The sequence below is a fragment of the Adelges cooleyi genome, unplaced genomic scaffold (genome assembly GCF_023614345.1).
Source record: "Adelges cooleyi isolate 19-005CV unplaced genomic scaffold, UGA_ACOO_1.1 ACOO_flye_CR_arks_rails_tigmint_CR_PRNA_376, whole genome shotgun sequence".
In the NCBI taxonomy this organism is placed as follows: domain Eukaryota; kingdom Metazoa; phylum Arthropoda; class Insecta; order Hemiptera; family Adelgidae; genus Adelges; species Adelges cooleyi.
The window spans coordinates 7,598,178-7,720,073 of record NW_026096053.1 but is presented as its reverse complement, the minus strand read 5'-3'; the positions used below and the strand labels follow the sequence as shown (position 1 = coordinate 7,720,073).

The window sequence follows — 121,896 nt, the reverse complement described above, 5'->3', positions numbered from 1 at the left end:
TTAGGTTTTTTTTTAACACGGTTTGTTGACAATTCTGCGAGAAAATTTCTGTTGAAATTGTATCTGATGAAATTCAAATGGGCTTAGTAATTATCACTATTTTTTTTTTTTTATTATGATGACATTATTGTCGCGCATCAAGGTCGACCGGCTTTCACCAGAGAAAGTAGCTCAATACATGTTTTGGAGCATTGGCCGGATTTATTTCCTGTACCACCGTTGCCTGCTGGCTAGTTTCGTAACCAACTTGCACTTCCGTATCATCTCCGCAATAATACATAACTATACTTACGGTTGTGCTTACGTTTGTTATGTCACACTCGTGTGACGGAATCGTATCCAACTCTTCAGACGGTTTCACTCGGTCGTGTCTACTGGGTTCAGACCTGTTTCGCCGTGTATGCCGGTCACCTATGCGTCCGCCTAAACGTTGGAAGGCTGTGGTTTCTTACCTGTCGACGTTTCTCTGCTTAATTGTATATAGTAGTGACGCCATTTTATATAGTCTGAGTACTGAGACCGGGGTTTTTGTTTTCAGGTGGCCACAAACGTTACCGTCCAGAAACACCATGTGTCCCGGGATAAACGCGGACAAGTGCTGGGAAACGTCCGAGGATTCCGCGGATGTACCGTCTGGTTTACGGGTAAGTATAGCATAAAGAGTTGGCAAAAACAAAATACCCAAGCCTCAAAAATAAAAAAACGTAGTTTGTGGCCAACTCAGAAAGCATTGTAAAGTGATCTCGATTTGTGCTTGACTTAATCGTACCTGGATTTTGTATGGTTTCCACAGGACTTTCGGGCGCGGGTAAAACATCGGTGTCGTTCGAACTGGAAGCTTATTTAGTGGCCAGAGGTATACCGGCTTACGGTCTGGACGGCGACAACATGCGGACCGGCTTGAACAGGGACTTGGGCTTCAGTCCTGGCGACCGCGAAGAAAACATCAGACGAGTGGCTGAGGTGGCCAAGTTGTTTGCCGACAGCGGGGTCGTTACCTTGTGCAGTTTTGTCTCCCCGTTCAACCAGGTTAGTTATGATGACAAAAAACAAAAAAAAATCTTTACTATTGGTACGTCTCGGCCACTTGCCATATTACTTAATGTCTATGTTCAAAAACTAATAGCGCGTGATCGTTGCAGGATCGAGAAATGGCCAGGAAAATACACAAGGACGCTGATCTACCGTTTTTCGAAGTGTTCGTGGACGCTCCACTTAGCGTTTGCGAAGAACGGGACGTTAAGGGTCTGTACAAGAAAGCCAGAGCTGGAGAAATCAAAGGTAATTGAAACAAGGTCGAGTTGGCATAAACCGAGGTTTTTTCAAACATAAAACCCGGGTTTATATTTGAATAAATACCAAACATTTTCTGGATTAAACACTAAAAAAACTTGGCGGGTTTCTTTGAATTTTGTTTTTTTTTGCCAACTCCGAAGAAAAAAATCATAAACTACTATACATTTATTTATAATGTCTAGACTCTAGAGTTATTATAAATAGGTAAAATATAAGTTATTTTTTTGTTCACATTGGGCATATTTAATCCGAGATTTTGATGTAATATTATATGTAAATCTTGGTAAAACCATGAGCGTAAACAATAATATTGATAACGCAGTGGGAGAAATTAAATTTAATATTTTACTTAAACGATACAAATATGTACCACCCACATTTGTAATGTCCTAAGGGAGATGTGCTATCTCTGGAACTCATATTATCAATGTAAATAATATGAGATGAAACTTATTTTTAAAGAGTGATAAAACCATTTTAGGATTCACTGGAGTTGACCAAGTTTACGAAAAGCCAGACTCGCCAGAGCTGGTTCTGAAAACTGTCCACTTATCAATTGAAGAGAGTACCATGGAAGTAGTGAAAATGCTCGAAGAAAACGTAAGTTCAAGGGAAATAAGTAATTATATGTTTAAAAACATGATATAAAAAATATGCATTTGTCGCCGAAAATAACAGTTTTTTTAAATAATTTTTTGTAATTTAAATTTATTAGGAAATTATTCCCTTGCAAATCAACCGCGAGGTCGCTCGCATACCCGAATTGTTTGTTCCGGAAAACGCTATTGAAAAAACTAAAGCCGAGGCGCTACAACTCCCCAGACTCGATATTGGTAAATTAGACATGCAGTGGGTACAAGTATTAGCTGAAGGATGGGCAGCTCCGCTGAATGGATTTATGAACGAAGAAGAATATTTGCAGGTAATATGAGTTTTTCGGCAGTATTGTTCGTGATATTAGATTACTCGTACTCGTCTATATTGTTGTACAATCTTTGACTTGTTTTTAGACTTTACACTTCAACAGCTTTTCCGAAGACGTCAACCAATCCATTCCCATTGTTTTACCAGTTAGCACGAAAATAAAAGAAGAGCTCATGGGTTGTGAAGAAATTGCTTTATGGTACAATTCAAAACCGGTCGCCATAATTCGCAAACCGTCTTTCTATCCTCACCGCAAAGAGGAACGGGTGTGCCGTCAATTTGGTACATTACATCCCAATCATCCGTACATCAAGGTACATTTTTTTACCAAGCCGGCTTGACTGTTAAAAGTAGTCGGAATACTTTGGAGAATGCATTGATGAGATAGTTGATAGTACCTGACTGATAGTGTAATGTTAGTAGTTAGAAAGAGCTGAGAGGAAATGAATTAACTCATAGTGTTTTAAGGTGGCGGGTAATTTTTATTAGGCAATAAGCGAGAGAAAAAATAAAATAAATTATTACTTGTAATGGTATCAAATGCAGACGAATGATACATTTTGAGAACTTGTATAGAAAACCATAGGAAATAAGAGTTTGAGATGATTGAGGGGGTTAAACCATAGTGGTGTAAGTCACATTTTCATAAAAGTTTAGTTAAATATCTTAAAAAGTAAATTTATTGAAAGGCAAAGTGAAGCAAGTGCCAACTTATAACTCTTACCGCCAGATGGCAGTCCATCCCTGTATCATCAAGTATAGTTTTTATTAAACTTTTTTGTGTCTCTACTTATGGTTAATTTGACTTCACCACTATGGTTTTAACCCCCTCAATTGGCAAATGATGGCTTGTCGTGTGTTAAGCGGCCTACCTCGAACGGTCACTATTGGCATAAAAAGTTATGTTTACTGTCCTTTTTTTAGATAATTAACGAGAGCGGTGATTGGTTGGTTGGTGGCAATTTAGACGTGATCGAACGGATCATGTGGAATGATGGTCTTGACGACTTACGTTTCACTCCAAACGAGTTGCGGGCCAAATGGAGAGAAATGAAGGCGGACGCCATTTTCGCTTTTCAACTGCGCAATCCAATACACAACGGACATGCTTTGTTGATGCAGGTTTGTGGTTCTACCAGAGTTGGCAAAAAGCCTGGTTTTTGACTAGTTTAAATTTTATCTCGAGTACGCATAAGCCTGATAATATTTGTTGGGCAACACCCGCTGGGCCTAAACCGTCAGGGTTTTTTAATATCAACTTTACAAATCTAAATATTTCTTTTGTTTTTTTGCTGCAGGACACCAAGAGAAAGCTGTTGGAGCGTGGCTATAAAAAACCGGTGCTGCTATTACATCCGCTCGGCGGTTGGACAAAAGACGACGACGTTCCGCTTCCTGTGAGAATCCAACAGCACAAAGCCGTGCTTAGAGACGGTATATTGGATCCAGAAACCACCGTTTTGGCTATATTCCCGTCACCAATGACTTATGCCGGACCTACTGAAGTAAGTTACCACCCAATTCTAAGCATTGTGGAGTTCATTTTCATGGATAAACTACAATGGTTAATTTTTGTTTTCTAGGTACAATGGCATGCCAAGGCACGCATGTCTTCCGGAGCGAATTTCTACATCGTTGGTAGGGATCCTGCTGGAGTTCCTCATCCAGATGGTAATCCGCCAAGGGACTTGTACGATCCTACACATGGAGCACGCTTATTGACCATGGCACCCGGACTGACCGATATGGAAATCATTCCTTTCCGAGTAGCCGCATACGACAAGACTAAAAAGGCCATGGACTTTTACGACTCAACGAGGCATAGCGACTTCAATTTCATATCTGGCACAAAAATGAGAGGTAAAAATGCGTGTACACTCCTAAGTGGCAGAGTTGGCTATTACTTCTATCATTTTTTATCTAAATAAAATAATCCATAGTTAAACAATTAGCAAAAGCCTGCTTTTGTGTATTAAAAGCATGACCCACTCCAGTTGTTTAGGTAGTAAATATAAACTTAATGAAACCTGTATTTTTGGGTAAATACCAATTATCTTCTAGACTTCACCCACAGGGTTTTTTTTTTACTAACAATTATTATCTAGTTTTTTTATCAAAAATGTATTTTATTATTTATTTAAAAATTATTTGCTAATGATGAACACTTTCATGATTATCTTTGTATTAGGTAAAAGTAGTATAAGTAATATAAACATTTCTAATATGAAAAAAAATATTTTAGATAATTATTTAATTTAAAATAAAACACACAGCAAAGCTAATATCTTATTTTTATTTATTATGATAAATTTAGAAAAAATTCAAGTTAAATTTGAACTATAAATATATAAATTATATTTTATTGGTAGAGTTAGACTACAGTTGTTTAAATAAAAAGTTTTTTTTTATTTTGTGAACAAATAAATTATTCGTCGAATCATATTCAAAATTTGCCCAAATCTAATCATTTTAATTTTTATTAACTCTGTACACATTTACAGGTCTTGCTAAGGATGGGGTAGAACCACCAGCTGGATTTATGGCACCATCTGCTTGGGAAGTGTTATCGAGCTACTATAAATCGTTGAACAAAATATAGATCAAACTTAATAAAAAGGTCCTTTGAGACAAGGAACATACATTCCTATTTTCGATCAATTATCGTCCCTCCAATATTTTTATTTAAGTCACCAATGATTAATATTATTGATTTTAACTTCAATCAAATATATTATAATAGAGTTTGTGTCTAATTTTATGAAACTAATATTTATTATAAACAGTTGTAACACAACTAAGATTGATGTTTTGGCGTTTAATATTTTTCTTGGATTGTATTTTCGAATAGCTTTACAATTTAATTTTTGTTTAATTATTAATGTATGAACCGGTAGTGGCATACGTTTAACACAAACAGGACGTTCACTGTAAGTTAACTCTTAAACTTATTCAATGCGATTTTAGTTGACTTACATCTAGAATTAGTTGACTTTAATACTATGAACAAAATGTTTGATCATCCGTTTATTTTTATTATGATTATTGATTATTATTATTATTATTAGAAGATCATTGATAGTTCTATAATTTATGTTACCTTGTTAATGTTTCAAATTTTAATTTAATTTTAATATATTTAGAAATATTTATTAATGTAAAACTTGATGTATTTTTTCTTGTTACGGTGTTTCTTATTTTGTATTGTCTCAATAGTATACGTCATAACAATTTATCAAATCTCGCTTAGCCCTTAGAGCTTGTTGTCTTAGTTCGTTTTTAAACTAATTTATTTAAGAGACACACAATATTTATATGTTTGGATTAATATTTATAGATCAAAATAATTATGGATATTGACGAGGTTGATCCAGTAATTACGCCATGTATGAAACAAAATGCCAATTTAATCAGCTTCTTGTTAAAATGTTTACATTTTTTTCGTACACCAATTAACACTAAACTAAAAACACAGATAACAGTTTATAGTTAAATTTTATTTCAGATAATCATTCTTTCGTAATTTTTACATTTCTTCTGAAAAAACCAACATCTAATGGTTATATTTTAATAGTCAAGTTTTTTTTGCAATACGAGTCGAGTTCGGGCGTCCATTCAATTGGAGCATTCCTTTCAGCACACACACTTGTGCCAATGAATATAATATTATTATGCGATATTTGTACAATACACGTTCCTTATGAATACTCTTTGTTTAGCGATCTTCCTATGACCAGTCTTCGGATTTCGTTGGTCCCGGCCCCGATGTCGTACAACTTGGCGTCTCTCAACAGTCTGCCGGAAGCATAATCGTTTATGTAACCGTTTCCACCTGTTGCACAGAACAAGTCAACAGAATAATTTATTGTACAACCGTGTAATGTAAGTAATTAATACAGTCGGACTATTATATTATGATATTGAATTTTTACCTAAACACTGGATGGCGTTTAGGGCCACTTTGACAGACCGTTCGGCAGTGAACAGTACCACTCCGGCACAGTCTTTACTGCTGATGTGTCCCTTCGTGCACGCGTTTCCCACGCAGTACAGATAACTCCTGCTGGAGCTCAAATCCGTGTACATGTCTGCGATTTTACCCTGTAAACAAATAAAATAAGTAATGTAAGAGGGGGGGGGGCATTCAATTGGCATCATCTTCCTCCGATCGATCGTTGGGCTGACAAAGTGGAGGTGAATGTAATGGCTGTTAGAATCTAAAGGTCGTGGTTTGAATCGGTCAACGGAACGTGGAAACCAAAGGACACAAACGGTTGTCGTCGAATAATTAAAAAGTATATTCATAATAAAGAAATGGGATTCCCGCCGACCACTCGAGTTTATATGATGCCGCCTGCTCCATGTTATTACTCATTAAGACATTACTTGTATCATCTGGAATTCTCCGATTTTTTTGTCGAACTGTTCCCTGGAATGCACGTAATCAAACGCCAAATCTGCGGACGCTTGCATCAGCCTAATTATAACAACGTCAAATAAAATATAATAATTAACGTTTTACTAGTGAACGATGGTGTACTACAACTCACCCTACAGGACCGGCGGCGATCACCAACCGTTCCAAGTCCAATCCAGACATGAGAACGTACACTCCTTTATTCTCTTCTCCCAAAAGATTTTCAACTGAAATCCGATATAATTATGCGGTCAAGTAAAAAAAGACATTTATAATTGAATTGCACAGAAGACAGGTCCCTAATTGTAGGTTCTTTGTTTTTTTGAAAATTTCAAATCACGAAAAAGAAGACTATGAAGTCAGGTTCTCTAATAGCACCGGAAGTCTGTTGGACAATTCTGTTTTAATCTTTAACAGGAATCCTGGCATGGATCCACCGGACATCACTCGGAATCATTCGCTATGTATAAGGAAGGTAGTGCTCGACTGGACAAAACGCCAATAATGTTCAGTGTGGTTGTTACTTACCGGGAACTTTACAGTCTTGGAAGATCAGTTCGGCCGTGTTGGATCCTCTCATTCCGAGTTTGTCGAGCTTGGGGCCCGTGCTGAATCCTTCAAAAGACTTTTCAATGATGAACGCTGAAATACCGTGTTGTTTTTTTGCTTTCTGGTCTGTTCTGGCGTACACCTGTGGACCATACCAAAATGATATCCCGATATTTTACTACCGTGAAACCCATAATATTCAATTACCACTAGCACGTCGGCGTCCGGCCCATTGGTGATCCAAAACTTGTTGCCATTGAGTATGTAATGCGATCCTTTGCGTTCGGCTTTAAGTCTCATGGAGACCACGTCGGACCCCGAACCTGGCTCGGACATGGCCAGTGCTCCGACAGCCTCGCCTCGGCACAGCTGAAACGTTTAGGAAGTTCGATATTATATCTTGTAAACAAACACGGTCGGGGGTATGCAAAATAATATCGACGGGCTTACTGGGGGCAAGTACTTGGTTTTTTGCTCGTGCGTGCCGTTAAGTCGGATCTGGTTCATGCACAGGTTCGAATGGGCAACGTAGCTGAGCCCTACGGATCCGCTTGCTCTGGATAATTCCTCCATCGCTATGACGTGATCCATGTAACTCCCACCGGTGCCTTCGTATTCGGTAGGTATTGTTATTCCCAGTACACCGAGCGACCCCAGTTCTCGCCAACATTTCTATTCCGTCAATCAAGTAATAGATACAGTAATTTTTCGATAATGAACTTCAATGGGGTGGTATTTACAAGAAAAAGGAAACCATACGTGCGACTGGATCCTAGTAATTCGAGGTCAAAGTTAAATGGTCACTGCAAATCTAAATGTCCTCGAATAAGTTTCTACGTGGACTTTTACACTGAAAGGAACTAAGATTGATGGCTGGCTAATGGCTATATTCAGAACTGCTTTTAACTCATATTTCATAGTTTGATTATCTTCCGATAAATGCTGTTCGGAATGGTTAATCTAGATAGACTTGTCTTGGAAGTCTATTTGTAATCGTTAATGCCCACTTAATTTATATAATATACCTATGGTATATTGGTGTATGGTATCTGGCCCGGTGGCCAGATTTAAGCAAATTTCTAATAATAAATTTCTAAACAATTGATGATTCGATGAAAAATAGATAACTTTATTCGTAGCTACACAGTTGAAGATAATTTATATTTGTAGTTAAAATATTAAATTGATAATTTAAAATTTATTGAAATAAGTGTCATGCATTCTCTATATAAATAAAATATTAGATATGTTTTAGTTTTTAAATTAGACAATTATCTTAAATAATTTATTGCTAAACTTATATAAATAATTTAAATAAAGTGGTGTTCCCATGGGGTATACTCCATATACGCCGTATACTCTCAAGATTGTTTTCAAAAATCATAGGTATACTACGTATACTCTCAAGTCTAAATTAATTTTCGAAAAAAAAATTGTTATTATTTTTGTAGATTCATTTCTTTATAAAAAATATAAATTAATTTAATTTATATTACAAATAAAATCTCTATCAGAGTGAACGCAGACTAATATTTACATTTATGATTTTTGTAATATTTTGTTTTCAAATATTATCTTCCATCCCCAGATGCAAAACCCGTCGTGTACATAAAATATAATATAGTTTAATAAAAATATTACAAAAAAAAAATATATATATAGTTTTTGTAAATTATAAAAAAATTGTTTTTTATCATTAAAACACTCACTCCTTTATTACACCAAGGACCTTTATTACTCTGGAACTTATATACTTGGAAATAGCATATGGAAGACCTTTTTTTAGCACCTTAACACTTTTTTCTTAAATTGTGCTGAGTATACTCTCAACAAATTTGATGGGAACATCACTTAATATTTATTTATTTATTTTCTATACCTACAGAAATGTATTTAAAATATTTCAAAGTAATCAAAACAATTGTCCTCAAATAATAAATAAGTTTGTTCAACGAATAACAAAATATAAAAAATAATATTTAAATAAATAATGAATGTGATAAATTATTAAATAAAAAACATTTTTTATTTAGATAAAAATAATTCAAATAAAGCTCAACTTTGAAGTAGGCTATATTTTATTTTCAAGTAGAGGACAATAAGAGAAACGGAAGTACAATTTTTAGGTAAGTTTTATGGCGTACGTGAATTTATTGATTTATTTTTTTAATATAAGGTGGTGCTGATAATCGATGAAGGTGTCACTTATCAGGTATTCAATTTTCAATAAATATGTTTTCGTTTTGTATTAACTGTAAATATGATATTTACCCTAAGATCACTAAAAGTGTTAGTTCTGTCAATTTCAGCCGCTTTCGGAGCCAATTCGCTTTGTGCATAGTCAAAGACTGTTTTTCGAAGCTAAAAAAAATATAAAATGTAAAAATAAATAATACTTTTTAATTATAATCGCACTAAATGTGTAACTCGTTTTTCTCATACATAAGAACAAATTATTTTCTAAACAATTTTAAAACGATTTTTTGAAAAAATTCTACGGCTTTGTCTTGGCTGAAAGGTGTTAAGATAATTTCGGCTTAAGAACTAATATTAAGAAATAAAATCCGATTTTATTTTTAAAAAATAATTTTCTATTTATTACAACATATAATAATTTAAGTATTTGATCGTATAAAATATTATTTCGACAGATTTATAGATTGAATGGCAGGTAAAAATAAAACTTAAAGTACAAAAAAAACCGCCTTACCTGAATTTGTTCTTCATTCAAACCGAACAAGTTGTCGTCTATTGGATAGTGAGACAAATACCTTTGGCTAACATTAGCAAGGTAAAAATTACCAGTAGTTATGCAATTTCCGAACCGAACAACTTTGCCGCAGATTGACATTTTAGAGTGTAAAAAATAGTTAATTAAGTATTACTTATTACGTGCAATTGATGGAAAAACAATAATTATTAAGGTTGCTTTTTAAAAATTTGTTTTATTCGAGACATTTAAACTGGCGTTGATTTTAAACAACAGAATTCACCGTATGGGAATTGTTTACTTATCGACTGAATGATAGCTAAGCGATCAGAGTCGATATTATTATGCTGAAAGCATAGCAGATAACAAAGGTAGAATTATATTTATATATATTTTCATAAAATATAAATTTGAGATTAGATAAAACCCGTTATAGGAATGTTTAAATTCCAACCATGCCTCGTAAGTGGTTATTAAAACATTGATTGTAATATTATATATTAAATACTATATTGTTGAAATAATGCTCCACTTTATTCGCTTACTCGAAGTACAAAGGTTGTATACTATATTGAATTTTTTATGTTAGTAAAATAGTTGCAGGTTTAGAACATACATATTGTATAAAATATTATTAATTGTATTTACCGGTTGCAGTTAAAAAGTAATTTTATGTCTGTCGCAACTCGCAGGCCTCATTATTAAATTTTCATTTAATTTTAGAACGATTGTATCTACATTTTTTTTTCTTTTATAGAAAACCCGATAAGTTACCTGTTATTAGTACACAGTTAATGATAGAATCTAAAAACTTTACATTTAAACCTCTCTTACAGTGGCGCAACTAGGATTTATTGCGGGGGGGGGGGGTGTTTTACAAAATATAGAATAATAAGTTTAGACTATATCTTTATAGGAAATCTGTAACGTTCCCTATTAGTCATTTTCAAATATATTTGGGGGTCACCACCAACAACCCCTCCCTTGGTTGCGCTACTGCTCTCTTAATGCTAACGACTAGCCTCGAAGCAAAGAGGTACAGAAAACTGTTGCACAAAACGGCGCTCTGGTTATGCAATTTTGATACATTTATTATGTGCGTTTGTTTTATTTGCTGTATTTTCATGCCGTTGCGCCCTTTTACGATATCAACTATCATCGTTAGCTATAATTTAAAACAATCAAATAAGCACTGAAAAGCAAATGGTCCAGTTAACTTTGGCCGCCAACCAAACGTATAATCGAATGTTCAAACTTTAATTTTCAATAATTTCAATAGATTAACAATAGATAACTGTCAATACTATAAAAATACAATTCTTAAATAAAATTTATCATACTTTTTTTGTCGTTAAACCACTATCCTTTTTGAACAGTCATGGCGTGTCAATGATGATGTCAAGTGTAACTACAATATAATTAAAAAATAATTTGTTTTATTTTTGTCCGTTCACACCTAATTATTTCGATATAAGAGGATAATAATTGTGGTCGATTAGTAAATAGTATGTCAATAAAAAAATATTGTAGGTTGATTTATGGATGCGAAGCACTATTAACGCAGTGAATGTTTCCAGGAAGAAAAATACAAAATTGTAATTATTCTAAGAGCAAATTGATATTATATTTTTAATGTAATACGAGATAATCAAGTAGACAGGTAATCTGTCACGACGTGAGTTAATTTCGCAAAACGAGTTCGTTACATTTAGAGCTGGTAGCTCATTTACCATTTACAAAAATCTATAGAAATAATGTTATTAAATGACCCTGTAAACAAAAATAATAATTACTATGATAATAGCTGATACATCTATTCGATTTCGGTATTTAAAAAACAGTTTTTCATTAACATTTTATGTATTCGAATTAGGTAAAAAAAATTATTTTTAGAGAGTTTTCTCGATTGTTTCGAGACGACTATTTCGATTTTATTAACTCCGTAAAAAAACAAACTAGATTTAATTGAACTGTCTTTATAATAAAAATACATTAGACATAATATTATGTCTTTATAGTTTACATCATACATCAAGCTTACCGGGCCTTTAAGGCCCAACGGTGCCATCATGAGATGATAAAATTGATATTATGTGTTCAGTACTAAGGAGCAAATAAATTAAAAAATTGCTGTGAAACCGGAATATTATCTCGTCTCATAACTAAGCAAAAAATAAAACCAAACGCTCACGGTCTTTTTTAGCGCTATTCGCTTTTTTTAATGACGCACGTCTAAATAATATATTAACATTTTGATTTATAAAAAACGTACAAATCTAGTCTGGTTGTTGTCTATATACACAGTAAAACCTGTAGAATTTACGCGCATGATTTGCGGCACATGATTAATTACACAATATGACGTATAAAGATAATTTTCAAACAGTGAATAAGAAACCTGTTTTTATTATTTAAGGTTAGGTTAGATACATATTAGATTGTCGTGTATCGCGCAAAAAAAAAATCAAAAGAAATCTAATAGTAGTACAGTATAATGTCTATAATAAATGTAATGACCTAACTCAACAATTTCATTTAATAAAAATTACAATTTAAATTTTTGGCACTTTTTAAATAGCTATACAATTTTTCAAAATGAATTGTTTTTTTTTTATAATTGTATTAATATTTTATATTTTGCTGAAAACATTTCTTATGTTCTGTTAATTATTTTCATTTTTTATGTATAGTATTAGAGTTAATAGTTAAATTTGTATTTCAATGTTTTTTTCGTAATTGTATTCGTTCAAATAAAATTACAATTTTGTTTGTTAATTGGATTTTTATTTTAATGTTTTTTTTAATTAAAGCAATTATTTTAATTTTTATGGCAACAAAAATGTATTTAAACAATGCCCACAGCTGATTTGTACGATATTTGGATAATAACTATCAACTGTTTAAAATCCATAAAGCTTGATTAACATACAGTACCTTTATAATTATACGATAACTGGCTTTTAATAACGATATTTTTCCAACTAGCGAACGTTATTAAATAACGTTTGTTACCATACATAGGTATAATAACGTTATGCAAAAACTTCCTATTGACTTGTTTGCATTCATATGACATTTGTTATGCTGCATCCTTATTGATACATTAAATTGTTATGCCCATAGTCAGTTAGGTATTTTTTCACTTTTTTAAAAAAATATTTTTATTTACCTATTGAATTTGTTGTTGTTTATCGTGCACACATGCGTCATTTACACTATACATAACACTTAGGCTGTCTGTGCAGTAGGTGCTTTAATCAATACATTTCGAGGTCAACTCCTTGATTGTAATAATATTATTATGGTGAAACAAGCTTAACATTTTCACCGGCCTATCATGTATACTCGGGAGTTCGATATGAAGGAATCAAAAAATCAGATATTTGAATTCATTCGATAAATTTATAATTCGAGCCTCCCCCTCACATTAAAAAAAGAAATATGTGTATGTATAATTACTTTTACATTTTTTCCCCTTCATCAATTTGGCACCGCAGCGCATACTTTTTATTATCGCCCAGCAAAAAATGTGTCGTACTAGTTACTACACATAAAAATAGAAGCAGTCAGCCTATATACATATATAATACAATATTATAAATGCTATAATATAATATTATAAAAAAAAAACATAATTTTATCAACACGGTTGTTCCTATTGGGCATTGGCTATTACACTCGTACGTTAGCCGATGTATGCCCAGTAAAATAATTTGATAAATTTTATTTTTTATACTCCAAATAACGAGCTGTTAACATATTTTTACAACCAATTATTGCCGACAAAATAATAAATAAGCTAGCTTGAACGATTTATGTTAAGAAACCACCTAGGTATTGGTAGCTAGATTGTGTTTATATGTTAGGTAAGTTTAGTTAATTAAACAAAATCTAACTGGGATTTTATTAATTTTTTTATTCAATATTTTTTTTTTAATTACTGCGTAATTTAGTTTATTAATAAAAAATAAATCATGTATTAGACCCATCTGAGTTTTATCATCAAATTAGAAGCCAGTATTTAGATAAAATTATGTCTAAAGTTTTTAAACAAACTTGGTAACGTTTAATGTGCTATTCTAGCTAGTATAATTCATTTAAATATTAAATGCATAGACGTGGGATGGGGATGGACCGCTTTGTTTCATTAAAAAACATCTATGTATGTAGTATAATAAAAGTAATTTTTGAATTTTTTTAAAAAAAAAAGTACTATACGGTTGGCTTAAATGTTTTTATTTAGCTCATGATATTCATCAGCCTCGGTAGCGCAGTAGGCAGCGCGTAAGTCTCATAATCTTAAGGTCGTGAGTTCGATCCTCACCCGGGGCAGTAAATTTTTCTTTTTTTTGTTTTTGAAATTTATTACAGGAACTTCATTCATATATTGATGTTTATCAATAAACAAAATCAAACTATGTATTATAACTCTACAATGCCATTATTTTTTATCTTTTTTCAATTTTAAATGGTTTAGTTATTGGAAATATTTTATCAATTACTAAAAATAATGATAATTCGTTAAGACGACCTAATTTTTTTTTTAGTTAGGTATTCAATTTGTATATTTTTACCAATTTTTTCCAGTTTCTATTTTTTTTTTATATATTTTTTAACTTTGAATTTTAATAATAATAAATATTTTTATCAAATTGAAAAAAAGGAAAATTATTAGTGATTTAGACAAAATGTAAAGTGGCAAGTCCGCACAATTATTGGCCACATTTAAAAATTAAAGTATTATGTACTGATAAAAGGGTTTGTATTTGGTTTTTACATGATTTATTTTATATAAACTTAATTCTAAGGTAAAATTTGTGTAAAAGAAACCACAACTGTTGGTTTATAAATCCAATATAAACGTTTTTGTTTACTGACATCTTCATTTTTACAGAAAATCTACGCCATATTTAATGTTTGTCATTTACAAATTACAATGCATAAATTTAGTTGCTAATGCTGTCCTAATATACAAACTGTCTTATAATTCAATTTAAATGAATTATTAAAAAAATCTATGAATCAGAATATTATTGCCAAAGAGTCGATAGTTTTACTTTTAGGTAGGTTTACGAATAATAATGACTTCAGACTTTCAGATACTCTTATACACTTAATAAGAAACACAAGGTCGAAATTGTTATAAAAAATAACACTCGTAAAATATATAAAACATGTAAAAACTAATAACCATAAAACTTTTAATACTATGTATTTAATAATATACTAATAATAATTAATTTTATAGTTAACTTAATTATGCTTGTTAAGTTTCGAACAGTTTATTATGTACATTTGTATTGTAAGTAATATCTGCTTAGTCATATTAAGATAGCCAATAGTGAACACCGCACAAAGCAAAATATACCTATAAATTAATTAACTGCTTATATAAACGACAAAAGTATCAAATAGGTATTGTGCTTTAAACAGTTTACATACTATACTACCTTATATTATACTTAGACGCTTTTAAAGTTCTATGAAAGGGACTACATGATATATCATAATTTAATTACATATTATTATTTGTTGCCAAATTTGTTACTATAGTATTATTCTTTCTATGTTATAATGATGTATTAAAAGAAGAATATTATAAATTATAATATAGAATATAGGTTTGTCTTAACCTCGTTTAATATGCATAGACGTATCGATATAACTGGACACATTAAAATACGTTACATTTTTTATTTAGTCGGTAGTTGACGTGTGTATTATTTTTAATTAATCGCTTAACTTACTCCTTGTGCTATTTTTTTTTAACAAATAGTATTACGTAATAACAAGACTTCAGACTGGAACTATAAATTATAGTTATAGTTATATGAACAGTGGGTTTGACCAGAGACGTATTTAGGGGGGGCAGGGGGGGGGCTTGGGCCCCGGGCGGTAAAATTTTAGGGGCGGTAAATTTTGGAGAGTATTTTGGTATAATACGGTAGGTCATTTGGGTGATAAAAAAAGTAATGATACTAATAAATGTATTATTGTGGTTTTCATTTGTCACGAAACATGCATTGAAAATACCAGGACATAGAAAAGTATATTGTAGTTTGAGAATTAAGATACACAGAATATGGCCGCCCAAAATTATTTTGTAGACATGTTTAAACGGTCGTGCCAACTGCTAGTAATAATAATCTTAGTTCGTAACGTTTATGTACTCGTAACCTATTATCTATGTTCGTAATCACAAAGAAACAAAAAAAGATTTGTAACCGTATGTAGAAATTGCGTTACGAATTTTTGTTTCTAGTCCTACATCTAACTGTTCTGCTGAGAGGTCTTTTTCAGTCTTAAAAATGGTCAAGTCCTATTTGAGATCAAGTACTACCGACGAAAGGCTAAATTCTTTGGCTGTTTTAACTATAGAGTCAGATTTAACAAAGAAGTTAGATTATGATGATATCATTGATACGCTCGGCGTAAATTCTACTGCTTTTGCTCGCCTTTTAATGGCGTTTTTTATTGAAAAAGCTCGGCGTAAATATTTTTAATTTTAAAATTTTTAATATTCTTATACATGTGGGGAATTATATATATTAAGGGATTTTTTTTTAAATGTTGTCATTTAACCTATTACATTTAGGTTTTTTGTATAATTAATAATAAATATACCTAATATAATTGTGTAATATGTACTTCAATAAATGTATTTTTACATGCTTTTCTTTAGCTCGCTAACACGTACGTACGTACGTTTGTACGGTTTTTTTTTCAAATCTTGCAAAATTAATTTAACCCACTTCCCGATGTCGTATAGGGCTGAAACTTGGCACAGACACTCGTCTTAGATGACAATACAATATTCTGTAATCATATTGGGACTCGGACATCCAGGTCGCCCTACACAGGGTCAAATGTGGGGGTCATTTCACTAAAATTTAATTTTTTCCAAATCTTCCAAAATTATTTAGTAATCTATTCAGCAATTATTAAATACTTTTAATAGGACTAAAAAGTAAAAAAATAAAATAAATAATTTAAAAAAAAACTTTTTTAATTAATGCTTTTCTAAAAAAAAAAATATTTAAAAGTGAATTAAAAAGTAAAAAAATAATTTTATTACAAGAACAATTTACTAATCAATTGTAGCATATTTTATTAAAAATGTCAATTACTTTGAAAACAACCGAAAATTAATTTTTGACTAAAAAGAAAAGCATGTGCCCTATTCAACAAAGTCCCTAATAAATTTATCAGATAATGTTTTGTATTGTAAGTTTTTTTTGTAATTTAAATTTGGTTTAATATTAGTGTGTGATACATACATTTCTTAATACTTAACTCAATAAATTTGAACTTTGTTGAATAAGGCCCACGCTTTTCTTTTTAGTCAAAAATTTATTTTCGATTGTTTTCAAAGTAATTGACATTTTAAATAAAATATGCTACAATTGATTGGTAAATTGTTCTTGTAATAAAATTATTTTTACTTTTTAGTTCACTTTTTACTTTTTTTTTTTTTTAGAAAAGCATGTTTTTAAAAACGTTTTTTTTATGTATACCTAATATACCTTTCAGATTATGAGTTTAGCGAAGAATGCAATGGTTTCACTATCATGTGTTTTTTTTTACAAATACACTTATTGATGAAGAAATATAGGTTGGGAAGGGGGTGTTTATTTTTCTTACCTGGGGCGCAAAATTCCTAAGTACGTCTCTGGGTTTGACAGTGGTTTAAAGTATACATAACAATTATTGCAATAAATAAATCTTATTAGTTATTGGAAAGGCTATTGTTATTTTGAACACACAAAATTAATAGATTGGTACAAAAAAAAACGGAAGCAAAACAATTTTTTTTAATGTGTGATAAAAAATGACAAGTTATATGAAATGCATCATTAATCGTTATAATTTATAAGTATAAATTAGCATATATTATGTATTATATGTACCTACCTTTACATTTATAAATTATACATTAAAAATATTATTTTGAAAAACCTATCTATGATTAAAATTTAAAACTATTAAAAATATTATTTATTAAGTTGGAATACCTACTTAGTAAGTTAAACTCGTTTATAATGCTTACAAATAAATTGATTTTCACGATTTTTTAAAAACCGTATGTTTGTTAAATCTACTTGAAGTCATTTTTGAATAAATACTTTTTGTAATTTTTAAATTTTTCCAATCGTAAACGAATTATTTATTATTTGCAAAATATCATTGATTGATGAACGGGAAGGGACAATATAAATAATTCTTGAATAGTGTTATTGGATATTTGATTTAACCGCATAATTACGAGTAATTCTAACATCTGAAAATAAGTGCTGTTTACGCAGTTGTTAACATATTAGTACGCCATAAAAATTAAATTTTAATAATATGATATTATGTATTTTAAGTATAACTTCACATGACAATTTTGTTTTTTGATAATTATAAAGGAGTAACTATAATTTTTTTCCATTATTTCAGTGATAATAGAACACATTATTTATTAAAGATTAATGAGAAGAAAATCTGTTAAGACCATTGACAATCCAGGCCATGTGGAAAATTCCAATGTCCAGGCCACTTCATTGTATTTAAATCAGGAATTACAAATTTTATTAATAATTGTAATTTTTATTATTTTTTAATTGCCCTAAGCGATTACCAAAAAATATTATTACAGTACAATTAATATTTTACGTTTTTAATAATAAGTGAGTTTTTAGTTTTTGATTATCGTTTTCAAAACCGTTTTGAACTTTTCCGATTTTGTAAAACATTATAAAAGTTCAACCTATTTCGTAGACAAAAGTTTAAGAGTATAAATACGATTCTCTAATTTGTTTTTTTCCATTTACTTATTTTATACAATATTTTGTTTACAATTTATAAATGGATTTCATTACTACAGAAAGAAACTAAAGTGCATTTAGTTGGCTACAGTGTCAGTGGCGTTCAACCTAAACATTTGTTAAAAGTTTCTCATTTTTTTACCCAAGAGCCAAGTGCCTTATTTTTATGAAACTGTTGTATACATTTTGAACAACATTCTTTTTATTTGTTTAGCATCGAGTCACGAGTGTATTGTATTATTTTAATAGTCATCGTGATGAAATATCGTATGAATGTTCTATACTAGTGGCAGAGTCTCTCTAGTTATTATTAATATTATATACTGTTGACTGAACAGCTAACAGCGTATAATCTACTCTATGCTTATAGGTATTATTGTTTTTTTTTTTTATAGTTTTACTCGTAAACAACGAATAGTCACTAGACTATAATATTATTGTAATAATTTATAGCCCCTTTCGGTAAACCGGTTTACTTCGAGTGGAGGAAAGGAACCGAAATATACTGAAGTCAAACAAGCGTGGGGAGAGGCGAATTACTATTTTGCTTAATTTGAGGTGCTTAAATAATGTTTACAATAGTCTAGACGGGTATAGATTTTTCTTTAGGTAGGTACCTACTATCCAAAAAAAAAAATATATATACTGACTACTGTATAATATAAAAAACAGCATCACAATATTATTAACGTGCGACGGGTATCGATAAAATACCGGCGTCGAATTGCGCACAAAGTTGGTACGCATGTCCGACCTTCATTCTTCACCTACACTTCCATTCCGAACATATGATACCGCTGGCAAGGGGTGTGGTGGACAAGGGTAGGGGTAGTGCCTGTCGGTCGGCGGTCCGGACGGACAACACAAACGCACTCATGTCTCGACTCTCATTCACTATCATTTTGCTGAATAAGTTACTACGACGGCTTACTATTGTAACTGCATAGCATACGGTTCTTAGCGTTTATCGCGCGAATGCCGGCCCATAGTACCTGTTGTGACATGTTATAAGTTATATTGTAATTCATAATATTTTTAGACATTATTTTTTTATTTTTATCATAATATTTTGTTTTGAGTGAATCCAATCGTGTAAACTAATATCTACATCTTATAATATTACATATCTATAACATCTTTCGTTTTACACGGCCGAGGGTTAGTCGATACAGTCGACTACCGGGTCTTGTATTACTTCATTGTATAAAGGTAAATAATTATTATTACAACAGTTAGATTGCATTGCCAAAACTTACATTATTGCAATTTCACCTTTACGTTATAGACAACATGGGGAGTTCTTGCATTACGTAATGTAGGTATCGGTTAACGGATAACGTTAGCATTATCGTACGCAGTTTAACTTTTTGCAAAAACTCCCTTAAATTTTACTATATTAATTTTTGTTATAAGCTCGGAGAGAACATGTGTGAACGTTCTATACTTGCTTCTTATTTTGAACAGTGTATAGACAGTTGTGGATTAAACTATTTTAATTTTTTATCAATCGGTGTTGTAATATTTTGGTAATTAATACTCAGATTGACATTTTTTTATTATCGTTTTGCAAAAATGCAATGTCTGTGTGTTATAGTTTTATACTAGCCGTATAATTTATTACTTACATTCCCATACCATCCTCCAAAGTAGATTACGCAACTGCTCTATCACTAAATCTTTTGATAATGACCTATCGGACCAAATACCAATACACTAAGCTATATAAGCTAATACCTGTACTAGATAATCGAAGCCCTATTTTTAATACTTAATGGTTTGTTTCAACTAATTTCAGTTGAACTATTCCAGTATTTTATGCAGTGGTTATGTATCTATGAAATATTTATCGTGTTATATACCATTAAAATATTGTACAAGCTAATCGTTTGTTAATAATTGGCCGTATCTATGTTCTAACGACATACCTAACACTAGTATGATATTAAGAAATATTAGTTTATATTATACTAAAATACTTGTATGCAACTACCTGCAAGTTTGATAATTATAGATTTTTTTAGACTAGTTCTAAATACCAACTTATATGCACCTCTTTAAATGATGTGTACTGTGTAGGTAGATGTATTGTTAATACAAATAATAATCGTCTAAACAGTCAATTAAATAAATTACCAATTAGCACTTTTAACACTCAATGTCTACGTTTTTATATATTAATTATTATATTTAAAAGAGTGTGACATAATCTCAAAAAATGGAAAATTTAGTTTTTTGCGTAAAAATATGTGTTATAATGATAAAATAAAAAGTACACAAATAATGACATTTTTATCAGTGCCTAAATGGACTTATTTTCCTGGAATTTGTTTTACTATGTTTTATTATGGTTTTACTTATAGTATGGTTTTTATTTAATTCAACCGTTGCTGGTTATCATAGGTAATTTTATTTTTATACAATTAAGTTGATTATTAGTTAATAGTTGGGTTAGGATAAAATATAAAATAGCTGTAGATAAAAAATCAATTAAAGATCGGATAACATATTATGGAGTATCATGAAATATGAACCTTAATAAAGCTATGCACAATTTTTCCTATTTGCGCCGATACTAGAAAACCATTGTCGTTCACCAACATAAAAAAAAAATGTGTATTGTTACTGCTCGAGTGAGTAGGGGCTTATATGTGTGTCTAAAAACAAAACAACTTGTCATCTCCTACCTCAAATTATCGACTGTATGTCTGTAATAATTATTTGACATTTTTATTTTGCAGGCAGCATATCTTAAACCATGAAGAATAATTTGATCGCTACTTTATGTTAAAATTGCGGTTAGTAACTACTCATTTCTTAAAGCAACCATAAATTTACAAAATGTGCCGAGATTGGGATATGAAAATCTAAATCGAGTGTTGGCATAGAAAAAATTATATTATCGTTGGACTGCTGAGTTTAAGGCCGTGGTAAGTTAATTGAATTACAAAAATAAGCATATGTTATGTTTGTTTGATAAAAAGCTTTATGTTTTTAGGATACATTTGAGTTTGATAAAGTTGACAATGAGGCTGACTGTTTGCACAAGTGCTCAAACTACCTGTGAGCAGGTATGATATCATATTATAGTTACCAATGTAAGGCCTGTTTCACGCCTTACATTAATGGTACAACGTGTATGAATTTGGGTCCTATGAGCAGCTGACCTAAGAACCTTATGAATAAATAACAAAATATAACTTTGTTACAATCAGAGTTAATTTTTCTGTTGAAATCTATCACTAGAGTTGATGTTCTTTACATTACTATTGTCTAGGCCAGGAAAAAATCCAGTTTACAAATTTATTTACAAATTGTGCCAAATTTCTTAAAATTTATTGGTCATATGTGTAATCATTCTTTTAAATTAAAAAAAAAGAAACAAGTAATTTGAAAAAATACTACAATAAAGTAACTTGAATTAGGTGTACATTATTTGTTCTCAATCAAATGTTATTTAATTATGATTAAAATATATAAAAAGAAATTTCATTACTGCAACTTGAACTAAAGTTAAGCCCCATCACTGGACGAGTAAAAAAGACACATACTCTACGCACAGGTGTGAAATAGGCCTAATTAATTGCTTACAGCATCTGCAGAATTATATGTTGTATCACTTGATTATTATTTTTTACTAATAGCCAATAAACAAAAAATGTCTATACAAACTGCATAAATAAATATGCATCTTGAGTGTGTGAGATTGTTTTAAATATAATACAATTGTATTTAATATTTTTAAAAACTAAAAAAAATAAAGTTTTAAAATGTCAGTTGAAGGTACTTGCCATTCACTTTAATAATTAAAAAATTTAGCCCATAATAATACTTAGTAATGCTGTTTGCTTAAAACTTATTTTTATTTAATTAACACTGTATCAATAAATCACTTATGTTACATTTTTATGCATCTTCCCAATTTAAATATATAGTTATTATTATTTCAATAGGTGGCAAGAAAAATCGAGATACTTTTTGAAGAAAAAGTCGTTGGAAAATTGACCTTAATAGGTACACCGCTAAACAACATGCCGTTAAATAACAATGGGATTCCAGTGATTGTACAGAAGATGTGTGATTTTATAACAAATTATGGTATGTAAAACTTTTATTTAAAATAACATAACAATGTGTGAATAATTTTTCATAGTTATTGTTTTGTTTTAGGTTTGTGCAATAAACATTTATTTGATGCCGTTTACACAAACAGAGAACTTAAAAAGAATATTGTAAATGCATACGAGTTGTTCAATGCGTTGGATCAAAATGATAAGAAGATAGTTGAAGTCGAAGCAGCAGACGTGGCTACGATGTTGGCTGTATGGCTTTATTACTTACCAGATCCGTTGATATCATCAAAACAATATTTAATGATTTGCGGTAATACTGATTTCTAGTATTTCTATACAAATTATTTTCGTTTAGTATTGGATTATTTATATTTTATCAGGAAATAAATTGAACTATAACAATACATATATGTATATTATATTATGTATTGTGTGTACATATTTGTGTTACAACATTTTAATTAATTGGTTATGCAGTAACAACATAATTATTGCTTTGGGACAATTTTACAAATAAAGTAAATTTTTTTTTTTTACTGTTTTTAGTTTTATTTTAATTTATTATTAAATATTTTTGGTAAGTGTTAAAAATTCAAATTCCACAACTTTTTTTTTTAAAAAGGAGAGAACATTATAATTTTTTTATAGTTGTACAATTTATATTTATATTTTATGTTAATTTAAAGTGTTTATAAAATTAGATAGGTAGACAGTATATTTAATTATTTGACTTTCTAACACATTCTTAAGAATAATGTTCAATGATAATGTAATGTTTTTTTTCACCTAATAAAATCGCACATCATTCAAATGTGTTCCATATTATAGGTAGTATATTACATAAACAAGATTAACACTTTTTACATATTGTGTTTTTGTTTGTCTATGATAGGATTAGAAATCTTTTTTTCTTGTAAAAAAAAAAAATGGAATTTTTTTTATTTTTATTTAAGTATTGGTCTTCTAAATGATAACCTTTGCATTCACGCCTTAAGTAATTATTGCTAATTGTGTATTTTGTTTTAATAGATATGCACAGTGTTGATAACTGTGCTGATATTATTAAGCCAATGGGTAACACGAGTGAACAAACTCTTCGACAAGTAATGCGTGTTGTAGAGTCTTACGAAAAACAACACAAATCGTACAAAGGAAAGTTGCAGTGTCTATTTCAATTGCTATTCACTAAAAACATTCAAATTGGCTGTAAAGAAAACGCTGCGAAATTCATGAGCAATTTAAAGACAATACTAAAGTAAGTTCTGTGTTATTTTGAAAATTTAAAATTCATTGTTTATTTTTTAAAAATTGTACGTTGAATCGAATAACAACCCTACACTGTAATACAGCTCTCTCATTGATACCAACTGAAATAAAAGTTGATAGATTTAATTATGTGATTAAAAAAAGTAATAATAAATGTTATATTTAAATAAAAAAAACTATTTCAACTCTTTTTATTTTTAACCATTAGTTATTTTTGTAATTTTATATACAACTGTTTTTTAGTTTTCTCAGCATGCATAACTTGTGGTATTTTATTTTAACTTTTAAAAATTGTCGATTAATTTTTTTTTTTTTATTGATCTTCAACCTTGTCAATACAGCCTTGTCTATAATTATTGTTAAATGCATTTGTTTAGGGAATCTGATATGAAAAAAATTCAAAATAAGACAAACCATAATAAAATGTTGACTACAAGCACTTCCAAAAAGAACTGGATGTCGTTAAAATCGTTGGCCGTAAAGAACATAAAATGTAACAAAAAAATATTTTGGTAAGTGAACTTTTGAAAAATTGTTTTTTTTTAAATTTATTATTTTGTCTCTCAAATTTGTTAGTCATCAAACGGGGTTGTTTGATGAATTTTTTTCGAGTACCTTTATGTATTTAAAAAAAACCCAGTTGAAATCTTAGGAGCTGAACGGCATTTTGTTATGATGCTGGTAGCAGGTCGATGAGCGATGATGGATTGCTGTGCAAAACGGGCACCCGTGAAGCCATTAATGCAAAAGAACCAACGAGCGGTTCGGCTTTGAAGAGGTCCAGTAGCTGTCAGTTGGCAGCTTACAAGTTGTCTGACGAAAAACTATACACTCAGTTGACTGAAAACAATGTTCTAGTTGATAAGGTATTGTCATTGTTGGTAAATTATACTTTAGAAATATACTTATAAATCATTACATATATTCATACTATTACTTTTATTTTTTATTGTAAAAGGAAAATTCACAAGAAAATAAAGAAAACAAACAATTTCCCCAACACCTTTTTCAAGAAAGTTCAGTTAATTTAACCGAAAACGTGAGTTTTAATATATTTAATTTACTGAAAAAAAAATGAATTCTTTATTGTCGTTATAGTATTGTTTTATAAATACAATTGGTATTTTTAAATGTTCTAGGAAATGGCAAATTCACAGATTGACGAAATGAGAACAATGGAAAGAACCGTACAATATGCTCCGAGAACTCATTTAAAATCAAATAGAAAGAAGTCGATAAAAAATTATGTAGAAAAGATTTTAAAGTCTGGTTTATTACCAGACAACGATTGTGTGTTGTTGCAGAACACTTTAGAGTTAATGAAATTATTAGCGACAATTAAAAGGTTTTTATTTTATTTAATCTATAATGTGTGTTGTGATAATATCACGTGATATGATATTTTTTTAATTTTTTTTTTATAAGTATTCAAAGTCAGATAAACAATCTTAGGAAAAACAACGATGAAGAATTAGAAGCTGGCAAACTTCAAGGTACGAGTGAAAATGTGCTCGAATTGCGATGCCTTGAAAATCGACTTGAAAAATTGGAAAATCAAAAAAATATCTGTAACTATACTACAGACATATATAATATATAGTACAATAAATATAAAAAAAAAAAATGTTTTAGGTTTAATAAAAACTGGCCTTTCTTACGGTAGATTGTACAATCGTACGGTTCTTAATCTAAGAAATGCTCAAAGAGAAGCATTTAAGGTAAAACTATTTTATTTGTGAATAAATGTTGTGTTTCGTGGTTTTGAAACGTCGTCATTCTATACTTTATAAATTTTTGTTTTTAAACTCTTAGCAATTGGAAGAAGAGAAAAATCATAAAAACAGTCACAGCGCTATCGAAAACTTGTTGTCTGACATTTATAATGTAGAAAAAGTTCTTGATCATTTACAAAACAATTGTGGTTGCAGAGAATTACCGTGGAGGTCGAGTAAAGGTTGTCCTGGTTCTAAGAGGAAATCCAAAAGACAAGTGAGTTTATCGCATAATATTATTTGGCCATTGTTATTTTTTAATATGTACTATAACAACTAAATTTTTCTCTCCAGTTAAACTGTGTGTCGGTCGTTTTGGATTTGCAAACTATTAGCGAGAACGAAGTGATGGAAATTTTGCCGCAACCAATTATAGTATTTGGTGCCAAGGCTGAGTAATCTCCGTGTTTGAAAAAGCATATTGAAATAAGGCATTATTGGTACTGTTTTTGACAAAGACTTAATTAAAAATAAGTGAATTTTTTTTAACGTATTCAAATTTCTGATATTTTTATTGTTGAATAATAGAAAAGTATTACTAACATTATAAAAAAATATATTTTAGAAAAAATAATTATTTTTATTATCAATGTATTTTTTTTAAATTCCTCAGTATTATTAACACATGTTATATTGTTATTATAGCTATAAATTTGTTAAGACAAAGTACTTACTTTAATTGTGTAACAGTGTTGTTGAAATTAAATTTTGGCTCAATACAAGCAATATGCTTAATTATATTATATTTTCTTTATTTTATGAAGTGTACGATGCATACTATAATTATTGTATACTAATTAATAAATAATTATGTAAGCTTCAATGCATAGCTTAGGGTATTTTATTTTTTTTTTGACATAATTTTAGTTAAAATTTTATGTACAAAAGTTGCCTAAATAACAAGTTACTTTTCTGTTGACTATTTATAAACTTTAATTTATATAAAAAAATTAGTTTAGGGCGCCAATAAAAAAAAAAGGAAGTCCGACCGACCAATTGAAACTGAATAAACTCAGTTAAGAGTATCCACACTTCATGCAGATACATCAATACATGAATTTAATGTATTAATACATTATAATCTACTTGCGATATAATGATGATAGTATAGTCTTAATTGTATGTCCTGGCCAAACATTTTTTTTGGAAGTTTTATAATATCTGGCCTTAATCGATTTACTGGCAACATTTATCAATATTTAACATTTCTCATAAACCAACAACCCAAATATCCATATCGAAAAATCCGGATTACTTATGGTCTGGGGGATTTTCTTGTGTTTAGAGCGTTCAGGAGACGGAGGTTTTTGATTTTTAAACAAAAAGCGTGTCATATTTTCATTGTAAGTGTCTTATCAAAAATGGGATCGGGGTCACTTGCGTTGATATTTTACAACACAATGAAAAATGTTGTAAGTTGCAACTTATATTAAAATGTTGTCACAGCAACAATGTGTTGTACGTAGTCCGCAGAATATATAGAAAACTGATCCGTTGTTTAATTAAAAAGGAGTAATTTATATAATTTCTTGAGATAGATATTTTTTTAAATTCTCATTTTTAGCGTAGTCATTATAATAAACGTAATAATTTAACTTTTATGGTTTTTATTTAACTTGTAAACATTTTAATAATAAATATATCCATAAGGTATACTTTAGTGAAATGTTATTGCAATAAAAGGTTTTCTTGTTAATTATTAAATTCTGTCGTACTACTTTGCTATTTACTATAACTAGGCCAAAGTATGATTTTATTTGTTTCAGTTGGTATTGAAGAATAAACTAACTTGTGCGGTGAAAATACGGCTCGCCATTGGTACGTTCGGGACTGGGCCTTATATCTCACAAGCACTTGAATTGCATACCCAATGCGCCGGGTTAGATATCTTGCAAAGCGTCGCGTTGTCACAGTATCAGGTGAAATTCAATTAAAGTAGGGTTAACTGGAGTAGTTGTAAGTTTTTTTTAAATAGTTGTTTAACATGTATTTTCTAATTTCCACTACAACAGTCATATCATAGTTTTATAATATAACCATATACATTATAATTTATAAATATAAACAGCATGACATTTCGTATATTTTTAACCACAAACTCTATCATTTTAAATTTATATTTACTCTCTGAATACATATTCACATGCCGTTTTTATGAATTAAAAGTAATTCAGTAATACTAACCAAACCTTTTACAATTCTTTAATATAATTTAAAACTTCAAATTAACAAAAGTAATTGTTTTATTTCAAACACTCAAAAACTACTAGAATTGTGTTACATTAAAAATAGAGTGTTTTCATTTTAAGTAGAAAACTTTACTTATTTCCTTTTATAATTGAGAACAACGCGACGTCCTAAAAGTTGACATAGTTTTAAATAAAATAACCCAGCACGCTATAACGTTTTAAAAATTTGATGAAAATTATTGGTTTATGGTTTTCTGTTGGATTAAGCACTATCAATACAAAGTAAAAATCAAGAAAATATAAACATTAACACTTATCCCCTAGAAGGTGTTGGAAAATTCTGTCTTCTGAATATTTTTTATTTTGGGGCGCAGTTTGGTAGGTTTTTGTTAGACTAGGTTGCATTTGCAGAGGTAAGAAAGATAAATTATTTACAAATCACTATAAAATAATGTAAATAGTTGACAGTTTTAAAATGATCTCGGTAACTTAATTACAAGAACAAATTCAAATACTCTCTGCCTCTTCTTAAACCGAACGCCTTGATACATTGGGTGTGTAAAGTCATGTATCGTGTCGAGTATTCTTATAATAATTAAATACTAATGTAATATCTGGTTGTTTATTTCATGTTTTTGTTGCTTAATTTGTCTCTAATAATACAATAATTGTATAAATACATATACGTGTTGCGCACGCGCTCTTGTCGGATTGTTACATTAATTATTATTGATGAATTTCAAGCTTAGACGAAAAACCAAGCTTTAGCCGTATGTGCGATGAGCTCGTAGGCAAATCCGTAACAGGCTTTGGAACATTGCGGTCTTGCGGACTTCCGGTCAGCCGTTTCCGGTTCCAGGTCTTCCACAACCTGCCCAGCGTTGTTTTTTATGTAAACGTAACAGGAAGGCGTAGCGCCCAGCGCTGTGACCGTATGTTCGCCGGTCACGTTGACTGCGTCGCCGGACAACAACTGTACCTCTGCAGGGCTCGCCACGACGTTCACGCCGGTCACATTGACTACTCCTTCGATTACCGACAGTGTGACGTTGGTGTCACCGTCAAAGTAAACGTTAGCCTTCAGACCTGTTAAGGAAACAAAAAAAAGAAAAGAAATTACAATAAAATAACTTTGTCTACTGCCACAAATTAAGATTATAATAATTGGTATTTATTTTATTATATAATAAATATTTCGATAACGTTCATAATGATTTTGTACTTATATTGTATTGACAATTTTTTTTTTTAATTCATTAACTAAAACTGTTAGTATTTTTAAAGATTGGATTTCTGTTTAATTATTTTTTAAATAATGTTTGAATCCTTATCAGATAGGTTAGGGCCAACCTAACTAGACAGTCCGAAAAACGGAATAGTCCGTCAAATCCGCACTTAAATAAAATCAGTATGAGTTATAAAATAATTCAAGATATTTCAAGTACACAAAATAGCTCTAATTGCAAGAACAATAAAAGCATAATTTTACTCTAATAAACAGTATTAATAAATGTATTTTTAATAATAATATTTGGCTGATATAAATAATTATATACATTTTTTTAAGTAAGAATGATTCAGATGATTCAAGATAAACTACCCTAAGCCTTTCCGAATCGGAGGAGATGAAAAGCGGACGGGTCACGATACGCGATGATCCAGAGGAGAGTCGGTTGGAGGAAACAGCTTCAAATTGAGGCTATTTTTCTTACCCTATTCCTTCCTATTTTTCATTTTTTTTCATTTGCGTTATAATATAAGTATGTTCGTCGGTTGTGGATCATGCTGAAAATTACCCGGAAAGTCTGCGAAAAACATGAGGTCATACTCGGCCTGGTCCTGGGCAAAGACTATCCAAGGACGCCATCGGTCCAGGTGCCTTACAACCGGCATCAGCCAGTCGACTTGGGACCAGACCGACCAAGGGGCGCTTATCAAGTCCACTTGTGGATCGACCAATCGTTGGTAAAACCGGCCGTTGAGCGATGCCCAAATATCCATGTAAATCGTCACGTTGGTCCTGTCTGGCATGTTGGATGTGGCGCACCCGGCGAACTGCTTGATCATGTCACCGTGTAGGATCCACTTGCTGTTTACCGTCCACGCCTATAAGTATAACCACCACAACAGTATATATGGTATACTCTGTTTTAATGTGTACTAAATGAGTAATGAAGAGGACGGTTCAGGTTACTTGTTGCTTCTTACTTACGTACGGGTCCAAGAAGAACTGTTCGCGGCGACCGTGATCGACCACCTTAACCTGGATTTTGACAACGTCCACATTGTACACCATCATGTCCCATGAGTATCCGTACAGACCGTTCCGCCATCCGTTGTAACCCTGCACAGACCCAAAAGCAAATATGTTGACATTGTACACACACACAACTATCAATAAAGAATTATCAAACCTTAAAATTCTCAAATATTAAAGTGGCTTATATGGTTCGAACTTATTGTTGAAGAAACCGATTATACCAATTACGAGTTAACAAATCAAGTAACAAAATAAGTAAATAAATAAATTAAAACGAGTAAATTATCAAGTAAACAAGTAAATTAATTATTAATATAAAACTGTTTGTCTTTATACCTTTCGATGTTATTAAAAAGTTACTCAAATTGTCAATTGACCACGGCCATAAAACATATTCATGTAAAAAATACTATGACAAAGTGTGCATAAGTATACATACCTAATGGTAATTATAACCAAATTATTTTTCCAAAGCGTTTCCGGATCAAATATACCAATAATTAAATGCAAAGTGCAAACATTTATAATAGTATTTTATAATTTTTATATAATAATCAATTTAAAGCACAATTTCAGGTATTTTCTAAAATAATTAACACACGAGTGTAGCTCGTTTACATCAAACCATGTTTAATTATATTATTTAAAACAATAATTACCTAAGAACAACTGTTAAAAATGAGATAATTCCAACGATATATAGCGAAATATAAGGAGTTTTTGGCTTTTTTTCATTATAATTCGATCAGTTCAATTTAAATTAATATTTATGTCAATCAGTCGTTATGAGTATAGACCAATTTACTGTTCTATGTAAGAGGTTATTACTTGTGTTATGAAATGCGAGTACGGCAAGAACATCTGCAGTGCGGCATAAACGCAAACGGCCGCTGCTATCATATTGCGTTTGACAGGCGACGGTGGTTTGGTCGTTTGAACGCTGATGGGCTGGAATTTTTTCCTGGTAACCAAAGCAGACAGTTTTTCGGCCATCGAGTTGGGGTCGTAGAACACCGGGAGCATGGCGGCACAAACGTACGGGAACATGCCTGCCGACAGGAGTTGTTAGGTGTAGTGCATAGAGATGTATTAGCTTGTGTGCCATAGTGAAGTAAACAGAAGGACTAAAACCAGTATGACCACACAAAAGCTTCGTGATTGTTGAGCGGTTGTTACTCTGTTACGATGAAATAAGTTTTTACCCCTTATCAATATTATTGTTGTTTTTTCTTCAATATACCGTTATCATTATCACCACCGCGATGTATTAAACGATATTTTTTTCTTCTGACTAGGCAGACTCACTTGAGTCCTTCTGTTTGTGCATATTAAAACTCCCCCCCCCCTTTTGTAGTGAGTACGAAACGCCTATATTAAACATCCATATCGCAGTATTACCGATGGCGAACATCATGGAGTTCATAGTGTGAAAGGCGAGCAGCACAACCACGGTAAACGGCCTGGACCGCTGGAAGCACAGGCCAAACCCGGACAACAGGTCGATGAGGAATCCGGTGACGTGCACTATCCACCAGTCTACGAACTCGGCTGGCAGAACGTACCTGAGACGTGTGTATTTGTGAACGACTACGGCGAAATGTTTTTAGGAAATGTCAAGTATTTTTATATTATACCTGAAAGGGGCGAAGACCTTGTGGTACCCCAGAGACTTCATCGAGTATCCCGAAAGCCAGTCCGGTTCCAGCTTTTTCAGACCGGCCACGAAGTACATGATAAAAAACTGAATCCTCAGTAGCAAGTAGTTCCAACGTGGCACCACACCGGTCGCGCCCGCCGGTAACCTCTGCAGCCACTTGTCCGTGGACCAGTTATGATGGGCGTCGGTGACTGAGAATATGAGGGTGAGCAGGCCGAACAAATAGGAATGGTTATTCCAGGCGCTCTTGTCAGCCAACAGTATGTACCAATATGGAACGGCATACGCGACGCAACTGGTGCGATAGTGGAATCCGGTCAAAACGCCCAGAATGCCTGTAAGAAAATATCGTCACCGTTTTTTTTTTGTTTGTAAAGTACATACATTTCTTACGCCACTATTTAGTTAAAACAATCAAGAGAAAAAATACGACGAGTTACGTCACGGGTTGACACTTGACGGAACCACAGTTTTAATACTAAAACAATAAACTAAATTGAAAAAACTTGAAATTATAATACTCGTAATAACCGATTAAAAATAAAATCGTCGACAATGGTTAATTGTAGTTATAAATGTGAAATGTATTTGCAAACAAATTTTTTTTGGTCTAAACGAAATATTTAAATAATTTATTTTTAAATTAATTTGAAAAAACTATGTTTTCCCAAAAAAAGTCAAGTTTGAAGAATAATACAATTTTAATGAATAGACATCCTAGTTATTTTAGTACTTAAATTTATAAATAAGTTAAGGTATAATTACACTTATATAAAAGTATACTGCAAATGGTTTTAGGATAATCCGAGGTTTTAAAAATAGGTTTTGTTCTTATATGACTAGTGTACTAATATTTTCAAATTGTGGTTCAAGTCGATGAGTATACAACTAATGGCAAGCTGTTATATAGTATAATTTTAATATCAAAAAAGTAAAAATCACGACGGGGAGGGGTTTTAGAAAATATTATAAAATGTTATCGACAGCCCACAGATGTAAATGTTGTAATGTTGACAGTCTTACCGGCGAACATTGAAGCGTAGGCCACGCACATCCAGCGGCCGGGCAGTGGCCGGACAAAGTCGAAAAGCGGAAAGTAGCACATGTTCGGTTCCATCCATCGTCTGTCCACCTGGCAAAACCCTCGTTCGTCGACCGTGTCGATTAACATCAAGAAACCTTTACAAAAACGCTATTGATCAATTACAGTGTTAAGATTTTTCGAATATGTAACCGCTAACCATGGTTTTTGAACAAAACCTTAACCGCTATTATAACTTAAAATGGAGAAGATCGGATAAAAAGTATAAAAAAAAAAACAACCGATAACGATGTCGATGGAATATAATATTAAAAAGTAAAACTAAATATACTTGGTATTAATCGTATAGCTCGATCGTTATATTTACACGGAATCGATAAATTTGAATAGAATAAAAATCCATTTTATCTTCGGTTGTACTGTGAAATGTTTAAAAAATGTTTTTCACATTTGCATTTGATCACTTTCAACATGAAAATGTTCTTAGGCTGGCGGCCAACCAGGAAAAGTCTTGAGACATTTTTTATACTAAGCTACAACTTTTATAGGGTCTTTACTTAATCATTTACTCGATTTATTTATCCGTTAACTTGATTTTTTGCTTTAGTTTATTTTATATACTTTACTCGATTTTTTTTAACTCGAATTAGTATATTTATTTAAGCGTTAACTCATTTATTTAACAAACCCCAAAACATTATCATGATTATACATTTAGCTTTAGTTCAAAATCTCACGAATTCGGTTTCACCCCTTGGATCTGCTACACTTGACCATGGTTTCATTGGACAATTATTTCACGAGTCTTTGTAATATCACGATTCACATAATATACGACAGTCGTACTTACCGAAGGCAATGCGCAAAGCCGCCAGACACGTGCCGTCCTGGTATTGGAACATGTAGGTGACCAAACGGTTCCACAAGTCCATCATTCTGTGAGCTACAGACCGCGGAGGAGGGAGCCGGTGGTCGTTGGAAATCGCTGCGTCCGCGTCCATGGCGAGTCAAAGGCTTAATGAAAACTACCCGTTCGGCACCGTTTAACGGCCCTGGCCATTTCACGCGTCGATTGCTGATTGGATTATTTGACGATGACCAGAGGTGACATAGAAATTAAATTGCATACACTGAAACTATATTCATGTATTAATTATCTTTGCCGTTTAATGAACTTTTTAACAACCTGACGTAAAATATGGTGTATCAAATACTACGATTGTGCGATTTTGTTAATACGTTGAACAATATATAACAATGAAGACTCGGCCGGCGATGGAAAATATATTGTATTAATATAGCGTTAAAAAATATAAACGAATAAAAAATATAATCAATGTTTTTGAACTATTTATTTTATTCGTAGAATTAATTACATAATATGTATCAATACGTTTTATTTAGTTTTCAAATCATGAATTTCTGAAAACGTTTTTTCATCTATCCACTCTTTCTCTTTATCTATATCTCTTTTTAATGTCTGTCATAACGACTATGTAAGGTCAAATATTCAAATTTATATATCAATAAATAAACAGTGATCAAATAATTTTGTTTGATTTAAAATCAAACATAACAAACGTTCAGTATTATTTTCGTATACCATCGATCTTATAATAATTTATTCACAACTAGAAATGATCATTCAAGAGAAATGTCTTTTCTGATGTATTTTAATCTGTTGCAGTAGAACAGAAAATATAGTTTTATATTTACATAATAATTAATTGAAATTAAAAAAAAAATGTAAAGAAATGTAAATTGTATTTTCATTGAGTGTATTTGATTGAATTGGTTACACTATTAAAGTAATAGCTATACTATAATCTACTTAATGCTTAAGATTTACATTCTCCAAAAGTTTAATTAATAATACTTGATTAATATTGAATTTACTTTTATTATTATAACTTATAGAATATTACTGAATACGGGGTTGCGGTTAGACAATTTAACAGCACGGATGTCTTGTGTAATTTTATGTTCTCACTTCTCTTCTAATAGAATGAAAACAACTTGTCTATTAGGTACTTATTATTATTATATTTTTAATTAGGATCATGTAACAATGAATAGATGTTATTTCAGAATTCCATATTTTAACTAGTTACTGATAGTTAACAGTTTAAAAAAAGTGTTATTTTTTCTTTTTAATTATTACTATCCAAAATCTATTATTTAGATTTTTTCAATGCGTTTTTATTTAGGCGGACTACTAAAGTTCATATCGATTGAAGATCATTTCGAATTACTGAAATCTACGTGGACAAGTATAAAAAAAGATTGAGAAAAGTGTATTTCCTCTGGATTAGGTTATAGAGTATCGACTATAGCATACCTTAAATTATACATAGCAATTCTATAAAATAATTTTATCATAAAATTAGTTTTTGACAAAGTATAGAATTTATTGTTTACATTTTATCTTCATTCGATTTAATTCTTAGGTATTCTTTAAAACCTAAAATAACAATAAGAAATATTTGAAATAGTACAAGCCATTAAACTTAAATGTAATTTATTTTTATCAACAGACAATATGTACATAGTTTTTTAAATAAAAAAGCGAAGTTGTGCTTTCGTATAACTGTTAAACTATAATATAAAAGTATTAAAAAAAACAAACAATAATTTTGCGGTTATCCGTCAGCCGGCAAGTCAACCGTGACGAGACATTTTATAGATCACAGGGGCGGTGGGATCAATCTTATCCTCTCACAAAAAAAAATACGCCTCTGAAGATATTAGTCATAACTATTATGTTTTCTTTTTAGAGTTCCAATAGACTGCAGCGTCCACAATATCGGTACTCTGTATAAAGTCCACGGCCACGATGTTACACTTATCAATGAATTCTTTTTGACCAAACCACGTGTTGATTTCGGTGTTAACCGTTGAGCTCATTTTTCGCAGTCCGCCGTTTAAGTTCAAGAAGACTTCTCCACTTCTCGGCGTCATCTCACCCATCAACACAGCTTGGGTTTTGTGTTGTCTGGTTAAACAATAAAATAAAATATATAGCAGGCAACCAATTGAAAATAATTTCTTTTAAGAATAAAACCGGAAATGTTTGGTTAATGTAATAATTAAACAACGTTTTGTTTTGATTTCGTTTACCTAAATGTAAGATCATGATATACCCAAATATTTACTATGAAGTACATAAGATTGCGCCAAACATGCATTTTTACGGTGTAAATTTAAGGGTTATCATTCTGAATACAGTTTTTACATTTTTAGCACAAACACATTTTAATTTTGACAAAAAAAAAGGTTTTTATTCCATTCTCATAAATTGTTGTTTTCATTTATAAATTATTGAAAAAATATCTTCGGCTAGACACATTTCAAGTTCGTATTTCCTTAAAAAGCTAATAAACTATTTCTATATGAATTTTCGGTAAAGCTGTATAAGGGCTATTTTTTTTTCAGATGAACTTTATCTACAGGGGGATGTGATAACCGGATAAAACAAATCAACTAGTAATAAAAAATTGCCATCAGTATGTTAGTATAACATAGTAGTTATAGTCAATACAAACTTTATACAGCCAGAAAAAATACGTTTGTCCAAAGTTGGCACCTTTAGAAAAATACTCTTGCCTGGTTGCATTTACTCACTTTTGTTTGATGTACGACTTTACATTTTTTACAAATTCTTCCAAATAATGAGCGTTGGGCCAGTATCGGGGTGCCGATTTCCAGAGGTAGTCTTCTTGTGAAATCGTTTTAGGCACGTGGTTGAAAGTCACTAACAGTCTGCTGCCATCACGTTGCAAATCGCTCAACGTACTCTCCCACGACGGGAAGGTCATACGATTTTTGAAATGATCGTTTACAAATTTGAACAGCTCCGTGTGCGTCGAATCGTCGTTAGAGAAACCTGAAGCAAGCATAACGCTTATTTGTATAAAAGTCCTATAACATCATTATAGGTATGTAAAACCGCAATTTTCTTGTTAACCAGACCCGTTGGGAACTTATAGAAGTCCAGGATGACGATCTCTCTCGTGGCGTCTAAGAAGGCCGTCAAATCATCTAACACTTTGGATAGTGCCCTTATGGAAACCACGTTGTGGGCTACCCACCACGGCTCTTTTGTGGTGTTGTGGTAGCCGACCCTTAGATCGAAGTATCTGGCTCCCAAACAAAGTTGTCCCATTATGTCAACGTCCTATTTTTGAAATTTAATCAAATTATTTGATGCACAACTTGTATGTTTTTTTTTAATATTTACATAATATGTATTTTTTTAAAACAAATGTATTTACCTATGACACCCTTAAAGTGTTTAAAAACTGTACAATAATTTTCATTTAATACATTTCCAAAACAGAGTTTTTTTTAAAGTGATTAGTATTTTTGTTACTGTGTGCCTTACCACTTATTATTAGTCCTATATGTACAGGTGGGGTGGGGCATGGAAGTTAAAATGTCCCAAAACCCTAAAAAATCCCACAGAATTTAAATGAAAAAAATCTCGCAAGAAATAGGCTAGGTTTATTGCTAACGTTTTCTTTGGATACTGATGGAGTTATGAAGGGTTTGAATGTATGTCCCTGGTTTTCCTGACACTACGACTTCTCCTTTTTGCATGGTCTTTAAATAATAGATGTGATAAAAATTAAATTCCCAAATCTTGTACTTGCCAACTAAGTTATTGCCAACCCATTTTGTGTATGATCTAAAATGTGTTTAAGCAAAGCTTGTGCTTTATATGGTTGAAACGGGCTACTTTCGTTTTGCAGTGCGTGAGATTCAAACTAGATACAATATAGTACCAAATTCGACGTGTTTGGACGTATTGGACACTGGTCCATATTGAAATTACTATCAGACCAAAATCGACTCACTTGTGTGTATATATATTTTTTCGAAAAATGGTAAGTTTGCAGTTTGAATTCGTATGAGCCAGAATTGTGTGTACCGGGCAAAAACAATTCTTTTAGCTTGGTTGATTTTGCCGCGTCTGATAACTCTTCCATCCAGTTGGGTCGTATTTTTAGACAATTGGACGCAAATGCTATAACACAAGCACATACTCGGTTTATATCAGCGTGTACAGATAAAACTTATAGAAGAGCATACGAAAAGCAAAATTGCGAAAGCCTTAAACGTTTCCACCCAATCAATAATAATAATTATAATGTCCCCAATATAAATATAAAAAATGTTGTAACTAAAATCTCCTTACATTTATTTATATTTTTATTTAAGAGGATTCAATACCGACCATTTTTAAGGAGTTTTGTAAAGGCAATATTTAAGAATTTTGAAAAGGAGAATTGTTATTATTATTTGATGGATATATTTTCCCGTAGTTCTTACACGAGTGAAAATAATAGTTTATATTTCAGTGAAATACTTTCAATCAGAAATTGAATTTAACTGTTCATCTTTCATAACAGAAGTGAATTGTTTTAATACTTTTATCTATTTTTTTGTTTGAATAAATTTCATATTAAAAAAGAGATTGTTAGTTCCTACTTATAAAATCAAAGTTTTGTAAAAATTGTTGTTATGGTCTAAAGTAAACGTAAATATTGTTCTCAGTCAATGGAAACGTTAATTAAATAGTAAAATATAATGGGTTTTCAGTAACAAAAATTGTATAATGTATTATTGAATAGAAGTTCGATGTTTTATGTAAACTTTAAATTTTGATTGTCATAATGCAAAAACTGGTTTATTCTATATTATAATAAAAAAAAAATGATTTGTGAGATATTAGGTGTCAACGTTTAAACATATGGCACACATTTTGAATAAAGCATGAAACTCAAACCATACTTTATATTATGGATATAAATAGATCCCTACATGTATGACGATGAAATAATTAAACTAACTCATGTTGTTTCTGATGTATGTCACCCAGTATAGAAAACATCGTGTTTCGGACCACCCTTGGTAACAAATATTCCCTAGAATACTAAACTCGAAAGTCAAATCCGTCTGTATAAATCCTAGAGTGGTGTTCACTGAATACGACCGGATTGGAGCGATGGTGGCCAGGTCTTTGTCTTTTGTGTTTGTACTGAAAATGGCGATATGATCTTCGAGGGACACGTTAGCCATTCGCCATGACACCGCCACTCTTCTAGTGTAATCCGGCAGATCTTTATTGTCCGGCGTCACGGTTAAAGAGACGTACCGGTCCTCTAGGGCATAGTTTACAGGCAAATCTGAAAACCAATGTCTAATAGAGAAACTTTTCAAAAACACGTGGGTTATATTATAATATATTATAGAAACACCATTCCAGATGTTTTTCTCCAAAAACCAAATATTATGTTGAACGGACACAATAGGGTAAGGCGTGGTAGTTGTCTCCCCGTTGATTACCTACAACGGTAGCCGGTAGGTTCACAATGTTAAAATATAATAAAATGTAACGCTGATGTCAGTAATACAAAAAGGCTCCGATTTGTTTTTCCCCTTCAACAAGCGGCGCGTGGGATTCGTTTCGAGTATTGATTAAAATACAAAGGTTTTATACATACTATCGGCTTTTTACAACAGCCAACACTCGCACAAACAGGACGCTTGTTTAATGCTCCAATTGTATAATATAATATTATGTTTAAAACCAAACACATGTCTATTCGTTATGCTTCCTAACAAGTTTTAGTATTTAGGCGACGACAAGTTTTTCGAATATAGCCGACGGTTTTGTAATACTTAATATACAAATAGTAATTTATTTCACAAAAGACCTTGTTACCCGTGGAGTCTCTTTTTATCGTAGTGGGGCAGCCTAGTTTATTTAGTGTCGATTTAAGATCAATCATGCCTTTCTTTATATCATAGGATCATCGTGTAGTAAAACTCAGATTAGTTTGTTTTGGGATGGTCTGATTCGATGACATTTGCCTTTTTAAGAACAAGAACATGGGAAAATATGCTGGTAGCCGGAATCTTATTTTTATAGTTTAAATTTTCAACTTGTCCGAGCAATTTTTGACGAAACCCAGTTACAGCTTTAAGTAGATATGAATATACAAATTTGAAAAATTGTCTTAACTCTCAGGTTAATTGTTTTTTGTTTTGTTCAACTTATAGCTATGGCAAACGTCAAAAACTAGTGGAAGCCATTAGTCAAACGACCAATTGACGTCAGTTATTGCACAAGGCAAAGGAAATTATAAACACGAATACGCCCTGACCGAATAAACGGCTTTAATAACGTATTATTGATTCGTCCGGTTTATTTTGTTACTGCGGTTCGGCGGTGACCTAAATTTAGAACGTTTACAATAATGGTTAAATTAATATTATCCAATGCAATGGTCGAATAAACCATTCGGATATCCAAAAATTGTATTAAAAACAAAAAGACTCGAACAGTCAAAAAATACACACAGAATAAAAAAGTGTTGCATTAACATGATTTTGGTTGAACCTGTGACAACTAGATTTTGTAGTTATTCCTACCAAAAAACATTTCTATATCAAATAATTACCTAATTAAGGAAAGTTTAATATATTTATAACTAATTGTATTTCACTACGTATATAATACACCATCGCTGCAATGTAAATCAAGCAAACAATCCAGTAATCCAATAGGTGGACGACTCTAGGATTCGAGTACTCAGTAATGCTTTTCGTTTTTTTTAATTTGAGTCTATACCAAACTCAAGGTAATTGAAAATTATAATTTAGACATAGATTATTTTACCCGTCGACGATATAACACACGATTAGGTATAGTATAACTCCGCTTTACAATAATAATTACACGTTGAAACGCATTTGTGTTGTGGCTGTACGATTGACTTTACGACTTACAAGACGCCAATTACACAATGAAATAATTTATGTTCCAGACTATCCAGAGCGACATTACCGTCGTTGTGATAAAAATTATAATATAATTCGATATAATAAGAATATCTTAATTTGTTGAATTTATTCCTGACGGCGTCCCCGTAGGTATCAAATATTAGAGTTCGGGTCACACGTCTGTCGTTTTCACTGCTAGTGTAAGTGCTGGGTGTAACGTAAGTACAGTTTATACTAATTTCAATGGTGTATCAATGGGATCACAGATCCGTTTACGCTTTCGAATCGTTTATATCAGAAGTCGAACACTGTATAAGTCTGTATAAGTTAAGGCTTGACCCTAAAACAATATGTTCTAATTTCTATTGGCTTTTTGCCATTTCTAAAATCGATAAAATATTATATACTTTTTTAGTGAATACAAGATAAGAAAATAAATTTAGACGAATTTATAAGAAAACTATACTACAAATAGTATACATTGTGTTATAATAATTAAGAAATATCTTAGTTAAAACGTTGGACTTTTCTTTAAATTGTAAATTTTCACAAAATATTGTTATTAAAATTTAAAATACATGTTTGCCTATAAAACTATTTTAACACAACAGTATTAAGCATTATAAGTATATAAATCTTGTTATTTTTTGAATAAACAACAATTTGTAATTGGCAGAAAATATACAAAACGTCAATTAAAAAGAAATATTCGGAGAAAAATAGAATTGACCCTTAAATTAGAGGAAATTGGTGTTTTTATTTTAGAAGTAAACTGTAGCGACCGGTTATTTTGTAACATAATGAATATTTATATTTATAACATATAATAGTGAATGAATATATTATTTTCTTCACTCACCTGGATTCGGACAGACAAAACTTTGCAGCAGGCATAATGTTACAGCGACACAACACAATTGGATTTCCATGGCAATGACGACGTTTATTATTCGTATGTGAGAAAATGTATGTTATTTCCGAGGAAATTAAAATGATTAAAATATATTATGTATTGTTCGTTAGGTGTACACGGGAACAGAGAGGAATAGCAAGGGTACAGCACTAGCGTTCAGGTTGCAGGGTCGCGGTTGACTGATGCGAATATGCAAACAATCTCCAATACTCATTAAGTTTCCGGCTGATGATTAAACTCTACTGAGGACGTCATGCAGCTTTGCAGCCAAATTAAAATGTGTTCTATTCTAACTTTTATTACTACTTAAAGATATTTAAAACTTTTGAAAATCGGATATCAATGTGACCCGGAGGTAATTTTTTTATTATAAAAATCAAAATAAATAAAACAAATCAATCGTTACGAGATATCATTCTTATACCCGTTAGGCATATTTTTGAGAAAAAAAAAAGATTTTATAGGTATTAATTATTTTAAAAAATGACTATTGTTTTTGTTGAATAATTTTTGCAAAATTATTCTATGTAATCTTTTCATATATACTTTTATTTCTGTATTATGTGAGTCGTTTTTTATATATTATAGAAGAGTTTGAGCACATTGTATAATATGACATGAAGTTGTAACATGCAATAATAACCATTGTTACTTAAAAATAAAAAAAAGCAAAGGGTCTGAACCCTGCTTTGAATTTTTTTTGTTCAAACTTTTTTGATCGCTTTGCTTAAACGAAAAAAAGTTTTTTTTGGTTAACCGGTTCAAATAGTAGATACGTTAGTCTATTGTGAAAAACGAAATAAAAATAATTATTAACTCTTATTTAGATTAACCGATCAAGATAAACGTTGTGCCAAAAAATTAGCTGTTTTAAATGAATGCTTTGCAGTTTCAGACGAGACTGGTATCTTAGATTGGCTCAGAAAGTTATATCATATTATAGTAATATACTTCGTAAATTTATAATGGTATTCTGAAATCGTTGATTGAAATTATGGAAGGAATTACAGTTTTATGCATGGTAACTTGACTTGTTGTACTAGTCTTTTGGGAAATATGAATGTAACACAGGAGGTACTACATTTTATAACAATACTCTGTTATTTATCTTTTGAAACGTACATTATTTAAATTAACCATTTTCTGGCATTTCCCCTAGTATTGTTAAATAAACAATAAATAATATTAGCAATTAGGAACTTTATCATATTAATTATTGCCAATTGGTATAAAAGTATAGCTTAAACATTTCATTAGATAATTTGAGTAAATGTATTTCAGGCTTCAGCTAACGTACCTAAGACCCGGTGAAATTACAACCACGTTAAATCCGGCGGAGATAAACCTTACAATAATTTAATAACAACATACTAAATTCATTTCACTCGTTTAGTTTAATGAATTGTCTACATTTGACTAAAAAACCGTTTTTATGTTCTAATTACATTAATCTCTGTTAATTAAAATATTAGCTATAATATCATTATGCATTCATAGCTGTTGAGTTTTTTTTTTTATATTATATTGCTTCATTTTTCCCCCTTATAACCAAATAATTATAGTTACATGTATTTTTTTTTCAAATAAGTATATATATTTTATAATACAATCTCCTCAGCCGCATGGCAGACATCTTAATGGTCCCCAGAAATTAAAAAATAGGTTTGCTACTTCGGCTTCGACTTTTTTAATTTGATTTTACGGAGTTTGCCAAAGTTTCTTGTAAAAGCACTACTTTACAGAGAACTAAAATAATTACAGGTTAGATAACTTTTTTTTATAGTTCAGAGTACACTACTTTTTGTCACGTCTTAAGGTAGGTTCTAGTATAAACTTAGCACTATGCGGCTTGTGCGGTAATGGCAAAAGCGGTTTGTTAATAAAATCTTCGTGATATTTTGCTTACGTATGAGTGTAAAGTTTCAAGATTACACGGTCACTTGAATACCTATTTATAAAGATCAAGAAAATAATAATGTATTTATTGTGGTACAACACTTGTATATATACTCTTTGATTACACTCAATAATTACTACTTTTTTATGTGTACTTTCAATGTACCACAATTATTTCATACGGCAATAACAAAACATTATTAAGTTTTTTAGTTTTTTATTGTCTTAATATTTAGAATAATGGTAGGAATAGAATATACGTTACACGCAAAGACAACTATGGTTAAAATTATTGTAGCTAAATATCAATATTAGGTAAGTTAGGCATATCATGCAGTAGATCAAACTAGTGTACATAGAATATAGATTTTTAAATAACCCAAATATACAAAAATCGTAATTTCATTGATTAATTGCCATGTCATGTACTTTTAACCTATACGTTTTATTGTACTGCGAAGTTTGTTGATTTTTACATATTTTCTTTAATACGTACATTAGATTAGACTGTGGGCTTTGTTAAATTATTTATCATTTATTTCGATATTTTTTCTTAAGAAACTGAAAGACTATTTAATTTATAAAACGGAAAAACTATTTAGGACTGTACCTATTTATTCGTAAAGTACAAAAATGCAAAATTAAATTATTTACATTCCACTGCGCAACACCAGTTTAAATTTAACTTAACACATTTGATAATTTTTAAACACTAAACTGTTGAATTAGATTAAATTAAAAACAAGCAGGTAACCCCTTATTTTTAATGAACGAGGTTTTTAAAAAATCACGCTAAATTAAACTTTTTTAAAATTCTTTAATAACTTAGTACTTAGACAAATTACATAGGCCTTATTGTATAGCCTTCTTTCATAGAATACTAGGTTGATGTAATTTTTGAACGACTTATATTGCTTTCAAAGCAGAAATATTTTAGCTTGAATCTGTGTGCATGTACCTATTACTTAACTTCATTTTTTTAGGTGTTGTTACAAAAAAAAATTCGCAGAGTTATTTTTGTACACAACAGATTAAATTTATAGGGATTTTCTTTTCACCTATTAACAATGTATTTCTTTGACAAATGCATGTTATTAACTGCTACATTTCATAATAATTATTTATTTAAGTATATTATAATATATGCGATTATTATTACTATAAGGAACCAAAATTATATCCGAACTTTGATCTAAAGAGGACCAATCTCGTATGTCAGACGACTTTTGGCAATTTTCGTTTTTCGATTGGACGAAGGTCTTAAGACAAACTCAGTAATATTACTATATAATTACAATGAAAACATTGAGAGGTGTGATAACAAAGACAGTTAAGTGCAATAAGTGTCACAATGTGTATTATGTGTGATGAGTTTCAATTGACTTATTTTGGATGCACTTTGAGATTGACCATTTTAGACCAATGTTACAGATAAGTATAAGTAGTATACATAATATGTGTAAATATTTAACCCATTCAAGTGTATAATTATCGGGATTAATAGTATAATATAATAATAACTGTAAGCATTATCTAAAAAATGATATATAATATAATATATATCGAATTAATTTTTTTATATATATAGAACAAAAGCATATTTAAAAAAAAAAATTGGACGGTCATTAGGTTTTGGTTAAAAAAAAAATAAGCGTTACAATACATTGTACGTACAATAGCTGTATAAAACACTAAAAAAAATATATGGAACATTAACAAACATCACAACCTTTAGCCTTAATTCATAATTATATTAATCACACACATATAAACAAACAAAAATAAATTATATAATGTAATTACATAATAAATTACTTATTGACTAATTATAAGTTAACAAGTATATCTAAACAGCCCATATGTGTTATAATATTAAACGTAATAAGTCCACTAAGATTTTGTAATTAACTAGATGCAACTATTTATATGGACTATAGTTATTATAATAATAGTATAAACGCAGTAATTGCTAGTTAACTGTTAGTTTAGAGAGTTTTCATTCTCTTTTTTTTTTGCCTTTAGAAACAACAATCAAGGGCGATTAAATTATAAAATAATAATAATAATAACAATATCGTTGTTGTCGGCATTATAGCGTTGTTGGTATTTTTGTTTGAAGCTTTGTCTCGTACAAAATATTTGTGTATAATAATAAAATTGTATTATTTTTAGCGTCGTATATATTATTATAAACATATTATTGTAAAAAAATTTTTAGAATTTTGTATTGTATTCATCAATCCGTGTTTGTTGTAGAATGTTCTCGGGTTAGTGCCGCTGTCCAATGTTCTGCTACATCTGTCAATCAAATGAAAAACGAAAAAATAAATAAACGTCGGAATCCGAGCGAGAAGAAAAAATAATCGTGTACACAACAAAGACAATTGGTTTTTTTTTTGTAAGCCAAAATTTTGCCGTTTGATATTATCAATTATTTCATTTATAACGAAGTTCGGCTTTCTTGGAATTCCGGACAGGCGCTATGTGTATGCATACCTACTTTTTTCGTTTTTTGTTCTGAATTGTTTTATATCAACCACTAAAACCGTTGCCTTCCCCGATACAAAAATAAAATAATGAAGGCCTAAGAGCTTATGATACCCATAAGGGGCAATTTTTACCGCTGTAAAACCTACTTGCTCAACTGTATACCCTAAAAACATTTTTAGGTTTATTTACGCATCATTTAAACAATATCAATTTGTTTGGAAAAAAGAAGACATGTGTTCGTAGTCTTCTTATTCTTTTAGACCTTAGGCGATTCTCAAACTACTTAGTATATATTCATCCGTCTGTGTACAAGGATAAAATACATAGTTTGACCAACTAAAATAATGGTTAATAGGTATAGGGACACAATACATATTTCGAATAATTATATAAATAGTTCGGTCAATCAAATGTTTAGTTGTCCCCAATTATAAATACTAATTGAACACTATCGCGTTCCTATATAAATCATAATTTTAGAATTTAGATGGTCCAAGTATGTATTTTTTTCCATGTAGACACTATACAAACCCATCTCAACATTCTAATTTGAGCTATTTTTATTGTCCTCACATTCACTTATATTCATCATTAGTGGCTTCATTTCAATTAGATATAATTTTCCTGTAAATTAAATGACACATTTCTGACAAAAAAAACCCTATTACCTCTTTCTACCCTTTCCATGATACAACCACATTTTATTCAACTCAGCACATCTCTAAATTTGTCTACGAAATTTAGGAGTTTACTACTTCTCCAAGTAAAACAAGTCCTCTAGCTCCTTTGAAAATTCCTAAGTACAAAACTTAAACTGTGAGTAACCTGTTTTAGACCCGTTTATTCTTAAACTCTCTTGGGGTTTTTGTAGTCGAAATTTAATTTTGTCTTGATCGAACACAAGTACAATTTATTAACCTTTTTAATTGGTTGTAGAATAAATATAGTTAACCAGGGGGACAATTAGCTAAGAATTCATATGGTACTTGAACAATTTGTTTACTTTGCTTATTAAAAATATTATCGTAATTTTGACTTACTCCCATTGTCCAACGATCATAAACTATATGATGATTGAGATAATAAGTATAATATAGCGTGTAACATAATAACAGTTTTAAAGATTTAGGATTGGCTAAAACATTTGGATATTCTTGATGCGTTAAAAAAAAATAATGATTAAAGAACCTCGTACAACTTTTGGCTTGGTCCGTAAGGTCATAATAAATAAAATTAAAACTAAGCAGTGCGTACTCGCATGAACATAACATGGGATTTTAATATACTTCTAGCTGGTGCCAAATCATACTAGGATTTATCTAGTAACGCGTTTGTCGCCAAGCATTTTTAATGCTTGTTTTTTATTTGGACGTTCATAGAAATAATAACTTGTGTTCCTAATTTGATGTGGTTATGTGAAAATAAGTTGTAGATAGCTTAATATAGTCTATGTACTATTTGGTGAAGTGTCTATGGAAAACTCAATAACTATTTTCATTAGTAGGGAATGAAAAAAAAAACATCAGATTAGTAAAATAATCAAAAGTAACGTTCAGTTTAATATCTAAACCAAATGGATGTACCGTTTCATCATAAATTATCAATGAGTTAAAATATTTTGGCGAAGTGCTTTGGGCAGTGTGTCTGACATGTATCACACTTGGCACAGAAATTACGACTTAACAGAGATCGTTTGACTTTAGTGAAGCCTAGAACTACACATCTATTATTTTTGGGAAAGAAGGGAGGATTAAGAAATTTAATTTGTCTAATCCCAATTGATATTGTTGTTATCAATTCGGCATTAACCGAGTTCTACTTACTGATAACAAGAAGGTATCAGCGCGCCGCCAGCCGAAATGGTTCGCATCGCTCTCAACGGTGTTTTGTTTCTTGTTTTTGGAATCTGCAAACAAAAATCCACACCCCCACCGTGTACTGTATACGATCAAACTGCAAAAAACATTAAACAATAATGATCGGTATAATGCATATGTACATCCAAACAAACAATACAGCGATCATATATTATTATTCTGTCTATTATAATATCACCTACAGCGAATTCTACAAATAGTATACACCATGGGCGATTTCAATAATAATAATAGGTTTATAATTCGGTATTCAATTTAAACGAAAAAAAACAATAATTGCGTGAAACGACAAAAATAATAATACTATTGTGATAAAAAATGCGTATTACACGTGCTTTTTGTATTACTATTGGTACCGTCCAGGATTAAGATTGGGCTTGATGAATTGAATTTGAGTAAAAAGAAAAACCCTTATTGTTAGTGTAAGCAGACTACGGCAATGAATCTTAATGATTATGTTAGCATGTTAGTAATAATGTTGGTTATTCAAAGCAAAACATGAATAGATATTGTTGCATTCGGTAATAATTTGTTTTGCTTTTTTTTTTTTGTTAATTTGAATTATATTATTACCTTGTGTATGTTTGGGACCGATTCAAATGACTCGTCCAGTTCGTGTGTAAAAAATTGCATGAAATAATTTTGGGAAAGATAGTTTTTTTTGTACACATATCATCACCCGCCACTTCCAAAAGAGAAGTAAAAAGCGAAAATAAAACATAATATAATATGCAGTGGCTGTTCGTTGGCTACAAGTTATTAATTTGCTCCGTTCCTTCGTACATAACTGTATAATAAATATATACAACTTGGCAAAGAAAATAGGAAGCTTATATGACACAAATGAACCAAAAAGAAAATAATTTTCATAATAAAATAATAATAATAATAATAATAAAAATAATAATAGTAATAATTTATAAAATAAAAAAGCAAAATAAAAAGACTGTTCACCTTTTTTTTTATCAGAATACTGTACAAGTCATTTTATTTACACAATAATTTTGTATTATATCAAAAATAAATATTGAATAAAGTATAAATAAAAATAAATTTTTAAATAATAATAATAATCCGCAAAATAATTTCGTGAATTTTTTTTTAAACTTTACACTCAAGTAAAATTTATATAGGACTGATGACTAGATGTAAGTGATCCAAAAAAAAAAAAAATCATAATAATATTCATATAAATAATAATAATAATAAATAAATTTTGATAAAAAAATATATATAATATACAAATGGTATAGTATGTACACAAAAAAAATTAGAATTTGATTATAACACTTTTCAGCCCAGGAAATAAATTTACTAAATTTAAAAAAAAATCTTTGGTAAAAATTTTGAATTAATTTCGATAGTTAAAAAATAATATATGTATATTTGTATCAATATATATATATACTGAATTAAATTTGCGTATAATAATTATAATAAACCTAACGACAGTAATAGGATCCGGATAAGCCTAGTGTACAGAAATAAGGCAAAGACGGGGCATACATACTGCTTTTGTTAACAATGTCTTTGTTCTCACATCGTTGGCCTTTGAAGCCTTCGGCGCACCTATAACCGTACGGATGGTCTTGTTAGTGAAATGTTCATAATTTTAGATGAAATTACTGTTTTATATTTTTCGTTTATATACTTACTGGCACACGAGTTCTCCGATGGTTTCGTAGAACGTGCACGTGCCTCCATTCAAACAATAGACGAGATCTGCCGGACAGGGACCGCCGACCAACGGCCACAAGGCTGTCGCTGTAAATGAAAAAAAAAATTACAAAATTACACATAAACTGAAAAGGTCAAGTATTGCTAGAGGTGCGACTTTGCGGCGGTAACTTTGTAAAATTTTGAAAATTGACAGTAGGGTGAAGGAAGGTATTTTCGTGGCATAAGCAATTTCGTGATATAGTTTGTTTGATCGTATCGCGTAATTCCCTATTAGAAAATTGTCTTGAAAATCACACTGATTGTTAAAATAACTGTTATTTAACAATCAGTGTGATTTTTAAGACAATTTTCTATTAGGAAATTACGCGATACGATCAAACAAACTATATCACGAAATTGCTTATGCCACGAAAATACCTTCTTTCACCCTATAGTATATTATTTCGACGAACTCTCCAGTTTTTGAAGTTGGGAGTGCCATTTTTCGAGCACTGTTATAGAGGATGTTAACACTATTGGAGAGATTGATTAGACATGTTTAACAGTCAAAACGACTTTTCCAAAATGTCGACATTGGCCTTTTTGTAAACGTATTAGAGCGTACCGATAACGGACAGTGGTGTATACAACGACGATCGATGAAACCGTAAACATATATGCCAGAGAGAGAAAAACATAGGGATAGCTTGAACAATCCGATAAGATTCTAGTAGCATATACGTCCAACTCGGGGGTCCACGAGTTGGCTGTTGTGTGCATTTAATAGGTAAAATGTCTATATCGCTTTGGGATTCCTGGCGGAATGTACCTACAGAGAAAACGAATAAAGATAAAAAAAAAACGACAGTGATGATGAGTATATTATAGCAGTTCACGTTACTACGTGTTATTGCTTTTTTGACTATATAGTAGTAAAACACAAGGCAAAGAGCGGCCACAGAGAGCATAATATTATAACCGGTGTGTGTGATGCCGCACGCAAACAGCCCGAGGATAACCCAATTAACCGCCGGTCGGGCCGGCCTCCTTGATGGATTGTTTACATTATTGAATCTCGCCTATAAGTCTGGTCGCCTCCTTCTCTTTCTTGGCCGCCCAAGTGACTCGTGTACCACCGCATCGATACCTACCGATGGAACACCAGAGTTGGGCGATTTTCATATTAAATCTAAAACGATATAGTATGTCAAGTGCACTTGTCTCACACCCTCAAAAAAATCGTCAAAGTTTTAGGCTACAATTTATTAATAAAGAATGTGTAACAAATACTATAACTGTAATTGTTTTTTTTTATATAAACGAGGAAAAAGATTATAGGAATATTGTATGCTCTCAGTTATCCTACCCAAGTCCTACTGTAATAGTTATAGTCCTACAATATAATCTCAGGCGCGTGTCTAAACTTTGAAGTTTGAACGATATCATTTTGAATATTCAATATTATATACTCAATAATATTAAATATAAAAAAACTCCTACCACAATGGAGGGGTTTAAAAGCTATCAAATTTTACCGACTCCAGAAATATATTGAAAAAAAATATTGATCCCGAGTTTATCGATCCTGTTTTTTTGTAATTTCGAACGAGTTGTGGACGGATTATTTTTCCCACACACAAATTTAATCATCAAAGTTAATTAGTGGTTTGCAACAACCCTTTTTCGAATTAGACAATACCACTGAGTGTGTGTGTGTGTGCAGTAAACTGTGGGTTATTTATCCCCAGGCCCTAAGATCAGATCGTCGTTTAACGATCTTACTACGGCGCAAAGCAACAGAGGAACTAATGTAACTTGTATTTCTCTCTCTCTCTCAATCTTTGGTTAACCTCGTTTTACCAAATATCGGGTGGTATCGCGCGATGATCTTTGACCGGAAACAACATAAGTTCAAAGTCAAAGGTTAGGTTAGGTTAGCTGAAAACGCGTTGTAATGACATGTTTTAGCCTCGATGAGTAGTCGAGAAAGTAATTTTTTTTTTACAATGAAGTATTTTTTAATTTTATTTTCTACATTTAAGCCTGGGTTCCAGAATATATTTCAAAACGCGAGGCGAATTTCTTCATATAGAAAGTTTGTATATCAGAAATTGTACCCAAAAGGTACTCTAAAAGGCCAAAAATAAAAAAAAATATTATCTCTTTCCTTCAAATTCAAATAAAAAAAAAAAAACGTAAAACACCCGACATTTTCATCTCAAAACTACAACACCTTTGAAACTATTGAACTTTTAGAAAAATGGGATACTTTTTAGAAACAGTTCTAGCGGTATACAGTAAGAAACTAACCTTTTTCTTCAGAAGGGGCAGTAATTTTTTTTATTCCACCTTTTCAGGTATAGCTTTAGAACTTAAGATCAGCCAATGAAACTGATAATAATATTTTACAAGTTTTACACAAATTGTCAATTTTTTTTTTTAATTTATGAAAATCCGCCCGAAATAACCGAAAACGCCATTACATACACATTATAATTTATTATACAAATTGTGTACTTATCGTTTCCGTATGAGTGTTTTCAGACAGAAATGTACGCAGAGTGAACAGTTTGACGTGAGACACTTTATGTGTAAAAATATTAGTAGTTTTATAGATTTTTTTTTTTTGCAATATTTATTATACATTTTCCCCTAGGCTATGCCTCAATCTCGCTGTACCGGCATTTTTTACATCCGTCCAGTTGCCTAGAGCCGCCCTGGCTCGTCGACGTCGGCCGTTCCATAATATATGACCAATTACAATTATTATTATTTATTAGTATTAGTATTACATTTGCGCGGTACGTCGTGGACCGATTAAAAAACCCGTAGGCGTTTTCGAAAGGAGGAAGGTAAAAAAAAAAAAAAATTATTTTATTTCTGTGCACGTTGTACGCGCGTTATTACTCGTATTAGCCGTATTGGGAGTGGACCGAGCACGTACGAGTATTCTCACATTGATTGAAACACACCAAACGGCAGATGGTGTGTATATATTATTATTATATTGTGTGTGCGAGCGCGAGCCAGAAAACGGCCACCGCGATGAACGACCCCACACGTAATACGAGTCTGACCAGTGCAAGCGCCTCCCCCGCCCTTTTCTGTCTCCTACAACTCATCCCGGCACCGACGTCGAAAGCCTCGCAAACACCCTCTGCTAATTGTCCACGGAATAACTGATAGTGAAATCATCAACAAATAACAACAAAAATGGCCAAAATGTACATATCTATCGATAGAGTCTCGGATTTTAGAATTTCTTACATCGAGTATCGCGAATAAATAAAACAAATTCAGGGAGGTTCCCCTCACCCTTCGATACATACATTTTCATTTGTCTGGAAGCCGGAAGGTTAGTTAGTCTATAGATCAGAAACCGTATCTTTGCCATTAAAAAAAAACTAAAGAAACCGTTTTTATTCCTTTTGCGGGAAATGGTTAAGGATACGTTAGATACTATGCAACTAAAAGTAGAAAAACAATTTGTTGTTCTAACCAGTGTAACAGTTTTAGAAACAATATTTTAGATTTTAAATACTGCTTACAGTCTACAGAATATGTGAAATAAATGTTAAATAGACCAAAAAAATAAAATAGGTATTTGTGATCAATACTGCTTTGTATAATAATCCTTATGTATTTTCTCATTTAAACTTTGTTATTATTTCACGGGTATTAATAAGTTTATGGTCAAACGGGTTCTTTTTTAAATTTTAAGTTTACAGTGAAACAATAATTATGATAGACTGCAGTATGCAACGATTTTTTTTACAATTAAATTAAAATTTTGTGTAAACACTCAATACGCCACCGTTTCGCCGTTTGGCAAACGGTCAATCGAATTTCGATTACTAAGACCTTTGAACGTTGCCTTGATCGAAAATCTAATTCGGTCTTCGGAACATAATAATCATTATATTATTTGTTTACTATAAAACCCACGGATTTGTTTATAATCGAAACGTCTGGCCAAAAAAACGTCGTCGTGCAAAACACCGTTTGCATATGAATTTGTTCACTAGTAGTTGACTATTGTTTGTCAATTATCGATGAGAGACTGTCTACACCAATACAGAGAATTTGTTAATAATTACTCAGGCGGCTCAATATGTGAACAAAATCTGCTAGCGTTCTTCGAGGTCTGTTAGGTGTAGTATACTCTTTCCGAAGGATTTTAGTTATTTCGTCATTAATTATTCCCAAAATCAACAGTGGGGGGGGGGGGCATCAATGTATTATGTACTGGCTTGAAAAAGGGAACGATATGTACAAGTTATGACCACAATGGACGGGCCACTATATTTATATTATTTATATATTGTGTACTATTAGTAAATAATATCGTTAATCGTTGGTGCTTACTGTTGTCCGGTTTGGAATTAACTATGACTTGAGCCGACGAAATAGCAACGTGGCCGGTTTGCACTCCAGTGCCTCTGCACTCGTACTTTCCACTGTCTTCTGTCCTTACCCTTGGTATGACAAGCATGGATCTTTTCCTAAAAAAAATATACATATATATTTATAAATTTGAAGTTTTTACTATTATAGAGTAAAAATATAAAGTAATTATAGGCAAATATTTGAGACCGTAAGCTTTTCGTTACTTTTTGTATTGGATCCTCCGTCTGCCTACTAAAATCGGTACGCCGTCTTTGAACCATTGTAGCGCTGGCATAGGGTTGCCGCTCGCTCTGCACATCAATTTCAAGGCGTTCTTGGCTTTCAGAGTGGTGTTATGAAGTCCCCACACGCTGATCGGTTTGACTGTAAACAAACAAATAAATTACGCACATTAAACGATGCGGTATTCCGGTTAAGAGACTAAACCCTCATAATAAACAACGTGATTCTAGGGAATCCTCAGTAGGACGGATCACGGATAGGAGTGACTAAGAGCGGATATTTACTCGTGTCAATGTGTCCGCAGAAATTAGTACATTGCCCGTTATAAGGAATCCCCAGGGGTTGTGTACCTTCTGGAATTCTCAATTGGAGTCTCGATAGGTCAGGACAGGACATTCGGAGACGAAGAAACTTCCAAAGCGAGCGTCTCGGACTCGTTGTAGGCTAAGGGTTATGCTGTGTGGGATATATGGGACTGTCGGCGCATACAAAACTAGATCACGGCGCATCCGAGTGGACAATAAACGTGATGCACGTTGATATATTTTACGACACTTTGAGACGGCAAATCAGAGGGTAATTTAGAAACATTCGGATCCGTGACATATACTTGCTGTAGCGACATTCCTTCGATCGCACATAGTAGCGATAAGCCATCGATACCTTTTAAGGCGCACACGCCCGTCTGCTCTCACGCGTCTACTCATCTCTCGCAGACACACACACACACATGTCACAACTTGCTCCGAATTACTATTATATTATGTTCCTTTTGCGGCGGAATTGCCGCCGTTTTACATATATTCACGAGCTTTATAACTATATTTATTCGAGGTTAGGTTAGGTCAGGTCGTCGATTGTAGTTTGTACTGACAACGCCATTGCAATCGAATCACCCTTCGCTCCGTTAACAGTTGCAGATCCGGCGACCCGGGTACTAATAAGCGTTTTTGTTAAACTTATTTTATAACATATAACATACAACAAATAACAATAATAATAATAATAATTCGAGGGAGGTACGCGTTGTTTTATTATTGTATGTATATACCTATACTTGGAGCAAGGACGCGTGTGCGTACGTATAGTAAACCTGGACTTCACAGGAGTCTTCGGGACATACGTGACGCGGTTTATCAAAGAGGCAGACGACTATACGGAAACCGTTCTTTCTCCGTCTGTCCTACATTGTACATACTATGTGTGTGTATGTGTGTATGAATACGTGCGACCGCAAAAACCGTATGCCCATCTTTGACGGCGAGGCTTGTGAGCGGATCCTTGACCCCGGATTGTTGTCGGCGAGTTGAGATAATATCCCCTCTCATCCTCCCTCCCCCCAATTTCATTTCCCTGACGGGTACGTTATTTCGACGTTTAGGACCAAAGCTTTTTTGCCCGGATACTAAAGCGAGATAGATAAAAATCTGCAAATGCCCTTGTGGCTACCGCGTACTATGTAACGTAAGGGCGTGGCTCGACCGTTGTCTTTTCCTCTCCTACCGTACATTTCATCTTACCACGCACGGTGGACATACCTTACATATACAAGTTTTGTAATGCACCGTCCATCGCCTAAGGCGGGTTGGCTAAACCCCGGTCGCGCTGATATGAGGTAGCCAGAGAGAGAGAGAGAGAGAGAGAGAGAGAGAGAGAGAGAAAGATAGATATGCCTATAATATATAATGTAGGACCGTGGTCGTCGTCGTCGCCGCCACCGCTACACCGAGATGATGGGAATATTTTGTCGTTTGCCTATGTATGGGGGCTACAACTGTCCGGTTGTGCTCTAAACGCCGACTATGGCAAGTGGCTCTCTTCACTTTACAAACACACACACACACACGGGCCGTATGTGGACTCGGTTTTTGTTGTATTGTACTATACACACCGCGCATATTACATGTATATACATATAATATATATATATATGAGATATTATGGGTAACCTCGGTGGCCTCCGACGAAGATCTATCGATGATCGGTAACGTCAACGGGCCGGCGTTAATAGCGCAGGTGTGCCGCCTTGGAGGAACGGGCGGGCGGTAGTGGCGCGATTCTTGTGCTTTTTGTTAACTTTACAGTAAAAGAATAGACACGATATATTTTTGACATCATATTTTGGTGGCCCTTGCGTGCGTCGCACGTCGGGTCGACAAAATGTATATGTACCGATGTATGTTTTATTTCCTCCTTTTGCTCTACACGATAACGTCTTAGTCACCGTTTCAAGCTATCCGCTCGGTTTAACGCTCTCCCCCCCCCCCTCCACCGTACTATAATAATGATAATTACGAAACCCAAATTGGTCGAGAGACGTTAATTGTTAGAGTGCTGGATCACTGCGTCACGACAACCAGCGTTTGTCTTCAGATGTCTTATCAGATACTGTAATATATAGCTGCGGAAGCATCTGAGGCCGTGGTATTTGTAGAGACGGCTCCTCGTGGTGTACTGGGGGCCGGGGGGAAAGAGCCCGTGTCACCGCTCGGATTTTGGCTTGAGTACAAAAAATATCGACGACAACAATAATATAATGCTTACAAAACGCACATGGGCACGGCGTAAACAAGAGGACTGTCGACCAGGCACCCCCAAAAATAGAAGTCCACAAGTTCCCCGGGCCGTCGTGAGCAACAGCACCTGTTTTTGTGGTAGAAAAAAGAAAAAACGTATTACGTCTTTCCTATCCCTTTCTGTTTCTCAATCTGTCTTTCGCTACGCACACCACTGAACCCCTTTTTCGAAAATAGACCGCACCGATGACCAAAACACAATCGGCTCTCGACAGCGTAAATAGCTTTATTAATGTTGTCAGACCTATTGCTGTGACAATAACATAAATGATAAGTATGCGTTGAGGCTTGTAAACGGGAATTGAAAACTTTTTTTTTAATTAACTAATTTTTTTCAAATTTAATCATTATTAAATAACGTATTATAAATAATTAGATTTAAAATTTTTAACTTGCTGTAGTTAATAATAAAAAACTAAGGTACCATTAAGAAAACTATTCAGAAATAGGGCTTTAAGAGTCCAACAATTAGCTGGTAAGTCTTTCCCATTTAGTATGAGATAAAAATCATTATCAACCACCAATAAGTGAGGGGTTGGTACAAATAAATTGCCTATGCCCAAAAGTTTAATAGTCGGATACATGAGCTGAAAATGTCTCAGTAATACGCATATACTATGCTATTGCCGTGTTTGTTAAACGTCGCCGTAATTTTATCTCTGTATGTACTCGACTTGCATTATGTATAAATTGTTTTATTTACATCATAATAATACTGTAATTATGGTGTAATTTTTATTTTTTAGTTTTGGCAGTGCATCCAGACGTCGCAAGTGACTCATTCAATACAACCGCCGTACTGTACTCGCGCCAAACAGTTCTACATGTGTATAATATGCTGTTTTTACGATCTCTGTCGTTTCCAAATTTGTTAACAAACAACAGAGTCGGATGTCAAAAAAAACTATACTAAATAAAAGACTAGTAGGATTTGACGACGGTTTATTATGTATGTTTTTCAGCTTGTGCAGATTTCTTATGTTTATGGCTGTTAGCCGTCACAGAACGCACAATCGTTAACGTCGTTGTTTACATACCATACACATTACATTCGATTGTATAGTTATAGTAATAATAATTGTTGTAATATTAACGTTCGGCTTAAACATACTAAAGTTATAAAGTCAAGTCAACCGTCAAAATTTCTGATGCGACCTAGTTGTCGTACGCGCGTTTGACATCGAGTATAAAAGCCATAAACGTCAAAAAGGCCATAATTTCTCAAAGACAGCACCTCTAGGATCTCTTCTCCTCACCCAGTGAGTTCTACTGATATTGACACCATTGTTCGTCTTCGAACCCTTCAAATATTACAAGAATTATTATCCTTACAAATAACAAAGTCATCACGATATCAATGTAAAATCAAAATTAGTTTTTGGAATAAAAAAAAATTGTTGACACCGTTGTATTTCAACAGTAAATAATGTCCATTATAAAATATCCATTTTTGTTTCTTAGGGCCGACCTGATACATTTTTATAACTAATGAGAATTCTTTGCCTTAATTTAAAAAAAAACATCATAAACGCTGGTAAACTTTCCAGACAGATAATGCTATTCCAAAAAAATACCCCTATGAGTTCTACTCTACGAGAACAGAAAGCAGCCTCCCGGAAACCCATCGCCGAGACAGTTTATCATGAAAATAAAGCTTGTAAAAATAACCAAATAGTAATTACCTAATCTTTATTTGTATAAATGTTTTTTAAAATTTATTTTTAATAAGTTCTAGCAGCTTAACGATTTATGGCAATGATACTGTTTGTATCACAAACATAAATTATAGTGACGAACGGAAAACTCGGATTATAACAATTTACATAATTATTTAAAAATAATAATTAAGAAATCATATATTTTTTTTAATTCGACTACTTTTATAATTTATGATCGATTAACGCAATATTATTGTTTTTTTTTTTTACCTTTATTTTTAGCCGTAAATTATTTTTATCGTCGCGTACCATGACCCGCACACGAATAATAATAATATATTTTGTATTATTATTGTTATTATTATTATCTACAGCTATTATTTGAACTCGCCTGTCACCGCTGGTGCTACGGCCGTCGGAGTGCCCAAGTAGCCGACACGCACACACACACTCATTCGCCATCCAACCGGTTATTATTATAGGTGTTCTATTATATTTTTATTGGTAATAGCTTTGTTGTGTAGCACCAATTAATATAAAATACGAGTGTTACTCTTAATGACAACCTTTTGACGTTTTCGAAACCAGTAAAAAAAAATAAATAAATAAATAAAAAAATGAATACAGCGTGTCTCACGCGTGCCGTATATTATATGTATATAATAATGTAATAATATTACTGTTTTTTTAACGCCATCGCAGAGAATTTCCTACGACCGGCTCGTTTTTAATGTAATAAACATAGTCCGACTATGGCAAACAACAGCAGTAGCTGTATAATATAATAATACTACTAATATAAAATTCATGAATATTTTAATGCTTTCCGCCGAACCGCTCAAATCGTTTTAAACTGGGTTAGATTTAAATACGTGTTGCACGGGAATCCGTTAGCCGTCAGTGCAGGTACAAGTGCTTGTGTCGGTATATGATAGTAAAAATATACCATATGTAATAGCAAAAACGAATATTACTACTGGTTAATCCCGGTGGATTTATTTTATTATGCTCAAACATAACATTATTAAAAACAAAAAAATATATAACAATAATACTTCCCACCAAAAAGACTGTCGAGACATTCACAATTCTATCTGCTGTGTCAAGTTGTTATTCCGCCGTTTATTGAGCAATTTACTACTGACGAATAATTTATTGTTGTGAGACAGAAATATTACAATTCAGAAACTAAAAACTTTAATATTATTGTTCATAATATTGAAAAAAAAACCTCTTAAATCCAGTCTTGAATTCGCTCTACCGATCTGCAGTCGATAAACCGAAAAATATCATCAATCCTTTCCCTTATCTAGGCGATAAAGGTGTAAAAATTAGATCTAGCGTGCACATATATTGAATAAACGATTTTAACAGTCAGATTTCCCACTTTGTTAGCCTTTTTTGACATGAATAATAAAAATGTATTTTTGGCTAGGATCATGTCGATGGTATCGATGTGATATAAATGTAAAAAGAAGAAAGTGAAAGTGAGAAGAAGGACATATGTCAAATGTAAAAACAAGGAGAATCGGCTGATAAGGTAAGATAGAAAATTAGCAGAAATTCATGATCGAATGTGCTTTCTTCGAGGGAAATTTGTATTTAATTTTGTTATAGACTCGAATTAAACAGTTTAACGTTGCCAAAAAGAAGAAATCGCTTAAAAGAACTTTAGAAACATATAAGAGTCACTCTTGGACATGTCGCCGGGCGAAAGTCTTCTATTCGAAACGACTATTCGATTAGACTATGTTATTGTCGAAAGACCCAAGACAACGGCCATAACGATAATATGCGGTACTTCCAAACCGAAAAAAAAATCGGCACAGACCGGCGCGACGGCGCAAGTCGTTTCATCGTACCTACAGATATCGGCGAAATACCTGCATTTTATAAGTGATTTATTTTTTTTTTTTGCTCGTCCGTCCGCGCTCGTTTGATATTATATTTTATAATACGAGAATTTCTATTATCCAAAGTATTTATGCGCCCCGGCCTCGTTCGTCGTCATCCTTGGTCTGTCACGCCACCGTTTCTTTGCCCGTGTGGCGTTTACCCCGGGGTCGCGTCCAAGTGCTCGCAGTGCTGGCCATAAACGCTGTTCTACTACGCCTCTATTAACATTTTTCGCAGACGTATAAACGAAAAAATACCTTAGCCCGTCCAACCCTCCCCTTTTCGTCTCTCTCTCTCTCGCTCTGGTCATCTGCCGCTGTATACAGTCCTTTGACGGCGGCACTTTATTATATATAGTACGTATTGTCCGCAAGATGTTATATTAATATATGCGATTTAGATTTATGCGGTCGTCTGACGCTGTCGAGATCATTTTAATGACGACGACGAAGACGGAGAAGACGGGACCGCGTAGACGACAGATGCCAATCAAATATGTGCGTATGTAATATATGTATGTATTTATGTATGTATGTATGTATGTATGTATGTACGTATGTATGTGTGTATGCCGCGTTTTTAAATCGTTGCCGAGACCGGAGCAAAAGAATGTTGGACATTTTTGGTGTGCACGGCGGCCTTGGAATTATCGTTGCGCAAGGCGACGCCGAGTCCCTGATAAATATATATATTATGTATTAGGTATTATTATAGTGTAGTAGTAGTATTAGTTGTAGAAGTAGTGACTTTATAGAGTTTAACGCGGTCCGACGGTATAGTACCATAAGGTACAGGTGCCCTTCTCACCCCCCTTTCACCCCCACAACCAAATCTAGGAGCTCCCTTCGGGTTCGCGAGCGTTATATTTTTTATTTCACGAAATGATTGATTCGAGCAAAAAAATAAAAACGTCGAAGACAACGTGAATCGACTTAAAACGAGAAAAGTCGATCAGGGTGTTTAAAAAAAATGATATAAAAAAAAATATATTATGTTGGTGTAAAAAGCTCGGTAAATTTGAAAATGTTATTTGTTTTTTATTTCGACATCACTCGAAAGACGTTCAAAAATCGATAAATTTCAATATATTTTAAACGACTGCGGTGCAAGGCTGTACCGGACCAGTACAGCTATAGTTATATCAGCTATAATCACAAAAACATTTGTTTCACCAACTTGTCCATTTTAATTGAACTTATGAAAGTTTTTGACTATATAATATGGTTTATCAATAAATCCTATTTCTGTCGTGTGTTTGTTTTCCAATTATTCATCAATTGTTGAAAAAACCTATTGAAGAAAACTTATAAGCAATTTCGCTATTCTATAAAATTGTATAAAAAAAAATAATAACATCTTTATTTGATACTTACCACTTCAATTGTATAAGTATTAGTCGACCATATGAAACCCATCTGAACGTTTTGTAAACGCTAAGGTAGGACTCGACTGGTAGCGCGCGACACGCCGGTACTTTTCTAGGATTCAAGTTAAACGCCACTTTTTTTTTTAACAAAATTTATAATTATTTTAAATATTTTTACAGCGTGTCTGGCCCAGAAAATGCAACGTAAATACGAAAAACACGGTACACAACACAGACCAAAGTCTCTCTCCGAGTGTTTACGTTGAGCCGCCAGCCAACATGCACCGCAATGGTAATATGTATGTATATGTGTGTTTGTATGCGGTTTTTCTCATTATTACTCGTCCGTCGCCGCCGCTGTAAACCGATTTCCAGAAATAGCAGCGCCGAGTTTTAAGGGGAGCCAACGCCAGAGCTGGACGTGCGGTTATTTGATTTCTTTCCCTTTTTAATCAAAAAAAAAAAAATCGTTTTTTATTCACTTTAGTTTTAGGATAAACGCAGCGAGGGACTATCGGATAACAATAATTAAAAAGCGCATAAAAACTAGCAAATATTCACTTTTTTTGTTGTGTGTGTGTTTTTTTTACTTTGCTATCAGTCCACTTAGGTACCGGTATATAATTAGCGAGAGGTTTCCATATATATAAATATCGAATAAAGTGGTCGCTACCGGCGGCGGGGAACGACCGTTGTTGAGTTGATGATATTACATGTGCGTATATAGTATAAGCATACAAGTCCGGGGGGACCACACGCGCGCCGCGGATCTCCTGCCACCGCCTTCTTCTTATGATAATATTATTATATATTATATGTATATTATTCTTTACCACCGACCGTCTAGAGCAGCCTTATAGTCTCAACAATATTGTTATTATTATTACTCATAATATAATGTAGGTGCCCAAAACGGTCGTCATATTATCCAGGCCGTATAATATAGTATTTCTAATAGGTATACGTATTATATTGTTTTACAATGCATATTATTATAATAATTAAAAATATTATATATTACGGCGGAGATTTTCCCGCCAAAACCGGTTCCCGTGTCCGGAACACCCAAAATTAATAATCATAGTATGTACAACGAGAGTTCGGTGCTTATATTATTATTATATTGTAAAGCCGTTCCCGCTGTTGTCGTGGAGGGTTTACTGGCGCTAGAGATAGTATGGAATTAAAAAAATACCGAATAAAATATGTACTTCCAAAAATAATATAATTATTGGCACGACCGGATTGAGCAAATGACACGAACAATTGGTTCTTCTATGTTAATGTATATTTATTTATATGAAGTAAGAAAATGTTTCATAAAGAGCCTACAGCTAACGCCTTTGGACCCGTGAACTCGGCAATTAATGCAGAATAAAAACCATCAGTCACGTTTTGTCAAATTATAAAAACATTTTGCAGAATTTTAGCGATACTTAGAGGTAAGTTCTTAGATATTAGTATTGTGTTGATATTGTTTTAAGTAGACATGTCTTATACTCTTATGCAGCGACCCACAAGTAGATATTTATAATAATTGTGTCGAAGGTGCTAATAGCTTTACATTATTTTTTATAATAATGTACTGAAAACTGAGCGGCGCCATTCACATGTATGCTAATTGGTAATAAGCTAATTTCGGCCTTGAATTAATTTTAACTTGTGGTAAATACATAAAATAAATGTATCAAAAGCGGATTTATCGGATTTTCCGGATAGTTCGGATTTGACAGACTGTCAAGATTATTTTTTTTTATCCGAGTTATACAATACATTATTATTTTAAATAAACGATGCGTCCATATAGGTATGTTCTACTGACTTTAAAGAAACGATTTATAATTTTAACTTGGTTTAAGAAAAAAAAAATGTTATCCAAAAATAAGAATTTAATTTTCATTTTATATTTTAACGCACCCATTACTCCTAATTGACACAATATCTCCTCTGCAATTACTCTTCTGCACTGATCTTATTTTTTATTGTATTAAAAAAACATACATCTAACTATTATTACAATATGTGTAAGTATGATATTATTTTTTTTCATCGTATAAGCGTTTTCGAAGGAGAATGTCTCGACTGCAAAGAGGGGAAAGGGGGGGGGGCGATTTTGACACGCCGGCGACGTGTCCTATTGCTTTCTTGTACTTAGATTTCATTCATTTATTTCTTGGCCGCGGACTCATAATTCGCACGCAATAAACATAATATTATAACGATATATTATACACGTGTATAATGTACTATATCACGTTATACTTGCATTATAATATTATTATGTAGGTATAAGGAGACTAAACTCGAAAATCGTTTAGTCCGCAACATTTCCGTTTGTCTAGCCACCGAAAACCGTTTATCCGACACATAATATTATAATATTATCATAATGACGATTTAATAATAATATCCTATAGCGATTTCCGCCGTTTGAGCTGTGTACACATTTGTCATACCCGTCGACAACAATAATAATAAGACTAACGCCGCTTTATGGGCGGGCCGGCGCCTGCATTTCTTTTGCATACCACAATATAGTGTAAATATAATTAATATTATTTTCTAAAATTGTATATTTGCATAAAAACCCGATCATTTATTAAACTATACTTGGATGCTTTCGCGCTAAACGTTTTGGCTAAACAAAACCGACCCGAACATAACCACGTTTACTTACAAAATAATTAAAAAAAAAAAACTACTGATGCAAACCTAAAACGATAATGACTGTGATCTCACATGATGATAATTGAGTTTGCACGTTAAAAGGAAACCTGATGTGGAAGTTATGCTTTAGGTACGTGGGCCTCAGCTATTTAAAAAGTGTCTAGGAGATGGCCATTAAAACCTCTTGAGGCTGATAATAGCAAAAGTGTACTATCTCTATTAATAATTAATATAAATGGCTTCCTATCGTTATTTTAGAGAAGTGAAATTGTTTAATAAAATCAAACAAATGTATTTGATAAATATTTTTCATAGTTTAATTTTAATCTTATTAACATAAACACAACAAAACATTATCGTAAATCTATTAGCATATTAAATATGTATTACCGAATTCAACGAGTATACTTTTAGGACGTTTTTAAGTCTCGTAGAAATGATCAGAAACGTTATTTGCCCGTGTTGAGAATTATTGTTCGATACACCCAATACAATATTATATAATATAAAGAGTAGGTACGTTGGTCGTTGGAGATTTTCTACTGGAAGAACGTCACGTTTTCCATTCCACTGGCCCAGTTAATAAATATTTTTTTTTGTACGACTGTCGCGGTCACAGGACGTAAAGGTAAAGCCGCCGGGTGGGTATATTATTTTTGGCCTACGACTTAGAACTGAGTTTTTTGATACGTGGCCAGCAAACGATGGTCAAGTAGTGTAAAGATAGGAGACGACTACAGTAAAGGGACCGTTCGCTTTCTATGCGACACTACATACTATATAGCTGTATTATTTCGATATTGCGTACAGGCTGGCCCTTGAACACGCACTCGGAGCGATTGTCTATTTTATTTTAATGAATATTATGGTAAAATCTAAAGTTATAACTAAAATTGCAAAAAAAAAAGTTAATACCAACTTTTTTTTTTTACCATAAATACGAGGTTTTTGTTTAGTAATAATAAGACATACAAATGCATACAATAAGGAGTAACATAAATGTCTGTTTGTTTATTTGTTTTTAATTTATGACTTGTTTTTTATAATATAAATATCTGGAAACAAGGGTTAATCCATAATCAATTTTGAAACAATACCTTTAACTCCAATTATTTCTGAATTAACGCTCTTCGTTTTCAAAAAAAAACCCTGTTAACAGAATTTTTAGAATTTTTTTCACAGCATTTTGTAAAGGAAATTTTTAAAAATTACACTTCTTACTCACTTTATAATCATTTAATAGAATAATTTTTCTCTCTGATGATGTCGGAGCAGTTATTATTATACAATATAAAATATTGTTGCGATGAGTAAGACACCTTGTAAGAATCCATGGCAAAACTATTGGTTCCGGTTGCGGTGGCGGAGACCAAACGACCACGTGCACGGTTTTTACTATAAGGCCACTGTATACATATTATACACATAATATAAATACCATTATAATATACCGCATCACCGGTAGTCTTTCTAGTCTTTACACGCGCCCAAGCCAAAAGCGTGTTTTTCATGTCTGTTTAAAAACAAACTCCAATCAAGTAATGCGCTGGTTTTTTTTTTTTAATAAATGAGAACAGTTATAAGACTGTAATAATATAATATCTCTAGGGATGTCGTATACGACGCCCTTTAACGATCGCCTTGCTAATTATAGAAATAGTATTAACGGGTGTATCGTTTTAAGACACAATAATAAAAATAACAATAACAGTTATTCATTCTCGTGTAAATCGTTTAAGACACAGGCTCTTCTATGGTGATGGAAAACACATAATAATAATAATTATACAGACTTATAATTAAGTATAACGTTGTTTAATACAGTGTTGGTTTGCTGATAACGGCGTTGACGGTCACCGTAAATTGCATAATGTTTATCGAGTACAAAGTGTACCAGACTGTTGTACCTACTAGACCTACACACAGTATAACGACAATATCGAAGAAAACTAATTAAATCCAATATTGTATAGTGTTTACACTTTAAAGCTAATAATAATACTATGACTAAAGAATCTTTGGACAGTGCCACGAAACACTGTTAATTAGTTGACCACTGGCAAATAACAATATTGATATTATAATATTATGGTGTTGTAGTTGTTAAGAAAGAAAACTACTTTTATAATATGGACAATTGCCTCAGTAAAAATTGTATTTTAATTTTTGGTCTGTACTACCCTATTAATGTTAATATTTCTAATCTCAGTCATTTCACTCAATAGAATTTTTTCTTAATTAAATTTTATATCACATATACTATACACTATCCTTGGTTATTTACGAATATATCAAGTAGGTGCGTTCGGATAGGTTAGGTTTGGTAAATTTGGTACATTTTAAATTATAGACATAACGCTTAGGGTCGAGTGGAATAGTTATTATAAACAAACGGGATGAATGTATAAAATGCAATTTTTATTTTATTAACACAAAAACAAATTATTATTTATAGCATTTAATTAAAATAAAAATTTGACTGTTATTTTATTTGAAAATTGACATTTACATTGATCTATATTTGTTAATCATTGTTTATCAAGGGTTTTTTTTTAGACCAATATTACCTACCTCATTTGGTCTAGGCGCACTAGTGGTCATTAAATTGCTTTATCATAGGGATTTGAAATATGTTAGCTCACCATACCACGCCGGTCTGACCTAAATTAAACTATCTAATTATTATAGTAAAATTATCGTTTCGATTAAAAAAAAATATGACATACTTAAAACACAAAAAACAAAAACAATTTTTTCTATTTTGGTACTAAAAAATGCAAATTGACATTATTTTTCTCATTATTATGATTATTTAAATAAAATTGAAAAAGTATTGTACAACGGTTGTAGGGAGAGGGGGTTTTGCGAATAACCTTGACGAAACCGTAATACTAAGAAATAGACCGAGAAGTCGACCCGTGCGTATTAAAAACATGAATAAAAAACAAACTCAACAATTTAGTAGACGACCTGAAGTTAAACCAGGGAGCACACGGTTGGCTACCTATCATCTAGTTGTATCGTTGTTTGTTGCAACAGAACGATTCCGAGATCTTGTAGAGTAATTTTCGAGTTTTTTTCAACTATACCTACTTCTTATTATACTCATGCGGCTCGTGGACATAATGTAATAGTATTATATTGCATATATCCGTACAACGGTCGTCTGACCGACGGGTATCCTCCTGGCGTACCATATGCGGTGTCGTTGGATTTGTTTATTTTCATTTTAATACATTTCTAAATAATTGTGCACTTGAAAAATATTATCGCCATGCGTTCAAATCGACCGGAGACGGCGGCGCGGTCCGACATAAATGTGTCAACGCGGTCCAATCTCTCTTCGGTTATGTCGTTATAATAATAATATGTATGCATTGCATTCTCGCGTGGAATTCGTGTGGAGTCTTTTCAAGTGCATACGCATTATAGGTGTACCCGTGTTGTCATTGTGCGACACACGGCCAAAAGGTCGTCAAGAACGTGACGTTACGCGAAAAAACCCAAGCGCGCGCTCAAAGGACCTCGCACGAAGAAAACTCCGAATTCCACGCAAACCCCACGAATGACGAGATTTCTATTATGGGAAATCGACAAAGGTCGACAAAAAAAAAATTATATCGGCAATAAAATTCACCTCACGTTTAACGATCGAAATGTCGAACACAATCGACGTTGAACTCCATAATAATAATAATATAATAAAATCGCATAGTACCTAATATAAGAAAAAATTCAATCGACTAAACAAATAATTACTGTACACAAGAAACGTAGTCTAAAAACTAGAAATAATTATTTTAAACATTAAAGTTAAGAGTTGGTTACAAAAAAACAAATATATATATACTCGCAACGGTGCGTATATTTCGATAATAATTAAACAAGTATATTTTCACTGGCTAGAATACTATTTACTTTGGCTAAAATATATATATTTTTTAAATGTTTATATTTATTACGAAAATATTATTGGAAGTGGCCGATACGGCATGTTTTTAGATCATCATAATTTACAGCGTACCCTCGCGTTGGTAGGTATCTATCGTAGCCTTCAAAAAACATTCCCAAATCCTAGTTGTGCCAATATTTTCAATCACTTTAAATATTTTACTAATATTGCACTATTTAACACAGTACACTGTACAACCTAAACTCGAGCAGTTATTTTACAACATCTTCGAGTGGTGCATCTGTCATGTGTGTGATGTTAAAGGGACGCGGGCGTCGTCGACGACAACGGCGGCGGCGGTGGCACTCAAACGAATGATATAATTTAATTTAATAGCTTTCGTCTGGGGGACAAACACACGACCGCTATTAAAACTTAAAGGGTCATCTAGTTTTCCGAGCAGCTGTCGTCGGCGGTCGCGGTGTATGTGTACATAAATACACAACATTTTTTTTATTAATATCTCAAAACGTTTACACGTACCTATATAAACAGGCCCCGTAAAACGTCCGGCATCGGATTAACCGAATTTAAGATGAAATCTGCCTTGGAAACATCCCTCAGACGTGGTCTTAATCCAAACGGATTAATATTATACATGACAAACGCGCAGAGATGAATCATATTGACTTTTTTTATAATATTTATATTATATTCTACGCGATATGCTAGTCTTTTTTTATTATTGTTATTATTTGATCGACCTTCATAATATCGTGGACATATTATTATTTTAATGGTTTCCGCGAATGAGAATAATATATAATATTATACAATACGTATAAACATTTTTTTCGCCGTTTCCATTCTCGTCAGCTGCTGACCGAAACGCCTCGCATATCACCTATACAATAAAATTGTGGGTAATAATAATAATAGTTCCGTCATCATCATCATCCGCGTTCAAGTCAACGGCCTCGCGCTCTTGACCAACCCAAAACTGTATATATGATATGTATATATATATATATATATTTAATAAAGTGGGTACACTTCGGATGCAGTTCCGCGAATTCGGTATATACCTATTTTAGCCATCGATCATTTTTTTTCTTCTTATGTTTCCGAGGTGTGACCGTTTTTTTCACTAGTATTTTACTATTATTATTTTATTTTAGATTATTTTTTTTCATCTTCTTCCGATACTTTTTACCTCTTTGACGGTATTGTTCCCCCTCCCCCCTAGGTTCACCAGCAGCCCGTTCGGGTTGTCGCCGTTAACAGGAAGTGTGTCCAAACGACCAAGAAAGCCATCGCGCACAGCATAACATAGGTATACATTTTCTAGTCACGCACTCGCAGTTTTTGCCTCTCTCTATCTCTTTTGCTGTTTTGCACTAATCGGGCCATCAAAAAAGAACCGAGCTACCGCCACCACCTCCACTATCAGAACTTATAATATAATACCCGTGGGTAAAAGGAAAAACGGGGGTAGGTGGGGGAGGGGTGGAAAGGTAAAATAATAATAATAATAATAATGATAAAAAAAAAAAAAATCAGACAGCGGAACTGACGAATACGTGAGCGACCGATTAGACATGCTATTGAAGTGATTTAACTGTGTAAAAAAAAAAAAAATAGGGTAAAAAACAGAAAAAGGGTTTAAGACAAAGCCCGAAGTCCATCCGGCCGCGGATACCTGCCAGGTCTGACCCAATTACCGATTGGTCACGGCCCTTGTATTCGATTTCCGGTGTTGTCGTCCGGCGGTGGCGCATCGCCCCCGTAATCGTTATCCAGTAATGTATTTTAAGACAATAATAGTGTCTATTTTTAAATCCCATAACAGAAGGCCGCGACGAGTGCGGCGAAAAAAACAAACCCGGTCTAGGTAAAAAAGTCAAAACTGAAGATGTTCGTTAAAAAAAAAAATCGTCCAAATCCAAAATATATACACCGGTTGAGAATTATCTAATCCGGAGAACTTCCAAAATTTGTTAAGGATGAGACAATCAGTTTCTCTAAAAATAATTGCAATCGTGTAGTTTTTCTTTTTGAAAACATTTTAGATAAAATTGTTTTACATTATTAGACGTTATTCAAATCATTAAAAAAAAACTAGACTTCTACAGACTTTTAAAACTTAAACGTTAACGTATATTTAAGTTAATTAACATTTTAAACTAAGAATAATGTTTTACAATTTTGGACAATTACTCTTAAAGTAACTTAAGTTTGAAATTTTAGACGGGAGGAAGGGTGGAATGTAGTATTAGTTTTATCTGTGGGTATTACTCTACCGCATTCCTCTTCCCGCCCTAAAACGAATTATAGTATTATTGTTATTTTTAAAACCAACCAAACTACAACAATTGTTTGTTTTGTAACTTTTATTTGATATTGTAAAATAAATCAATGACAAATTGTAGTATTCTTGTTTGGAACGTTTCCTGTCTGAGCATTTTGGGTTTGGACGTTTTTTTCTGTGACCTTTTTTTCTTAGACATTTTTCAGGGATAACACCTAGGCGTAGTACTCTATGACTAGTTTCGCTGCCATATACCTATATTGCAGGTATAAGGACCCGTCCTGCTGTCTGTTCGGCCGCGGGTGGTTGCCCCGCTCGGAACGTAACGGATTTTTTTAGCAATAAAAAGTAATTCCCAGTATTTGGTCGTTTATCTAGCCGTGTCGTCGTGTGTCTGGTTTAATTTCCCCCATTGAGGGCCTCCGGGCGTCATCGGACGGGAAAATCTTTTGTAAATTTGTGACAGGTCAAAGAAATTGGCGAGGACAAAATGCTGCATCGAAAATACATGTATAATACGGAACATGTAGCCTATAGGCGTATATATATATATATATATATATATTGATTGCACACGAGGCGAATCCGACGAAAAGCAGACCGCCCGACGATGACGTGGCCGCATCGCATAGCTCCTCTGCGGTCCTTAGCTCCCTTGTCACCAAAAACATTTATAAATAATTATACTTGTTAGAAATCTTAGGCGGGCGTGTTCTGATTTCTTACCAACATCATAAGCCCATAGCACATGTGTAAACAATAACCTATCCATCTTAGCCATGACTTTGTCGAGAGGATAGCTACGTGTGGACTCGACTTGAATTCCTTTAGTCTACCATATGGTACGCGCCAGAGACGATCTCGGTAGTCAAACCGAAAAATTAGAAGGAGAAAAAAAATTCGATAAACTTCTCTAAACAGACGGCACCGCAATAATAACACAACATCGACGTTGTTGTGGTCCGGATGAAAAAAAAAAATAAATTACAGGTTACCGCAGCCGAGGTAATTGTGCCACCCACTTGAGGGGTAATGCTAGTTAGCCGGTTACTTAACCTCATACGTGTATGGAATATGGATGTATATACATATATTTATTACAAAGGTGGTGTCAGGTTTCTACACACACACAAAATCGACTACTTGTTTCGGTGGTGGGCTACACCCTAAAAAACAAATAAACACTGTTATTGCGAGCGACCTTTAATCGTGTGTGGCCGGTGCGGTTCGTGCCGAATTTGATTTCTTCATCCCCCCCCCCATCCCCCACAATCCGTATAATGCATAATATTGTACACTATATACATACATAGCTTATATTTGTACTATGCGCGTTTAAACCGTGTCTTTGTGTCTACTGTTGGCTCGCCGACAAGGCCAAAAGGATTGAATGTCTATCGCTGTACCATATGGTTCCCCCTTCGGTTCCGGTTCAACACACAAGACGTCACCGCCGCCACAGAAAGATAATGTTGTCGGCGTTTAAATAAAAGTTTTTTTGAATTTTTTTCGTCGTTCGATACTCGCCCAATATTGTTATTATATTGTATAAAAACCAAACAATTTAACCAAAAAAATGTTTAAAAAAAAATAAACCGTCCGGACGATCCGCGCCGGCTGGGCCGATCCTGTATGTAACTATCCACTACGTGTAGTGCATTAGGAAGCAAAATCGAGTCGACAGTTAGGTTAGGTTTCCGAATTGATATATTACTAGTGTTACATAACTCGAATGTTGATCATCTACTCACGCACAGACCAAGCAACTGTGGGAAATCGGCTAGCCATGGTTTTCTGTTTCAGTTCTATTTCAATCTAATACACACACACATGTATAGTAGTAGTAGTAGTAGTAGTAATAGTAGTAATTGTAGGAGGTTAAGCTGCTGCATGTGTCGTGGAAAATCAAAACAAATTATTTAACTTCGAGGCTGTTTGTAGTGATAGTTGCCAGTAAGTTGTGGTGATTGTTAATTTTTTTCCTTGTGTGTAAATAATAATTATTGTCCTCTCGGGGGAGGGGGGGATTACTACATGTTAATGTATAGGTGCACACGCTGCCGCGGTTTCATAATGAAAAATATAATAATAATATTAACTACTATTATATCCGACTTACTCGGCGACGAGCATACCGTAAAATAATTATAAAATTGTGTAGAAGTTATTTTTTTCTTTATTCAAGGTCTCCGGCATTTTCAAAAAGACTTCCTCGATATATAGTCAAACTTTTAGTTTCTTCCCTCTAAAAAAAAAAATACCCGACCGACTATTGGTTGTTGCCAGTACGCATTTTTAATTTACTTTATCGAAACAAAAGTTTCCTATAAAGGATAGTATTATATGTATATTTTTTATCGTCCGTTTGGACCAATGAGAAACTATTATTTATTATCATTATTACGTTTTTTTTTTTTTGGTGTACAAAAGATGACAAAAAAAAAACAATAAAATATTTTAGGACATTGTCGTTTGGTGCGTGTGAGAGGGGTACAACTCCGGAAACGGAGACTCGTATGACATAAAAAAAATCATAGTCATCTTTTGTACCAATGCATTAGACATAATAATGATATATACGGCAATTTTAATGCGTTATGGAAGTATGGAGTACATGACGTATTAAAGTAATAATTTTTCATTAGAATTATTACTCCCAACTCAAATTACTTGACAGGAACAGCTTTACTCCGTGCCGTGTTAGGTCCTCATTACTACAATATACTAATACAATTATTTGTTACTCACACGAATAAACCAAAAAATCACAATAAATTTTTAAGTAACACGGTTAAAAATATTGATTTTTTATGTTCATTTTCAATGGATACCTAATTTTTCTGATCCAACAAGGCAATTATTGCACCTATACAAGTGCATAGAACATACAAAAAGATGTCAAGCCAGCTTAGATTCGAAATAACAGCTACTAACTACTGATCGACAGTTGGTTATAGATTACAAATATTCTGAGTAAGCCATTTATGAAATGCAGATTGGAACAATAACTATGGTTAAATAAAATGGTAAGATAATTAATTTATACATTTTTGATATGCCTCGTTTTATAATGACATAATAATAAATTAAATCTTGTTTAAAGTGACCTATTGAAATTGTTGATTTCATCAATAATTCATAAAACTAAAATTCAATATTTACATTTTGAAATGTGTAAAAATTGATGACGACTTTTAAGCTTATTTATTTTTTACTTTGCATTATTACCTACTTGTAAAATTTCATTATGAAAACATATGTAAAAATAGTTTACGTTTTTTTAAAAATATATTTTTCATTAAAACGGATAAAACATTTTTGTTTATTTCAATCATCAAGTGATTTGTTGACATTTTCAAAACTTGACGCGTCAACGTTTTTGGCGCATATTTAAGATGTAACTTATTTAAAAGTAGTTTTTTTAATGAGTACCTATGTTTAAAATTAATAATTTACAGATACTTAGCAATAAATATTTTAGCTGCATAATGCTATAATTTGCTGTGTTGATTGCAAACGCAAGCACATATTTCATTGCTCATTATCGCGCGTTAAGTTCTGAACCTAACGAATGTAACCATAATATTATGTTGTAATAAGGTAACATATAAAATACAAAATGTTCACATTTATTTTTAAAACATTTGTTTTTTTAATACCCTCGTTATGTATTATTTTATAAGACATGGTTAATTTTATTTCTGCGTATTATGAAAAAAAAAACATTTTTACGGGCTCGTAAAATGCAAATACTAGAGTACGTTATATAATTAGATAGATACATCTATATAGTTATATAGATTATAGCTAATAAACATGTTAGTTTAACACGGTAAATTAGTAAATAAAACAATGTCTTTCTTTTAAACGAATGCCATTATTCGGCAACTGTTGAAGTTCCCTGCTGTTAATTTTATTATGGTTGGTAGTTGGTACTACTCTTATGCTCGGCTAGGTGTTATTACTATTTATTTAATATAGTATTAAAATGTGCGGGTAGATTGAAAACCGATTGAATTAGCCGACCTTGGTATAGGTATGAGTAATGCGCGATGAAGAAATGGACAAAACGATTAACTATAGGTTAAAAAAAAATATTAAAGAAAACCCAATATTGTAATAGCAATGCGCGTTTGTTCGGAAAAGAGGTAATTTTTTCGAATAAACTAATCAGTAATAGTATAAAAAACTGATCTATCGTTCTTTATTTTGTCGGCGATTATTGTCAAGAGCATCAAAAACTTACTCCTGCTGCTAATCATGGTAAACAGTGTTTTGGGTACCTTTGAGAAAACCAAAAAAAAACGTGAAGATGTAAATTATATTATTCGATGCCCCCATCAGGCCGGGGGCCCTGGGCTCGTGAAATAGAAACCCGTACTCTACCTCTCTAAGTGATTTACATATATAGGCCGCATCTTTCTTTGCAATTATTATTTTTTATTATTATTATTATTATTATTGTTATATAATGATCGGGAAAACTCATCAGTACCGTTGGCGAGACACGCGACCGTTTAACCCAGTTGCGTGTTACACTAATCAAAACCTATACATACATTATCAGCTCCGTCCAAATCATTATATTATTATGATGTGCGCGCTAGGAATGGCAATTCGAATGGGTCGGTTAATTATCATAATTGGTTTGAACGTCCTATTTAAATGCATGTAAATATTATTAATTTTTTATATTTTTGGCCGTTAAGCGAAACCGATTAGTAGTACAAACAATAACGTCATACGAAAGCAGACCGTCTATAATAATTTATTAGACCATTGTATTAAATTTATAGGTACACACAATATTGTGCACTTGAAGTTAAATGCAAAAAAAACATTAAACGTCGAATCGATGGCGCCAATCTTTGGAAAGTGTCCGACGGCCGACCTGGCTAATATCATCTATATAATTAATAATCGGTTCTACTAAATAAAACGCCGTCGAATTTTTATGTTTAAATATTTATGTTTGTCTCTAAATGGCCACTCACATTTTTTTGCAAACTCACGTTTAACACATTTTCACCAACCAAAAAAAGTTTGGGCACAATTAAATATGTTAATGTGAATAGTTTTTCTTTTGATAGATCCCATAAAGCTAACAACGACAAATAAGCCGATACGATTATAATGGTCTCGAGTGGCCAACTACTGGAAACAATTTTATGTCACTCATAAATCTTGGATATTTCGGACGAAGACCGGTGCGGGAAAGTTATTAAAACAATAAACGTCATATGATATTCGGTAACAACTATTATGTGACACTACATCGTGACAATGTTAACCTCTGAAATAAAAATCCAAACCACATCAATATCGACAACGTTTATTAAATAAAAAAAAAAAAATCTTAAGCGATCGCTCGAGGACAAACGTGTCGAAAACTTTGGTCGTTTGTGTGTACTTACTACTTAGCGTGCACAATTCGATTATAGTTATTACTGCGTAAACTTGATAGACGGAATGAGTGTTTTTATTTTGTATCGTTCAACGATAATTTTTTTCTGTTTTGGTGGGAACCGCGGCGGTATACACACACACACACACATATTCGTCATCTTATTATAAAAAGACGGAAACGTCCGAGCGTTTAATAACAATAAAAAGCGGTTGTGAGTGATAGAGCAAGAGAGAGAGAGTGACAGAAACAGAAAGAGGAAAATAGGTAAAAGAAAAAAAAAACACACAAAACCACGTCGGCGAGTAATAACCCAATGTGTTCACCGCGACCGCCAAAAAAGAAGAAGAGTGTCTATATAGTCACTACTGGTTACCCTGAGCCCGGGCCATGTAATTATATAATCTACAACAATTCCCATTGTTCTGCGCGACCGATTTCTCACATTTCCGACCTTAACACACACTCCGGAGAGCTTGAAATAATCTAAGAAAATTACCCCTCGAAAAAAAAAGTAATAATACAAAAAAACAACCCTCCGTTCGCACTGACGACACTATCCGACCGAGAATCGTTTTGGTAAATTCGTTCGACGGTTATACACTATTCGTGTCTGGTTTCTCGAAACGAACGGTGGTGATGAAATCAAAATAAAAAATGTAAAAAAAAATATTTATACGTCAAGTGGACTAGTCGGGGCTAGGTCGTCCTCGACGGCGTTGACGTGCGACGGCGCTTGGGTCCATATTGTGTGGCATGAGTGTAATTTATTGGTGTGTATTCGTGTAATTGGAAACCTTAAACAGTATCAGCTGTACATACATTCAACGTAAACGGATCAGCACCGTTTAGTCAACATGGTCTCATGTATTATTGTAAACACCGCGGGGGTGAGCGATTTTGGAAATAAACACTAATTGTAGGGTGACATAAACCCCGATATTGATATGGACATACAACACCAATATAATCTAGGCGAATATTGGAAAAATAGCCTATTGGCCTAGGCTCGAGATAACGTACAGTAAGAGCTGCTAAAGTTAAATAATTTTGTTTACCATATTTAACTACAAATCAAAAAAACTAGAGGCGCTAAATATTCACAAGTACTCTTCGTGGTAAGTCTAAGTAATAATGTGTTATTAAAACATACGAATAAATGCAGCGTTTTGTAATGTTAACGCAAATGAGGATAAACAAATTTAAGGTTTAACGAGTTTGGTTTGTTTAGCCAAAATAACGATTTAGATAAAAATTTAGACTTTTTGACCAAGCACCCGAAAAAATTATTAAATTTAAAAAATATGTTTGGACATAGTTTGAAGGATTTAGAACGTTGTTGAATTATTCGACCAAATGTTTCGGACATAGAACGACATCAGTTGCTGTTATAAAATACAGAGTTGGGCAAATTTTAAATAAATAATGAAGAACGACAGAAACAAATCGAATAATTAATTTCAAATAACGTTATTCGAATAAATTGCAAATAAAATTAATACCCATTTATTAATGTTCAACTCTGACCATATACGGCCACTGGTTCGGTTAGTTCAGTGATTGAGAACCAGGGTGTGAGCCTTAATTTTAGAGAATAAAATATATTTTGGAAATACAGCGTGATTAATTTAGAACAAATATGATATGATCTGATGACCAGAAACCAGTTGTAACATACCTATACACTGATGAAGTTGATTTTATTTCCGTAGGCGTTGTGCCCCGTTTGAGCCTTTTTCAGATTAATCCCCAAATCACAACTAAACTATTACTTATTATTTAGTGTCGTTGCACTTGCTCCGGTGTTCACAATCGGCAACCGTAACCGCCCTATTATAAGCCGTTAACGGCCAGTTTTCTTTTTTAACGTTTGATTTTGATTTATTGTTTGAAACTCAAGATCCGTTCGTTTCCCATGTACAATATCCGGTTGAAAATCTGTTGTTGTTTTTTTCCCTCGAAAATTGGGACAAACAATTTTTTTTCAGGCCACTGTGTAACGGTGATTTCCACTGAAACACATTATATTATCATTGTTTTTTTTTTCAGGTACCGCGTTAAAGCTTAGTTCCTGCGACGGCAATCGCGTCGGTTGAATGTGTGCTGCAGCACTATCATCGGCCATATTATTTAGCTGCCGGTTTCCCGGATACACGAGGGAATTCGATACGGGCCTAGATCCATCCAACTGTTAATCGCGTGATAGTATAACAATACAAACTATGTATGATACGAGACGATAGAAAATAGTACAGATGTGTAATTAATTATGTGTGGTGAGCTTAAGCGTGTATCTGAAAAACTGGGCGATGCTTTACCCACGGCGGTCGGTTAACTCCAATAATTTATTTTTAATTATTTAATTCATATTTTGTAACTTTTTGACAAGTTCTTTCCAATGAGTTTAGAATCAATATTCTATCTCTTATAGTTTAAGAGAAAGCAAGCGTTTTTAAAATTATAACACGCTGGTTTTTTCAAATTAAAATTATTATACCACATGCGCATGAAATGTATTATCTGTATAAGATAATATAATCTTATATTAAACTAAGACAAATATTTATCTTCTCTTACTATTAGTGTGTAGCGTTTTCCCCCCTGATCACTACAAGCTCTTAGTGTTACGGAGTTTTGATTTTTTTTTTCATTTCATTTACCTACCATATTTATTTCATTTTTAAAAAATCAAGAAAGTAAAAAAAACGTCTTACGATACTGGTTAAAATATACATTTTTGGCTATCGTTTAGTGTCTATTACCATTGGAGTCTTTCGTTCATAGGTCTTTCGCACTTGAGTGAAACCCATTTTAGGTGTAACCGATTTAGTCAAGCCTCCCACCCGGGTTTCCGCCTACGAGGACGTGTTGACGGGCTCAAACGTTTATTAAAGGCGAGGTTCAATAATGGAATACACTGATTAGCGAAAATAAATTGCATTTCATTTTTGAACAATTTTGTCGAATTTAATAAAACATTTATTATTTACAAAAAGGTGTAATAAAATGATATTTGTTTAACAACCTGTATAATATCAATATGATTTATTTATAATATAGTTTTTTTTTTTTTAGTTTAAATAATTTCCACTAATCAAGTGAATAGTGTAAAAGTGATAAAAAAGTAAATGTTTAATGTTATTCGATTATTATAGTATACTAATTTACAATAGTTTACTATTATTGAATAACACCAAACCACTTTAAATGGTAATTTAACGATTGAAAATACTATTTTATACTAGTAGTTAATTTAAAAAAAAAAATGGTTTTTATTTTCATAAAAAAAACAGGTGAACAATAAACAACTAACTGATTGACTACTAAAATTTGTTTAATATAAAATGTATTTTAATTTAGAATACCTACGCTATAATTATTAGGATTTTAAAATATCGTGAAATTTATTTATGTGAATATCTTATTGAAACATATCAATCATTTTCATGAAATGTATGCGAAACGATGAAAAATGTATTAAACCGAGTTTCTATTTTTATCAACTAATAACACAAATTTAAAAAGAATGTCTTCGTAAATTGTACTTGTGTATTCATTTAAATGTATAAATTAATTGAATTACATAATTTATATGATAAATGTAAAATAAACCTTTAATTTATGTATTTGTACTATAAATTTAATAGTGTTTATTTGTATTGTAAAATTGAAATTGTCCTATGTATTTGTTTATTGAGTAGTATGCTGTCATTTGACAACCTGCATAGTGGGCAGATCGCTTTCTATTTTAATTAAATATAGTTGTTTCTCTCTATCTTTCACCGTTTCATAAATAGTTGTTTATCTATTTAAAAATAAAAATTGAATAACAAAATTTAGTCAAATAAATAAAATTACTGATAATTTCAATATAAAATAATATATATTATAGTGTATTAACAATTAAATAATTATTTATACACTTTATTATTATTTAATATATGAAACTTAATTAATACTTTTATTTATACAAATATTTTATTTAACTATTAATCAATTATTTAATATTATACGGTTTAAAATCACAACTGATGAAATTAAAACTAATGAATAAAACATATAAATATTATGTAACGATATTCTTAACTATAATACAGCTCATTGTGGCCTAAGCTGTTCAGTTCAATTGTCAATTAGAAATTGTCCATTAAAAAAAAAGAAACAAAATTAATTAAAATATTTTATAGTAAAATTTTATATTTAACTATCTATAATTTAGCTATAATGATACATTTTAGAAAAACTCAAGACGGAACGCGTGCCTTTTTAGACGGTCAATAAATAAAAAAAGGAAATTAAACTGCAAAAAAACCGAAATTCCAAAAGCGTTGTATGCAAATGTTCGGCGGCGCTATTTTTGAAGATAAAAAAATCTCACCTGGGATCGAAATTTGGATTATCCGAATTGGATTCAGTGGAAAAAACTACCAATAACCAGAAACAACGGTTACCTATGCGTGCTTCGAATAGCCGAGTGGAATTAGTATTTTTGTTGTTTTTTGCGCTCTCTTTGAAGAAAAATATCTTCTACTCCGACAGAACCACCGATGGGACGACCCCACACGTTGTGGTTGCTGTCCGTGTCAGATCTCCACGAATTTTGCCACCGACCAGTCGCCCCAAAAAACCGCCCTTTCCTCTTAAGGGTTCCCACCATTAACCGACTTTGCTTTTGGGTGAAGCTTTTAGGCAAGAAGTATACACACGATTACTTAAACATGATAATATTATTATGTTTGCAGACTGACAATTATTATGTTTATTCGGCAGAGCTTGGTCGGAGCGCACAAGTCGAGCTTAACATATTCGGATTACACCGGTTTATTTTTAGACCGGACGGCCGACGTGTGCCAGACGGATTTTGTGCCGTTTTGAACCTTTAATATTTAATTATACGAAACAATCGGAGGAGACGGCATATACATCCGTTTCGGGCAACCGCATATAAGAGGAACGATATCATTTTTTTGCAATGTTTTTTTCTCTGTCTCGATAAAATATGTGCGTTATTTTTTTGCGAAAATTTTAAACTAAAATGAAAATATTATCTCTCACACGGCGACAACACGAATCGAGAGACACGCCGGTTCTGAGCTGAAACGCCAATCGTTGACTTTCACGTGTTCAGATATTGCATCGTGTCCGTCGGCGGTTCCTCCTTTAAGACGTTGTGCCGGCCGTTTTGGGTGGCTTTGGAATGGAACTTGGACATTTTTTTTTACACACATACTCACAGTAAACTGTTAATCGTTATCAAGCGTTGGGAAATTAATCGTCTCGATGTGCCGAATAATATTAACACTGCGGCTTGACCGCATTCTCTACGACGTTCTCTTTCGAGTCAACAGGGTGAACTTTCGATAACCGTCGATTCGCCTAGTTAGAACGGCTGGCTAACGCGACAGGCAAGACTACATTCGACTTGACGAGTAAGCTTTCCTCGATTATCATTAACAAAATGTTCGTTCCGAGTCGGTGTAGTATTTGGTGTAGTAAAGGAAAACCTACTGACTCATATCGTGAGACCGTCCGAAAATAGACTTTGGCCGCGTTCCATTTTTGACGGTTTTCAGTGCCGTCTCGGCGGACGGCCACAGGCCATCGGCCAACGGTTTGGCCCGCGGATGTCGAATATAATCGTTTTTGAAAATATTAGATGTTACTATTTGGTACTTACTGCAATTCCTGCACAACACCTGCCGGACGGCTTGCACGTTCTTGGGCGTCCGGAGCACGGGTTCGCCGAGCACGGACAGGTTGTGTGGGCCCACGCCGGCCACGAACACCAGGTACTTTGCGCCGCGCTTGATGTTGGCTTCGACCGTCTGGCCGCCTGCGGCGGGCGCGAACCGCTGGACGCACTGCGACGACCCGCCGCCCGCGGACCCGGCCGGCCGTCGTCGCCGCGGGTCTCCGCCGCCGCCCGGGTCGCGTTTCTCACGAAAGTACAGCCGAACCGGGCTGCCAACTCGGAGGCCCTCGTACGTCACCGCCTGCATGGCGTCCTTGTGCACCCGCTGCACGACGAACGTGACGCCGTACGTGCCGGCGTCCTGCCGTACCGGGCTCTTGGACCGCACCTTGCCCTCGAACACCACGTCGGACGCGTACGCCCGGGCCGAGACGTCGTTGGTCTCGTCGCCCAGATGGGCGCAGGGCGCCATCCGGGTAGCCACCTCTGCGCCTACAGCCAGACACCACACGGCCAGCGCCACCAACACTGTCCGGCACACGCAAACACCATCCGTCATGTCACCAACGGTACCGCGGATTATGCGAATCCGTCATATTATTGTATAATATACTTAACGACGATTATCGACGGTTGTCGCGGGCAAAACCAAGAGGAAATAAAAATTATATTATTATTAAATTTCTTTTTTTTTAAATTTATTTAGATTTCTTCGTGTCCGCCGGCCGACGAGTTTTAAAAATGTTGGTTGTACGCATTAATACTCTTAGGTGGTGTCCATCGTGACGTTGTCGTCGGTGACAATAATAATTTGCGTTAATATTTTGGCGCTAACAACGATTATTACGGTCGGATCGATTGATTTTTTAAATTAAAATAATAATACAACAATTTTTGAAGTAAACGCAAAAAATCAACGGACTAAAATAAATAAATAAATTTAAAAAAAACAATTCACCACTTTATACCGACGTAGCACACGATTCGCGTTTAATATTATGTACTATTTTATAATAATATATACTGATTACATGACGACGGACGTACACGTGGGGTAAAGTCGGCCGAGCACCGGTGCACTCTTACGCCCCGATTACGAGTAGCACACTGCGAGAGGTCGCGCGCCGCCAGCAACGCAGCCGCCCGCCCGCCGCCGCCGCTCATTGGTCAGTGCCATCTGACGGACGACCGCCGCCACCGCCGTGGCCGCCCGAACGCCGTTAATATTATTGTGATTAATTTATTAATAATATCGTATAACACTAATAATCTCCGCCACCGACGCGACGCGGTTATAATAATATTGTTATTAATATATTATGTCATCGATAGCACGATCTTAATGAATGTTACCTGTCAATTTTACACTAGCCACAAAAAACTTCATAACTCCGGAAATTCAACTTATTTTGCATTTACACCTATTTTCTAATTTATTTAAAAATCGGTGACTTATGTTGTTTTTGAAATGACTGATTCAATTATAAAATTATTATTGTTAACGTTGAAGTCTTGGACGAAATATCACAAAAAATTTAACATTTTATTATATTATATAAATAAATGGTGACAGTCTATATTTTTATCATCTTTTATTATCTAATAAATATGTTTTTAATGAAAACATAAATTTCGAAAATGTACTCACAACAAATTTTGTCTCGTTGAAACTTACAACAAAGTTTGACTAACTTTTAGGGAGACACAAAAAATATTCTCAAGGGGTACAATTTTAGACGACTCGAATTAACCTTATAGGGTGAAATGGGATAACTGCAGAATTGAACATAGACATAATTATTGTTTTCATCAAAGTAAACAGAAACATCATCGTGGTATTCCAGTATAATTAAAACAATGAAACATTTTTACAACACCACCTTGTAGGTAAATACTATTTTTGAATATTCTGCTAAAACGTGATTTTAAATCAATTTGTGATTTCTTCCCTGTTGCATAACAAAAATGATTTAATATATCCACCATCCGTAGTGTCAACCACTATCGGCTTATTTATACTATTTGTACAATATTAAATTGCTTGTAATTTAAATTTACACACTTTTTAAGATTTCACTGAACGATTTGTGTATTATTATAGTGTTTGGCTAACCCTAAGCATATAGGTTGGTGATATAATTTACCAGCGGCGTAGCCATAGTGGGTTTGTGGGTATAACCTCCCCTCCCCACGGCCAATTTCTGGCAATGGCACTTGTTTGATGTACAATTGTAAAAGTATATAACTTAACACTAAAACGCATCCCGTTTTATTCCGAAGACTTGCGTAACGGGATTTGAGGACACATTTTAGGCGAGACCGTTAACAAAATATTATTATAATCGTTTTTTGGCATACATGTTTATTTGAATAAAAAAAAATTTTAAAAATGGGAAACTTGCGAAATTGGTACGTAACCCAACAATACTAGTATACTATAATGACGTAATTCGTACCATTAGAAATGTATACACGGAATAGGTACGGTGTTTGTAAAATAAATTCGAATATTTACTCAAAAAAAAAAAAAAAATACACGTATATATATCACAATAAGAATTACAGTAATGATCTCAATTATTGTAAACGCGAAGGCCGCTTGCCGCTTATATAGATATATAGAGGTACCGGTCAATAGGAAAAACAACATATTTTCCCATTTAAAATAATTACTGCGGTAACACGATAACAATAACAATAATATTATTCTTTCGGTCAACACAGTGTTCCTAATAATAATAACATACGGCAAGCTTGGCATAGGTAAACCTTGTCGCCCGCGCTAAACGGCAAGCAAATAGTAATATAGAAAGCCCATAAGACAACAGAGTCGCATACTGCAATCGAATGACAAACGAGTTTCTATACTGGTCGTCCGTTTAAGGAGATTTTCAAAAGAAAAGTTAAAATCTCAAACGCGCACTCCGTTGTATTACTTTGATCCAAAAATGGCCAATAAAAAAAAAACTGTTGCCAAATTATTGGCCCGTATCTTCCTCGAAAATGAATAATTCTACTTGCATCAGACATGCGAAACCACCAGATAACGAAAATTATATAAGTTGCCATGCTGAGATTACAAAACAAAAAAAAGTGTCAAAAGGTTTAAGGTAAGTTTTACTGATAAAAGCAAAATGACGTACGTATAGGAATTGCACCGAAGAATGCCATGTTGTTATATTTTCGATAAGAATACATAATATATGGTCACATATTATGGTCTTACTTCCATTCTATGATAAAAAAAAAAAAATCCCCGGGAACTGCAGCTAGCTAGCTCAAAAACAATTTTTAATTTTAATATCGCTCGAAATTGTAAAGTAGTAAAACAAAATAGTTTTCATATATATATTTTTTTATACAACAAGAAAATATTAGAATTATGTTCATAATTTGATGCAATGAGTCAACATTTTCAAATAGTTAATCGAGTGAAAAAAAACAATTTTGTTGGTAAGTGAAAAAAATACTTGATAATTGTGTTTGATTGGCGGAAACTATCAATGTGTTTGTGTACTCTTGTGTTCTACGCATTATCTATTTCTGGTAAGAATTTTTTGTTGTCGTTGTCTGTTTTCTTATTTTCAAATATCGTTTACTTTTTACAAATTCCAATTAGGAAATGTTTCCATAACATTGTATATAAAAAATGTATAAAAATATTAGACGAGGTAGAAAAAAAAAGCAATAACACTATTGCGTCTTAATCGTGTACGGAAGAAAAAGAAAAGTAATATTATATTTGTATTTAAACGAGTGAAAAAGCTTGAGAAATATTTAGACAATTATTATTTTGAGTTGGTGATAGAGAGAACCATTTTTTTAAGCGCACCAACAAAATATCTTGTCATGAAGTAAAAGCTATCGAACGGGGAGATCACTGGTTTTCGATAATGGTTATAACGATAAATTGATCACTTTGTATACTGTTTCAATATATAAAAAATATTATTGATCATCAAAAATCGCAATAAGTATACATCGTTAGACTAAGATTGAAAAATTATTTGTGTTAAGTGTTGTTAGGTATTCTAAATTAGGCTATTATTATTATTAAATCTCGTTTTAGCCAACTCAACTTACTCATTAAAATATTTTTACTTGCTTTGTATACCGACAATATCTTCCCTAGGGGAAGGGAAGAAATTTATCCTCATAATACAAGTAATTTGTTACGTTTTTAATTTAATTTTAATAAAATACAAAATGTAATATAGTAGGGTAGATACTCACATCTACGGACGGTACCGTCGAATAATATCAATGGAAGTACTGTATATTTATAATAGGTACCTATAACTCGGTTTGAAAAAACAAGAATTGGATTAATTATTAAGAAATCTAGGTAAAAAATAATAATGTGATATAGAATCCTTTTAATAATATAATATGGCTTTGTTTTACCAATTTCTTCGATGGGGTCGACGCCTTACATTTTTTCTTCCCAATTCTAGCTATAACAAGAAAGGTTAAAATTTATAATATATTATACAATATATAATTTTAGATACTAAAACATTCTTTGTACGGCGCCGGTTCTCGATGGCTGGACCGAAGTGTCGAGTGCGACTTGATCTTTTCCCTTTAAAAACCAAATCGGTATCGACAGTCGTGCGAAGGGTTTATTTCGGACGTCGTTAAATTTGTCCGCACCCGCTCGGGTTTCGCGCACGAGCTCGCACGCCATAGTTATTTTAATTTATATTTTAATAACACACATGAAATAATAATAATGGAACGAAAACAATATGAACAGGCGACGGTCAGCTTTTGCCGGCGATCGTGGGCGGTGGTGGTGTTGGGAACGAAGGGGTGAACGAAAAATAAAAAATTGTCAATAAATTCACTCTCGGTATATTTTCTCTCCCACGCGCCCGCAAAAACGCGTTAATTTATGTACAACAGGTCGATGTACAACAGATTGATGAAATTTAAAAATAGCTTAAACGCTGACATTTTCTAAACAAATGTTGTCTACATATTTTCTGCACTAAAAACATATGTTCTAGTTCGAAAAAAAAAATAGATCCATACTTTTTTTACATACAATGAATGAAGGTTAACAATTTCCAAGTATTGAAAAATACAGTAAAATGCATATCTACAAGTATAGAAAAAAGAAAATGTTTAAGATATTCATATTTTCCGAGAAAATTAGTGTTTTACATCAGATGGATTACCCTGTATAATAAATGGATAATATTATATTTTCGGGAACATTATTTTATTTTGAAAAGTGCAACGTGGGTTTTTATTTTTACTTAAATAAAACAATACAATTAATCGTACACCGAAAATCATCTACTTGAACGTGGTATCCGTTGAGTGTGTGAACACAATATATTTTTTTATTAAGAATATTTCATCACACGATACTCAAAGAACCGCGATGAAATCGGTTACACGGTTTATTTTTCACACTTAATTACAATAACCTTAATGGGCTTGACTATTTCAGAAGACTTATGGAAAATGTTAACGTGCTATAATATTCAACTACAGAAAGACGAGAGCTGTCGACAACCGTAATTGATGCTATAACATAATATTATTATCATCTAAATCATTTATCGCGGTCATAGCTGATATTTTAACCGTTGTTGTTTTATATTTGATATTTTCTATTCGAGTAGCCGAAGAAGAAGGTAGACAAAATAAAACAAAATTACCCACTCGACTCTGAACTATAATAGGGCTGAGCGATAAATATTATTAGGAGATCAGAATATATGTAAATTATATTTTTAAAAACCGTGTCAATCAATCTAGCAAAATGAAGAATCACTGGGGAAGCGAGTGAGCTACTAATGATGAAGAACAATATCACTGATTAAATAATTATATTATTGAACAATTTTGTTTAACCTATAGGTAGTAATATTATATTAAATATGATTTCAATAATTTATATGATGACTTCATCGACTTAAATATGTGTATTCATACTGATTTAGTGTTAATTGTCAAATAAATGTAAATAAACAATGATAAGTATATATCCTCCAATACATAATACCTAGCTAATAAGTATTAAATTTCAAATAATTTGCATTTGAAAATGTAAAAATATTATTTTTTGTAAACGCATAAAAAACGTTTTTATAGTAGGCTATAGTATTATATTTTATTATATAAGAGTATAAGCACAAAGGGAAAAGGATATGTCTTCATTTGCTTTGAAATCTTCAGATAACTTCTATCTTCTACTTCTCTTTCTTCCTATCTTATCCCATATAAAAATATGGCCATCATGTTCAAAACATCTCAATTTATTCTCCCTCATTTTGCCTACTATCCGCGCAAATTCCAATCCATCTTATATATACTCATTTCTAGTTCTATCTAATCTAGCATCCTATACATTATTCTCTCTATTTAACTACTTCTATTATTCAATGTCCATTCCTCTATAATTTTTTACATCATTGCTCTGGGCTCATCACAGCTGTATATATATAATTGTATTCCCACTTTAAATTACATTTTTCAACAAGCAAAACATTTTGTCACATGTTTGCACCTTATCAAACTTTCTTTTATTCGCTACATTTCATTCAATTCCTCCACGATTCTCTTGCATAACTTATATTGTAGTGTTATCACCTGAGTCACGTGTATTGTTTAATTGTTTTAAAGACGTTTTTTTCACATTATAAGGCTTTATTAAAAAATATACCAATTATTATTATTACTACCGTGCTATATAAAGTATTATAATATTTGGAATTTTCCACAACGGAGTTATCGACCTTAAAATGTATTGTTTAGTGGCTTTCACTGGCGGAACGAATATCGACGATGAGTCAAACTGATCAACCGACAGATGAATCTCCTACAAATCGGAGACAAATTGTCGAGGTGGAATGAAAAGTATACTGTGATTTTAATCCAATATTATAATATTTTTTATTATTAAGCAACTAATTCAAAATGTATGAAAATTTAGGGGGGGAAATGTGTTTTTATTATATACAATTTGATTAAAGCTCTGTAGAGAATGAACTATAGCAGATAAAGTTCTGAAACTCTTCGCTGCACTTCTACTCGCCAAAGTTTATCGGTTTATCCGTTTATCGGTTTCAGAGTTCTGCGTGGCTAAAGAAAAATTAAGCTAAAACTGAAAGTTTTTTAAATTGTTAAGTTTAATTATTTATTATCGATTTTTTAAATTCTTATTTTGTATCTTCTCGGGAAGATCTTTCTAATGAGCTGAGAATCAACTTTCTATCTCTTATAGTCTTCGAGAAAATTGAAAACTATAAGCGTTTATAAGATATAAAACACACAATCATTTTTCATATTCAAATCATTATACCGCATGAGTATGAAATCCAATTTTCTTGTATATTATCTTATATTAAAACTAAGACAAATAACTATCTTCTCACTATAGTGTGTAGCATTTTATTTATTTTTTCTGTTCTCGACAATCGCTTAAATTTCTCATAAATCAAGAAAGTAAAACCGGATAATGGTGATTTTCTTAAGGCCCGGTATGAACAGTTTTAAGACAGACTGCGGTACACGAAAAGTCCGCTATCCGAGAGGGTTTTCAAGTAGTATAAGTTCCAGTACTACATGTTTACTTACAAAGGCAAGTAGGAAAATTTCTCTAAATTCGCTGGGTGCGCTCGAGCACTGGAAATACAATAATTTCTCCAGTCCATACTACTTATGTGATGACAAAACGCCATGAATTTTTGTGGTGCTAAGCACAATTCGACCAGGTCCGCCCAAATCACTTCTATGTTTTGTACTTGTACTATGTTTGTTACCTACACATACCATATAGTATATATTATATAATTATCAATATCACATATCACATACGTCTTTAGCATTCGAGTGGATAATAATAATAATAATTGTACATCGCCTATAATATTAACGTACACGTTGTCGTCGCCGAAATAGCTGTTGTCCGTGTACTCGTCGCACGTATTGAAATATTACGTGTTTACCTTAGGAATTACGGTTCGTGACCAGTAGAGTCACCGACCGTATTATTATTATTATCATCATCATCATCATCATTTCAGTATTAAGTATAGACGCCCTCAATTATTGCATAGAAACACCCATATTTATTATATATATATATATTTTTAAAACTTGTCCTCGCTCGAAAAATGTGTAGATTTTGCGTCTTATAATAATAATAAGCCTCGAATGATTATAGGTAGACACTTCTCTTCTTATTTTCAACTTTAAAACAATAATATTATTATGTCTCTTCAGAAGTATTACATATTTCACACCAATATCACTTGAAAATTTAAGTATTGAAAATACTACGTTCGATTGTTTTTTTTAGCTTAAGCGCACTGCTGAGAAAATATATTGATTAGATCTGGTGTGTATTTTTCTTCTTAACATAAACATACAAAACAAAATCGAGTGGCTCGTGAACATATCGTGAAAAGCGTATAGCTTTTTGACTGAATCTTATTTACATATATTATAGTTAGTTTTGCTATAGAGTTTCCTATTTAGTTTTCCTACACTGAATACGTCCACTAAGAGAAACGGAAATAGCTAAATGTCATACAAATAAACACTACACAGTGAACGTGTCTACCGGACCGATAATAAATATTTTTATTTTTAGTTTTTGCCCTTTAAGAAATAGCCTTTTCCGCCCCCTAACAAGTATAATCGATAGAAATTATGTAACGGTCGTTATAATTATTGTATCATTTGCTTTTGCCAACATTTGAATTACGAACGAAGATAAAAATAATGTTTTATCTATATTTCTGCTGAAAAGATGAGTCATATTATGTTTTGCCATCATGAGCTGTGTTTGTCATCGTTCAACGTCCTAAGATCATACGATGTGAATCCAATTCATGTATGATCATGGACCAACGAGGTGATGATTCATAGATCGGGTTGATGTTTGGCTCGCCATCACAGCTACGGTAGAACGTGTAACTCGATTGCTTGGTCGTGTAAGATAAAGGGCGAAGATCTGCTACAACTGATAAACGCGCTGTGTTATCCGATGACTCTACGTAGGCTAGGTCGAAATGTGTTAGTGGGTCCTTAACCACACCAAAAGCTCTACAGAGTTTCAAAACCTAACCCCACGGCTTTTGTTTATTATTCGCTCTTAATTGGGATTATTAGGTATACAATAGAGAAACGTTGGGGACTTGGGACCTTCGAGTTTTATCATTTTTTTACGGCCTGTTTTTTTGCATAGCAGTCGGTCTGAATAATAACTTTTTTTTTTGGCAGTCTGGTCCGTTGCACCCGCCAAAAACACAATGTTTGGGACTTGTCTCCTGTCGGATTTACAGATATCAAGCGCCAGTCATCGCCATCGTGTACTAAAGTCGCCGTGCTCTACTTAAACGTTAGCACGGGAGTTTTGAGGCCGTATTAGCGAAGGACATTATAGACTGGACACTCATCGTAGAAGAAATGGTTGAAAGACAAAAACCGATGAATGAATCACAAAAATCTGGCCTGTGTTGACGGCTGACAGGAGTGACGCACTGCCAACAACAGACTGCTGAGTCCAACGACAGACTGGACAGACTTGCCCATATCAAAAACAGTGATACAACAAAAATAAAAATTAGGCGGCAAAAACAGTTAGAAAAAAAAATTCTTTTTCAGGATTTGCGCTTTAATTTTTTTTTTTTTATAATTATGAGTTTTTATTTTATTTTGAATTTCTATGTACCCACGATATTTTCTAAAGCGCTGCACCAATTTTTACATGTAACAATAGTAACAATAGATTTAACAATACAATGATGTAACAATAGATTAGAACATCTAAAGTATCAAAACTTTTTTTATTTTATTAAGATGAAGCAAAAAAATAAAACATAAAGGAAAACTCGTGATCTCTTCCACTCCAATATGCTTTGACCTCATAGTGCTCAATTTTTTATAAAAACATTATTTAAATACTACAGCGTCCATTTATTATTATTATTATTATCAATTATTTATTAACCATAAAGTGCAATTATTATATTTTTCGTTTTAATTAAAGTACTATATTACTAGGATACTATCAATTTTTTTTTTTAAATATTAGTTCTATAACGCATCGAACGTATTTCGCTTTAAATAAATATATATATATAAGTTTGTGACGGACGCGATTTTTGTTGTTATTTTTTAAATCGCACAACACATGTGTGCGCAATTGTGTTACAACCGTCGTGTGTGTTTGGCTTGTAAAAACATAGTTTTAAACACTACAATGTGATTAAAACTCTAATAAAATCATTTTTTCTTCGCAAAAGTATAATCCTTTTTATTCTATTTTTTTCGGTGTCTGTTCGCAGTTGTAACCGACCGACGAACAACCCTTTTGCGGTATGTCACGTACTTTGTTTGCGGCAACGGTCGCGTTGTTGGCGGTGCTGGCGCTTGCGAGCGCTGGCGAAAGAGCGAAGTTGTCGAGAGAACTTCGGAGGATCTCGCAACTTCGAATGGGGTTTTTGACCGTAAACGGAACACCGACGGAAGAGGAGATCGGTCGCATGGATGTGAAGTACTTACGGTCGGAAATCAAGGCGGCGTACGAACGTCTCCAGTGCAGTTACGCGTTGGTCGCGCTGCGTCACATGCGGTTGACCCTAGACGTGTCGACGAATATCAGACAGCTGTCGGCCAAAGTGCTATTCGACGAAGAAGCCGCCTCGATGTTGGCCACCACACTGAACGTACCCGAACTGGCCGCCGTCAGGTACACCCTGTGGGCGTTTTGGCTGTACGCCAACAGGGCGCGCCGGCTCTTGGAAGCCGGTAAACCTATGTATCCGGCCTTTTGGTCCATTCACCAGGCCGTCGACTCGTTGTTGGAACGGTTTTTGACCACCAACCCTTGCACGTGTTGCGACTTGCCGGGTCAGCTATCCTATCTGAAGAAACTGGAAACTCAAGTCCTAATGAAACGGTTCAAAATCGTCGAGATGGTTGACAAAAACCGCAGTTTACTCGCCGCACAGCTGGACTTCAACCGGGCGTACGGCGTTTCCACTGACGGCCGACAGCAGATTTCCGCCGAGTCCTTGAGCCTAAACGGTTTGAACGCTTTCGGAACAATGGCCAAAAAGTATTTGGGCACAGTCTATTGGGACAAGATCCAAGCCGCCGTCGGTGACTTGCACGACAACGCGATGAATCTGGGCGTGACGCTTACCGCACAGATAGATTACCTGTACGCATATCAGCAAGAGTTTATGATCACGCTGAAAGTTATTTTTCTGCTGTTGGTCAGACAGTACTTGATCGACACGATTGCAGCACGGCGCCTGGAGCCGATCGTTGTACTAGGGCGGAACACCGTAGCGGTTAGGGCGGTGCTGCGATTCGCCGACCGCACTGCCAGAACCAACGACAATGTGTTGCGGCATTTGATCAACCACGTCCCGGACTGTCACATAGACGGCACCGCTTGGACGGAAAAAATGAACAACGAGATCAGATCCGCACTAGGCACCTCTAAAATAAAAGCACTGGTGAAACGCGAATTTTCGATCAAAAGCCGAAATGGGCCAACGTTGTCCGTAATCGTCGAGTTTGTAAAATACCTGCACCAAACGTTATTGTACAACGTCGACATGGTATCCGTCAACTCCGTTACGTTGTACGCGTTCTCCGACGAATATCGACGGGTGAGAACCGAGGAAAAAAAACACCAACTGGGCGAGTCGTCCACCATGTGTTAACTCAATCCTATTAGGTACTAGGTTTTTTTTTAGATGTAAATTAAAAAAAAAATTCATTATTTTATAGGAAAATGATGTTATACATTTGAAATATTATGTACTTGTAATGTTCTATTTCCTTGATATTTTATAAAGACCATAGCGTAGTAACAATAGCCGAATATATTGTTATTGAATTCCACAAGAGAAAAAAGACAAGTCTTTCGGGATCAACACGACATCCGGTTTGAAAACGGCGATAAATTGAAGATGTCGTCTTTTTCTTTATCTTTAACCAGTGTGTGGGGTATATCCAAGCAATAATGATCACATTATAATTTACTATCATCTGAACCAACAACATTTAATCAAAAATTCATCAACCAAATCCTAACATTACTCGATTGTCTTTGCGTTTTTAACGTTTAAAGCTAACGCAGGTGGTTTTTTAAGTGTAATTTTAAATTAAAATTTAGGGTTATCTAGTCCTAAAAATAACGTCTTGACTTTAAATAGTCTTTATGGCGATTTAATAATTTTTAATTTGCTAACTGTTCTTCGATAGAATTAGCAAATTCCATTACAACCGTTGACTCACTACTACTCATACGTTTAATAATAATATATAAAGATCATCAGACTAAAAGTCTTTTGTGTTGAAACCATTATGTGTTTTTTAATGGACAAGCTATCGGTGTAATAATATTGTGTACGGTACATAAAATGTACGGAATGTAAAGTATGCGAGTTATTTTATGAACGATATCGGCAGCATTATTATGTTGGGTAATGTAATAATATTATATGTATATACAATCATATACGATTCAATAATAATTATGGAGCTCGCGACTTAAAAATTTAAAATCAAAGTAGGAAATACAATGATATATTGTTCGTTCATGACACAGATACCTTTTTATTTGTTTAAGTGTCTACGTGAAAAACAATATCGAAAACGTAACGTCTACCTACGTACCTAAAATGTTATTATGCAAACAAATCTGTTGTTTAAATGAAATCTCAATAGTTTAACAAAAGTTAAAAATCGTTTGTATTATATTAGTACTATTACAAGACGAAAGGTAATACTGTGATTTTGTAATCGAATATCTAATTCAAATTAGCTTTTAACTATAATGTTATCTACCAGACCCCAACGAGGTAATTAGGAAATATCAATATTTTTTAACTGCCGTGTGGAAGCCTAACATTTAACCGATCGATTAGGAAAAATGTGGATTAAAACTATTGTTTTACCATTGGCAGTGTTTACATGCGTAGCGTTAGGCTCATTAACAAGTCGGGACGGTGAAAAAACGGAGTTGGCGAAAGATCTGACGAGAGTGAACAGGCTTCACGTGGGTTACTTGCAAACTGAATCCGCACGAGAAGAGCCGACGGCCGACATGTCAGAAAAAGGTTTCAGATTCAAAGGTTTGTGGAGGTCGACGTCGAAAATCAAATAAGTATCAGGCCTTCCCACTATGATACGGTTTGGGAAGCTCATAAATCCGTCGACTTGATGCTGCAACTGTTCTTGAAGACCGACCGGTGCGCACCCAGCGGCGTCAGGACCTGATGACCCGGATGGTCAACATAGGCAACAACAAGGAGATGTTTTTTTTTTTTTTTTTAAAGAAGGAATTTAACAACTCACTCGGAGTGTCCACCAAGAGCGAGGGCAAAATTTCTATGAAGGTTTTATGCCTGAACGGTTTGCCGGGATTGCACGAACTGGTCGTCCGACACACGGGCGTCGGTCGTAATTGGGACGTGGTCCAAGTGTAAAACCATAATTCTTAAACATTAATCCAAATGTTTTTAATTAAAAAAAGTCAATTCTTAAGTTGACACTTTAAAATTACTATTCAGATATTTTACAGTAAAAATTGTTTTTAACGAGTTACAGTTCATTAAAAAAACTGATAAAACTGCTAACTCAATTAGTTGATAAAAAAAATGTTTACACTATTCTATATGACACATGCGTGTCTTTACACATTCCGTCTTCAGGGCTGTGTAAGTATTCCGAAACGTTGGTAGACTAGTTAAGCTACTCAGTGGTAGTATCCGCAAGTTGTGTGAATAGTGTAAATAGGTATAATAATACTCCACTCAAGTTTTAATAACTTAAAAAAAAAAAATGTTATCACGAAGTATCGAAATACGATTTTCAAGTGTCATATTTTAGCTTTAAAAATCTTTTTTCAAATCGAAAAATGTTTTATTAGTTTTCGAGTTAATAAAAAATTAAAATTTCCCATGTTAATCAAATGCAAGCGAAAATTTATGAGAAAGTACTTGAGGGTGGAGCTGGGAATTTTAGAGATTTTGTATACGTTTAAGCTAGTATCGAATGAAAGAGTAAGCCATAGGAAAAATAAAATACAGTTTAATATGTTTTCATACTATTATAAAATTGAGCTGACTAACTGTCCATCAGACGGGCTCGGTCGTTTAGCGCGTGCGTCCATCTGTTCGGATCCGACAAACGATGGTGTATTATCCCTCTATATCATACATATTATAGTGTGAGAGTTTTTTTTTTTTAGTCTTAGCTCTAGCACATTTTTTTACATGCCGTTTGATCGAGTAGGTGCCGAAATATCGGTTAATATGTGTGGCATTTTACACGGCATTCGAGTGCGTGTATACGTTATGTTTGTGTGTGTATGTCGGTTGAAAGTTTTAAATTAGCCCCTTAATAACCGTTAAAGCATCTTTTGGCCGACCGGACCCGACGATAGACATAATACGTTGATACTGTGCCAGCTGCGGTGTACACCACATAATATAATAATAATAATAATAATAACAACACAATAAAACGGCGTCTCGGTTTCCACGGTATGTTGGATATTATCCGATGGGGGTTTTCGCGATGGCCGGTTGTGGATGGTTTATTTCAAAGTAATTGCACACGACGTTGATCAACCTCTAAAAAATCATCGACACGATAGAGCGATTATTTACATTGGAGTTTTTGTTTTGTTTTCTATTACATAAATGGACAGCGAGTAGTGGCCTTGCTGTACCAGCCTTGCTGGTAATTTGGACACAGCTCAACGTTTGGAGGTGATAACTTATACGTAAAGATCAGCATCTAGGCACACTAGCCTCGATACCAGAATCAGAATCCGCATAGAACGAACAATTGTTATACTTTGACTTAAGTACATTTCTAGGTTGCCATGTAACAGTGAATAAACAGCCAACCTGGAAAATAATTTCATTATTTTGTTAGAGATATTATAACGGAACCAGCGGTAACAAATTATTGTAGACAGACGATCAACCGCATTAACCGTATCCACTATAATACTAAAAATACAATTTTATGCATATTATTGTCATTAAAATGTTTTTATCGGTATTTCTACCATCTCTACAGATTCGCATCGAAGCGTTTTCCTCACGCTTTTAGTTATACTAATTCCTGTGACCTACCCCACTCCATCACAATCATATTATGCTCTATCTCTTCTATTATGCCCCGACCTCACTGTACTGTTTTTAAAATTTTTATGTTGTACAAAATTATATTATAGAAATATAATAATAATATAGACAAAAAAAAACACGTTCAATACGTTATAACATTAAGTACCGGCAAACAGTGAACTACATGCGAGTTATTGTTTTATAAAAGTTCTTTATATTATGTATTCAAGTGTCTATGTTAAAACAACAGCACGGTGTATCAACATATCATTTTCGATAAACGAAATAGCAAGCTTATCAGGCTTGAATTTAATATGCTTACCTAATTGAATTCCGATATTATCGATGAACGAGTGATTATGCATCTTTCGAACGCGTTTTGATTGGTTATGCTTATAAGCGCAATATCAGGACTGTTAAAACCGAAGCGATAGAGAACAAAAACAAATACAAATTTAAAGTTGATATGGTTTTAACGCAAAAGGGATGATGTTATATTTTTGAAAAATTTATCAGATTTGTCCTAATAGCTACAAAAGCATAAGAAAAAATAAAATCTAATATTTTCTAAGTTACTGGATTAACTAAACATCCGGTACAGATCAACTTAAGTTTATCCGCCAGTCGCCACATTTTCTTTGAAAATAATTTCAGTTTTCTATTTTTATCTTTGTGAAAACGTATTATATTCTTGGCTTATTTTTAATTTACTTTAAGTATAAACACTTTTGACTGGCCCCAATTATGTCTACATGAAGGATATCCATTAAAAAATATTATTAAGAGATTAAAAAAAAAAAAATTAATGACATATTTAAATTAAAAATCAAAACTAAAAAAATACAACAATACAATTTTATAGTAATGTAACGAATTACAAATCTTTACGATAAAATAGATGTTTAACCTTGTCTTAAAAAATAGTAAAAGTTAATTTTTCAATTATGATTAATTTTATTCGTAATTATTTGTAACAAAGAACTTATTTTTTAATAGTTTTAAAACAGTGAACCTAACCTAAACTTGAATAAAATTTGCTCAACACTAAGAGCAACTAAAAAGTTTTATTATTGTCAGCTATCACAAAATCATGACCACTCTGAAATAAAATATGTGATTGGTATTTGTTTACGAAAAACGGTAAATAACGGGTAATTTTCTGTATGCAAATTTGCAACAATGAATAAAGGAGGAGATAATAATATTTGGAGTGTTATCTCTCAAAAAGTCTGTAGTCAAACCTTTTATTATTAATGAACCCCTCCCCCCCCCCCCGGAAAATTACACTTTGGCCGCAGTAATTTTCTAGGTTTCTAAGTGGGACTAAATCAACAGTAAACAGGTATTCGAAAATATTTCCATTAAAATTAAAATTGTTAATTATTATGGGTAGGTAAAAAGGCAAATATTATGGGCTTACAATCAACACTAATCGTATCCACTCTAATACTAATACTAATAATATGCATATCATTGTCAATAGGTACAATATTTATATCGATATTTGTAATTATATCATCTACCGATTCACTTTAAAGATTTTATTTGAAAGTGAATTTTTCACTTACAGTTGTAATAATTCTTATGGACCCGTGTTATCTTCCCTCCAAATATGCTCCGTCACAACTATGGCCCGATCTCACTGTACTGGTTTTTTAAAATTAATTTTTTAGCAGCATCTGTTACAGTTATAATAGTAATATAAATGGGTGGAAGTTCACCAACAGTAGGTTGGGTATACTTACGAACAACAAATTTCTATGAAAACATTAAGCATAAACGGCTTACTTGGAATACAAACAATATAGTTGCCTGTGGCATTGGCACTGAATTTTGGAAAACCATCGAAAATAGGCTGAGCTATGTGTACAACACCACTATGGAATTAGACGTGACGCTAAGCAACCAGGCTGAGTCACTTAGTATTTTTCAAAAAGAGTTCACGGATACATTAAAACTCGTAGCGTTACAGTTTGGTAGACATTTCTTATTGGCGACGGCTAATGCTGGTTACTTAAGAAAACGCAAAAAGGAGTTTACTGCTGAACTCGTAAACCTCGACCAACTCAAAAATAACGTCATCTGTAAACAAGAAGACGACTTCATAGATCTCATAATCAGTTATATCCATCAGAAAACGGTAAGTATCGAAGAGATAGAGAGTAAAATGAAATCTATCTTGTCTCAATCAACAATTACACCAATCACTTTTTCCAAGTTTTCAATTAAAAACAATCACAATTATACAAAAGAATCTGAAGAGTTTCAAGCGTCGGCAGTTAACATCGTCAAGTTCAAGTTGAATACACGTCTTCCGAAGAATTCCGACACGTCTCTGTATTTTAAAATGTGAAAGATATCTAAACTATTATTATAAATAAAATATTTATTAAGCTAAAAAGTGGTTTTAATCTATAGTCTTATATGTGGTTTTTATTCTACAAGTGTACGTGTTACTACTCAGCACGCATATGAAACCTGTATAATATGTAGGTACTTTTATCAATATATTCTTGTAGTTCAAATGCATGTCATGTTTTCTCATTTAGTGCTTTAGATTTTTGTTAGCACGTCGAGAAAAAATTTGAAAATCCACGTGGCACTGGATAATTCTACTCTTTCGAATTGTCATCTCATTTTGAATGAAAACTCATTATAATGGTTTAAAAACTATTTTTTTATGAAGGAAAACCTATAAAAAGTGGGGACAATTACGCAGTGACTTAGGCAAATTTCTAGGTGTCTGAGAAATAGTTTCATTATGGTGCTAACGATATATCGGAAACGACGACAACAAATTATTATAGACAGACGAACCATATCAACCCGAACCGTATCCACTATAATACTAAAAATACAATTGTATGCATATTATTGTCATAAAAATGCTTTAATCGGTATTTCTACCATCCTTAGATTTGTATCGAAGATTTTGTTTGTTAGTGATTTTATCATGTCTTTTAGTTATACTAATTCCTGTGACCTCCTCCGCTCTATCCCCATCATATATGCTTCATCCCCATAATATGTTCCATCACCATTATGCCTCGACCTCACTGTACTGGCTTTTATAATTTATTTTCATGTTACATTGTATTCGATAATGACAAGCAAATTAAGCGTATAAATTGTACTAGCCTATTGTTAATATATTGTATAAAACGTATACACTTTATTGAAATATAATATTATAGACAAAAAATACACGAGCGTTAAATATACTATATGATAACGCTAGATATCGGGAATCAGTGAACTACATGCGAATTATTGTTTTATAAAAGTTCTTTCTTTATATGTATTCAAGTGTCTAGATTTGAAACAACAGTAGGTGTTTTTAAGTAAAATGTTCGATAGACAAGGCAAAGGAATAGCAAGCCTACCAGGCTTGAATTTAATATGCTTTAACTGAGTTCCGGTATTGTCGATGAACGAGTGACTATGCATTTTTCGAACGCGTTATTATTGGTTATGCTCATAAGCGCAGTGCCGGGGATGTTAAAAGATGAAGCGGAAGAACAAAACCAACTTGCGAACCATATGAGAAGACTAGAACAAATTCATATGGGTTTTTTACAGCCTATGGATACGCAAGTCTGTGACATGGACGACTTACCGTTGATAACCTTGCGGTCTAAAATCCGGGACGCGTACCAACAACTTCAATGCAGTTATGGTTTGTTTGCGTTGCGTTACTTGCGCCTTTTCGAAGGACTCTTGGCGGATCCAATCTATCTGGTGCAAGGAGATTTCGAAAATGTCTTGTTCGTTGATGAAGCCGCGGCAATGCTGATAGCTACGTTAAACGTGTCCGCCCTTAAGTGCGTTAACGACGTACTTTGGCCGTTCTGGTTGTACGCAGAGAGATTGCAAAGACTATTAATGTCGGTCGCACTCGAAAGGGTCATCGACGGTTCATACTATTCGGCCATTCGCACCGCTCATCAGAGGATCGACGGGTTGCTCGACTGGTATTTGAAGTCGGACGAGTGTGGATCCTATCACGTTCGAGACAGTTTGGCTTACTTAAACGACCAGATCATTGGATTGATGACAAACGATAAAGTGGAAAACCTCAGGAAGTTTATTTTGAACAACAAGTTAGCGTTTGCCAAACAGAAAGTCATCAACGATGGACTCGGGATACGAACGAACGGCGAACAACAATTGTCTTTGACCACATTAAGTCTGATCGGGTTACGAAGCTTAATCAAGCAAAATTTGAATACCGATAATTGGTCCACGGTCACGTACAGACTGAGCCGTGAGTACAGTGCCGCGATGGAACTAGGCGTCACGCTAAGCTCACAGGTCAAGTCACTTTCCGTTTTTCAAACAAGTGTCATAGACATATTAACTATCATCGCGATTAATTTAGGTAGACATTTCTTAGTGGGCACCGCCAACGATGCAAAATTAACACGACGTCCTATATTTTTGCTCAAAAAACTAGTGATTCCCAAACTTACGAAGCTCGCAATGAAATTTGGGTTATCGCCGAACGTCGATACTTTACGTTTCGTAACCAACACTATTCGTAATTGTAAGACTCTCAGAGTTGCTAGATTTAAATATGTTGAAGCATATGTCAAAGAAATAGACGAAAAAATAGCAGCACTGTCCAAAACCGAGCTGGCGAAAAACTTGATTGATCGTAAAGTAAAAATCTTTGATGGTTTTCACGAATCGGCAGTCGAGCGAATTGCATCTTTTGCTAGAAGCATCGAAGAAGACTTCCCCGAATTCAAATTTGTGATAGTTAACTCGTTTGACGCGCATACACGGCTTTTGCAGTAAACCAAAACGTTGCCGTTAAAATAAGATTCTAAAATACATGTCGCATTTTTATTGTCTAGTCCATGTAAGTGTATACTACACAAGCAATTTTTTCAATTTAGCTGTTCATTGAAATTGTCTAGTATAAATTATTCACCATTTCATTTAAATAAAAATCAATTAAAACATAAGAAAATGATAATAACTTAGAGGGTAAACAATTCAATCGAATGTAAGTAATTAAATTTAACAAACAATTTACAAATATATTATATGATACTATATGTTAAAATGCATTTCAGGTATTGTCTAATCGCTGGTTAATAGTGATTAAATCGTTGTCATACAATTTTAATGATTGTGAGTAAGAAACCAGCGTAGTATAAACCAGCACATTACTTAGTATAGTACTAGTTATCACAGACCACTGTACTTAGTTATCAGAATACAAAATTAGATATCTACAGCGAATTGTTTTCTTGAAACCGTGTGATTTTTTAGCTATCGTACAATAACCGTAACTCGTGTTATACCATTGTTAGTTATAAGACTTGCACTGAAATAAAAAACGGCCAATTACATAGCGTGTATTTTTATCAGAGGCTCATTTATTAGTCCAAATTTCAAAAGTCACTCCGTTTCACTCAGAACCGTGGCATGTTTTGGTCCAACTCTGCTCACCTATTTTATTGATGATACTTCCTCTCGGCACAAACTGTTTTTTTTTTTAATAACATCAATGAATCGCACGGATCTTTTCGGTTTAATGTTAAACGGCCACATCAAATCGCTAAGAGTACTCGTTTCATAGGATATTATAATAGTTGAGCATCATCTTTGCTTCGTTTCCGAAATTTCCGTTGCAAGGTATACGCCGGTGTTTTTGTGACTGTTTCCGACCATAACAATTGGTCTTTGTCGGTCAAGAAAGACTTGAGCAATCGGGTGTGATGCAGGACGTGAATCCTGTACTGGCATTGCCGTTCGTCGTCGATATTATTTATACACTATACGAACTGTACTAAGTAACTCGGTGGACCGCGAAGAAAAGCGCCATCTTTACCGTTAAAACATTTTTTTTTCGTTCGAATCTTGGGTATTCTCTTTATATACATTTATTTATTTATAAATAACACTAGTTTGGTTCTAACGGTGTTCGAAATGACAAGAAAAATAATAGGTATTATTTCATCACTGGGTTACTGTAAACAAATGAGTTTATATAAAAATAGAAAAAATACATATTTTTTCTGTGTTTTATTTAGTTTTGTTGGCTACATATAGTTTTGATATTATATTTACAAAACTTTAACCGGTGTTTGCTTTTAGTTTTTATCGGATAAATAACGAAATACCATGGCTAATAGCCACTGCTATTAGTTTTGGATAATAAGGAAAAAAGTATTTAAATACATTATCGAAGAGCACAAGGACATTCCCAGGCAGTTAATAGGAACGGTCTAGAACCACCAATAAACTTCACGATGGCCGTACATAGACCATTAATAAGATACGACCTATTAAAGTATATGCACTAACTTCATAGAAAACTCTCAGAATGGTCTTACCCTGAAATAGTTCTTCTTTTATTCAGTTGTTAGTGTTCTCTATAACAATTGGCATTTACCTAACAGGAAAGGTCCTTGTGGCATTGTAGGATTGTTTTATAATTGTTAAATTAAATATTAGTGATACTACTTGATTGGGTTAAATATTATGTTTTTTTGGACCAAAATGTGACAGAAAAGTCAATGTGCTTGCTCAAGAAGGTCATATTAGGTAATTTGAAACTTCAGGGTGCTGTTCACTAGGTAACATGTTTGACAAATAGAAGTCAATACTAATAAAAATAATTGTATAAATAGTAGTCAAACAAGTCGAATGGGGCAATATTATCTGTCATTGGTAAAATAACTGTATTTTATTATAGCTAGGTACTCGTCTAAGAAGTCAATATTATTCAAATTATGTATGTATAAAAAATATTTACTACAAAAATTTGTTATAAAATGTTTATTAGCAGTGAAATTACAACAATAGCAATAACATATTATATTATCTAAGTGTAACTACACAAACGAGAAAGATTTAAAACTGATTGGAATATTATACGATTTGAAAAATAAACAACCAAATAAGAATTATTTTAACATCCATTAATGTTTACATATCCAATAACTCAACCATAATAATTTTAGTATTAGTTTCGTTATTATTGTTCAAAAAATTGAATTGTCTTCGTGGTTCTTTAAGCTATTAATCTCACGTGAGTACTGAATTTGTGAAAAAGAATGGATAATTCTTATATCTACGGCACCACGAAGAATAGTATTTTTGACGAGATTGACAAAATGTTCACCGTCAGATATATTGCCGTTTATGTGTTCTAGTATAGTATCCTCGGCGAGTTCTTCACTCGATAAGGCTGTAATAATACTTGAACCGTCACCATCAGATATATTATGGTTTATCTGTTCCAGTGCTGTATCCTCTGTGAGTTCTTCACTCGGTAAGGCTGAAGTACTTGAATCATTGCCGTCAATCAATTCGTCGAAGAATCCCTGCTTACAATAACTTTCGTCCACCGAAATGATACCTAATAACTTGCCATCAAGTATTCGCTTTAAAACACTAATAATCATCTGAACAATAACCTGATGGACCTGTTTAAAATAAAAATATTGAATATCCCTGTTGAATAGATCGATGACTGTATTCAAATCCTGATCGTTGTGCAACTCGAAGGAATCGATAAAGTAGATGAGAAGATGAGTGATTTTCAGATGGGCTACGGATAAAAAGTTGATGAAGTCGAAACTTCTCGACGCCCAAACATTATATGACTTTTGAATGTATCTAACGTGCTTCAAGATTTTTTTCAATAATATTACTTTCAATATCTGAATCAAGTCACTTTGAAATTTTCCAATCATCGTTATCTGTTCGCTCAACATTTGATATAGGCCATTAGTAAAAACCGACAGGGTTTGTAATTGCGCTTCAATGTCCTCCCATTGCACGGCTGTAAAGAATAATCCTTTCAACAGATCCCTAATGGCAATGATGTTCGATGAAAAATTGTTGAACAGCAAATGATTCAAAGAATATCGGTGGTCTATTAATGCTCTGTAGTCCCCTTTGTAGTCGACGAGAAGTGATGAATGATCAATGACGTTGTCCATCGATTTCATCAAAAAATCTAGATACTTCTTGCGGTCATTGATCTGCTCATGTAACGGGTTTACAGGGGTTGTCCGGTGGTAACGCAAGCATTTGGCGTACTCCACGATATCTTCCAAGAGAGCTATGACTGACCAGTGGATAAGAAAAACCAGGTATTTGGTATATGAAGTGTATCCTTTTGCACACGTTCTAACGAACTCGCAAATTCTCGTCAAGTAAATGAGATACACCCAAGTCATGTTGCTAAAATTGCATACGGACTGACCGTGGTAATACTCTAGCATTATCTTAGTTTCGGCTTCGACTGCGCTGCAATAGGTCTTGGTTTTCTCGGTAAGTTCATTCGGCTTATTTTCGTACCTGAAGTAAGCTTCGAACAAATCTGTGTGGTACTGCATGCGAAAGACCAACTGGCATTTTTGTTCCCATTGGCTCAAATTTTCACCGAAAACTCGACCGAAAAAAATTATCGTTACCGTCAAAACAATAGTTTTACTAAACACCATTTTTATTCCATCGACATGACAAACAAGAACTTATGCCGAGAACTGTAAAAAATTGCGAAACGATTAGCGCAAACAAATTGTATCGGTTAAAAATTAGTAATAAATTACTTGACTACTACTTTGTTTGTTTACAAATATTTAAAATATTTTTTTTGGATATACAGGGTGATTTTTTTGTCATGGGCCACTCAATATCTCATAGGGTTTAATAAAAAATATATTTTTTTTTTCATGTTATTTTTATACAATATGATCTCAATTTTTCACAATTTTGTTTTTGTTTTTATCCCTCTCCCAACTTAGTGTTTTTGATAACAACTTTTGAACCTTAAATGGTAACGCATACATTTTGTTTACTTTTTAAATTTAGAATAATGTACTACAAATTTTGACAGGTTGATCACCAGTTTTGGACAACTATTTTTACAGTTATAAGATTTTAAAAATTAGGATGGGAGGGGAAGTGCGGGGGTGAAATGCACGCAAATAAAAATAATTCTACACTCCACCATTCCTCCTGCCCTAAACTTGAAACTTCAATAACTTCAAAAATAGTTATCCGAAACTAGTTATCCACCAGGCAACAACATTTTTAGTACATAATTCTCAATTTAAAAAGTTAATAAAATATATACGTTACCATTCAAAATTCAAAAGTTGCTGTCAAAAAAAACTATGTTGATCGGTGTGTTTGTCGCTTACTCGGTCACAGGCCTTTTCGTGGGAGTAACGTTGGGATTTAATGACCCATTTCATCTGAAAATAAAACAGAATACTTACAAATATTGTTTTGTGCTGGCAGTGCACATAAAAAACCCATTTATTATTTAATATCGCTTTGTGTATATTTACATTTAAACATACCATTCAATGGTTACATATGTAAGTCAAGTTTGCATTTATAGTAGGTCTAATATCAACAGAATGGCAATGTAGGTTAAGTTAAAAAATATTTAAATGATATTAGATTAAGGCCCGGTTTTTCAATTTAAATATTTACTGCCAGTTAGCTAATCACCAGTTACTTTAATCCGCTGGTTAAAACTGGTTAAATAGTACGCTGTTTATCAATCGAAAGTCGATGTCTCGGTTAGTTAACTGGAGGTTAGTCGCGAATTAAATATATTTTTAAAATGGTCATATTGCAAAAAGTATGTTATCTTGTAATAATTGTTTATCAGTGATTTTTTACTTATCAATTAACATCTGTTAATTGATAAGGACAAACAACAATTATGAAAATAACGAAATTTTAGCTAATTATTAATTAGCATCACCATTTTTTAATTGACGTAAATTGACGAATCATGATGAAAAGAAGAAGGTCGGCAAACTTTAGCTGGATGGAAAAAGAATTACTTTTAGTTAGTGTTAAAACAAAAAATACTGTTAACTAATTATTAATAACATCTTTATGTATAAGTTTGCTACAAAATAAGATTTAAAATCATTTTTAACTGAATTAATTCATTTTTTACAAATATAAATATTTTTCACTTTTAGAAATTTATATTCACTTTACCTTAGTTCTAAATTAAATTTGTTTATTATAATAGTAAGTATGTATAGATAAATTTAAATTTAGAATAATTAAATAAATTTAATTATCTAAAAAAAAATATTTTTTTAATTTTTCATAGGTATTTTTTTTTTACTTATTGTTAAAGCGTACTTTAAAATCATAATTTTCCCATTTAATAAAATGATCAACCCTTTCATGGACAACATACAGTCTACGTTGATAATTTAAATATTCCAAATATTCTTCTTCATCGTCATAGAACAACATTCATTTTCAAAATTAGTTTTAAATTAAAAAAACTGATAACTTTTCAAGCTATTTTATTATAAAAATTAAGTACACGAAAGTTTATAACCGTTGATTAATCTATTAATTATTGATAGAAATAGTAGCAATTAATTTAACTGAGTGTTAAAACTGTCAATTAGCTTAACTGGAACTCCTTAAACAGTTTAACTGGAAGATAAAGTTAAGTCATACTAACTGCCAGTTAAATGCAATTGAAAAATCGGGTTTAATTCGTATGAAATTTGATGTATAACAAATATATTTTTATAATAATTCATTTTCTGATTCAAAAATATAAAAATACTTTAGTGGTGGTGAACCAATGCTCTTTAATGTCTGCATAAAAACAACAGGTAAAGATAGGTAAATTTTTTAGTTAAGTATCATTAAACCTCTCAGTTTATTGACGTTACCCTTGGTATTTAAGTAATGTAATTGTTTGTTGACGACCTAAACCTATTTATGCCTGTAAAGCTACATGCCGATTGTATTAAATAACAATCTAATTTAAATAAATTTATCGAATAGGGTATTGTTAAGGATTGAGACATTATAAATGCTAAACAAATATCCAAATTTTAATGATATATTTTGGATGTATAAATTGCTAAATAACATAATAGACTGTCCATATATAAATAAATTGTAACCCAATTGCCGAGAGTTTTTATTTAAAAAAAAAAACAATTTTAGGTCTCTACATAACGACAAACGTAGTTTTTTTGCTCCAGTTAACCGTAGTTCATGCAATTTAGTTAAACGTATTTCGACTTTTTTTCAGATTATATGGATAAGGTAAATAACTGTTTCGACATAGTCCTCTGTATGTTTTTTTTAAATTTTTTTCTAAAAAAATGTATTGTCATTTGATAAAAATATTAGCTAGTGCAGTTTATACATTGTTATACATAATTAAATTAAATATTATATAACATTCATTGTAAAAATCGCCTCATTAGCGTACATAAAATATGTAATAATTAATATTATATTTTGTTATAAAGTAAATAAAGTTATTATTAAACAATAAATTCAAAAAAATATATATAACATACAAATATTGAAATAAAATAATTTATTTTATATATTCGGTCTGCTTCTAATATCTCTAACGTACGAAACTCTTTTGAAAATTGAATAGAACTGTAAGAGTTAATCATTTTGAATTCGATTCTATTGAATTGAATTTTTATGGAATCCACAAATTCCCCTGTTTAAGTTACTAGCTTATTCATAATGGATACCAAAATCTGTATATTTTCAAACACATCGTGATCTTCCACGTTTAGAATCAAAGTCTGTTTGTCAGCATCGCTTAATGTCAATGTTTCCAACAGCTTGCCGTCAAACAATTTGAACACGTTCTTCTTTATCCTTATAGTTAGAGCCTCTATATCGCGGTTTAGACGGGCATCTGATTTAAATCGTTGAAGTGACCTATTAAACAGGTTGACCACACTTTTCATGTCATCGTCGTCGTTCAAAGACAATATTTCGACGATCTCGGATAAATGTTCGGCTATTTTAGCATTGTTTTCACTTAGAAAACCGTTCACTTGAACGTCTCCCCAATAATTAAAGGAACTCATAATGTTTGCGTACCTGAGGTAGTTGAGAATAATGTTTCGTAATAAAATCACTTTTGGCATTCCGGAAAAGTCTCTCTGGACCATTCCAATAGATTTGATCTGCGAGCTCAACGCCTCATTGCCGACATTCTGGAGAACATAATACGGGCTTTCGACGTACTTTACAATGGTAGTCCAGTCCACAATGCCCACGAGAAACCGTTCCAAAAGGTGTACCATGACGTTTTGGTCGTTCAAACGTAACATTTTCAAGGAGAGGTCCATGTTAGTCAACTGTGTGCGATACAACAGGTTCGATTGCCCGACTTTTTCTAAATCTTGTATTCTGAGCTCGACCGAACTGATGCCATCAGTTCACGTCTCTCTTCTTGTTCTTTTTCTTCGGTTAAACACGCTTTTCCTCCGGTAATTATTAAAGCCACCTTGAAAACTATCACGACAGTCGATAGTAATTGTTTCATGGTTTTTTTTAATGATAACTCGACAACACCGTACGGCATACAGCTCGAACGACAATATAGATTGTTTTTGTTGTTAGCAAGAAACCAAATGTCACCCATGATAGAATAATGTTTACTTAGTTTCAAACACTGCTCGAACAGTACAACCGCATAACACATTAGTACGGAAAATCGTTTTTAAAGTTATAAGTCATTAGTTTTTTTTTATCCAAAAGTGCTGCTCTGTGTGACAAGGATTATGTGACGTTGGATTATTGTTTGTTTATGATATATACAATAATTTCGGTACGTATATAAATTACATTATTATTAGAATAGTTGTATTTTGAAGAAAATGTACATATTATATCTAGTTCATTAACTCATAATTTTCAATACTTTCCAGCGAGGGGTCATGACCTACCCACCCCGAGGCGGCAGGGGTCTAGAGGAGGAGCACGCAGCTAGAAAGGAGCCCTAGTATATCAATAAAACAATAAGACGGTCTAACAAAATTAGCGCTAACCATAGCTTTTAATAAACGGTTTTTAACATACATTGTTGACCATTAGTGGGAATGTGAGTTTATATTATTTTAAGGGATCGAGGATTTAGATTGAGGGTAACCAAAATTAGTGTTTTCTTAGTATCTTACTACTATAAACCTTTACGTAAAAGTCAGGTTTGTAACAATATGATTTTTTAGATAATTATTTCTAAAAAATAAAGTTAACAATATTCAATTTTTTAATTTTAAATAATTTTTTTATTTGGTAGGTATATATTTTTTTATGGTATAAGTGTTAATGAACTGAAAAAACAATGAAAATTAGTCGAAGCTAACTTAAGGTTACATTTTATAATTATATTCAAGTGAATTCAATATTATTTTAATGGCCAAAAATGTTTTGACTATAGTTTTCTTTTGTTAATTGATTGAATCTGTCTAACTCCTTAGAACCTCGAACTTGAACAAATAAGTAAATTATTTTGAAATCAATATTAGCCAAATTATTTGTAATAGATTTTACAAATTTTCTTGTACTGGATGACATGTATTTCACCCGCTCACAAACACCGTTCACCTCTTCTAATTTTTCTTCATACAAATTAGAAACGAAATTTTCTACATTGTTTTCACCTATGTTTAATGGTTTCAACAAAGTATTTCCCTGGTATAACTTGTTGATAGCTTTATAACATATTTCCGACAAAAGTTTTTGATTTTGTTTGTAATATGATGTGAAATCTATGATTTTCTTATTAAACAGTTTAATAAAGAGATGCATGTCTTCACCATCTCTCATAAACAAAGCATCCACAAATAAAGATAAATGCGTGGACATTATTTTATTCTGTTCCTTAAGAAATGCATTCGTACCCTGCCAGCTGTCGGCAATAATCATAATTTGTGCCTGCTTTAAATAGTTTAAAATCTTTCTCAATACTATCGCTTTTAGAATTGCAAAAAAGTCGTACAGGATCTGTCCGGAATTCTGTATCTTAGTGATGTAGTCTAGATTTTTGTCGTTCTGAAAAGTGAAAGGATTCTGTACTCTATCTGCACTAATGTCGTAATTTTTTTCAGTTAGAAATTGCTTTAAAATATCAACAAGAACGGGGCTTTTAGTGGATAATGTGTTGTTCAAACATAACATTCGTTTAAGGCAAGGATGTTTGTAGCCATCGGTTTTTGGGAGACTGTTCATTTTTTGGCATATTTCATTTATCGTGAGTGTGATTGAATGTAGCCAAACGCGGTGATTATCGTACGATTCTGTTACTTTTAACTGGTCAGATTGTTCCCGGTAATAGCCAATGCACTGTTCGGATGTCAAGTGTTCGACGAGCATCTTGTTTAAAATTTCGTGCAAAGCCAAGACTTTCAGGCGGTTTTCTTGAATACCGACCTGGCGGCTAACCTTTCCCAAGTATTCCCGAATTGTCTCGGCGTACTCGTGAAACATCCACATTAGATTGCTAATCGAGTTCATGTAATCGACAACGTGGTACATTATGCTCGTATAATAGGGTTTAAAGAAATGGTAAATGAAACCGCCTAAGGAATTATCTCTACAAACGGTTTAGGGTCGTCATGCAACGCAGGTTTGATCAATCGGTTGTATTCTAAAGCTCGGTATACGTACCTGCATGGGACTTCATTGGCTACAGCGTGCACATAATGTACAAGCTCGTCGTCGGATAATTGATTGACCTTTTCGCCGGGTAAATGTTTCACAGCGCTGTATCCCAAATCGAGCGACTCCAATAATTGTAATTTTTTCATTAAACTTTCTCTATTATTTCCTTGTTCTGGATTCGTTTCGCCGCCACCAATCAGCATTATACTAACAAATAGCATTATGGTTGTCATTTCGCTGTGAAGTTTTTTCTTACTGACGCAAAGTTGTGCGCTGGTGTATTTTTTAGAGGTTTTTTATTTACTAAACGGAATCGAACCAAATATTATAGCTACTGCGCATATTTACGCCTATACTCAATCAAATAAACCAAGTATAATACATATACAAAAATAATATTCAACACATTATTTAGTTAGTGTAGGTAACTCGTCGCACAAATGTAATTTTGCGTGTACAGCTAAATATTATAAATGCATTAGGCGCAATGTATAGATTTACTTAATGTATTTTTTTTAAATTTTGGAGTAAAGGTTTTACAATCGGTTTGATTTTGGCTACATTCAAACTCCTAATTGAGTGACCTTTTTATCAAACTGATAACGTAAATAGAAAAAATATTAAAATATGATTATATTGAAGAAGAAAAACTAATTATCAACAAGAAATAGTTACGCGACATGATTTCTTAAAAAAAAAGTCTTTTATAAAAATAAAACATTTAGAAATTAGTTTTTTTTTACAAATAATTTTAACATAATGGTTTATTGATTTTATAACTATTTTAGTTAATTTTATAATTATATCCATAGGCGAAACTAGACCTACATTTTGGGGGGGGGCGCTAAAATTGTATATACCTGACTAAACATCATTCTTATCTTCAAACCGTAAAATATAAAATAATATATTTGAAAACTAAAATAAAAAATGTGTACAGTGTGTACATTATTCAAATTTTATGCGTGCAAATCAAGGATTTGGGTATGGATGAATGAATTTTTGGGGGTGCTCAATCCTCCTAGCACCCCCCTAGTGGCGCCTATGATTATATCCATGTATTGTTGTTAATATTACTATTATTATTAAAAAATTATCACGGTTTGTAATATACATTTTTAAAATTATTTTAATATTCTTAAACTTCAATAATTATAATTTTAACTTTCATTTAATTTGAATTAGGTACTACATTTTTAATAAAGTTAACTTTTTAACTTGTTTAAATAATCCATCGATAGTTTGTGTATTGGACAACACTACATTTAATCGGAGTTAACACTATGTCTGTATAGGAGTTTAATTGCTTTTGTAAGAGTAACCATATCACCCTACATTGGTCCCGAACCAGCGGTAGGATTATTAGAACAAACACTGAGAGCAATACCGAAAAACTGGAGTAGGGAAGAACATAGGAAAATATGGAGATACCTAGTAGTACCTAGGCAATCAAACATGTTCATCAAGCTTCCTGGTACGTTACTAATGGATCTTAAACATATGAACAGGAACCAAATGAGCATGTTAGTTGGACTATTAACAGGCCACGGGCATCTACTCAAACATCTACACACCATGGGGATCACAGAATCACCAGTGTGTAGGAAATGTGGAGAAGAGGAGGAGACGTCATACCACATCATGTGTGAATGTAACTCCCTTGCTACCCTAAGGCAAAGTATCTTTGGTAGACATTTTCCTGGACAGGATGAAATCAAGGATACTGGGATTAAAGAGTTACTGAGATGTATAAAGGAATCAGGACTATTCAACTTAGAAGGTTATTAACTAAGCAGGACATGGGCATGACAAACTATATGAAACAGGACTTCGGTGAGAGGATGTGCACAATGGACCTGTAGGTCTGAGTGCATGGGCCCATTCTGGGCCCACCCGTTAACTAACTAAAACTAAAACTAAAGAGTAACCATCCTCTTGTATTTTAACAAATATTTTAAAACAATTGAAGGTTAGTTTAGGCTATAGTAAAATAGTAATATAAATAATACATCCCTTGAATATTATTAATTATTAATATTATATATCCTAGTTAACTGCTAGTTTTGTCACTTTGTCGACTCTCTCTCGCGGGATTCTGTTCTGTATTTATAAACGTGTCCGGTGTCCACGAAATACCAAACAATTAAAAATAGTAAATATTTCATAATAATAATTTATTTCAACATCAAAAACATTTCAAAGATTTCTGTTTTCGCCGTGAAATTTGCTTGTTTAGGCTACACGAGCGTCTTCCCACACAGCTCTCATTGTACAGTGTACTATTTATCTAAACTCATTCCATTATAATATAGTATCCCGATTCAAAATTAGATAATACCATACGAGTTGGCTTCATAAAGTGATGTCTGGTAGTTTATATTTATATGGCTACCGCGGCTTCCGGATAATAATAATTGTTATCTATATTATACTGTATGTATTGTATACACCGAATGAACATAATAATCGCATTGGAACTGAGTCTCTTCGGTAAAATAATTTAACAATACTCAAACTCCAGTGGAAATCCAACAAAACCCCATTAATGGTCAGGTTTATTCATCTATTCAAGTTTCACGTGTCAAATCTATGTAAGTTTTCACTCGGCCACATAATTTAAATTATTTAAACTTGTAAGTATAACTTCTTCCGTTTTCGCAGCATATTTTTTTTATATAAGATGCAAAGTTACAATCCTTGATAACCATATCAGAGTTGGACATTAATTGAATACATTTCTGTTAATACAAAATCACAAATAAAAAGGCCAGTACAGTGGAGTCGAGGCCTAGTGATACCAGGGAGGTCACAGGTCTTCAGGAGTTCTTAAAACTGAATGTGATAAAATCACTTTTAAATAAACGCTTCGATGCGAATCTGTGGATAGTAGGTTCAAACCAGTAAGTATAGGAGGTCCGGTGTTCACAGATAAAAATACAAATTTTGATAATCCGAATATATTTTACTAAAGTTTAGTTCTTGCTAAAATTATAGATAATTTAGCTTTTAAACATGTTGTGGTTTATATTTACAAGCGTGGCGATAGGGCCACCGAAAAACAAGAGAAAAGTTAGTTGTTTAGTAACTTGTTTAGGACAACATTATATTATAGTGATGACAAAAGTTCTTTTGTCTTGATTTCATATATGATATAAAATGATGATATACGATTAAAATATATCATAAGTAAATATATGTTTTTTAATTACCTATGTCAGATACTCGGAATTCAGGTAAGAAGATTGTGCCTTAAAGCTTAGCTGTTTACGAAAAACGGTTAATGTCTAACGGGTGACTTTCTCGAAGCGAGACGAAAAAATAAGAAGAATCTAGTCGTTAAGATGCTGAGACGTTGGCGTAAAAGCTACTATTTTATTACTATTATTATTATTACTATACGGTAGTATGGTAGTCGACGGTTGTAGAGTAATATGATTTTGTTACCCCTTCTGTGTCGTCGGTCGTTTATTTATTGTTTGCAATAATTATTACTGTGGAATAAGAACAAACAAATGGGAATCGACGAAAACGGTCCAGACAGAACAGCGCGTTATCAATATAAATAAAGTTTCGTTAAAGTTGTCAGTATTTTGAAAAGCTCCCTCGCCCCGTCGATTCCGACCAGCTAAAGTTCTGCAGCCGAGGGTAGGCGGTGTACAAGTGTCGGGCGCCATATAGCTGAGGCGCCGTCGGTCGCCCAAGATTGATAGCGACTCTAAAAACAACCGCCTCGGTTCCTTCGTACCGTCTCTTTACCCTCTAGCCCTTGTCACGCTGTCTCTTCGACCCCGGTCATTCACCATTGTCGTTTTCTTCCCCGTCCGCCAAATCGGAGTCGGCTAGTTATATTGTACCCCCGAAGTGTATTACTATTATTATCGTTGACGTTATTACATTATTATTATTATTTTTATTATTACATGTACACTCACTGCTATTGGGGTTATCCGTCTACGGATTCCACAACAAAATAATCCAGTATATAATTTTTTGAATCGCACTCAGTTCTATTGGAATCCGTGTCAAATAAAAGCCAATACTTTCCCTGGTTGTTGGCACACAAGTGGTCATCAACCCAGTCGGACAATACGCCTCGCCTGTTGCTATAATATAATATTATATCATGTGTAAGCCGCCCAAGTCTCATATCTATACTAAAAGGGTCTGCAAGGGTCTCCCACTTCCTGCAAGGAAAATGTAAAATGTAAGTAATTTAAAAAGGAAAGAACGCATGTAGTATGAAAGAGATTATGTATCTGGACAACGAAGGAATTAAAACTGGGCATTATTATAAAAAGGACGTGCAGAGCAATGTGTGGACCGTTCGTTTGCTCAAAACTTGAAATCTGGTAAGTGTTAATACGCGTGTAGTTTCATCCGAATCTTCAAACATAAAAAAAACAAATTAAATATAAACAACCTACCACAGTTTGAATTCGGACGTGGCGGCTGTAAATAGTACTATACGGTGACAACATTTTTATTATGACTCAACGATGTGGTCGCCAAAAACCGGTGGTGGGCTTCGACCATTAACGACAAGATAGGAAAAATTATAAACTGAACTGATCGTTTAATAATTGTATAATATGTATTAAACCGCCTAATTACCAACACTTAATAATGTAGAAAAAACTTATGGTTATATGTAATAAAATAATAATAAACAGACCGACTCAGTCTGTCGTGAGCGCTGAAGATGACAACATTGTTGCCGAAATACGACGTATTCGCGGAGAGTATATCATTTTTATGGTTAAGGGTTTTTATTATTATTTTATTACTTAATAATGTTATAACCGCTACAAACGATCGTCTTGGGCGCCCAAATAGGAATGTTTACACCAATCGTCTGCATCAAACAGATTTCACGTATGAGACAATGCGATTAACGGACACTTAGGCATAACAATAACAGTTATTTTTATTAATAATAATGCCGTTCAAGAGATTCGGGGGCATAATAAACAACGGTTATGGCGTACAACGTCTCACTTCAGCGGTCGGTCGTCGATGACCCAATAAGGACCGATCGATTGTTAATGGACGTTGGAATTGGTATTTTTTTTTAAATTTTTGTTAATTGTTAATTTGTCGTACATTAAGACGCGTTTAATGGCGCCTCACTGCACGTCGTGTAAGCACCACCGTAACGGTTCCCAGATGCCAAGACCGAATAAATCAACGAGGCTAGGCAGTGACCATAATAAATAACGATTATATTACAATAACATCAGCTATACTTACGTTTGCGGCTTCGACTGATGGTAAAAAAAAATGTACTCTTCGCACGCACACACGGAATGATCCGAATAATAGTGTTGCGCGTACGAACGAAGCCTCGAAAATCATACATAATTCAAGGCGATAATATATTTTATACTTAATATGTTTCTCTTGTCTCTTTTTGGACATAAGACATTATCAATACGTTTACACTTAACCGAACATATAGTTGGATTACCGCAGGTTGTTTTTCTTAGCCAACCTTAAACCCAAGCCGGTTAACGCAAGTCGTTTATTCTATAGTAGCATATATTATTATGTATTCTTTGTAGTCAAGTAGCTGCAAAAGTAATTAAAAACATATAAAAAAAAATTCGGGACACATCATTATAAAATAAATAACTTTTCAGCTATCAAGTTAAAGCTAAAATGTTCATTTAAAAACTTTAATTTAAAAATTAGTAAATTTTCTTTTTTTATTACGTTAAATTTCTATTGGTATTTAAAAAAAAATAACAAGTTAACTGTTTATGGTCATGACTTATACCGGGTGATTCTTATTTAATGTCCTACACTAGTTTAAAAAATGTTAAAATAATTAAAATATTTTAGTTATTCTTTTTGAAAACATTTTTGTTTATGTTATATTACAATATTTGACAATTATCAAATTTTTATCTTTTTTAGTATTTTCTAGAGCTTTATCAACTTTTGAAACCTAAATGGTAACATGTATATTTTACTAACTTTTTTTATCAAGAATGATTTTCTGAAAATTTTGACTGGTCGATTACCAATTTTTTTTTAAGTTATGAAAGTTTTAAATTGAGAACAGGAGGAAGGGGGGAGAGTAGAGTTATTTTTATCTTGTATCTAAACTTTTGGAATTATATGAAATAATATTACTGAACTGAACGAGATGTTGGAATTACCAGAAATAGATGCAGAAATTTAATGTGTTGTTAAGCAGTTTGATTTTTTTTTTAAATTTGCAGGTGCGCATTGTGAGTCTGAAGACAGACTATCTAGCCTAGCTCAGGCTAGCCTAGGCTTACCTTTAAATAAAGATTTTTTCATGACTGGTTTTATATGTCGACTGATTTTATTGTTGACAACGATGTATAATATATATACATTGACCATTAACATTATAGTATTTAATTAGTTACTATGTTATATCACGTATTTTAAGGCTTATGTTGAAACATTTATTTTATTTTTTTACTTAGCGACCATTTACACTGAGTTCACTAAGTGTATTTGTTAGGTGGAAATTACTAGAAATCTTTGCGTTATTATGATTGAAATATATGCCTATACACGTGGTCCTAATTATCCATAATTTATCAAATTACTATGATTTAATAATATATAGGTACAATCAAAATTCGTATCATTCGTTGTCCTACTTTTAAGTTACACTGATAAAGCTTAGGTATGGATATTTTTTTCTACACATGTTATATGATGTTTGTTAGACCTATCTTTAGGCTAATTTTCAGTTCTAAAATCTTAAAATTACGCCAAACAAAATTTTAAAAACTTTCAGCCTTTTTCCCGGTGGGTTGTCGAAATTTCGGGTTTTTTCCATGTGTAATTTTGTCGATAACATTTTTTATACAGAAAATTCTAAAGTTATAATAAATCAAAAATCATTCAATTTCGGCACTTGTGCACACATGTAAATGTTTTAGTACATTTTTTTTCCATCGATAAATATTCATAAATTCAAGCAGAAAAATACGTCTATCTAATGACAAAAACAATATATAAAATTGTCAATGTTCGAATTTCACATTTGTGTGCACATCTTAGTATTACTTTTTACGTTGAAAAGTCGAAGGGCATAGCGAATTGTCAAAACTTGAAAATGTTATCAAATCGGATATAATTTTTGCGCATAGATATTTTTTAAACTACTGCCTTTAATAGTCCGTAAAACAAATAGTAACCTAATCTTAAGTATGGCTATCGACGGATATTCACAAAGGAAAAAGCCATTAAAGTTGGGGTTGGGCCTTGAGTTGACCGATATGACTGAATGTGATAAAATCACTTTTGAAAAATGTAATTAAAACCTAAAACTGGTAATTGAGCACTCAAAAATTACTGGGACCACTCTAAATAGTATCCGTAAAAATATTGGCACGATTTAATAATTTTTTTTTTTAAGATTTAACAACAACACAGTTTTGCGACAATTAAAAAAAAACTATATTCCCGAATTTTTACTTCGTCTAATATGTTATGAATACATATTATGAGTTCTGGTTCTTAACAAGTTTTTTCAAAGAGAAGGTCCTAAAGTTAAAGACAACAATGCACTTAAAATTAGCCGATAATTATTGCATACAATTAACACGAATAATGTCGCACCCTTGAAACAAAACTGCCACAACTCGAAAAATAAAGTTTTACAGGAAATATAACTTAAAGATTGAACTTGCTCCCAAATGATTAATTTTAACTTTTAAAGCTTTAATTTTAATACTTTGCAATTATTTTTATTATCTTATGCTTGTTTTAATTTCAAGCTAATTAGTTAAATCTCAGCCAGACATCACAATTTGAGGTTATGGCTATTTAGCAATGGGTTTTTAACAGACCTCATCATCATCATCATCATCATGTAGCCTCACAACTCTGTAAAAGTTTTGGCTGCCACTGTCACCGACCTCCAATAATTACGATCCTGGATTCTTTCCTCCCAATCCGTTACTTCTAGTCTCTCTACATCTTGACGGACTCCATCCATCCATCGTTTCTTGGGTCTGCCTCTGGGTCTTCTTTCTATAGGTTTGTATTCAATTGACGCACTAACTTCATTTGTCTAATCTCTTCTCATTGTGTGACCAAACCACTGAATTCTCTGACACATCACGTAACTTGTTATATAAGGTACTTTGGTGATTTCCCTTATTTCCGCGTTTTTTCTTCTACGCCATCTATTTATTGCGGTGTCGATCACTGGTCCACATAGTTCTGCCCACATAGTATTGTTCTTAGTACTTTATTCTCGAAGCTTCTTAGCTTTTGTTCAATTTGCACTGTCATCGGCCATACTTCACATCCATAAGTTAATGTTGGTCTAACAATACTCATGTATAGACGTACTTTTGTTCCTCTAGAGAATAGTTTTGATTTAAAATATTTTAAAATTTTAAATACGTATATAATACACAAAATTATTATTTATGTAATAATAAAAAAACTATAAATTATTATGAAAACATTGATTATTTTTTCTGTATTGTATTTTATTTTTATCCATATTCCTACAGTTGGTCTTACGGCACCTAAAAATGTCTACATCCGGTCATGAATAATGTTACTATATTATTTTTATATTCACATTTAAAAACCTTTTAAAAAATCTTAAATGGCTTTATCAATACTTTTCTAAATAATTATATATTTACTTTCATATGTTGTTAGTTTAACTTATGGGGTGTACTAAACCCCAACACATTAAGGACGGAAAAAATTAGCAACACACTAACGAAGGGTTAATATAAAAATATTGACATGATTTTGAAAGACTGATTATTTTATTCGAAGCTAAGTTTATGATTCACAAAACTGTATACTCATATTTGTTTCACGACTATTTTAAAGTTGTATTGAAATTATTTATAGCGTTCCATGCGATATAATACAACGACATAATAATATCATAATTATGATGAGAAAAGTTACATAAATCCCGGGACGATTTTAAAGCACATCACATAATACAATAGCTGCTGACGCCGCGTCGCGTAGATGGTCTGTAAATGTTTTCGTCTGGAACCGTGTGGAGTCAAAGACCGGGAAATGATGTGACTGAACTGAAAAATAAATTTCTAAAATTTTAACCTCGCCAATAATTGCTCTTTAGGGACAAACGATAATTATTCACATCGTCCGACTACTATTAAATTGGGTTTCTATAAGATATTGTGAGAAAGAAAAATAATGAAAAGTCTAATAATAAGTATAATAATAGTATCATTACAATTTTATGTGCGTTACGACATTTTTTATTGCTCCGGCGTATCGAGTATATTATAATCTGCACACAAATATATAATAATATAATGTAAAAGAAAAAATTATTATACTGGAATACATTTTCCTTGACGCCACTTTCTATAAATCCTAGACGGCGGAATACTTAAAATATAAAACGATTTATGTGTCTCTCTGGGTGTAGACTGTTTCCTTTTTTTTTTTTATTAATTTTTATTTCGTCTGTACATTTTATTGCCATACTGTAATTTGAATTTGTACAAGTCAAACCATACTAGGATTAAATCTTGCGCCGTTTCAACTTTACTCGCCGAAATTGCAGCTACCAATCTGTTCCATTGTAAATAATTTATTATAATATCGTGGTCTTGCGAGCTTAGGTTTCAAAATCTTAACGAGAGTGACAGTCTGATGAGCTAGATAACCAGAGGGGACGTCGTCGCCAAGATTATATATTATAACGGAAGCATTAATAATAATTGTCCAGGTACGCCCTTTGTGACTTAAGCGTGTTATGTGTCACTTATTACATATTATCCTGATCGACTCATTCACATGTATGTATAATTGTTATCCAATTTTGTTGAACAATGGTTCCGAAAAAATTATAATTCTTATACATTAAAATCCGTAGTAGGATGATACAAGTGTTGCGCATGTTACTTTTTCCAAAATTCGAGAAAACGCAAATTGGTCCGAAAACTCTAAAATTGTTTGGTTATTTCTTTAAATATTATACATAGGACTACATTTCTTTTGATACCGGCAATTTAACTGAACTAAAAATCGATTTTTGGTTGATAAATATATTAAATTAAAAAAAAATTGCAATTGTAATTATGGCCGAATTATTAATTTTATCGAGATTACACGAATGAATGAATAATGTCTTTATATTTATTTGGGGTATGAATACAGACAACAATTTAGCATAGATATTAAATAAACAAATAAATCGAAATTACAATAATACAAATAGTACACACCTCAAATACATAATTATGTTCTTCGACTAAGAACCTTTAAAAAAATCTAACATATAAAATATACCAATTAAAATTCGTTAATTTATTGGATTATTAGAACTATAACTTTAGGCGGTGTCCACTTTACTATTACAATAAGGTCCCCCGAGACTTATTTTTGCAAGTAGTTTTAGATAGTTAATAAACTACCCATTTAAAAGTTAAAATATACAAATAGTATCATTGAGCGCTTGTCTTCATCCGCATAATTGAAATTTTTGATAATGGAATAGTATTTAACAGACAATTTTTCCGGAATCAACAAGGTACCTATATCCCATGTCTTGCGACGTTAGCCCTTCGACACGGTTATTAGTCTTGTATTCGTTTATAATGCGTTATAAGTGTTTGCCTCTTTTTCTCTTCTCATTGGTATATTCACAGATTAAACGAAACATATATTTTTTTC

General features: G+C 32.8%; 6 protein-coding genes and 1 non-coding gene across 9 annotated transcripts; 3 read left to right on the top strand and 4 right to left on the bottom strand.

Moving 5' to 3' along the window:
* Nucleotides 1–304: 304 nt before the first annotated feature.
* Nucleotides 305–5,380, top strand: LOC126841121 (bifunctional 3'-phosphoadenosine 5'-phosphosulfate synthase). Its single transcript, XM_050577420.1, has 11 exons — nucleotides 305–476; nucleotides 539–644; nucleotides 794–1,029; nucleotides 1,143–1,281; nucleotides 1,778–1,896; nucleotides 2,012–2,218; nucleotides 2,307–2,534; nucleotides 3,145–3,342; nucleotides 3,519–3,725; nucleotides 3,804–4,080; nucleotides 4,722–5,380. The coding sequence occupies exons 1-11, from the start codon at nucleotides 312–314 to the stop codon at nucleotides 4,817–4,819; spliced, it is 1,980 nt and encodes a 659-aa protein (XP_050433377.1). The 5' UTR covers nucleotides 305–311; the 3' UTR covers nucleotides 4,820–5,380.
* A 316-nt stretch (nucleotides 5,381–5,696) lies between these two features.
* LOC126841122 (isovaleryl-CoA dehydrogenase, mitochondrial) lies at nucleotides 5,697–10,227 on the bottom strand. The gene is made up of 9 exons (XM_050577421.1): nucleotides 9,894–10,227; nucleotides 9,455–9,544; nucleotides 7,634–7,855; nucleotides 7,391–7,552; nucleotides 7,163–7,325; nucleotides 6,768–6,861; nucleotides 6,604–6,694; nucleotides 6,150–6,318; nucleotides 5,697–6,049 (listed from the first exon to the last, which is right to left on the bottom strand). Exons 1-9 carry the CDS (start codon nucleotides 10,032–10,034, stop codon nucleotides 5,916–5,918), a joined length of 1,266 nt encoding a protein of 421 aa, XP_050433378.1. The 5' UTR covers nucleotides 10,035–10,227; the 3' UTR covers nucleotides 5,697–5,915.
* A 3,925-nt stretch (nucleotides 10,228–14,152) lies between these two features.
* On the top strand, nucleotides 14,153–14,225 carry Trnam-cau (transfer RNA methionine (anticodon CAU)). The gene has a single exon. It is a non-coding gene; the product is annotated as a tRNA-Met (tRNA).
* A 5,338-nt stretch (nucleotides 14,226–19,563) lies between these two features.
* Nucleotides 19,564–26,534, top strand: LOC126840923 (uncharacterized). Of its 2 annotated transcripts, none has more exons than XM_050576941.1 (14): nucleotides 19,564–19,909; nucleotides 21,439–21,627; nucleotides 21,696–21,768; nucleotides 22,651–22,795; nucleotides 22,868–23,080; nucleotides 23,800–24,025; nucleotides 24,414–24,548; nucleotides 24,725–24,902; nucleotides 24,995–25,075; nucleotides 25,176–25,381; nucleotides 25,462–25,604; nucleotides 25,669–25,754; nucleotides 25,849–26,025; nucleotides 26,103–26,534. In XM_050576941.1, exons 3-14 carry the CDS (start codon nucleotides 21,724–21,726, stop codon nucleotides 26,205–26,207), a joined length of 1,740 nt encoding a protein of 579 aa, XP_050432898.1. In that variant the 5' UTR covers nucleotides 19,564–19,909; nucleotides 21,439–21,627; nucleotides 21,696–21,723; the 3' UTR covers nucleotides 26,208–26,534. The 2 variants fall into 2 exon arrangements, with proteins under 2 accessions (XP_050432898.1, XP_050432897.1); XM_050576940.1 differs by having other exon boundaries at nucleotides 24,722–24,902.
* A 2,089-nt stretch (nucleotides 26,535–28,623) lies between these two features.
* LOC126840504 (vitamin K-dependent gamma-carboxylase) lies at nucleotides 28,624–33,957 on the bottom strand. Its single transcript, XM_050576296.1, has 8 exons — nucleotides 33,807–33,957; nucleotides 32,938–33,093; nucleotides 31,892–32,249; nucleotides 31,656–31,819; nucleotides 31,086–31,306; nucleotides 30,210–30,341; nucleotides 29,794–30,103; nucleotides 28,624–29,083 (listed from the first exon to the last, which is right to left on the bottom strand). Exons 1-8 carry the CDS (start codon nucleotides 33,955–33,957, stop codon nucleotides 28,743–28,745), a joined length of 1,833 nt encoding a protein of 610 aa, XP_050432253.1. The 3' UTR covers nucleotides 28,624–28,742.
* A 1,667-nt stretch (nucleotides 33,958–35,624) lies between these two features.
* LOC126840757 (PI-PLC X-box domain-containing protein DDB_G0293730-like) lies at nucleotides 35,625–38,985 on the bottom strand. Its single transcript, XM_050576693.1, has 5 exons — nucleotides 38,806–38,985; nucleotides 37,810–37,979; nucleotides 36,926–37,130; nucleotides 36,578–36,839; nucleotides 35,625–35,948 (listed from the first exon to the last, which is right to left on the bottom strand). Exons 1-5 carry the CDS (start codon nucleotides 38,807–38,809, stop codon nucleotides 35,714–35,716), a joined length of 876 nt encoding a protein of 291 aa, XP_050432650.1. The 5' UTR covers nucleotides 38,810–38,985; the 3' UTR covers nucleotides 35,625–35,713.
* Nucleotides 38,986–45,396: 6,411 nt separating this feature from the next.
* On the bottom strand, nucleotides 45,397–82,762 carry LOC126840841 (protein vein). 2 transcript variants are annotated; one of them, XM_050576803.1, is made up of 7 exons: nucleotides 81,650–82,762; nucleotides 54,187–54,346; nucleotides 53,942–54,078; nucleotides 49,573–49,681; nucleotides 49,428–49,486; nucleotides 47,864–47,946; nucleotides 45,397–45,848 (listed from the first exon to the last, which is right to left on the bottom strand). In XM_050576803.1, exons 1-7 carry the CDS (start codon nucleotides 82,221–82,223, stop codon nucleotides 45,843–45,845), a joined length of 1,128 nt encoding a protein of 375 aa, XP_050432760.1. In that variant the 5' UTR covers nucleotides 82,224–82,762; the 3' UTR covers nucleotides 45,397–45,842. The 2 variants fall into 2 exon arrangements, with proteins under 2 accessions (XP_050432760.1, XP_050432761.1); XM_050576804.1 differs by lacking the exon at nucleotides 45,397–45,848 and having other exon boundaries at nucleotides 47,877–47,993.
* Nucleotides 82,763–121,896: the final 39,134 nt, after the last annotated feature.

Bases quoted from the DNA above. Each gene is read 5' to 3' on its own strand.
- LOC126841121 (XM_050577420.1), top strand. From the start codon at position 312: ATGTCACACTCGTGTGACGGAATCGTATCCAACTCTTCAGACGGTTTC. The intron at 2,219-2,306 runs GTAATATGAGTT...ACTTGTTTTTAG, and splicing joins ACGAAGAAGAATATTTGCAG to ACTTTACACTTCAACAGCTT. The intron at 3,726-3,803 runs GTAAGTTACCAC...TTTGTTTTCTAG, and splicing joins CTTATGCCGGACCTACTGAA to GTACAATGGCATGCCAAGGC.
- LOC126841122 (XM_050577421.1), bottom strand. From the start codon at position 10,034: ATGTCAATCTGCGGCAAAGTTGTTCGGTTCGGAAATTGCATAACTACT. The intron at 6,319-6,603 runs GTAATGTCTTAA...ATTTGTTTACAG, and splicing joins GAGAATTCCAGATGATACAA to GGTAAAATCGCAGACATGTA. The intron at 6,050-6,149 runs GTAAAAATTCAA...TCTGTGCAACAG, and splicing joins AAACGCCATCCAGTGTTTAG to GTGGAAACGGTTACATAAAC.
- LOC126840923 (XM_050576940.1), top strand. From the start codon at position 21,724: ATGAGGCTGACTGTTTGCACAAGTGCTCAAACTACCTGTGAGCAG. The intron at 25,076-25,175 runs GTGAGTTTTAAT...TAAATGTTCTAG, and splicing joins CAGTTAATTTAACCGAAAAC to GAAATGGCAAATTCACAGAT. The intron at 25,382-25,461 runs GTTTTTATTTTA...TTTTTTTATAAG, and splicing joins TTATTAGCGACAATTAAAAG to TATTCAAAGTCAGATAAACA.
- LOC126840504 (XM_050576296.1), bottom strand. From the start codon at position 33,957: ATGGACGCGGACGCAGCGATTTCCAACGACCACCGGCTCCCTCCTCCG. The intron at 31,820-31,891 runs GTATAATATAAA...CACACGTCTCAG, and splicing joins AAGGTCTTCGCCCCTTTCAG to GTACGTTCTGCCAGCCGAGT. The intron at 29,084-29,793 runs GTAATTTTCAGC...TTTCCTTAACAG, and splicing joins GTTTTTCGCAGACTTTCCGG to GTCTGAAGGCTAACGTTTAC.
- LOC126840757 (XM_050576693.1), bottom strand. The intron at 36,840-36,925 runs GTCTGGTTAACA...TGCTTGCTTCAG, and splicing joins CTTCTATAAGTTCCCAACGG to GTTTCTCTAACGACGATTCG. The intron at 35,949-36,577 runs GTGAGTAAATGC...TTGTTTAACCAG, and splicing joins AAGTCGTACATCAAACAAAA to ACAACACAAAACCCAAGCTG.
- LOC126840841 (XM_050576803.1), bottom strand. From the start codon at position 82,223: ATGACGGATGGTGTTTGCGTGTGCCGGACAGTGTTGGTGGCGCTGGCC. The intron at 49,487-49,572 runs GTAAGTATATAA...GTACGGTTATAG, and splicing joins ATCGGAGAACTCGTGTGCCA to GTGCGCCGAAGGCTTCAAAG. The intron at 47,947-49,427 runs GTATGTATGCCC...TTTTGTTTGCAG, and splicing joins AGACATTGTTAACAAAAGCA to ATTCCAAAAACAAGAAACAA.